This window comes from Nyctibius grandis, chromosome 8, assembly GCF_013368605.1.
Source record: "Nyctibius grandis isolate bNycGra1 chromosome 8, bNycGra1.pri, whole genome shotgun sequence".
In the NCBI taxonomy this organism is placed as follows: Eukaryota; Metazoa; Chordata; class Aves; order Nyctibiiformes; family Nyctibiidae; genus Nyctibius; species Nyctibius grandis.
Genome location: NC_090665.1, coordinates 40,178,669 through 40,318,141, shown reverse-complemented (window position 1 = coordinate 40,318,141; position 139,473 = coordinate 40,178,669). Strand labels below are relative to the sequence as shown.

The window sequence follows — 139,473 nt, the reverse complement described above, 5'->3', positions numbered from 1 at the left end:
GATCGGGGTCGTGGTGTTGATAGTGTGACACAGTGTATCCCACAAAAAGGTCCTCCTGTTTCCCCTGCCGCTTTCTATCTGCCTTATCTCTGCAGACAAGAGCTGTATGAAGTCTTACCCCACAGCAGCCTGCTCACGATGCCGGAACTGCAGCAGACATCACCGTGACACTAATTGCAACAGCAGCATTTGGGATTTCTCAGTTTGACACTTCCTACCCCAATAATGATTCCTGCAGAGGCAGAGGACAGCTCGCTAGTGTCCTCCAGTGTACCTCAAGCGTACAACTCTCATCATAACATTATCAGCTTAGGAAAATTAAGAAGAAAAAAAAAGAGAAAAAAAACCTTCCTAACTATCAGAACTCCTCCCTTGCAGCTTTAAACGAAGATTACACTTTGGACCTCTGTTAAGGGGATGCCCATGGAACAAGATGCTGCGCTGGCCGTGGCTGGAGACCTGAGGGCAGGGGCCCAGCTAGACACCCCCAGGGTTGTCACTTGCTGCTCATGGGTTTCCTCTCCATCTCCCATTCCTAAAGGGGAAGCAGGCAAGCATCAGCAATAAAAACCAACGCAGCTGCTGTTACAGGAATAATTATTGGTTTATTAACATAAAAATTACAGAATATTTTGCAGTTTAGGCAGAATTTCAGAGCCCAGACTGGAATCAGTGCTTTCAATAAAACAGAGACACACTGAGTGCGTGAAGAGAGACAGAGGTCTGCCACAGCTGTCCCTGCTGCAGGAGAGGAGGGCTGACCTCCAGGCACTGAGGAAGGTGCTGACGATGGAGCAGGGCTGGGAACGGTCATGGATTTGGCCAGGACATGGGTGTGAAGGCAGGATTTGTTAAGGAGGAAGCTGGTGGGACCTGCAGATGTTGCCAGGCCAGCCCTTACGGCAGGGCAAGGGGACAGCCAGCGAAGAGGCATGGCCATGCCTGGCTGCTCCGAGATTGGCACTTGTGGAGCAGATGGCAATGGGTCTGTGAAATGCCATCCAGGCTACCTGGGCCCAGGCCAAAACGGGCTTTCAGCTGGTGGAAGAAGCACCGAAATCAGGAATCCTCATCCCCAAATCCTGCCCTGCACCTTTTGCCCCAAGAAACATTGTCCCGTCATCTGCTTGGTCCCTCCCTCCAGCAAAGGCAGGACGTTTTCCAGCATCAGCGGATTTTCTTTAGATACAGGTGGATCCCGTTCTTGGAGCGAAGGATGATCTGAGGTATTCTGCAGGGAGGCTTGTCGGGGTCGGGCGAGAGCTCAAAGCGGAGCAGGGTCAGGGCCAGTGCCACCTTCATCTCATTCATGGCGAACTGCTGCCCGATGCAGTTCCTGGGGTGAAACAGAGCAGCTCAGCCACCCCATCTCAGTGCTGGGCACAGCAAACCCCCGTGGCTGCATCCCAGCCCTCTCACACCAGCACACAACCCTTCCCCTCTGCAGCTCTGGGAGCCCCAGGCAGTGTTTTGGGGAGCAAAAGCAGGGGCCTGGGCTGAGCAGGGGGAATCTGGGGGAGCATCAGGAGCTCCTGGATGTGTGTTCAATGAGCACGGAGAGGGAGGGGAGATGGGGAAGTGTCCTGGTTCCACTGGGATTTGGTTTCAGTTTGTGGCCAGCCATGGTGATCAGGGCCCTCAGCAGTTTAACCCAGGGCAGCTGACCCTGGCTGGCCCACAGGTGGATTCTGTATCATTGACATCAAGCTCACTATAAAAGAGAGGGTTTGCTGGGAAGAGGGGGGGCTTTTCCTGCTCTCCTTGCTTTTTTTCTCTCTTCCTCATTGTGATTCCTGGAGCAACTTGCCAGTGATCTGTAGATAAGTATACTTTTGTCTGTTTTGTGTTGTCATTTATATTGATTTCTTCATTTCATTAAATCTGATTAACTTCATCCTACAAGCCTCCCTCTCCTTTTCCTAATTTCCTTCCTCATTTGGAGAAGGGACATTGGGTGAGAGAAAAATTGCTATTGTTTAGCCCTGGGTGCGGGCTAAATGAAGACAGGAAGCCAAAGGAGAGGCCACCAGAGCTGAGGTGGTGGGTCTCCAAGCAGGAGGGTCTGCAACGTGTTTGCCTTGGTGGGGTGAGCACAGGGCAAAGGGAAGGATTGGGAGCAGGTGAGAAGGGGGAATCAAAGGGCAGGGGGTGGGATGGGGTCTCTGCATCAAGGAGGGGAGGAGAGCAGGTGAGCCCGGGATGCTGCAGGCTCCCTGCATGATGCCAGGAGGATGCTCCACAGCTTTGGGACCCGGTTCCCTGTCCCCAGGAGGAGTCTGGCAATACTTCCTTCCCATTTTGTCTGCTGGTGTCAGACCAATTCTGTGGCACAAACACTTGTTCTATGCTTGTGAACTGTTTAACGCTGCAGGGCCAGGACTTCAGGTGGCGGCCTCTGAAGGCACTCTGTGAGTGCTTCCCCGACAGCAATTGCACCAGTAGCACAGCCTTCTCGGGCTGAGCAGTTTCCAGGGATGCATGTTTTCTCTCCCCACTACTCCTTCAGCATTCAATACGCTTTACCTCATTCCAGCAGAAAAAGGCAGAAAGGCATGAGAGTGTCTGCCAGAGATGTTCTCCGGGGAAAACCGCAAAGGGTCAAACACCTGGAAATGAAGAATATGCAGCAAGAAAACGCGATTGTTTAAGGAACACAGTACTGACCGGTATCTTCAGAAACATAACACCCCATAATTTCTGAACAACCCCATTGGAGAGAGAAATCATTTTGAGATGGACTGAAACTCATACACCAGAATCCCTTGCTCTCCACTGAGCCCGGCAATGGTGTTGCCAAGATAAACCAGACATAAACCAGACATAGACACGATGAAAACCGAGGAGCTGGGATTCAATTCCCCACCTGTAGGCTGCACAAAATATCATCTTTTTGTCTGTTAATACCACAAACTCTTTGAAGCACTTTGTCTTACTGTTTGGGCAGCACCCAGCCCTAACGCTGCTGTCTGACCACCCTGTGCCACAGCCAGCTGAGACTAACGCATGGCGGCCGCTTCTCAGTGTGATTCATAGAATCATAGAATGGTTTGGGTTGGAAGGGACCTTAAAGACCATCTAGTTCCAACACCCTGCCGTGGGCAGGGACACCTTTCCACTAGACCAGGTTGCTCAAAGCCCCATCCAACCTGGCTTTGAACATGGCCAGAGAGGGGGTACCTGTGGCAAAGATGTTCAGGAGCAAGGAAGGGCTCTGCTCTCCTGCTAACAGGTGAAGGGGACATCGGAAGAGGCACAGCATAAAGGGGAAAAAATATTAGAAGGGCAAAAGAAAACTCACCAAAGGGTCTTTCCATACTGCAGGGTTTCGGTGAATGAGATAAATGCTTATTGCAGCGACGCTGCCTGTAAAGCAATCAAGGAGGAGAAAAGGGCTCAGTGACAAAGAAACTAAAGGAAAGGTTGCAGCATGCTTGCACAAAGGTCTGTCTAAATCATCATGGTCTTATCTGTCAACTGGAAACCTATGAGGGTTTTGTCATTGGCTTCAGAGAAAACTAAATATTTTCCATTTGTTTAGTTGTAAGCAGCCAAACAGTGGAAATGAGGAGGGCACCGGCACCGTAGGCACATCGTCCCCACCACCAGCACTGCCTGCTTGTGTGCCAAATCAGAGCAGGAAAGGAGCTGCACAGGGCGATTCCCACACCGCAAGCTGGGATGGGACCAGTCCCTCTCCCCCTGCGCCTGCAGTTTGCCAAAATGGGTGAAGCATGAGCTTGTGCTTGGCCAGGAAGAGAATGGGCTTTTGGCACAGGCACGGCTGCCCTATAGCGATGCTGGCAGGAAGGATGTCGTGGGGATGCTGCCGTGCGGCCCAGACCTCAGTCTACCAACGGGATGGTGACACCTGCACAGCCCCATCTGAATGTCTGTGCCAGCAAGGAGCAGGTCACAGAGGCAGGGCTGTCGCCTTTGCTCTGTGGCAGGCAGCGAGGACGTGGCTGATGTCTGAGAACACAATTTTGTGAAGCGGGTATGGGATTTACAGACCTTCTGGCAAGGTGCGTCCATCGGGGAAGGTGATGGGTTTGCTGAGCTGCCGGGACACGCCAGGCACCGGTGGGTAAAGGCGAAGGCTCTCCCTGATACACATGGTGCTGTAAGTCATCTTGCCCAGGTCCTCCCTGCCGGGACAGAGGCAGGCTGAGCCCCACGCTCCCCCCGCTGCCCTGTGCCGGGACGCCCCTTGCCCCACGGCCATCAGCTCCTGGGCAGACCCCCTTGCAAGAGATGGGGTTAACAGAGGGACCTGCAATGTCCAACCACAGGCTGCTGCAAGCTGGGGACCCCTGGACACCTCCGAACAGCCTTAACAACCTCTGAACAAGCTCAAGTGCAAAGTGACAGTGAAAGATGAAAAGCCATGCCTACAACGTCCTGGGGTGAGAAAACAGGAGAGAGCAAAGAGCAACGTTGGTGGCCCAGGTCCTGGCACAGCATCCAGCATGACCCTCCTGGTCTGGTGTGGTTTTTCTTCTATCTGCCCTGGCAATACAAGCCCTGAAGCCCTGAAGGGCAGGGAGGCAGGTTCAGCTGAAGGATGCAGTACCTGCTCCATCCTATGCAGTCCCTGTGCATGCAGCAACCTTTAGCACGCCAGCTTTCAGGCCTTGAAGACATTGCTCCCTTAGGAATGGCAGCGATGGGAAAAAAGTTACTACCCGAGGAAATGTGCAACCTTACCACTGAAGCGTCTCCCGGTGCCCCAGGATCCCCTGGATCTCCTCCCGGCACCGTGCCTGGTGCTCGGGGTGTGACGCCAAGCAGTACAAGAGCCAGGAGATCCCACTGGCCGTCGTGTCGTGGCCCTCAAACATGAACGTGTCCACTTCGGCACGCAGGTCCTCGTCAGACAATCCAGCTCCGTTCTCGTCCTAACAGTCCAGAGACACTTTCAGTGGCCCATACATTTATATATATATATAATATATATATATTATATATATTTATATAATAGTGGCCCAGATATATATATGAAAAATAAAATATCCCAGGAGGGACCATTATATTCTTTCAGCTACTGCAAAGCAGGGTGGCTGATGCCCCTGGGATACGTATGAACAAAATCAATCTCTGTTTAGACTGAATTCAGGGCCCCTTTTCCTTCACTTATAAACCCCTTTATCCCCCCCATATTAAACCCCAGGACTATGAAATCCCTCTGCATGTTGTATTCCCTGGCAGACACTACCAACGTTTCAGTGATGGAAAATCAGATCACCTTGGCCCCTCCTCAATTGAGCAGGGCTGGGCTAAGTTATTTTAATGGCTTGTGCAGTCCTGAGGGTCTCTGGTGATTTGTGGCACCCCCGCAAAGACTGACTGGCTTTTGCACCCTGCTGCACACCCACTCCTCACCACTCACTTTGGCACACAGCAGAATGTCCAAAAAATCCAAATGTCTCTTCTTCTGGAGCTTTTCAAATTCCCGCTCATCTTTAAGGGACTCCTTTCGCTCATGGATCACCTTGTCTGGGGAAGGAAGAGTTAAAGGTTCAGCAGGGGCAGGAGATGCTGAGCTGCAAAAGCACCCTGCGAATGCAAAGCTCACCCAAGGGGGTGACCACGATGTGTTTGACATGTGTGCTTCTGCATCCCGGGCAGTTTGGCTTTTTCAGCAGCATGGCAACAAATACCCTGCACATTGCCATCCTTTTCTGCAAACTTCTTTGTCCACCACAGGCTCCTCAGCCTATTTTACTCACCCCTCCTGCATTAAAATCACACCTGGCCTGGAAAGGAAAATCATTCCTTGCATTGGTGTTGCCCTGAGCCCCCATCCCTTGTCATTTAACAGGAGCATTCCCAGAGGGGAATTCCTCCATCAGTCCAGTTTAATAACCCAGCAGCTTTGAGACCCCCTTGCTTCATGCCTAGATCAGACCACTGCTGCAAGCTGATGCTCGACTGGGATCCCAGCTCTGAGCCTCCAGGCAGGATCACTGCATGGGCAAGGAGGTAACTCAGCTGCCTCTTGTCAGCCAGCACTCACCCTGTTCGAAAGCTTCGGGAGAGGATGAAGGCAGGGAATACCTGTGTGGTCATGAGCAAGCTGGCAGACCTTCCTGAACCGAAATCCATCGGGGCTGAGCCAGTAAATGATGTCATTGTGGTAGGGGAAGATCCGGAGGCGGTGGTGCACCATGAGGCATAGGTCGTAGACAGCCTGGATGTAGGTGTTCTTCCTGTGAGAGGGGAGTGGTGGAAGCTTGTGAATTTGGGAGCATCATGACAAGCAATTTGCCCATTTCCCTTCTGGGCTGCAAACTTTCTGCCAGGGTTTGGGGCAGCCAGCACTGACCTGTTGGTCTGGCAGTTGCTGTGACAACTGAAGGCACATTTCATGATGCTATCAAGAGTCATCAAGCTGACATGCTCAAAGAGCTCCACGGGTTTCCCATCTGTGATCAGCTGTTCCCATTTATCCTAGGGTGCAAAGGAGACATACAGAAATGAGAAGGCAAGGGACAGTTCTGCACGATCTGCAGTTACCCTCTGGTTAAATGAGTGCTCAGCTAGGGATACATTCCAGAGAAATGGAAAAAAGAAGAGGATCTCTTAGTTGCTGTCAAAATCCCAGAGAAGGGAAGCCAAGACCAGGATGGTTAACATAAGATTTGCCTCAGGCAGCTGCTACTCTCAAATCCTGTCGGTGGTGAGCCCTGGTACACCCCACCCTGGGGCAAGGGCACCCTGGAAAAGCCCAGGACAGGCGCATCGCTGGGTGGTGGGGCGTGTTACCAAAGCCTTTCTTAGGGTGCAGTGTGTTTCCTGCACAAGAGCAGCGAATGTCAGCATTGGGCTTCACCGAGTTTGTTCTCAAGCACATATGAGTTTGATGCCTAAGATGCAAACTTCTGACCAAGGTTTTTCCTCCATCCCACGATCTCTCTGTCACTGTGTTTTTCCAGCATATAATATAGGAGCTCTTGCTCAACTCTTCCCATAGCGGATCCCTAGAGAAACTATAAATAGTGTCTCTCTTGCCTGGCAGACACCAAATGATGTTGGATCCTCTGTTCCTTTGTGGCTATAAGGAACCAGTGGACCCAAAAGCCAAGAAAGGGAGGAGATGGAAGAGCACAGTCACATCTGAGCTCCCACAGCATGAAACCAGGCTGGGGAACAGGGCTTATATGGACAGACTTGTCCTTAGCACATACAACGATTGCCACCTGGTGGCATGGGCTTCACCATAGGCACTTTGCATTATCTGCAAGGAATTAATTATAAACTGCCAGGCACTTGTGCGTATTGCAAAAGCTCTTCTGGCTCTCCAGGATCCATGTGGAGCTGCTGGGGAGGCTGGGTGGAGGGAGGCAAAGGAGAAGGAATAGATCCGTCACCCAGACTCCTGCTGGACCACGTGCACAAAGCTTGGTGCCCCTCACCTGTAATTCACACTGGTTTCCATCGTGCCCAGCACTGACGGATGGAAGAACAGTGCAGTTTCACTGTGTATTAGGCAAGGGGATTGCAATCCAGTCATGGGTATGTCGACAGCAAATGATACCCTTTAACCTTAGGTCACAGTACAGCTCTGCTCCAATCCTTATATTTTCAGGATTTATTATGAACCTTTATTCACTTCAATTCTTCATTTACAAAAACATCTTATAAGAAATTGCAGTTGGGATTGAGATCACGCACAGTTTGGGGATGGCAGTAACACTCATCTTCAAATCTCAGCCACAGAGCTCAAAGCAGGACCAGAGACATAGTCCCTGCAGGGAGGCTCAACCTGCTTGTTCCTTCCAACTCAGGGGCAGGGATTTGTGGTGACTCAGAAAGCCTGACCACCAGGACACAGCCTGTCCTTACAATTACCAGGCTGTGAGTAAGGGCACTGCAAGAAAACTGCTCCAGCATTTACCTACTAATCAGTCAGGATCAGGGAAAAGAAAAGAGGGCAAAGAGAGGAGCATCAGATATGAGTCCTACCAGCATCACATTAGTAGACTCTGCCATCAGGGCCACATACGGTTTCAAGACGTCGTAATGAAACCCCGGAGTCAGGAGTTTTCGATGTTGTTGCCATTTTGGCCCATGTAAGATCAGCAACCCGTTCCCTGAGGAAACAAAGGTAAGGCTGGGCACAAGCAGGGTGTTTTGCTGGGGACAAGCAGGCTGCTTTCACCTGCCTGTGGACACAGCCTCCACCTGCAAGGAGCATGATTAAATCCGCTGTCTGAGCTGCTACGAGAGAGTAATTCCAAATGTTGCTATCAGCTCCAGGGTTCCCAGGGCTCAGCAGAGCCCTGCTCACCAAAATGACACAGCGCTGCCTCCGAGAAGAAACACCAACACTGCTTGAGCTACGAAGTTCAGATCAGCAGATGCATTTTTCACCAGTCCTCCACTGAATCTGAGCTTCTCCCATCACCACCCTTCGTTTTCTATGGACGTGTAAGTGGTTCTCATTTGTACATATGACTGTGCCTGAACTTTCTTTCCTTGAATCAGAAAATATAGCATTATTTAGTACCTTTTTCAATAAATGTAATAATTTCAGGAAGCTTTTAGCTATGTCTGCATCAAGGAACAAGCACAATGCTGTTTATTTATAGCATGTTCTTGACTAACTTCAGAATCATTCCTGGTACGCAAAGCCCTGGGAATACATACCAATCCATGGGACAAGGTGTTTATAGCTGATATTATCCTTGGGATCTGCAAAAAAATCATCAAGAAAGAGAAAATAAAATGGTAAATGTTTCAGTAGCGTCAACCTGCTGGTTTGCACCTGAAAGCTCTCTCTGGGCTCTCACTTTTAGTTGGGTATGAAGCAAATTGTGGCATCTCTGCAGAATTCATCAGTATTTCACAGCAAAACAACACTTGTTTGGCCCAGCTGCAAAAAACACATATAAAAGCAGATGCCCAGACAGGAATAAACAAGAATATTGGTAGTCCAAAGTCTGTGCTCTGTGATAAATGATTAACCCTCCCAGACAGCACTGTTTAGCACCTTTCTCTCTGGATGCACTAAAGATATGGCTCCGCAGGAGGAGCCAGGGGTCTGAGCTGAGAAAAAAGCTTCCAGCTGTCTTCTCCTTGCTGGGGTCAAGCACCAAGAAGATAACTTTTCAAGGAGCACTTGAGGAAGTTTGATTTGCCAGATTTGGAGGGGCCCTGGTCACCCCTGCAGCCCACTGCCTGAAGCACCAAGGGCATGGCATGAAGGAGGGACATCTCTCCATGACTTTAGGTGATTTCTGCAAGAAAACCTCTCTGTGAAACCCTGCCTTGCTGCGAATTTTTAGGCTGGTATGGGAAATCTGCAGGCTGTGGTTGTTGCTCCACAGCTGAAGGCATCATCTCCTCACCTCCTCTGGCCAACAGAGCCTTGGCATAGTCAGGATCGGTGACAACCAGGAATGCCGAGAAACTCCCGAACCAGAGAGGGTGAGCGCGTGGGTACTTCTGTGCCCAGATCTCCACCTTGTCCAGCACCTCTTCCTCCTTGAGAAACTGTAGTTGTGGGGAAGTAAAAAGAGAAAGAATACTTAGATTCAGAGAAAAAATAATCTCCCAAACCACTTTCTGAAAAAACTCAATGTCTTTCTGTATCACAAAACCAGGTTATTGCAAACAAGGTGTTGTCCCTCTGGGTTTGCAGAGCATGAGAAGTAGAGATGCTTGCTACTTTTAAACCTAATATGAAATAATTCCTCCTTATCAATTGACCCTCACCATGGAGAACATCCTTAGGGACACGGGTGGTGCTTATCAGTGCATGTACGTTATCTGCTCTTTTTCCATGGCCACCCCAAAGAAGACTCAGATTTGGCCCAGTGAGCACCTGCATTTTGTTGCACGCAAATATGTTCTCACTTGCACATGGCTGAGCAATTAGTACCCTGCAGTCATAGAGAAAATACAGCAGCACTTTTACAGCAGCCAATGGCATCGCTGCTGCGTTTACCCTGGTGCAACAATGCCTCCTGACTGGGAAACCGGGGCCACAGCTTCCTCCAGCCATTTAGGTGAAGGCCAGTGTCCAGGTAAAATTCAACAGAATGAGTCCAAAGTCACCAATGGAGTGCACAAAGGAAGGGATGCTGGTTAAAAAGGTTAGATTAAGATTTCGTTGATTTCCAGGAACTGAATTTAATAGGCGATGAAGAGCTGGTGCTCCCAGAAAGGTTCATCTCCGGTCCTTGGAAGCTGCATGCTGAGGAGTAACGTGAGCACCAGCATTTGTATGGGCAGCACTGGCAGGTTCACTCTTCAAAAGTGATCACCGTTTTATTGCTTTTATAGCCAGTGTTGTTGTATATTAAACAGGCAATAGCCAAAGAACAAGTGGAAAGATCTGTGGAAAGATCCAAAGTCACAGGCAGAGAAAAAAAGATCATAGAGACAAAACTGTGTAAGAATTCTCTTTTCTTTGAACAGCAACTACTCTGCCACAATATGCAGCGGGAAGGATTTTGGCGAGCGAGGGCTGACGTAGCTGCTGCTGCTTTGACTTGAAGCTTGAAGTTTAATTACATCTGCATACTGGTGCAGAAATCAGCCACAAAGTCACCCTATTGACTAAGACAAGTGAGTATTTGCTCAGTTGCTTTGGTGCTGAGCTATCTCAGCTCAGCTTTTAGGTTGGCTAGTGTTTCTGAAACCGGGAGATGACTTGTGCTCAAATAATCACCCACGTCAGGCTTGTCTCGGAGAGGATGCTGCCAGGGCACTGCACAGGCTGTGTTGGGGCACGCCCAGGCTCTGGGCACCAAGGCTGAGCCCCCTTCCTTGTGAGCCAGGGGGTCACAGAATCACAGAATCACAGAATGTTAGGGATTGGAAGGGACCTCAAAAGATCATCTAGTCCAATCCCTCTGCCGGAGCAGGATTGCCTAGACCATATCACACAGGAACGCGTCCAGGCGGGTTTTGAATGTCTCCAGAGAAGGAGACTCCACAACCTCTCTGGTTAAACCGTGACAGACCCCCAGGTCCCTTTCCCCTACGCTGGTCTCCAACAGGTCTGCCCTCAACTTGTACTAGTACATGGGGTTGTTCTTGCCCAGATGCAGGACTCTACACTTGCCCTTGTTATATTTCATTAAATTTCTCCCCGCCCAACTCTCCAGCCTGTCCAGGTCTCTCTGAATGGCTGCGCAGCCTTCCGTTGTGTCAGCCATTCATCCAGACCACACTTCCTCAGTTTAGCTGCGAGGATGCTGTGGGAGACCGTGTCAAACACTTTACTGGAATCGAGATAGACCACATCCACAGCTTTACCATCATCTATCCACCGGGTTACGTCCTCATAAAAGGCTATCAAGTTGGTTAAGCATGACTTCCCCTTGGTGAAGCCATGCTGAGTGCCCCTAATGATCCCCCTATCCTTGATGTGCCTAGAGACAGCACCAAGGACAAGTTGTTCCATCACCTTTCCGGGGATGGAGGTGAGGCTGACCGGTCTATAGTTACCCGGGTCCTCCTTCTTGCCCTTTTTGAAGACTGGAGTGACATTCACTTTCCTCCAGTCCTCAGGCACCTCTCCCGTTGCCCACGACTTAGTAAAGATGATGGAGAGTGGCCTAGCAATGACTTCCGCCAGCTCCCTCAGCACCCGTGGGTGCATCCCATCAGGGCCCATGGATTTATGGACGTCCAGATTGCTTAATTGGTCCCTGACCCAGCCCTCATCTACCAGGACAGATTCCTCCTCTATCCTGACTTCTTCTGGGGCCGCAGGGGTCCGGGGCTCCTCAGGACAGCCTCCAGCAGTATAGACAGAGGCAAAGAAGGCATTCAGTAACTCCGCCTTCTTTTTATCCTCTGTCTCCAGGGCCCCCACCTCATTCATCAGTGGGCCTACATTGCCTCTAGTGTTGGCTTTACCTGCAATGTATTTGAAGAAGCCCTTTCTGTTGTCCTTGACCTCTCTTGCAAGGTTTAATTCCAAGGAGGCCTTAGCTTTCCTAGTTGCCTCCCTACATCCTCTGACAACAGACTTATATTCCTCCCAAGTGGCCAGCCCCTCCTTCCATGATCTGTACACCCTCTTCTTCCACTTGAGTTTGCCCAGCAGTTCCCTGTTCAACCATGCAGGTCTCCTGGTACCCTTCCTTGACTTCCTACCTGTTGGGATGCTCTGATCTTGAGCTCGGAAGAAGCAGTCCTTGAACGTTAACCAACTATCTTGGGCCCCCTTACCTTCTAGTACCCTGTCCCATGGGATTTCCCCTAGCAATTTCTTGAAAAGGCCAAAGTTGGCCCTCCTGAAGTCCAGGGTTGTGATTCTGCTAGCTATTCTGGTCCTGCCACATGAGATCCTGAACTCTACCATCTCATGGTCGCTACAACCAAGGCTGCCCTCAACCTTCACCTCTTCAACCAGACCCTCCTTGTTAGTAAGGATAAGATCCAGCAGCGCTCCTCTCCTAGTTGGCTCATCCACCATTTGCATCAGAAAGTTATCATCAATGCACTGGAGGAACCTCCTGGACTGAGGATGGCTGGCTGAGTAGGCCTCCCAGCAAATATCAGGGTAGTTGAAATCCCCCACAACAACCAGGCCCTGTAATTGCGAGACTGCTCTCAGCTGCCTGTAGAAGGCCTCATCATCCTCCTTGCAGCACATCCCATGTGTTGCTCACGTTCGGCAGAATGACAAACTACACCCAGTTGTCGTTTATGACAGAAAGTTATCGTTCAACTTCTCTTGCTCAAGTTCAAGAATTTGGACTTATTAAAGAGAAGCATCTATCTCTCTGGTTGCAGGGATCCATTTTTGTGGTAAAAGGAGGCAGCCCTCCCCAGCGCACGCCCCTTCGGCAACACCAGCAGAAGCGGGGCTTGGCACGGTGCCTTTAGCTGAGTGACACTTGAACACATGAAAGTCCCTTTGATACGTCTGCTTGTGCTTCCTCTCGTCACGAAACCACAGAAAGTGTGAATGGAAGTAACTGGGAGATGCTGAGCAAGCCTTGCTGGCAGAAGTTCTAATGCCAGAAGCCTTTGCATCCAACCTTGTTTCTGGAGCGCCAGAAGCTGTTTCTGGAGCACTCGGTTTGTGCTATCAAGAGCCATCCCTGCGCTGGCAGAGGGTGCGATGGGTTTATTTGAGAGGAGAGGTTACCCTCAAGGTGAGTAACCTCTACCTGCTGTGCCCAGCACTCCCAGGGCAGAGGGTGTAAAGTCCTGCGGGCTGTGGAGGAACAGGAACAGAAAGCTCCTGCTTCTTAACCAGGCCTCCAGCTACCAGGCTCTGCGTGCAAGGCCATCACTTCTACTTCTTCCTCCCTTGGGGCTTGAAAAGAAAAGTATAACACCCGCTTGGGTCAAAGGAAGAAAGGTAATAGCCTGATCTCATGCTGAAATGCAAGCTTTGAAATGGATCCAACACTAAAAGCGTCCGGGAAGAGGTGCTTAAAGGCACTTTGAATGACTATGGACCAATAGCAAATAAAACAGAAAACACAGAAGCTGAAATCTAAGCACAAAGCTGCGCCGTGCTCAGTCAGAACCAGGCTGGCTCCCCTCCACCAGCCGCCCGCCCAGGGCAGATGCAGGCAAAGGGCTGCCAGGGGACATTGCCAAAAGACTGTCCCATCCAGCGCAGCAAAACTGGGGCCACCACAGCACAGAGATGAGCCCCAGGAGGTCCCCTCCAGATTTCCCAGCTACTTTCCAGGGCGCCAGTTATTTAATGTGCCACAGATTCGGCCAGGGCAGGGCATCAGCAGAATCCAGGAGAGGTCAGGGTGATTTTAAGGAGCCTTTAGCATGTATGGAAAAGTCTTTTGCATCAGGCAGCTCAGTTACTCCTCATGAAGCTGTCAGTGAGTTGTGGAAATCTGATTACCAAGGCAGCCACGCTGATCTGTATGGGCAAGCTCACACGTTGGGGAAGCATCCCCCAGGCCGTGAGTGCCCAAAACAAAGCTTCTTTATGTACGTGGGTTTAGTTAGTCATGGCTTTAACGCAACCTTAAAAGATCCGTGGCCCCTGTGCTGGATGCTATATACCTGGGATGTGTTTTGTGCCTTAAATGTGATTCAAAAGGATCAATGCCCAAATGATCAATGCCCTGTCTGGCTCAGCGGGCTGCAGAGCCAAGGCAAGCTGGCACGGGAGCGAAGGTGCCCTGGGACACTGGGACAGCGCATCTGCACAGCATCGCAGGGACCCCTGCAGCAGCCGGGCCCCAACTTCCACAGAGGCAGAGGGGTGACAGCGGAGCCTGCCCCGGGACAGAGCAGCGCGGCTCTGCTGCCTCCAGCACCGATGCCAGGTTACACCCAGGGACGACCTTGCCCATGCCATGTTCTCTTATTCCTTTCTTGACTTGCGAGCCAGCTACCACCTCCTTCCACCGCGCGTTCTGCAGCAGCCTGTGTGTGATGTTCTCCAGGCATCACAAGCAGAGAAAGCAGCTTGTATGGCCGAGAAAAAGGATGCCCATCCTTCCCTTACCCTGGGGACTAGGAGAAGCAATTCTCCTGCGCTACACGGACGAGTCCCACCAGCATCATTCCCCACCGCTGCTCGGGAAAACCGCTCCCCGCCCTCCCTCCTTCCCCGCGGGGCAGCGCAGCCCCTGCTCTCGCCGTACCTCACGGACGTGGCCGAAGAGCCAGTGGGTCGGGTAGCCGGGGAAGTCGCGCATCGCGCGGAGCAGCTCGCGGCGGCGGTGGTACAGCTGGATGGCCTTGAGCAGCACGCAGCTCAGGCAGAACACGGCAGCCAGGTGCAGCACCCGGGACACATCCACGCCCAGCCAGGAGGTCTTCATCCCCCCGCCGTGCAGGCAGCGCCCGGCCGCCAGCAGCTGCTGCCGCTGCTGCTGCTGCTGCCTCGGACAGGGCTGGTGCCAGCAACGCAGCCAATGCAGGGCGGAGAGGCAGGTCCAGAGTCCGAGCGGCTGCCAAATCACGACAGCGCTTGTTGGGAGGGCAGCGTCCCGCGGGGCCTCGCGAAAGGCACCGCTTGCCCTGAGAACGGGCTCCGAGCTGGCACCGGCGTGCGCGTCCGGAGCTGCGGCCAGCAGAGGGAGGTCAGCGGGCCGAGCATCGCCGGCGGAGCGGGACCCGCTGCCCCGCCGTCCCCTGCCTGTGCCCACCCCCGCCCCGCCGTCCCCTGCCTGCGCCCACCCACCCGGCACGGCTCGGGGTGTGCTCACAGCTGGCGTTTGGGAATATCGCTCCTTTACATGGAGTTCTTTAAGCTTTTAGTGCACACAAGCCTGAGGGAGAAAATAGGCGTGCCCTGGGCTTCCTCCCCCCGAGGTCTTCATCACATGTTCCTGCCTCCCAAGGTTTCACCCTCATCTCCATCCATTCCCACCCCGGCATCCCGGCTGACAGCTGCCGCCCCCGCGAACGAGCTGTCACTTTAAGCCGCACCTTAAAAACGACAAGGACAACATGTACTCCACCGTGAGAGCGGTGAATCCAGCCCCGGGGAACGCCGAGGGGCTGGGTACCGCAGCAGCCGCGGCACAGCTTTGTGGCAGGCAGGGGGCAGGCAGCTGCCAAGCAGCACTGCTTCGATGCCACCGTTGTCGCCCGGAGCAAGGGCCCACGCCGCGCCTGGTGGGCGAGGGGACGGAGGGTGAGCGCGGAGGAAGGCACCAGCCAGGCTGTGCCCCACCGCTCGGCCGCTTCTAGCCTCCCCCTTCCCCGCTCGTCCCACCCTCCAAGGGCGGGACTCGAACCCGCGGTTCCTTCGGCCCCCGTAGAGGGCGCGCCTGGGCCTTTAAGCCCCGAGCGGGGCGGTCCCGCGCCGCCCAATGGGAGCGCGGCTTGCTGGTAGGTGGAGGGGGCGGGCGGCAGCGGGGCCGGGAGCAGCCATGGCGCGGGCGGGGCGGGCGGCGGCAGTGGCGGGGCCGGGCGTGCCGCCGCGGGGCCGGCGGGGGAGCAGCGGCCGCGGCCCCGCGGAGCACCTGTAGCCGCGGCCGGGCCGTAGGCTGGCGAACCGGGGCGCGCTGGCGGCGGCCGCCGCGGCGGTGGTGGCGGCGGGGGAGGGAGACGGGAGCCAGCCGCCGGCCGCGCCGCCGCCGACACCCCACAAGAGGATGAAGAAGCGGAAGGAGCTGAACGCCCTCATCGGCCTGGCCGCCGACGGCCGCAGGAAGACGCCCACCAAGAAGGGCTCGGGCCACCGGCTGCTGCGCACCGAGCCGCCCGCCTCCGACTCCGAGTCCAGCTCCGAGGAGGACGAGTTCGCGGCGGCGGGGGCGCGGGGCCGCTGCGGCAAGTGAGTCCCCGCGGCTGCCGCTGCCCCCCCGACCCGGTCATACCCGCTTGGGGGTCTGTGCCCAGCTCCGGGCCCCGGCCTCGCCGCGGCGGGAGCCCCTCGCCTCCGCACCGGTCTCCGGGGCGGTGCTGGGGGCGGCTGCGTTGCCTTCAGCGGGTCAGCTGCGCGGTTGTGGGGGGTTGTGGGGCGCTGGGGGCTGCCAGGAAAGCCCTGGAGCTGCACGGAGTGTGTCGGGCCCAACAGGTCGCCTGGCTGGGAGTGGAAGTAGATCTGAACCATCCTCCGGCTTTTTTCTTATTGTTTTTTTCCGTTTTGCCCTTGCTGCAACTGAACTCCTTAGAGCAGCTCGGGGTCAGTTGCGTGAGATGTTGAGCAGTTACTATCCCCGTGTGATCAGCATGACACAGTCCTGTATCTGCGAGCTGACACACTGCTGGTTTTCTCATGAACATAATGTGCCTTTACTAATAAACAAACTTGTCAGTTAAGTAACAGCGTTATTAACAGGCCTCTAAGAATAACTAAAAGTAGGCACGTCGCAGAAAAACTTAGACTTCCCCAGTTTAGGATAAACTAGAAGTACTTGTCATAACTTTATGGCAATGCCCTTTCTTGAAGCCCACTTTCCAAGCTATCAAGCAGATGTTCCTAACGTAAGTTTATGTGAGCAGAGCAGGAAATTTTAGTAAGAGAAACCTGACAGCTGCTCTTGAGTCCGCTAGATGTGCCTCCTGAGGATAAACTGAACAGAAAGTAACAGCCCTGGTCTCGCTGTGTAGCCTTATTTATTCTTGGAAAAGCTCTTCGTTAACTCTTGTCAGCCAAAACGTGCTGTTCCAGTGCGGTCCCTTACTTTGATAGATCAGCATTTAAAATAAAACTTTTCTAGATACTGTTGAATAGTCACAATCTGTTTTGTTTTACCCAGGGGAGACTACCTACGATGCTGCAAATTCTGTTACCCATTATGTGCGTTTGTTATTCTTGCCGCTTGCGTGGTAGCGTGCGTTGGCTTAGTCTGGATGCAGGTGGCTCTCAAGGAGGATCTGGATGCAATAAAGGAGAAGTTTCGAACTAGTAAGTATAAATGTAACTTTGCTATTTCACATTTGCTTTGGTCAGTATGAAGAGCTTTAGTTGCCTGCCTGCTTATTCAAAGTATGAAAGTACTGCGTAGACAAACTGCCACTGAGTCGAGGAGTTGTCTGAGCCAAAAACACTCGGATGCTGGGCTAATTGAAGGCAAACGTTATATGTTCTTGCCTGCTCTATATCTTCTGAGGAGCAGGGACGCTGGACTAGGTGGGCCTGTAGTTGCTTGTACATACCTTTCTAAAATTCCTGACTTTGGTCTTGGGAGTGCTCGCTTCCAAAGGAAGCACCGGTTTAAAGAAAAAGTTCTGATCATCCTTGTAAAAACAGTCTAGGGGATTTTGATGAATCCCTTAAAAAAAATTAATGGAAAACAATCTACTTGTCTTGATCTCTTTTAAAAACCTCTAATACTTGGCGATGGCGTTACTGCAATTTGAATGTTGCTTTGGGATTCTGTTTTTTTTCTTCGTATCCTCTGAATGTTTGTCTTGCTTGCGTTGACCTGTTCTTGTTCAGCTTTTATGTCATGTTGCATATGGTGTGCAGTTACATCAAGTTTGATGCTTTGAAGTATGGAGTTAACGTGAAGCATTTTGCCTGTAGGTCTCAGGTTTTCCCTGTCCATGTAAGGTTTCAATGTTTTAACCTCTGTAGTGCTGAGGTAGAACAAATGGTGAGACCTGTATGTAATGTATGCGCTTGGTTCTCTATGCTTCACCTCTGGACACAAGGTATGCTCTGGTGCCTTATTTTAGTAGTGTTTAAAATGCTATATATTGAAAAAGGCAAGGATAAGCTGAAGAGCTCTGTGAATGGAGCAGAAGAGAGTGAAGCTTAAGCATTTGGGTAGTCTCTAGCTGCTTCAGGAAAGCTAGGTAGGTAGTTTTGCCTGAGGAGCTCTGCTGTTGACTGCGGGTTTTGTCCCATAGCTTTGGTCTTCATCTTAGAAGTTTTGTGCTCAGGACATGAAGGTGACCTTAAAAATAAGGCTGGTGAAATCAGTTCAAAAATTAGGAGGCTGCTAGGGCTGAAGGATAAGCAGAGGGTTTGATTTGCTTGTGACAAAAGAGCTATTGAGGAAATGTGTGTAGAAATTCTTTGCTCTTGGTGTTTAGGGCTTCCTGTTTGAGTGTGTAACTCTGCTGTGAGGTGGAGAGTTGTCTGCCCAGGTGGAACCTGCTGGCTGGAAGTGAAAGCATTGCTGATAGATGTGCTTTTATATTAACTAATAGTGAACTCTGAAAGTTAGCCGTAACTGGCGTCCAGCAGTTATGGAGGATGCCTTCGGTTACAGGTGCTGCTTTGTGGCTGTGAGTGTGCTGAACAGCTATGCAGTAGCTGTTTCTGTGTTCTGGGTAAACTGACTGCCGCTCTTCATGGACTGATCTGCTTTAAGTATGTACTGGCAGTAAAAGTTTTGCACGGTGACAACATTTGTTGGCTTTGGTGTAGTTAAGTTTCATCATTCCTATTCTACATAGACCTCTTTGTTAAAGCAGTTGCTCTCTCTGAGCTTACTGTCTGGCAGTTAGATGTGCTTGTTTTCTCCTTAATAGCTCTGATAGAAAAGCTGTGCATTTAATAGTTGGTCTAGTGATAAAGTAGCCTCAGATTTCCATGCTACTGTAGTAGCATGCCTAGAAGCTGGATGGGAGTCTCATAATGAGGCACAGCATTAGAAACAACAACAACAAAAAAAAAACAGACAGCAAGAGTAACCTGGTTCCAAAAGGTAACGTTGTGCTTTGGTGAGACAGATGGGTGGATGGAGAAACAAAGGCTCGGGATCAGTCTGTCCTTCAGCAGGTTTGGAAAAAGAATCTTCCTCCTCTGAATCTTCATCCGGATTTTTTCCCCATAAGAGTAGATTCCAGTGGCAGTATTTGTTAATGTTCTGCCATCCTTTGAAGAAACTGAGTATGGTATGAGCGATTTTTAAAAATAAGACATCTTTGCATCTAGTATGTTTGGGATAGGGGGAAGTTCTTGTGGTGTTTCCTTTCAGTTGTTAGTAATGATGCTAAGAATGCATATAGCACTTAACCTTCCTAGCACTGCAAAAAACTCTTAAGTGGAGTCTCACTGCACACAGTGAGAGTTGCAAAACAGAAACTAGTTTGCCTACAAGAGCCTCTGAAACATCAGATTGAGTGTGAACTGCTTGTATCGAATGCACAATTAACTCTCAGTCTGTTTTGGCTAAAATACATCTTTCAAGGTCTTACTTAACCAAAAGTGTTATTTGGATCTTGGGTGATCAATGCAGATTACTCTGTACCTAGAAATGACTTTTAGGACTTGCTTCAAGAAAAGTGAAGTGGGTTTTTGAAGATGCACCGCTTTCCAGTTGTGTGTATTTGGGCATCCACTCCACGAGCATGAAGCACTCCTGAAGGCTTCCCCTTTTGACAGGATGGGTCACACAAGGACATGTGTTCTAGGAGCTGCCAGCTACCTACCACGTAGGTCCCACTGCCCTTGGCAGTCTGGTCTGAACCATGGCGCTTTGTTGCAGAGCATTCCAGTGCTGCATGACAGGGGGGAGGTGCAGGTTTTGGAGAACTCTGTCACCTCCATCTCAAAACCTTTGCTTATTTGTTTCCCAGACCTAGGGATTTAGGATTGCCTAATAGTGCTTGCAGCTAAACAGCTTAGTCACTGCAGACCTGGAAGAGCTGCATTTCTGAGGCTCACTTGAATTTGTTTGAGCTGCACGTTTCCCCCTTGCTGTAGCATTAATTGCAGTAATAACTGACTTTATTTCCAAGGACCTTGTTTACTGATTTGTTTACCAACAGACATTAGTGTGTAAGCTTCCACATTTTTTTCAGTTGTCTGTCACACAGAAAAACTGTAATCATGTTAATCTATTTGGAATTCACTTCATCGCCAGCAGCCCCTTTGCAGGCTCGGAAAAGGGCACTGAGGTTCATTTCATGTTCTGCCTCTGCCCTGGTACTATTGGCAGTTCTTATTCACAGTCCCATTATGATTTCATGTTCCTCTGTGAAAGTAATGCAAAATAACTGCACTAAATAAAGACCTGCTGAGGCTTGCCAGAATGACAGTATTATTGCAAAGCGTTAAATTTAGTACGGTCTCTCTGGGTTCTCTCTGCAGACATTAGGACTCTTAAAACAAAAAAGAGCTGTCATTGTGAACAGACACTTAATTTTGAATTGGCAATAAACCCATATGTAGAAACTGCTACTGCCCCTTTTCACTGCTGTAGATGTTGCTGCTTATGATTTGTCTTTTGCCTTTCAACATTGTTCACCTGGACTTTTGGGACTTTTTAAAACAAATGTAATTGTTTTTTTATTTTTTTTTCCAGTGGAATCTAATCAAAAGACATCATTCCAAGAAATTCCTAAACTGAATGAAGATTTGGTGCAGAAGCAAAAGCAACTAGAACAAATTGAGACTGGAGAACTGGGGCTAAGTAAAATTTGGATGAATATCACAGAGATCAATAAACAGGTGAGAGGGATCAGTGCTTGGTTTTGAAAAATAATAAAATACTCCAAGCAAATTTATTTTTACAGAAGTTAATTTCAAGTGCTGTGCTGAGCTTTTCTCTAAGGACTTCCATGACTGTATGCTTAAACTTTTATTTTTAAAGTTAAAATGGAGCATAAGCCTTATTATTAAACAAGCAAAAAAGGTTGAGCATCCAGTTGGACTGGAGATTGATTGCAAAGAGGAGAAATTATGCAACTGGTGGAAAGACTTCAGGCAGAATTTAAAAGAACCTGAGAACTGTGCAGTTCCTAATTTTCCTGGCAAATAATTGTGATGTTATGATGAGAGATTTGACATTTCAAATTTCTAGGAGTGTCTGCAAACACTTCATGAACATGGAAAGAAGTTACCTGAATCAGTGCAAGTTCTTGTTGCTGCAGATGAAGTACTGGTGTCTTGTAAATATAAAATCTGCTAATGCATACTTGGAATCTGAGCTGGCGTAAATCCTAGCTCTGTTTACGCGGCTAGAACTAAGCCACTTAACAGAAAGCTGTTTCCTCAGCTGATGTATTAGCTCATGCTTCAAACAAAGCATCCAGCAAGTCTCTTACTGAAATTCTTGCCTCGGAGGTAAAAGTTCAGAACTGCTCCCAGTTAGTGTATCAAGAGGTGTGTGTTGGGAACTCTCCCTGGCACTCGTGCTTTGGGTTTAAATTTTAAGAGTATTGATGTGCCTGCTCAGATTGGGTTTTTTTCAGTCCTGTGCAGTGGTTAAGTGGTTAATGGGGCATATAACTATGTTTGAAAAATTGACTTGCCTTCTTTGGTATCTGACAGTATGTGTTATCCACAGATATTTAGGTGCTTCATTGAACTTTTAAAACACTATCATCTGCACCTGGGTGTTAAAGATACTTGCACATGGTTCTTGCAGGCCTTCAAGTTACTTCAGGGTCTGGTTACAGTCTGAGCCAGCTCTTCTGGGGATCAAAATTTATTTATTGTTTCTTTTTTTTTTTCCATAAATTGTTAGGATGCACGGCTGGGAATTATTTTGGCCAATATTCACAGCTGTGGAACCAGAGACTGCAGGCCAGCTGGTCAGTGTTGGCCTAATGTAAAATTAGGATCTTGCCCATTTCCTCAGCTTGCAAAACAACTTTTTTTTTTTTTTTTTTTAACCAGAAGAAAGTGGGTTTTATCTGCTCTGCTTTTGTGTTGTCAAATGTGAGAAGAAATTATTTTTCTTCGTTTTGACTACTGATGGCTACCAATGGATCTTAAAGTGATAGTGTTAGAAATTAATGACCGGCATGTGGTTCTTAATTTATTTGACAGCCTCTCAATTGGAATGAATAAATAATCCTGAAGACCCATTGAATAAATTGCCTTCTGGGTCAAACAGTTGACAGGAGTTGTGCGGTACCTAGATTGTCACTGTTCCACTTCTGTAGCAGAAGGTTTGGGTTATATGTGCAACTTCTTTGCCTGCCACTCAGCTAGAGAAGTTGCTTGGCTTTGCTGGGTTTTGCCAGGCAGGTTTGATTGCTAAATACAGAAGTAGATGACTGTTTCCTCCACGTAAAGGCTTCTTGCACAATTTTAAAAATCTTTCTTGGGCGACAGCCTCTCTCTGATGGGATTAATGTAAAATGGGCAGAGGGTGCACTGTTGAAAAGAAGGGGCTTCTATGGCTTTCATTCAGTTTGAAAAAAAATCTTGTCTCTCTAGCAAGAGGCAGAATATTTTTACAATGTAGAGCCAGGGGTGTTTTGTGTGTGTCTATATATATATTTTTGTCTTGCCTTGTGTTTTAATGTTACAAATTAAGTCATTAGTACTGGGGAAGGTCAGAATCAGGATTGTGTTGACTAATTCTAAATATTTCTCTTTGGTTTTAGATATCGCTATTGACCTCAACAGTAAATCATCTCAAAAACAACATAAAGTCTGCTTCTGATCTGATTTCTCTTCCTCTCACAGTGGAGAAACTTCAGAAGGCAAGTACTGTAAATGTGGCTATTGCTAAATGCATTCTGTGCGGCTAAGTTGCAGCTGGGCTCTTGGGGACAGCAGTGACAACAGGAGTTACCTGAATTGCATGTGAGGAATATTTGCTTCTCCATCTTGTTTTTAAATTGGACTTCATATACTTGATATTGTATGGTCCTACCAGAACGTATGGCAGATAAAAAATTTGAAGGCCTTGGTTGTCCCGTTCTGGAGATGCATTTGTTTCTGATTGTATTATGTTGTTACTTCTTTACCTTGGGGTGGATCTTTCTGGTTGCTTTCCTTTGGGTTGCTAATCTTAATATACTTTAAGACACTTGCAAAAAGTCTGTCTGCAGTTTTACAGCTTTGCTTGCAAATGTGTGGTTTGTTTAGCTTTTTTAATCAGAAAAGAAAATGGATTGCTTTCTGGAAAACTTCCTCATCTTGAGCAGTATGTAGTTCTACATCTGACTCTGCATTTACAGTCTTGAGGCAGGTAGAGGTCTAACTTGGGAGCGGGGGGCATGGAACATTAACGTGGGAGCTTTCTTGGTGTTCAGTACATGCACAGCAAAACGTGAATTGTACTGGGATGGTTTTCTGACAATCCCTTGAAAGATGGGCCCTACTGGCTGACACAGGCTTACTTCTAAAGTGTCTTCTGTTAATACAGTGTCTTACCCTGTGCCTTAGCTGAGCATTCTTTACCAAAGAACTGTCCTGTTTACTTTGGTAAAAAGAAGGGCTTGTTGAAACTTCCCCAGCTCTTCTGGGGCAGTTCTGTTTATTTAGCAATAAATATTTATATTGGGCTAACACCTAATGTCAGCCCAGTCGTCTTTGTGGCTTTTATGGGTTTCCACTTCTTATTTCCCGTCCCTACAAAATTAATGTATAATCAACAAGCTAGTCATATGCAAAGCAATTAGTGTGGCTTGGCTGATTAGGCTGCTAGGATTTTTTTTTTTCTGGGAGGAGTACAAAGCTGTTTCCTAAGCTTCTAATTTGCTGTTATGAGCATGCTGGATTGTCACTGTGTCATATCAGAAGTAAGTCTTAAGGCAGTACCTAGAGTCTGGAACCTGCACCTACGTTATTTATATAATATAGAAAAACCTTGTTGACATCTTGCTGCCTTCAGTACCATCAGGACAAAGTATTAGGGCCAAGAGGTTTCAGCTTGCAGTGATCTGCTGAACAGCAAGGCTTTTTCGTGTTGAAATAAGTCCATCCTTGGTCACACTTTGTGAAAATCAAAGTCCTTGGGAACTTTTGAATCCTTTCCAGTCTCTGCCATTGAGTCTAAGTAAGTGTTAGATGTGGCATCTGTTTCCACTGCTCTCTTGAGCCATCTTGCTTGCATTCATGTTTTGGAAGGTTGATGTAATAAACAGAACTGGAATCCTTCCAGGAGGTATATTGCGAGGTGTTGAGTGTAGATGAACTATTTGGAGGTTTCAATACAATAGTTTTAATGGCTTGTAAATGTCATGTTAATGAAAAATTATAGGTTTCAAGACTTGGTCTTCTTTTTGACCCCTGTGTGCATGCTGCACTACCTCCTGTCACACAGGAGAACTTCAGTGGGTATAGGTTGGTAGCCTGGCTTTTGATAGCCCTGGTGAAAAATCTCCTGCTCAACTGTCCATTGCATCCAGCTGTCTTTGGAATTGCCTGCCTTTCTTGGAAGAAAAGGCTGCTATTCTTAGAATAGGATTTTGGTTTTAAGCCCTTTTCCCTCTAGGTACTGTTCCTGAAAATAAGGATCTGCCTGGTGGTAGTAGACTCCTGAAGGATTACTGAGGGAGTTCCTTCTCCTCCCTTTTGTTCAGACTAATGAAAGGTGCTAAAGGTGTCCTGAGGTCCTCCAGGGCAGAGAGGTTGGTTACTGAACTGATGTTCGGACTTGCAAAATGAAGAGCTGGAGAAAGATTTGTGTGGATATCGTTTGAATATAGTCTGGGTAGCTAGAGGGTCGCTTCAGTGCCTTAAGAGCTTATGAGCGTAACAGGGTCATAGGAAAAGGGGATTTTTAGATGGGTTCCGTTTGTTTTAATGGTTGAAGAAAGTATTAAAAATGGAATGTGAAGCAGAGGGGCATGCTCTGTCCCATCAGTGTAACTTGCACTAGTGTTTTTGGATGTCCTAGCTGACGATCTGACTCTGATAGGTGCTGTGCTGTCAGCTGCTGAAACACCAGTGCAGCTTTACAGAATAGCTACTTTCTAAAGTTAGAGCTGGGGATGGGGGAGTTCACATAGGTGAAGCAAGGGAAGGATGGGGCGGGAGTAGTCAGAAGCAAAGGTAGCTGTCACAGTGCACTGACTGTACCTGCAGAATTCATGTGGGCGTTCCTGATGCTTCAGAGCTATTCTTTCATTTTAAAAAAGGTAATACTGGCTTGAAAATGTGACTGGTGACCTTTGGCAGGCTAGTTTTGCAGTGTATGACGTGTCTGATGGGTAGCCCTGAAAGACAGTTAAGGCAGGGTAAATAGGTGATGTCAGCATCCTTGTATTCCATACAAGTACTCCATGTAGAGAGGAAGTAAGATGTCTTCATCTCAGGATTATTTTTTTGTAAATTAATGCCAGAACATTTGTATTGTTCTGGGAGTGAGAGTAGCAAACCTGTCACTTTGGTTATCTAGCTTAAGCTCTCATGGTGTAGAGTGTGTGTTCATTTATTGGCCTGGAGGTGCGATGGGTATAATGTAGTTTTGTCTGCAAAAGAAGTTCCGAATACTGCAAACTCGCGTGCACATTTTTGTGGCAGTCTGCCTGCAGCTTCACTAGCAAAACATTGTGTTTAGCAGATTGAAACTTCGGAACAGTACAGTTGAGGAAGGCTGAGATTTTTGTCTACTTCTTTCTTCCAGACTGTAGCAAACATAGGTAGCACTCTTACCAGTGTTTCTCATGATGTTGAAAATATACAGACAGCTATTGAAGAATACAAGAAATCCGTAGAAATACTCCAGAATGATGTGGTAAGAAAATGTACTGATATAACACTGTTTTAATGGTTACCTGCCTAATATGAAGCAAATTAAGAACTGCGTGGAGTTTTGCCTTATGCCTTCAAAATACTTTTGAAGTTTTAGTAGGTGCTGGCTGGTACGTTAATACACTGCTAATCTCGTAATCCCAGTGTGGCATCTCCTATGTGGTATCAAGTATGTATTTTTCTGTAGCCAGAATTGTTGGTTGCTTCTGTACTTCCTATCCTGCAGATTTTTGCTTCCTACTACACAGATGTGAAGCCTTGGGAATTTCTGCTTTTGTGTGATGCAGGGTACTGCTTATGGTAACTGTCTGCACTCTCTTAGGAATTGGGGATGGTGGAAGCATTGAGATACAGTTTGTTGGTTGAATTAAGGATGCATATAAAGATGAAATTACTGACCATCTTTACCAGAAAGTACTCGCTGTATTTGTACTGACCTCTCACTTGGTGTTAACAAACTGAGCCAATAATTCAAGTTTTTCAGCTAAACTGCAATACAGCACTACTTTAATATGAATACTTGCAGATAAAATCGAAATTAGACACATTATAAAACTTGATTCAGTCAGTGAGTGTTACGAAAACATTGCAGATATGGCAGTGTGTATGGTAGCAGTGAAATGTGTATCATAATAATTGATTAAAGGGAGAAGAGCTAATTAGGAGGGTTTATTTAAAATAAATTTGGACCTTATGTGTCTGAAAGAGAAAACTCTGTCTTAGCCTAGTTAAAATGCTGCATGCACAACAGACATGAGTGACTATAATTGTAGCAAAACATCCTTAGCTACAGCCTGCCAGTTATTAAAAGCTTAGTATTGTTTTACAGGCATTTGGTAATGTGATTTTCTACTTTTTTCCTTAGAAGGAATTAAAACAGATACCTTCACTTCCCTCCGCTGTTTTGCCAAGGACTGAGAGAAATCAGACAGAAAATTGCAAACAGGTATTTTTCTCCCTTGCATAAGGAATATTGGTACAGGTATCACTGATACTTATTGTGTGTGATTTGCAGTACTGTAGTGTACAAAAAAGTATGGTTTTTTATCAAGACAATACAGATAGCATCCTTCAAAATGAAATACAAGATAATTTTGCTGTAGTTTGTTCCTGTGCCTGTGCAAAGTATCCTATTCTGAAAAGTATTTTTTGTGTTCTAACTGGGTGAGGAGTAAAAAGACTGAAACAAATATCAAACAAATTATAGGTGTACTTTGCTCACGTAAATGGAAATGAGTTAAAAGCTTTTTATCGAATGGATTTCATGGCAGGTGCTTGCCAATCTAAGCAAATCTGGGAGTGGCATGTGTTGAGTCACTCTCAATGTAATGAGGTGTGGAAAGCGGGGATTTGGCAACAAAAAAAAAGGATAATGTGTGGGTGTTCAGCTGAATGGCTTGGAATGGAATGATTGCATTTATTTACATTTAATACAGTCAATATCTCCCTCAAAAATGAACCTTGTGTATAAATATGCCTAGTACATGCTTTCTTGAGAAAAATAGTTGGTGTGGTTACTAAGCTTGCCCTGGAAAATTAGATGAATAGTCTTTGTGTGTTTGCTGGCACAGCTGAAGTGCTTACATTGGCAACAAAGAGGTTAGCCCTGAGGAAAATCTCGAACTTTGAAAGCTGGAATAACTTTCTGGAAGCTTCCAGTTGGATGTTTTCAGTGGTGTTGGTGGAGAGCCAGTCTGAAGTCTGCCTGGTTAAACTGGGTCAGTCACCATGTTAATAGCAAGAGTGCTGCAGAGGTTGAGTAAACTGACATGTGTTGGTTTTATGTTTCAGGAAAGCCAGTTGCTGCATGCAGCTTTGGAGGAGCTAAATAATACTGTAGTGGCGCACCAAAAGCTGAATGATGTCAAGCTTCTAAACGTGGATTCAGCCATTGGTAACCTCAGCTGGAGGGTTACGGTGTTAGAAAACTCTCCCCTTGCTGTGAATAACCTGGACAGAAGAGAGAACTTGTCTGCCAATGTGGTAAGTATTTGATGACTAAGGGTGTCTGCTCAGGGTAGTAGTTTCAATACTTTCTATGCACTATAGATGCAGCTTTTCAAACCTAGCTAAAGAAAATGTCAGAATTAAACTTGAGACACTTAGGATTTAATTTTAAAAGACTGGAACTTGTTCCATATTTCTGAACTGATAACCAATGTTAAGAGTATCTATGAAGTAGTCATTTCTTCCCTGCAGAATCTACAGAAAAATGTCCCAAACACGATGACATTTAAGACTTGGGCAACTGCTTGAAGGGACAGTATTCACAAACCTCTTTATGTTTTAGGAAGGCACTCTGGCATGTAAGGGGTCTGTTAAGACCACTGAGGAGCTAGATGGGCCCTGGATTGTTCAGTGGTACTTAAATGCTAAGAAAAAAAATTAACACTAAATATGTTAGTAAATCCTTCCAGTGCTTTCTGTATGCCATACTGGGGCCAGTCTCTGAGAACATGTTCTGTATGTTTAGCAATAAGGAACATGCTGACATTGCTGTGGTAAATCACATAACCCACTGTCTTCATGTTTATTGTAGCATGTATTTGTAGGTTTTTTTTTTCCTGCCTCAGGCCTGCCAAAGTTGAAGGAAAGAAACTCTATTGTAGCAAATAAGCAGCACACGAATAAGCTTGGCTCTCCTCCATTTTTCCTGTAGGGGAATGATGCAACTACCTCACTAAAAGTGGAAAATGAGGATCAGCTCGATAATGAAACTCATTCAAATAAAGAACTGAAGGTAAAGTAAGGAAACACAAATTACACTGGATTAGTAGACCAAGTCATTGTCTTTATAATCATGTTTTAAATGAGACTTAATTGAGATAAGATGCGCAAGCAGGTTAATCTGATCCAGTTCCTTTTAAAAGTTCAGAGTAGAAGGACAGCTTGTCCACCTGATTTTGGGAACACGAAGTCAATTAGGATGGAAGAAAAGTTGTAATAGTTTAAAGTCTTGCCATTCTAACTATATATGGGGTAACATAGAAAAGCTGCTGTAATATCCTTCCGTGCAGCTCAAAGAATCTTGGGAGGTTCAGACCATGGTCCAGTGGAACTCTCTCATTTGAGTACCCATTGCCATGCTTTTAGCAAAGCCAACCCAGCTATTGTGGGTTCACACTGTAAAGAGGGTTACGGCATTTATCCAGATTTAAAAACTTTATTGGATTGACTTAGAGAAACTGCGCTAGTGGAGTCTAGGAATTGATGAAAGCTGCCTCTCAGTAATGATCTGATGACTGGCTGTGAGTGAGTTTAACAGACTAACTGAATGGCCACATTGTGGGCTGGGCTTAAGAGGCGGTGCTGCTGAGGTTAGTTTCCATCTTCTGGAAAGAAGGCAGGTGAGTGAACTGGCTGCACTGTTGGTTCTAGGCTTGGATGGATGTGAACTCAACCTATCATCTGGAACCTGCTCATGAAAAGAGCAAAGGAGCTTCAGATTAAAAAATGTGGTGGGTTTATTTTGACAGAGAGATAGTGACTCCAGCACTAAGGTAGTCAGTGTTGCAGACAAACATTTAAAACGATTATGCAATTCAATTAATGTATGTGTTCGTTCCAAATGTGCTTGTTTTATATTATGATTTTTCGGAGTCTTGCTTATTTATATAAGAAATACGGAAATTAAATGTCAGATTCTTTTGAACTGTATCTGCAAAATAGTTGCTTAATTTTCGGGTTGAGGTTTTGATTCTATTGTTTTCTTACAGACCATGTGAATTTATTTCTTGGCTCTTTCCATAGATATTTTTTTTTTTTTTAAATTTTTAAATTTTGTTTATAATTTTAAACTTGATCAGTCTGGAGACCTCCAAGTCACTCAAAAGTACCTACATATTTTAAATTACTTCTTTTCCTGGTGTTCTCAATCTACTGAAGGGGTGCTGTTTAAGAAATTTTTTTTTTCTATGTATGCAGGAAACAGGAACTAGAGATTCTCAGGTATCAAAACTAAGAGAGAAGCTTCAGCTGATGAGTGCTCTCACAAGCAAGCCAGAAAATGACAGACCCATTGAGACATCAAAGAATGGTAAGAATGTCATATAATAGTAATCCATAAACCTGAAGGTTCCCTGTGTAATTGAAAGAATGAGTAATGAAGGTGGATAATTTACACTGTTTCTTAAGATTTTTGGTGAAGATTATTTCAGTTAAAGTGGTAGGAAACTGATGGCTCTAAAACAGGAAACTATATATGACTATAAAAGTTTGAAGGTGACTTTCCACGTGTATAGCAGGAGTCACACCGTCAATAGCTTGTATTTGAAGGTGTACAGTGATTAACCTGTAGAAATTCATACCCGGTAACATCTATTTTTGCTTTTCAAAATCTAAGTGTAACATAGAGGAAAGGTCTGTGTCTCTGCTGACTTGTCTCAGCTGTGCACTTCTGCTGTATATATTCAGGTAGTGCTGAAGATAAGATTTATAATACTTCATTACAATAGAACTGTGCTTGTTAATTTGCTAAGCAGCAACTTGGAAGTTCAGACCTTGCTGTTGGGGAAGATAGATACCTGCATTGACAAGGTGAAAACAACCCAGGTGGGCGGATTTAATTTGCTTAATAAAGCTTGTTCAGCACTTTCAGACTGGGAAGTAGAAAGCACTTCGAAGTCATTCTTCATATGGGGTTTACAAATACACATCTCCTAGTACATCATGAAAGATTAAAGCTGTATAACTGTTCAAAAAAAAGTTTCCTTCCTTCTGTTCTTCCACTTAGTGGTAAAAGGGGACAATGCTGCTATATTCTGAAACAATTTTGCAGCATTCTTATCACATACAGCATCTGTGCAAAAAATTTGATTAGTTTTATCAGATATTTTTGTTGTTCCTGCTAACTGTAATTCTGTGGAATTAGTAAGACTAATAGAAATTGTTTTGTAACAGTTGAAAGTAGTCTGAGTACTACAGCAAAGCCCACAGACCTTTCAAGGCTGGCTTCAAGGTCAGCTGATGACAGCACAGAGGGTAAAGGACAGCTGAGACATCTGTCCTTACCAGGAATTTCCAGCATCGAAGGTATGTCCTTTCTAGGGTGACCTTTTATTTTTCTGAGAATTTCATGTAAATGTTTAGGAGATAAGTATAACTGGAATTACGGTAGTGTGACTGGGCTTTCTGAGAGAAGTGAGGTCAATTTTAAAAGCTTGAGAAGTACAGACTTTAAAAAGAAAAAAATAATTAAAAAAAAAACTAAAAAGAAAGAGTAGCCTGTAGAAGAAAAGAAGTTGGAATTTAAACAGGAGTGTGCATTATAAGTGAATTATAAGTGTTTTGAGTGCCAAAGTATTCTGCCAAGTGCCCCAGAGACTGGGAGAAAGTCAAGGGAAGAGTTAAGGTACTGAAGGAAAACGGAATAGGTGTGAGTGTGTATGTTTTGGGGTTTTTTTCTTCTTTTTTTTTTTTTTTTTTAAGAGAACACTGCCTGGTCAAATGAATGGTTTCTGGATCTTGCTGTTCAGTCTCTTCAGCTACTGAAAGGGCAGTGTTTGGCATCAGGAAATGAATAAACACTTTTCCCTTTATATCATCTGTGCTGTTGGTATAGCAACAGTCATTCACAGCTTGCTTTTGTGGAGGATAACTGCATCTGTATGCAGTTAGTGGTTGTAGAATGGGCTGTTAGTCGTGGAAATAGGGATTATTTTTTACAGATTCAATGTAATTTAATCCAGAAATGTTCGTGCTTTTTTTTCTCCTGTTACTGACAGCTTGCGACAAAGCAGAAGACAAGCTACATACTTGGTTTGCTTTATTTAATTACTAGGTAGTAAGACATAGTGCAGTAAAACTGGAAGAGCAGCTCATAAGATATTCCTGTGTACTTAAAGGAGCTACTTTTAAATCCTTTTCTCTTTGCAGATCTTCAGAATTTGTTTGAAAAAGCAACTGAAGATGCTGATGGAAAACTATCAGATGAAGATCTTCAAAAGCTGCTTGGCTCTACAGCACAAGAGTCACAGAGCTTTAAGAAATTTGACACAGATGGAGATGAGAAATACTCATTACAAGAACTGAGATTAGCATTAGGTGTATAGGATATGTATTTAGAAATGTGATATTGATGGATGCTACTGTAGCTAAAGGAAACTACAGGACATCAAAAACGACGTCTGCACTTTTCCAGTGTTCTACTGATCTTTGGAGCTAAATTACTGTACACATTGCCACCTCCTTTTTCGTTTGCATTTATTGAAAAGAAATTTATATGTCAGTAGGACATAATATTGGGACTCTGTTAAAATCCAGAAAATTCCTAAACTTGGAAACATTTTCCTCTCATTATTTCCTTTTCAAGAGAGTTCTTGTTTTTAATTTAAAATGTGTACATACTAAAATAAAACTATTGTTTTATATTTCACTGAAATTTGCCTTAAATTAGAGAGATGCACTTTATGTAGAGCAGAAGGAAATCTGTCTTGTAAAGATAGGCTTCTTCTGCTTGTAAATATTTGAGATAGTTATGCATATTTAAGGAGAAGTTTGTGTCAGGGGCTGTGTTGGTAGTAAGCTGTTTATAATGAGAGACTGAGCCTAAAAGGGGTGGTTAAGAGCTTCAGCTAAATTTCTAATTTTGATTAAGCGTATTCATGAATGAGTTTGGAGTCAGAGGAAAGCAGGAGTGGTAAATCATACCCATCTATAGCAGGATTTATTTTTAGTGGGAAGAGTTGAAAGTGTTTTTATATCATGAGCCTACAGGAGCAATTACCTACCAAGTGTTTGGGTTTTCACTTCAGCATTCTGTTAGCTTTGGTGTATTGTGTCCAGGTTACATTTTGTGAGATGAGCCTATCTGTTTTTTTTTAAAAAAAAAAAAAAAGAATGTACTGAATAACTTCAACAGATGCTTAAGAGGTAAAAGTCTGCAATGCAGCCTGCTGAGTAGCACCTGAATAGTTCAAGCCTTGGGTACAGTCAGCGGTGTGCTGGTGGTCTTGCTGACTGGTCGCTGGAGGTCTTTTGAACAGGGTTGCTGATGCTGCTGGTTTCTTTCACTGTTGTGTGGGTCACTCTGAAGTGTCCCAAGTAAAGCTCCTGGTCACTAGGAGCATGAGCGGGTGGGGAAGGCCCAGAGTAGACTTGTGGGCTGTTTCCTGACTAATGTGAACATGGTCACCTCTTGATACCTTTACCTTTTGTGTTCTTGCCAACAGAAGGATGTAAAGAGCAGGACGGGAGTGTGCAGTCGCATCAGCGTTCTCTACTGACCCATGCTTTGTAAGTGAGGTTTTCTTACTATAGAGGAACTTAAGGGCTTGTTTATACTCGTGGATCTAAACACAGAGTGTGTTTGTAACCTTCTGGAACATAGAAAAGGACATTTGCAGAAGGGATTCTCTTGCAGGCTAGATTAGGGCCAAGTGGGATGATTTTGCTCACAGATACCACTGATCTTCTTGAGAGTTTTTTTGCACGATTAGTGAGTTGAAGTGGCCCACCTCGCTGAAACATCAGTTTATGTGGAAGTCTGTTCATAATTGTTGACTTTTATATAACTTTAGAGTGGATATTTTATGAATAATTGTATTCTGAAAGTTTGAATCGGTGAAGGAATGTACAAAATGGAACCCTGGTACCCATTGCCTAGGCTTCTATCACTGTTGCTTTTCTATCCTGTTTGGATAATGCAGACGTGACCCAATGTGGAAATGCTTTTGATGTGACGTTTGAAAACACAGTATTTAAAAACAAAACAAAACCAACCAGCCTTGGCTTTTGAGAGGACAAGAAGCCAACGCTTGCTTCTTGCCGCTTCCCGTACCCTTTTATACACTACTGTATAATTCCTTAACCAAATAAAAAAACCCTAGCAATAAAATGTAACCATTCTGGTATTTTATTTGTACATAGTGTATCATAGCCGTATGCCAGAGTTTGCAAAATATTTTTGGAAGCTTGATTTGTATGGAATTTAACTTACCTTAAAATTTAAGGGATTATTGTATTGCCATGTGAATCTTAGTGTTTTGTTTTGTTGCAGTCTGCTTTACTTTTAGAAGGCTCTTCAACAGCAGTAGTGAAACTGTCAGCTAGAGACAGTGTGTGCCGCTCCAGCCACCTGTGTCCTCTGCCTGTGGCCAAGGAGCTGAGCTAGTCAATAGTTGGCACTGGGGCACAGCTGTCCAGTGGTGCTGCTTCATTTGCATGTCAAGAGCACAGTCGATCGCTAATTGCTGTAGTCGTTGCCGTTGTGGGATGGACTTGTGCTATCAGTTTAACAAAATCTGATCATCCCTGAGCACAGTGGTCGCTTTTGTTTGGCCTGGAGTAGCCGGTAGCGGTGTGCTGCAGGCTGGGAGCACCGCTCCCCAGCCAGCCGCTCCGCTCCCTGCAGGTTTGCCATGCTGCCCATCTCCAGCCCCGATGCTGGGTGGTGGCAGGCTTCCTCCCCCGTGTTTTATTCGCGCTGCACATGGTAGAGGGCAGAAAAGCCACGGGTGCAGTAAATACACGTGTTCGGATCCGCTCTCTGCCGTAGCTGATGCCTACAGACGGCGGGGTCCCAGGGGCCCGGCTGGCAGGCACCCCGAGGAGGTTGTGTGCCCCTTGCGGGGGTGAGACCTGGGGAAGAAAGTGCTGTCTGAAATAAAAAGGAATGAAACAGTGAGAGGGACGAGTCTGGGCTGTGCCAGCGATGTGCTGCTGAGGCTTGCTGTTATGCTGTGATTCTTGGGTTCGTTTTCAGGATGTATTTGTGGTGGTTTTGGGTTACTCCGGTGCAGGGACCACCGAGCGTCTTTCCGTTCAGCTACCGACCTCCGCAAGGAGCGGGGCCGCACCGTGCTGGGCATGCTCCTCCGCTCCGCTGCACTTGAGCTATGGCACTCCACGCTTTTTATCATGTAACGCGACTTTTAATTGATCTAAATAAAAGTTCCTTTTCAGTTAATTGATCTAAATCAGTCTCCGGCCGTTTCATTCCGGGGCCGGAACGGCGGGGCGGGGCGGCGCGGCGGGCGGAGCGCTGCGGCGGACGGACCGCGCCGGACCGCGCGTCATGGCGGGCCCGGTGCTGCAGGCCTGGGGGCTGGGGGCGGCCCTGCGGAGCCGAGCCGCGCTCCGCCCGCTGGGGCTGCTGGCCCCGCCGTGCCGGGGGCTCACGGGGCCGGGGCCGGGGCCGGGAGAGGCGGCGCTGGAGGAAAACCCCTTCTACGGGAAGTACCGACACAAGATCCAGGAGCTGCGGAGGTGCGGGGGGGGCCGGGCCCGGAGGGGAAGGAAGGGGGCAGCGGGTGTGGGGGTGTGTGCGCTGCTTTTGGGGGAGGGGGGGTGCTGGGGGAGCTGGGGTTCTTGGGAGGAGGGAGGTCGGTTTTAGCTTTGCGCCCTTAGGAGGAAAATAATTCGTTTGGGCCTTGTAATACACATGTAGTCGGCACCAAGTCAATGAGTCGCCTCCCGACGTGATCAGCCTGATAAGAGAAAGTTTTACTAACAAGAAATTAAAATTGTAAGTTAAGAACATGAATCGGTAGCACAGTAAACAATTTAAAAGGCCCAAATGATGTTAATCACCCAGTACTGTTAATAGTCCCTTTTCCAATTCAGATCTAGTCCAGATGTGTTTGAATCTCGTATGGAAAAAAGAAATGAAGTGAAAAAGCAGCCCGTGGGATATTCCAGTCAAGGAGAGTTTATCAGGTGCATGGAGGAAAAGGCAAGGCCAATTTTCTTTGTAATTCACATATATTAAAGCTATAATTTCATTTGTATAGGACCAGCATAATGCTACAAACATACAGTGTTCCTGTTAGTAAGGAGCCCCAGAATTTCACTCTCTGGTGGCTAGAAGTATTGTTCTGTATTCCAGTGTAGTATTTTGCCGTTTTTCAGACTGTAAATTCTGTGCTTGAGGCCTTAAGTGTTTTATTAGTTCCCGAGTAATTTGGCCAGATGGAGTGACATGATCTTGCACTTACCATTTTTTAGTGAATGCAAGAAAACTGTTCAATAATATCGGATCCAAAATGCATAACAGTTTACATTTAACTAATCCTTTCTGGCCTTGAAATTCATAATTCGTATTCAGTTATCATCTTCTTATTTACTTCTCCTAATCAATCATTTATTTTATTAAAAATGCCACTGCAGCGATCTTCAAGTACGTTAAGCTTGAGGTCCTAGTCAGGAGATCATTGTCAGCAGGCATGTTATGCATGGCAGGGAATGCAAATAAATGGTATTAAAGCATCAGTTATAAAAACTAAAGGAGAATGTTTTCTTCTAGGGAGAAGGCTTGGGCACAAAGACATCAAAGGGAGGATTCACAAAGGATAAGGTAAGGGAGATGAACCTGAATGTTAGGAGAGAACATGCTGGCAAATGAACTTGTATTACTACCATCAGTGCTTCAGTCAAGAGCTTCCTGACATAAAACTAATGTTCCTTATGCTGCACTTGAGTGTAAGATTTTAATTTACTATTGGATCATATTCAATCTTAAAACTCCCAGCACTCTGGGTTTTTATTATCCTGTCCTTTCTCTCTGACACCCTGGAAGTTCCAGCTAGTTACGGGATCTGTACTGAATGCTTGCAGTAATAAATGGAAAGGGTTAAGCTGCCTTTGCAGCATGTAAATGTGTTCCCAAAGATCAGCCAGCAGAGGGACAAGAGAATGGTTTTATTCTCTTTCACATGCTGGTATTTTGGCAAACTTTCTGTGTAAATCTGCCAACAGAGCATGTGTCCGAGAGGGCTGAAGGCGAAAGGCTGCAGCTCCGGCAGAGATCTGCACAACTGGGGCAAAGTGTGTTCTGTGTCCTGACAGAATCTCTTCTGTTCTGCCTCAGTGTGTGAATCCACGTCTCTGTGTAACTGCGTATGATTTACTAGTTCCTTTGGCAATTAAGAGGACTAAGTCACACTGTAAATTGAATTAAGTTCCTCTAGCTTGATTTTGTTCTCTGTAATTGCATCCATTCATTCTGGATTCTCACTTGAATCGGAGAACTGTCATTATGCCAAATTCCTTATGCTTTCTCTTGCAGACGCTTGATTCAATCCTTAATGTTGAGATGGTGAAAGAAAAATCAGCGGAGGAGATAAAACAGGTGATGGATTTAAATGGAATAAAGTTTGCTCCACATCTGTGCTTAATAGTAATCTACATGTGAGGATGGAAGTCTTACTTAGACTGAAAAATAAAACATGGCTATGGATGTATATTTAGAAAAAGCACTTTCACATGCATATCAATAGTAGAAGATAAAACTTTCTCCGTATAGAGATAAAACTTGATAAATAATACATCTGGACTTGATCACTCAAAAACTGTCTCTACTGTAATTGTTACTGTTGCCATTTAGTGTGTAGCAGTTGAATTGGCATTAGCAAACTCCTGTCAGGTTTGAAGCCAGGTAAAGGGAAATCCTAGCAGTAGTGCATATGGATTATGCTACATCTGTTTTACAGGAATGAAAACAAAGCTTTTGCCACCGTGCACCTTTGTTTGCATTATCTGTCATTCCAGAGCCTGTGTACTCGTACTGAAATTGATTAGGGTAAGAAGGAGGTGCGTGGGTCTGTTTGAAGAACAGTGTGAATCAAGTTATTCTCCCTAATATCTGCTTGGCTTGGCACTGTATTCCCTTTTATCTAGTTATAAGTCACATCTGTTGTGCATTTTTGATGTAACTTGAGTTGGATCTGGTATTTTCTTTTTCCTTATCAGACTGTATGCCAAGAAAGTGTAGGCATGATCATCTCAGGGGAGCAGCACCATATGAAGGAGCCTTCTGGCACAATGTAGAGAGCAGAAACCTAGCTGTTTTACCAGTAGCTCAAGAACATTATAGAAGTGGTTATGTGCTCTGCAGAGAATGGTGTGCAACCAGTTACAGCAGCGAATGGATTTGATAACTCATGAGTTTCCTTCAAGTTCCTCTATTTCTGTTTCATCGATTAAACATTTTACTGACAATTCTCACTAGTTACGTAGGATTGGGGAAGAGCAACTGAAAAAGTCCTGAACTCAGGGCTTTTGCCTGAACTCGTCCATTTATTAAGGACTGTGAGCTTTTATGTAGGTATTGCCACCCTGCTGTGGTGAAGAAAAGGATTGTGAACACTGAGGAGCATTATGCAAAGTCTTGGCTTCTGTTGAAAATGTTTTTGTATGTTCTTTATTGAAAAAAAAAACCCAAAAACTCAAACCCTCCAGAAATCATTAGCGTGATTGTTGGGAAAAATGTAAGAAGCGTTTCTGATGGCTAGTAAATCTTGAGCCACCTCTGAGCCCACTGCTTATTTGTGTTATCTAGTTGAAATCTGTCATTTGGTACAAGTACTCTGGAACCTTAGGAGAAGTGTATTGCATTAGCGGGAAAGTCAGTCAGGCTTGATTGAAAAATGACTTCTCAAAGTGCTTACAAAGGTTAGTTGACAAATGGAATTCTTTTTAAAGCATTTAATATTACTGCTAGATGCTTGGTTTTAACTGTATCCCATCTCCTTTGTTTCCTACAGATTTGGAATCAGTATTTTGCTGCAAAAGATACTGTTTATGCTGTTATTCCTGTAAGTAGTTCCTCTGTAGTTACGTAGTGTGCAAAGCTTTTCTTTCTAACTGTGATTCTGTTGCTTTTAAAAGTGATCATTGAAGGAAAATGAGGTTTCAAGAACAAACTTTCTTTCCGGATTGAGTGATCTTACTGCTCCAGATAAAGGCTTTTGTTTCCAAAAATGCATATCCCTTTTTTTCCTCACTTACATCAGTCTCAATAAAGCTAGTCCCTTTTTCTGCACACCTGGCTTGAATTTCCAGGCATTTTTTATTATAAGTATCCAATACTCTTTGCAGGGCCCTAGTATCTATTAAGGTAGCGTTTTTATTTTCACATCATTTTTTCTCAGAGTCACTCATTTCTTCCCCTTTTCCCAGCAGCACGGACAGCAAACTCAAGTTTAATATGGCAGTACTAGAGCACTTGGCTAATAACTTGCACGTGGTGAATCACTTATGACTTACTTTCATACATTTAAAATTATTGGCAGCACTGTCTTTCATTGAGATTGCATGGTGCTTCCTGTGATAAAATCATATTTCTTATTCCTGATAACTTTACCAGATGTTAATTCTTGTTCATCTGCGTTAGGCTGAAGGAGTGTTTTTCGCTTTTGGGATTTCTTTTCATTCTTTGCTTTAGAGTCTCTATGTGATCATGATCTCTTAAATCTGTCTTTTCACAGCTTGGCACGAACTGTGTGTTCCTTGAGTTCTTGAAACCTCATTTAGATCTGGGGTCTGATTTGCAATTGTACTTGGCCCTCTGAGCTGCAACTGAAGTTGGTGGGAGGCTGTGTTCTAAATGTATGCTCTGAAAATGGCAACGTGGGATTTGAAGTCAAGCAGCTTCATGTTTTGGTTTTCCCAACATGTGAATGCTGTGAAAATAGTTTGAATTGTACATTTAGTGTAGCAGAGGGCCAAAGCCAGGGACTCCAGTTAAGATGGTGTAGGTCTTTCATTAGTGGGGCTGGCAATGTTCTTTGGTGCACTGTTTTAGAGGAGTTTTGGAAGCTTTTAAGGCTTTAATGCAAGCCAGATCCTAGGCACACTGGGAAGTAGTTCATCGTGTCATCGGGGGGAAAACCATTGCCAGAAGCTTTTTGTTGGCTGGAAGAAACGCCTCGTGTAATTCTTGGGTACTCAAAAGCACACATGGAGGAATTTCATGTTGATGAATGGCATATGTTTTCTTTCCTGAACACCTTAGAGTAGGTATTAATATATGGTGCTGGGAAGAGAAGAGCAGGCAAAAGATTTGGGGGAACACAGAGGACATGTGAATGAAGTTGCCAGGTTTCATCAGGGATGACCAAATATATTTGTGGTTTTAATATAAACCTAAGCAATAGGTATGTTATTTGGGTAATATCTAGGCTGCATTTTAATACTGAAGAATAGATGACTATGATGTAAAATCCACAATTTGGGGCCAGGGATATGTCGTCTTGCTCAACTGTTGGCACCACATGATGCAGTGGAGCTATTACTGAAAAAGGACATAATGTAAGCCTAAAGTGTGAGGCCCCACCTCCAAGCAATAAGGCTTTGGATCCAAGGAGTTTGCTGCTGCATCTTAGAGACAGCATTGTTAAAATGAGGTACCAATGACATTGAGATAACTAAGAACTAAATACAATTTTCCACTCACTCATTGTTAGCCATTCCCGCAGTGAGATCTTCTGTAGATGGAAGCTGTACCCTGTAGACGTTAATGAGATGATTCTGAATAACTGTGCATCCATGTTTGTGTTATGAAAGTTTAATTTCTCGTTCTCCTTCCCCAAAGGCAGAGAAGTTTGATTTAATATGGAAGAGAGCCCAGCAATGTCCATCGGTATGTATGGCAGAGACTCGCAATGCATGGATGTGTAGCTGTAATGCATTTCTCCTCTCTAAAGCCTCATTCATAAACTTCTGACCTTCCTGTGTTCAGACTCATTGTATCAGCTTGATTAGTAAAATCCAGGCGTTCAAATATTTGTCTTAGTGTTCAGGTAAAAGCAATGGTTATTCAAATGTATTAAACGATTTGATCTACGTATCAGATATCTAGATATAAGACATGTAGGGTGCAGAAACGAGAGCACAGAATCTGCCAGGGAATGGATTTAGCTGCACGGCTCCGGTTTCCATTAATTGATGTTTTGTGGTTAACTCTCTTCCGTGCAGTGTTGTGACGAGCCAGGCCTCATAGGCCAGCTTCGTTGATGTTCCTGCATATCTTTCCTTATTGCTTAAAGCATCCGTGCTTTCACCTGGAGGAATTGTTAGCTATAGCTGTGTGTCACCGTGGCATTATGTTGCATGTGCATGGAGAAAGTGAATTCTCTTGTCTTATGGTTGGTGTGAGTTGCTCCCCTTTCTTTTTATATTTGTTTACTGGCAGTGAAGATAGGCAGGAGTATCTGAAAGGGAAAAAGGCAAGAAAGCAATATATTGGGGTTCTGTCCACAGAATGGGCTGAGCCTTGTCATCTATTAGCCTGCTTTTGCTGATCGTAAATCTGCATAGCCACGCTTGCCTTGCCACGCGGGTGATCTGTGGTAGGTAAACACTGATAAGCTGATATGAGCTGTTTGCCTGGAAGCCATACTGGGCAGGCACTATGTTGTGTAAGTAATGCATCTCTGTCTCTAGGGGAGTGTGAGTTGTCAAAAAAGACTGTATGGCATGCACTGCAAAATTGAGTAGTATAAGTTCTGTTGCACAGCATTGTAATTCAACAGCTGTGATGGGGAGGAAGGGGGAACTGGGTGTAGTCAAACCCTTTATTACAGGTACAGAGTAAATACTCTGTGGGTTGTGTCAGGTGTATGCCAGCACGGCAAAGCATAAAACACTGAGAATGCTTAACATGGATATTTCAGCGATGAGTGGATTCCCAAGATTTGGGTTCGCTGTTTCTCCTGTGGGTTGGTGAGTATCATGTAAGCTTCAGTTAGAAGATTCCTGTGTGAGTGAGCAGGTTGTTGCTTTGAAGAAGTTAAACTGCAAAAGACGAGAACAGCTAAGAAGATAAAGGACACCTCTCTGCAGTTTTGTACCACGTGCTGCTGGATTAGTATTGTTTTCTGTTGAAAGTAATGTGCGTGCTGAAGCGTGGACTTTGTGCTAATTTCACTGTCCGGAGACAGAAATGAAATGCTTCACTCCTTTATGACAGCCAAGTAGCTAGACTTTGCTGCATTGAGAGGAGTGCTTTTGTAGATCTGAATGGGAGACTACTGAATTGATGGCTTGGTTTTGTATGTTTCACTTGCCAAGAACAAGATCAAATATATCTGGCTTCCTGAGCTACTCGGAGCTTGGAAAGTTATTTATAGCTTTAGGTGCATTTCTGTACAGTGCATTGGCATTTAGTCAGGCGTCTTGCTTGTTTTTCTGCTCCCATGTTGTCCTTTCCCTTGGTGTGGGAACATGAGCAAGTCCCTAGCTGTGGAGCCGTGTAGACCGTAACTCTGTAGAGAGAAAATGCTTGCTGCCTGTTCTGGAACAGTTGGTGAATTACAAGATTAAAAACTCTGAAGGCTTCTTATATTTGACTATTTCTGCTGTTCATTTTCTAGAAGTGAACAAAAAGATGAGAGTCTGAATGTTCTCCACTGTCCTGTCCTTTCCTCTGTCTGTCTCTCGTAATACTGATAAAAATATGTGCTAACATATTTGCTTATGAAATAATACTGATAAGGTTAATGCTCATTTATTGTTGGTTTTGAAGTCTGGTCCCTGCTGTCCTATCACTCTTGGTGGAGCAAAGAAACCCCCTTTTTCTGTTGTGGTTCTCTCGCTAAAGAATTTAGGCTGGAGACCAGTATGACACAGGCATCATTTTGTTTTATGAAAGGGAGAATTACTTTTTATCACTTCTCTGCAGTTTCTATATGCTCTGCCAAGAAAAGAAGGCTATGAATTCTTCGTGGGGCAGTGGTCAGGAACAGAATTGCACTTCACTTCGCTAATAAACATTCAGGTGAGTAGTTGAAATAAAAAGTCCGAAAATGGCTCAGGATCCAGAAGTCAGCATATTACAATATATAATATTTGGTAAATCAGTTTAATGAACAGGTTGTCTAGCTTAACTTGAAAAGAATTACCAGGGAAAAACTGCCATTAATTATGGGTAAACTAGTAAATTAATAACGGGTAAATTAGTAAATTTATGGGTATTAAGTGTCTCTCTAATCTAAAGGAGAATTAGGTAGAAGTAAAATAGTCTCAAAATAGAAGCAAGAGACAAACTTTTTAGAACTGTTTGTGCAAGCTACTTAAAATACCAGTAGATGCTATGAGTTGAAATATCTTTCTGGAAATTGTGGGTTCTTCTAAATGCAAAATGGTCTTTAGTAAAGAAAAAAACCCCAACCTAACTCTGCAAATCCCTTGTTTTATGTAAATACCAGGAATAATGAACTTTTAATTAGGACTGACCCTTAAGCCCTGAAAAATGACGGTCTCCATAGCAGTTAATACTCAAAGTTTTGTAATGAAGCCTCCAAATCTGCAATAGAGCTGAAGTTCTTTATGGGATGGGTTTCTTTATCTCCTTCAGACCCAAGGTGAAACTGCTCCAAGCCAGTTGGTCTTGTACCATTATCCTGAGCTGCAGAAGGAAAAAGGGATTGTACTAATGACAGCAGAAATGGACTCCAAGTTCTTGGTAAGAGAAATCTGCTCCTTGGCTTCCTTCATTTTATGCTGCAATTCCTCCTACAGTTTTGAATTAAAACCAAGTTAAAGTGAAGTCTTTAAAAGACCCTTTCCCAAAGAGTGGTCTTATTAGATTTCTTAAACATAATCTACTTCATACTAGGGAAAGCTAGAAGGAAATTCACAGTCTTTGCCTATCTGGTGATTTCAGCTCATGCATTCTTTTTTTTTTTTTCTTACTTTGGGTATTATATTTTATTGTTCTAAAAAACAGAAATGCTTCTGGTTTTCTTATTAATGGAAGCAAATTTCAATGAAAGCTGTTGCTGCCTGCCAACAACTTGTCAAATCAGGAGACCTCCAGGGCTTTGTGTTAGGTGTCTGTGTGCCTTTGCTCTTTTCCCTATGTGTGGGTGTACTGTTACTCGCATATCTGTAATAGTACAGTGCTAGGACTGACAGCACTAGGGATTGTACTGGTGGAACAAGATAGCGAAAGCATCCCACCTCTACCTGACCTACTTATACCAGTTCTGAAACGATGTGCAGTGGAGTCATTGGTAATGCATTTGCCCTGTTGTATCTCAGAGTAAACAATCGATTTTTGCAAATAGGTCAACCATAAGAAGGGAGAGGTGAGATTTTGGTGCATCTTCAGTGCCTTAGAGTCTGCAGGGATCATGAAAGACATCTTTGACCTCTGAGGTATATGCTCAGCAGGAGAGTAGTTTAAAGGCGTGGTGCTGAAGTGTGTAAGTAGGTCAGGAACCAAGAGAAGAGGTGGTTTCTTAAGAGATTTGCTAAACGAAGGTGACTTGGAATTGAGTCATGCAATGAGTAGGGCTGCGGCCTTTCAGCTGCTGGAGAGTCTTCTTCAGCGGGATACTCAAATACAATGAAACCTGATGGTAACACATTCTTTGTTTTAACTTGCAGGTGGTCCATGAAGCACAGTGCTTGGCGAATCAGGTGCAGCTTTTCTATGCGACGGATCGTTCCGAGACCTACAAATTAGTGGAGACCTTCAACCACAGATCTAGTGAATTTAAATATATGTCAGTTATAGCAGAGCTTGAGCAAAGCGGACTTGGAAGAGAACTGAGACCTGGTCAGGTTTCTGACAAGTCGTAGAGCCTGACCTGGGGGTGAAGTGAGCCAGCAGCAGGCAGGGGATTTCCTAGATGGGGTGGGCCTGTCTCTTTTTGTTTTATGACTTTAGTTTGGCTACAGAAAGGATCTGGAGACATCCTGGGAGTGTGATAGACAAGGCTGTCTGGCACTGATGCCAGAGGAGGACTTGGGCCATTTGAACAACAATAACTAATTGCCAAAATGGAGCCCTGTACTTCAGTGTAACTTCAGAATGAGCCATTTTCCCATCCTGCAACTTCCTGCTGCATGCTGTATTTTTGAGATCTGAAATGAAGGGACAGAAGGGGAGCAATGTAATGGACTATATTGACACCAGGAGACAGATAAAAGTTAATGTTTCTTTTCAGTAAATGCATTTTGAATGCCCTCTGCCATTATAATTGCATGGTCCAATGATTTTTGATCTGTGTGAAATTTATACAGGCTTGTCCATCAAGAAAAGACAACAGGACCGATGCTCTAAAACAGACCCCTCTTTGTTACTTTGTGTGTGAGGTTCCTTACACAGATGTATGGTGTGGCCTGTGTTTTTCTCAGGATTAAAAAATAGAGTGACTAGATTTGTTCTGGAAATGTTGTGCTTCCTAATTGATATATTAATTTTATCCTGCTGCTGTGTTTTTGTCTTAGAGATGTTTTTCTTGAGGAGTAGGATATTATAAACGTTTTATTTTTGTACATTTTTGAATAGTGTAGGGGAATTATTGCATGCTTTATAGAATTATTTTTTCTCAGACTGGCTGCTAGTCAGGTAAATCTACAAATGGTATTTGGAGGGACAAAAAGAGCTCTTGTTCCCATTTCAGGAAAGCCGCTATCTCCAATAAAAGCAAGATGGAATTGCGTAGTCACTGAGCCAGAGGCACCAACTGGTTTCTCAACTGCTAAGTGACAATGCATGAAAAAATGCATTGGTGTGAATCTGCACAGCAGCTTTAACATGGTGGTGTTGGTAAGAATCTGGCTTTTAAGGACTACAGATGGTTTCATTTTTCAAACCTGCCTTCAACAAAAGAATCCCAAAGCGTTTGTGCTTTGAGCTTCTCTTGTTTTCATTCCCAGCAGAGGCAGCCAGTGCATCTGTGGACAAGGGCATACAGGAGCAGTGCAAAGTGATACGCAGGCTGTGCGTGGATTACCAGCATACCGCTGCTGCGTGGGTAGACAGAGGCCAGCCAGGAGCTTCCCAGGAGCAATGCTGAAATATTTCCCATATCCCCATCAAATCTCTGGCACTCATTTGCCCTTAGCACTAATTATCCATTATGTCCAGACCACATTGCATCTTCCCATCAGCCTGCTGAAGCTGGAAAGCATTCCCTCCTTTGCCAAAGAAATGGAGGCAAGAAGGAAAGGCAGCTTGTCAGTCAGAGGAAGACTAATTTTTTGGGCAGGGCTAGTAACAGATTTTCTGTGCTACCCTTAACCATGACCTGATACGGAGGTTTGATTAGTTATAAAGGGCTCTTACACAATCTGTTTGCTAGTGTCATTGTTGGCCCCTTTTGCTGTAATGCTCACTGTCCCTCCATACTTTCTCAGCCCTTTCTTTGGACATGAACATTGTTCAGCTAAGCACTAAAGGTAGATAGTAAGGTTTTATTGTTGGGTCTATTTTAGCAGCAACTCGTATACATTGGGTGAGAACTCCTGTCCATTCAGTGAATTGTAAGATGTATCTAGAAGAGGCACATCTTCTCCTGGGCTCTGCTACGAGAAGATGGTCTTGCTCCCTGGTAATGTATTCTTTTTGTTTCTGATTGCGTTGGGTCTGTGAGTGTGTGCATAGCAGCCTGCATAGCAGGGGGATAATCGGAGGAGATGTGGATGAGGCTGTTATAATCTGAACAGCAAATCACTTTTATTAAAGAGCCTTTCTACTTCTATTTTATAGCATTCATGCTCCATTTATCATTTTCCCTTAGCTGAAATAAGGGCAGTTTTCGTTCATTATTCATTTCCTGCTTTGAAGAAGTCAAAGTTGCTGTATTCATTTTTAATAGAGCTATAATACATCATCTCTGGAAGAGTAACGGGCTACAGGAGTGAAATTCAAGGCTTCCAAATCTACATCTGAGCCTCTTTCTGAGCTTAAAAGACTAAAGTCTCTAGTAAAAGCTGTAGCAGTGACTACCTGTAATTTTGAGTGGTTTTTTTCAACCCATCATATGATTAATCACCAGCTAAGAACTTCTCCAAGGATTTAAGACAGAAACGGCAAAACCAAGAAAAGGAAACGTTTCTTGCATTGCATGCCTTGGAATGGTTTTGGTATAAGACCCAAACTGAAAAGGCCAAGTTGGTCATAACCACCTGCAGCCATTTTGCAAGAGACTGCATTTTCTGGCCCTGGCAGAGGTGGGATCAACTGATGGAGGGAGCAAGGGCTTTTTCCTGTAGATGTACTCAGGTGCCTTGAAGTGCATGCTATAACATGTTAACCCTTGTGTCAGGGTGAGACCAGCACAAAAATGACTGACTTGGTGTCAGTGATCTGGTGCTGATTGCATCTCCCTGAGGAGCAAAGATCTGGCTGGACTTGTACGTGTGTGTGTGTGCAATGGCAGGGAGACAGTGCAGGGCTTACAAAGGTGAACGTTGCACACCCTTCTGGGAGGTATTCCCAGATCTGCTGCTGGGGATGGGGTTTGCTGCAGTCCTGGAAAATGTCACTGCTGTGTTTTCTGCAGGGAGCCAGTCTGATGGACTGCACCACTGAAACACTCTTGTGAGCGGAGAAGCTTCAGACAGCGATCTCCTACTGTATTCCTGTATGATTTTCTGTATTCCTACAGGTTAGAACAGCAGATGGCCTGGTAGTCTGAGATGCTGCACCAACAAACCAGAGCACCTCGGTCATGGACAACAGAGTTGTTTCAATATTCGGTGGCCCAGCTGTAGGATGCAGGTTTGACATGGTGTGAATAATCTCCCTAATTTGTAAGTGGAAAAGTGGAAACTCTTTAGTCCTTTTGGAAGTGTATACACTAATGTGTGTGCTCACGCTGCGGTTAGGACTTGGGCAGCACAGTCAGATCTGTGCTGACTGCTACTGTGGCAGTGATGAGGCTGAAACTGGGACAAAACCCCATAATAACAAGGTCCAAGAGAAACTCTAGGCCTGATCGTCGGTCCCACTAAATGCTTGCTGTAAGGGGGAGTAACTCAGCTGAAGAATTGGGCCCGCAAACCATCCCTGCTGCAGAAATAGGCCAGCGGTCTGTCGTGGCTGGGTGGCTTCACTGGTGCCCGGGATGCCCTTGTGTGTGAATCGTGCTGCCAGCTGCCTGGCACAGCCTCTGCGTGTTTGTAAGACAGTAGATGTACTTAGGCTCCATGTGGAGCATCGGAGCAGCTGACAGCAACGCTGTTAGTCGTGGTGTGGGGAGAGAAGGTAACTGGGATTTACATGCCCTGCAGCCACTAGAGGGAAGGTTTGTCTTTTCGGAGCTGCCAGCACACGCACGTGAGCCTTGCATGAGCCTGCCTGCTCAGCTGTGTGAGCTCAGGGAGAGTTTTGTGCTAGAAAACATCTATCTAGATGTCCAGGCTGCTCCTATATGGTTAATATTGCGGTGGGCTGCACCACATTAAGCCAATGGTTCCCCTGACCCCGTGTCCTAGATCCTAGATGAGCTGCCTTGGGAAGGGCAAACATCTCGCAATAGTTTTCCAGGTCGCTTTGCTGATTTCCAGCCATTTGTAGGCCAGGGTGTTCCCAAGCTGGATGCATCGCTGTGTCTTTAGTAGCTCTCAAGTGGGCACGTTCATGGTGGAGAAGCCCAGTCTCCATGGAGGCTTCAGCCCCTGCAGCATCCTGCAGCAAGGACTTCACGGCTGAACCAGGTGCTGCAGGAGCTACCTCCTCCCCTCCGTGCTGCCCGTGTTCTGCCTCTGCGTGGAGGAGAGCCCAGGGCCAGGGATGTAGCAGCGGTTCCTACTAGGAGCGGTGAAGCAAGTTCTGCAGCCAGAGGCTCTTGTTAGCAGTGCCTCCAAACCCAGTTTGCCCACCCACCCCTGGCGCCCGGGGGAGCTGTACCCCGCGTCAGCAGGAAACCCAGAGCCTGTTCTGCTCCCCAGGGAGACACCCTGGCTTGTGAAAGGCGGCTGTCTCAGCAGGCAATGAAGCGCAGATTGAAGGATGATGTTCTTACTCTTGCTTAAAATGCTGACTCCAGTCCTTTTTGTGTCTGCGCCTGTTTTTTTCCCTGGGCCTTAGAAAACAGCAAGACTCCAGTCCCCTCTGATCCGTGACTGAGGAAGTTCCCACTCCCTATCTTGGAGCTTGCGCAGGACTCGGTGGAGCGGGGAGGGGGAGCTGGCTGTTCCTGACGCCGCATATCCAAGGCAAGCTTTTCTGGGCACGTCCTTTGCCTCTCTGTGAATAACCGGAGCAAACCCACGGCTCCCTTTGCTGTGTCCTGTGGTCGGCACAGGCGCGCAGAGCCTTCAAACCCTGCCTGGGAATAAGCACAGCCCTGCTGTGCCGATGGGGGATCTGTCGTGCTGGGGTGCACGCCGTGCAGGGCTTCGCGTGGCCGTGGAGAGCCTGGGCTGGCACCGCAGCTGTTGGGGGGTCACTGCACCCCACCCCCGCTGCAGCTGTGTCCTGCCGAGCCATGCGATGCCGCAGGGCTGTGAGGCCTCTTTCCATGACTGCCCGTGGGGTCCGATGGAGCCGCCCAGCGCTCCAGGCTTGCTTCCTTCCCTCCTTCCTTCCCCCCGGATAAATTCAGCCGTGCACCTGCCTTCGGGAGCGGGGCCAACCCCCCTCTTCCTTCCTCCAGGGCACACAAATGCCCTCTTCACAATAACACATCCCTCCTGCCCCAGACCTGCCCCTCGGACCTCTTCCTCTCTCCCAAGCGACTCCTGCCTTCTCTCCCCACAGCTGGCACCCCGGGCGGCGCCGGCGCCGTGGGCTCTCTGCTCCGTGAGGTTTCCAAAACCCAAAGAAAGCCTCGTGCGAGGGGGTCACTCCCTGACCAGGAGATGCTGCTCACTCCTGTGGCCTTGCAGGGCTGCAGCTGATGCAACTTCAGCCCTCATGCTGTTTCTCTGGCCCCTCTCCTTTGGCTCCAGACCTCTGAGGGTGGGAGGACCCCATCTTGCCTCTCAGTATTTTGGCTCCATCTCGCCTGGATGTAAATCCTGGCCGTGAGTTCCCTCCAGGACCTTTGCTATACGGCCAAGCCCCTCCAGTTTTGGATTTGTGCCCAGTTTTTGCTGGGGTTTCAGTTGAAAGTTTCCTCCTGGCTTGGCATTAGCTGTCTGCTCTGCAGACCTCTGCTTCCTGCTCATGAGGTCTGAGGCTGTTCTGTGGTTTCCTGCATCCCTCGGGGATGAGTGTGGACACTGGTGCCTGCTGGGTCCCCAGGGTGGGTGGAGGACAGCAGCGTTGCCCAGCCCTCGCCGGGACGCGGGCTGGCTGCAATGTGCGAGCAGGGAGCATCCAGTGTCGGGGACGCTCCCCCGGGTGCCAAAAAAAGACTCCTCAGAGCTGCTGCTGCCTGAACCTTGCAGTGACATTGTCCAGCTCCTTCAGTATTTGTGGATGGTCCTTGATAGTCCTCCATGGGTCATCAGGTGCAAGGACATCTGTATGTCCCATTTATTTAATTGTTCCCTTTGCCGGCAACCAGGAGGAGCCTGCGGTTCTCCTTGGGCCAGATCCCGGTTTTAGGGGTGTTACTTTGGCCTGAGACCATCTGCAATGATCGTGAGAGATTCACTCAGGAGCGGGGCCAGGCTGATGTGGAAAAGGCTCTGCCTCCGTAACCCAGCCTGCAGGTCCTGGGGAGGATGTACGCACAGAGCCGAGCTTTCGGGGTGAGGGCTGTTGGACTGAATTAGCTGATGATCGTGGTGGGAAGCAGCCGGACAGACACATTCATCAGCTCGTGCTTCCCTCCTGCCCCAGGAGCCGAGTGTGTAGGGCACTTCACCTCTAGGCTTTACCTTTTATGCAGAAACCTGCTGCGGGCCTGAGGCATCTCAGCCATCTCACATTGTGATGGGCACTAAGCACGGGTCAATCCTGCATGTCCTCGGTGCATCCTTCTCCCATCACCTGGCCTGCGACCTGCCCTTCAGCCACGTCCCAAACGGGGACAGGTAGGAAAGCAATGGGCCTGCTGGGGTGTTCTAGACCCCATCAGCAGACATTCAGCCCTGGCAGAGCCACGATTCTCTTTGGCTCCGTCCAAAAGCGATCTGCTAGCAGCTGCTGCCAGATGCTATGGGCCCTCTGATGTCTTCTCTGCTCCTAATAAGATGCGGCTGCAGGTGACAAAGAGTTTCTATTGCTCCTGCACAAACCCAGTTTGGGCCCTGCACCAGCACAGGGAGAGGGAGGAAAGGAGAGCAGATGCCTCATAGGGCCCCGGCTGAGCTCCCTCGCAGCCGTCTGCTCCAGGAGGCTGCTGGATAATCGAGGATGTTTGCCATCGCCGGGCAGGTAACCTTATTTTTAAAGAATGTCTCTGAACGTTGTGCCTCAAGAGCAAACCCTGGCATCGCCTGTAGCTGACAAGCCCCGTTACAGGGGAAGGATTCCAGATCCTGCAGGGATGCGTCCTACTGGGTGCATGGTCTGCATGGGGCTGGAAGGTAAATCCACAGCCACAGCAGCAGGGGCAGCCAGGCAGGGTTCAGGGAGGCAAACCCTCATCCTAAACCCTCCCGCTTTGTGCAGACCTACCCAGCGGCCAGATCCTCCTGTTGTCTTGGGCTGCTGGGTTTGTGGTTTCCTTTCTCACACTCCTACTGCTCCTTACCCCCACCTCGCCTCATCCCCTACAAATGCTTGGCTGAACCCAAGTTTAACACACATTTAAGCAAAGCCTAGAAACGTTTCCCTCGCTAGAACTGTCCCGGTGCCAATCTGCAGATGTTTCCAGCAACGCTCGCATCTCATCTCACCGTGGCTGAACCGGGCTGCTCCCCTGGGAAAGCCGTGCGGCTGTGAGCGCTGGGGCCATGCTGCTGCCTCCCACCTCGCCGCAACACCTGTAAGCATCGCGCGGGGGGTGCACCACCGGTTTTACACCCCGACCCAGGAGTCTGACCCCGAAGCAGAGTCCCAGCCCGCTCCGAGCCATCCCACGCTGGCCGCTCCTCCCAGCGCTGAGCGTGCTGGCCCAGGCTTGCTTTCGCTGAGCGGTATTTAAATACCGCAACGCGCTTCAGAACTCACCCCACCTCCGAGACTGACAGACAGTAAGTCTGCTCCGTGCAGTGAAAGTTTTTTCTGGGTTTTTTCTTTCCCCTCTCTCTGGCTTTTCCATTTTGGATGGCGTCCAGCTTGGTCTGGCACTGAAACCTCCGGCTGATTTTTGTGTGCGTGCAGAGGGAGGAGGGGAGGAAGAAGGGAGAGGGATTGTGCAAAAGATGAGGGGAGGGGAACACTGCAGGATTTCATCTCCTTCCCCCCAGCGCGCTGCTGTCCCATGAAAGCTTGGAGCCAGCCAGCGGCGTGGGACCACGTGCCAAAAAGGACCTCAGCATCCAGGAACGGTGCGTGGGTGGGGGTGACTGCCCGCCGTGGGGGCTGGAGGCCGGCAGCGGCTTCCCCGAGGGTTTTCCAGGGGCGGCTGGAGCTGTGCGGGGTCAGGATGTGACATCACCGGCCGGAGAAAAACCCTCGGCCCCGCGGTTCTGCAACGAAACCCCGGCGAGCGCCGGAGCACGGTGGCTCTCCCTGCCTCTGCGATCCTCAAACCACCGACAGTCCCGACAGGGATCCTGGCTTGGACGTTTGTTTCTTCTTAATTTTTTTGTTTGTTTGTTTTTTTCCCCAGTAAGAGCTGAAAGTGCAGCGGAGGGATTTGGGGCTGGAAGCTGGGTGTGCTGGGGGATGAGGTGAGTGCTGGGGGTGGAAAAGCCAGTGCTGCACCCCTCTGGATCCCCAGGGATGCTCCGGGGGTGCTTTGAGGCACAGGCTGGGCAAGACCTGGTTGGGGTCAGCCTGGGAAGGAGCGATCCTTCACCCAGCCGGGGCACAGATGCCTGCAGAAGGCTCTTCCCCTTCCTCCATCATGTCTTGTCTCAGCTCCCTCCCTACCGAGGAGCCTCTTTCAGGGACACGGGAGGGTCTGGGAGCTGCTGCCGGCAGGGCAAGGGACTAGTGCAGATGGCCGGCGGTGCACAGGGGAGGGGGGACGGGCAGGGGAAGGCAGCACGCGGTGTGGGCAGACACCCGTGTCCCGGGTGGGACAGTCCCGGCAGCGGCTTTGCCGGTGTCGGAGGGAGGGTGGAAAGTTGTGGGCGGGGGGGAAATGGGTGAGAGCGAGCAGTGGAGATGGTTTTTCAGCAGCTGGCTTATCTCCTCTCGTCTTCTTCCCTGAGCTCGCAGGCCTGGAGCTCCCCGTGTTTGGGATTACGATTCTGACGGCGGAGTGATCACCCTTGGGATTGAACCAGAGCAGACGGGTGCCGCGGAGGCCATCGGACACCTCTTTGCAGGGCTCCCAGCAAGTCACTGGTGGCAGCAGCAAGATCCCAGCCCCTAGGAATGAGGTACCCCCAAAAAGCCCCCAGCCCCACTGGGCCCCAAAATGAACTGAACATGCTGGCTCTAGGGGCATCTGAAGAGATGGGGCTTTGCTTTTCTGCTTGGAGGCATCTTGGGCGACTTGGGAAGAACTTTTTCGGTGCCTTTGGGCCAGGCTGTGGTCCCCAGGGAGCAGCTGCTTTGCTGGTGTCGCGGCAGGGAGGCAAGGCGAGTGGGACAGAGCTGGGGGACAGCGGGGCTGGCCAGGGAGAAGCCAAGGTTTGTGCGGGCTCGTTCCTGGAAGCCGTGCTGGGTCCGTTTTGCACGAGCTGGGGATTTCCAAGCACCAGGCAAGCCGGGGGAAGCACCAGTGTGGCTTCCCGCTGGCAGCTGTCCCCAGCTGGGGTGTGGGGGGCTGCGTCCTGCTGCTGCTCCAGAGATAGGAGCTCGGGGGCTGCCTCGGAGCATGCTCGCACCTCTTGTGGGTCTCCATGGCACCGGCGGGGTTTGCACAGGAGGGTTTGGCAGCAGGGAGATGCTGCTGAGAGCTCCAGGCTTCTCTGCAGCTTCTCCAGCCTGTGTGATGGGCCTTGATCCCCCTCCCGGCATCTTGTCTTGGCTCGTTTCCTGGAATTTTCCATTGTTTGGGTTATATTTGGGATCTGCAGCCAATAACCCCGTTTCTCATGGACAGCCCAGCTGGGGCTTGGCTCCAGCAGGAAGCACAGAGGGAGTGGGGCCAGCACCCCGAGACCGTACTCCCCAGCATCGTCCTTCTGCAGCCCCCCTTCCTTGGACGATTAAAACCAGACATGGCTATTGCAAAGGCTGGAAAAGGGGGTACATTCCCCTCTCTAGGAGCCCTGTATGCCCACAGCCCCTGGCTAGATCGGGGCTGAGGTAGCTGCAGTGCAAGGGATGCTTGGGAGAGGCAGCTTTGGCCTTTGGGGTGCTTCTGATATACTTTAAAGTCCACCAAGAAAAAGTCCCAGTTGCAAAGATTGTCTAGGACAGGTTGAAGATCAAATTTTGGAGCAGGACTTCTCTAGGGCTTAAAAAGAAGCTCAGAGACAGGGCTGTCGAGTCAGCAGCCAGGCAGTAATGCTTCCTAGAGCAGCGAAAAGTCAGTCGAGCCCCAGGGCCAGCTGGTTTCTGGTCAGACTGTCCATCTGGAAGCTGGCAGCTGTGTCAGAGCTCTGGCAGATGGTGGCTGAGCTGCTGCCTGCCCTGCTCCTCCACCGGGGATGGGCCAGGACGGGACTTTTACGCTGCTTGCGGTGGGGAGAAGGGAATCCCCCAAAGCAGGGAAGCAGAAGCAGACACTGGGGCAGCGGAAGGCAAGACGCCCCAGGGAAGCTCAAGGGGGATGTGCAGAGCTGGTAGTATCTAACCTACACCTTGCTCTGTGGTGCCTGGAGCTGCACGGATCCGCGCTCTCCCTCCATGGCCTCTTCCCAAAGCAGCGGGAGCCCGAATCTCCCTGTGGATTGCCCGTGGCGTAGGACCCCTCGTTGTGCACCGCTGGTGAGGGCTGGAGCGTGCTGCTAGAGCAGCCGCCTGCGGTTTCCAGCCAGATTCTTGTGGGCGTGTGTAACGAGTTCGGGCCGGATCCAGAGAGGATGCGCTCAGCACCGGAGCCGTGGGAGGTGCCGCTGTTGGAGCCTTCCCCCCTCCTTACCCTCCATGATTGTTAATGCTTCCCAGGGGCACTCGCAAAGCACTTTCCCCCTGAAGCCTTTGCTTTTGCAGCCTTTAATATAAAAAGGCAGCCCAGGGAGGGAGACGAGTTTTGAAATTGGGGAAACTGAGGCAGGGAGTGTGGGACCATCCCGGGCACCCATCACCCTGGAGACTGGCAGTGTCTGACTGATCCTTCCTGCTGGGTTTCTGCCTAAAGCTTATGTGGGGTCAAAACTGGAGGGTTTTGTTGGTGACCTTGCCTCGCGCCTGCAGGACTCGGGGGGAGGAAGCCCCCCTCCCGCTGCTCTGTCTGCTTTCCCCTTTTGTTTTGCCAGTTTATAAACAGACCTTTCAGAGTTGTTTTCAATTTACAACAAAGCCTTCGCCTTGCCGTGTTCCTCTGTGGTTTTCAAATGATAAAAAAAGAAAAAAAAAGCTTAAGTAAAAAAACAAAACAGCCCTGAAATCTGAAATTAGTGGCTTAGTTTGACCCTGACCTTACATCCCCCTCATCCAGTTCGTTTCCTTTCATCTCTGGATCTGCCAGCAATCTAGGAAATCAGTTTTCACGTGTCTCTGCCTGCTGTGTCCCTGGCAGTGGCTCTGCCTTGCCCTTGCAGAGCTTAACCCTGCGCTCATTTGGTTCTTGCTAAACCTGACTGAGTTTCGCTTCTGCTGTTGCCAGTAAAAGCAGGGGCAGGACTGAAGCCAGCAGCCTTCGCAGCCACGGACAGGGTTTTGCGGCCGCTCGGCTGGGTTTGAAGCCAGCCCTCTGCAAAGCCGAGGCTATTTTGGGCACGCTGTGGCGTGGATGTCCCATGGGAAGCAACGGCCTCTTTCTGCTCAGCAGCTTCGCTCATCCTCCTCCGACTGTCCTCGGCGGGGACATGGGATGACAGCAGGGAAAGTCTCTGGCTCTACAGCCACCTGCTTCACTCCCTATCCACTCCCGGGAGCAAGACAAGGTTTGATTTGAGGGGTTGCTGGTGCTTCAGAAAGGGCTGTGTGAGCCCCTGGGGTGCCGGCACCACCCTGTGATGGGAACTGCAGCACGGTGAAGTAGGGTTGCAGCCTTTGCCAAGGCTCCTCTCGGGGAAGCTTTGATTTTGTATGTGGGAACCAAAGGCAGAGACATGCAGGCTGCCGCCACGGCGCTGGTCCAGGCCCTGCCGGCACGGGCTGGCAGGGGATGTGCACGGTCATGTCATAGGAAGCTGCTGTCTAAGCTTGTTGAATGGCAGCTCGCCCTTCGGATTGCCCAAAATGGGCAGTGCGAGCAACGATTTGGACTTGGATGGGTCCCCTGGCCCACCCCAAGCCCCAACAGACCACAGCCTGATTTCCAGGAACAGAACAGCCCTGACCGTCAGGCTCAGCTGGACTCCACGCCGCAGCTAGACCTTGGAAGATGTCCCATTTTCCATCTCTTTACGCAGATCGGTCCCAAAGACTCGGCCAGTGATGGAAGAGCACCGGCCGAGTCGGATGCATAAAGGTGGACACCGGGAAAATCTGGTCTTGCGTTTGCTGCTGATGCCCTTTGCCACCAGGTAGACTCAGGATGTGTCTGGGTCCGTTCCCAAAGGACTTTGCTTTTCTTCCCAGAAAGCGGGGGCGGGTGCTGGGTCCCTGCCTGAGGGGAAACTGAGGCATCGGTGACTTTGCAGAGCCTGTTTGCTCTGGGCTGGTACCTCCCACCTCAGTGCTGTAGCTGGTATTTCAAGCCCCGGTCCCGGCCTCTGTGCAGCTCCCTGCCTACGCTGCTCACATCCTTCCCTGCACATCAATCTCTCTGGGCAGTGGAAGCTTTGGAGCGAGGCAGAGAACAAATCTGTTCTTTGGCCCGGTGCCTCTCTGCTTCTTCAGGTTGTAAATCCCAGGATGTATTTTTGGCTTTGTGTTAAATTTAATTTCTGGAGAACATTTCTCTCCAGTAAAGATTCACAAGGCCTTTTAATGACTTGGTAATTTGGTAGCGATGCTGGCGAGGATCCTGAAAGCAAAACCTCTTGTGTGACTCTGGTGTGCGCTGCTGCCTGGGGAGCAGAGAGGCTGCAGTGTTGTGCTGGCAGCCAGCGGGCTTGGGGGACAGGTCTGCTCCGAGCACTTGGGCAGTGATTGGTTTTGCTCCCTCCTTCCTGGGAATCTCTAACAGATGCATGGTAGGAAAACACCCCGCAGATGTTTAACAGGTTTGTTGCTCTCTTTTTTTTTTTTTTTTTTTTTGAACCAGTGTGTTATTGGGATGGTACTGAAGCATGAAGCACATTTCCACCTGCCTGACGAGTGAGAGCAGCTTGCAGGGTAACACAGAGATCCACTTGTGGATGATGCAGAGATGCAGTTGTGGGATGAGTTGCAGGTCTGGCTTCAGGAGATGAGATGCAGAGTTTATTTCCCAGGGAGCAGCTCAATATTTGCAGCGGACTTGCAGTGTGAGGCACAGGAACAAGGGAACATCCCCGTAGCCATCCAGAACTGGTTTCACTGCTGATGGCCCCTGCAAGTGACACATTTGATGGGATATCATCTGCCAGAGGAAATGGCCTCAAGTTGTGCCAGGGAAGGTTTAGATTGGATATTAAGAAATATTTCTTCACCAAAATGTTTGTCAAGCAGTGGAACAGGCTGCCCGGGGAACTGGTGGAGTCACCATCCCTGGAGGTATTTAAAAGACGTGTAGATGTGGTGCTTAGGGATGTGGTTTAGTGGTGGCCTTGGTAGTGCTGGGTTAATGGCTGGACTTGATGATCTTAAAGGTCTTTTCCAACCAAAACAATTCTATGATTCTACGATTCTCATTGCCCCAGAACAACCCAGTCTCTGCATGGAAGAGCCTGCAAACAGCAATAGCTCCTGGAGCAGAGCGAATGGAGCCAAGGCCAGCAGAAATGACGACACGGAGAAATGTCTGTTGGCATGACTGGCCTTGCTGAATTCCCAGGGAAACCCCCTAGGTTAGATCCCAGTCCCCGTCTGCACTGATGTTAACCCGGAGGGACTGTGTCACCTGGTGGCATCAGTCCGGTCTAACACAGGGATAACCAAGCTGTTCATCCTCCATCGTCCTGGCAAAGAGAGCGAGGGCACAGGCTCAGAGTGGTGCCGTGCGATGCCCATCCAGGGGCAGTCACTGGGCTTTATTTGGGTGCTGGGCAAAGGGGCAGCTTTGTCAGGGGTTGTGGACTGGCTGGGGACGGGGATGAGGGAGCTGCAGGACGGATTACTGGGTGCTGCTGCATCATCCCTGTCCTGGGAAGTTGCCACGTGTCAGATGGGGAAATCTTGACTTCTTGTTAGGGGCTCGATTGTTTATTTTTGCTTATTTTAACGGCCTTTGTGTTTCAGCCAGAGCCCTCTGCCACTGGCTGGTGATAGGAGAGAGAGAGAGAGGAAAAACAATCCATGTAGGAGAGTATGGACAGCAGCAAGGCAGGGAGAGCCCTGTGTCCTGGTTCGGTGGTGGTAGCCCCATGTCCTGCCTTGGTGGCACAGCCAGTTAGTGACAAGGGATTTGGGGGGGGGCAAAAGCACCAGAGGTGCTGCTGGCCCCCTCCCTCCCACGCTGGCTGCGGGGCTGAGCACTGCCCAGCCCCATCACGTCTACCTCCGTGTGGGCAGACCCTGCTGGATGCCTCATCCCAAAGGGAAGCCCGGCACTTCTGACCTTACTAGATTAGGATCCCCATTGCAGTAGTTATATAAAATAGATATGTATGTATATGTATGTATTTTAGAAACTGTTATGCATTAACAAACTCCCCAAGAAGCCTTTTTTTAGAGGTGGTGTCAACAGGATGTGCCTTGAATACGTGACAGCTGGGTGGGAAGCCCCAGATAAGGGCTTCTCTCTACAGCCTCACTGCGCCCAGAATCCCCTGGCCTTTGCTGGGCTCCCTCGGCGCTGCCATACTGGAGACCCTTCCCCTCAGGACAGGTAGGAGTCATGACATGATGCCGGCTCCCTCCATCGGCTGGCATTTTGGAGAGCTCATGCTCTTTTTTTTGAAGTGGGGAACAAGACCTTTGACATGGCCAGAGCTGGCTGCTTGGGGCAGGGGAGGAAAAAGCATCCAAGAAATATCTCCCAGTCATTGCCCTTCAGCAACAAATGAGGATAACAGGGCTGGAGCCGTTAAAATCCCACCCAGTTACATGAATAGGGAAGGTATGCAGGTTGACTGTAATACCGGGCTATCTGCAAAACATTGCATGATGGCTGTGACCTGCTCTGTGAGGCAAAAAGCACCTAAAAACACACGGTTTTGGGTCTGCTTGTACCTGGGTATAGCAGAACGTGGCGAGGTTGGGTACCACCATGCCGTGAGCTACGTAATGGTGGCAAAGCATCACTCCAGCCTGCGGGAAAGGCTGTGGTTAGCGCACTAACAGCACCCATGCCAGGGCTTGCACCCACGCCAGGGTTTGCCTTGCAGCCACACCAGGGTTTTCCCCTTGCAGCCACATGCTGGCTGTGGTGCAGAAATCCCCACAGGGCAGATCCTGCCAGTGTTTGGGGTGATCACGAGGTCCTGCTGCCTCCCAGTGATGCCCCCATGGGTGGGCTTTGAGGGGAGCACTGGGATTCCCTTGTGAGATGTTTAGCTGGTCTCTGCTGAGCAAAATAGGATCAGCCTGTGGCTTGGGACTAAGTTTAGAAAACAGAGTTTATATAGCAAGCTTTTGGCTGAAAGCTGTCTTTTTAATGATGAATGTGCATCCAGGTCTCGCTTGGGCACCATTCCCTCCTGCTCGTGACTTTGGCTAACTCACTTCCCCTTTCCATCAATCTTTTTCTTCCCTTTATTTTAACTCTTTCTTCATCTCCTCCCGTCAGGGAGAGGCTGTTGGAGGACTTTCTCTTCCCTAAGCCTCAGCAAACTGTTTAGTACAAGGGGGCCTTGATCTCACATTAACACCACCAGTGAGGAGCACAGGTAACTAAATGCACAAAGTGTATTTCAGCCTGTCCGGGACAGTCTGGGGCAGGTGGGGTTTCCACTGGAGCTTCAGGGAGGAAAAGAAAAAAAGGGAAATACCGCAGCCCTCGTCCTTGCTGCTAACCTCGGGCAGGAAGGAGTGAGCTCAGCGCTTTGCCGAGTCGTGACTTCCAGACCGAGTCACCCGAAGCATCGCTTGCCACCCCAACTGCTCCTGTGTGCATTGTGTGCGCGCCTGGAGGGCCAGCAGCATCCTGGCACCTCGCCTTGCTGTGCTGGGCCACCGCTTCCCTCCTTCGGATGCGGGTTTTGTTCTTTTGAACAAACACACGGGGCAAAATAACAAAAATAATCCCCCCTTTTCCCATTGATCTCGGCGCTGGGGCTGTGTGAACCAGCAGCCCGCTGCGGTCGCAGCGAAGTCCCCAGGGCATTGCTCGCCAGCCGCCACACCAGGGTCAGGGGTTATTTGTATTGAGAAATCCCTGGGAAAGAGACACTTCCCCTTTGCTGGAAGAGGAAAGTCCCACCAGGTTGGGACTGTCTGGGCTGGTGAGCTCCATCGATACCGTGACTCTCACTTTATTGCAGCAGTTATTGATAAAAGCTCCAGAGGTAAGAGGCTGGCTGGAGCCCGATGAGCTCCTGGCATGCTCAGGAGGGAGGAAGGGCTCTGCCATCGAGCTCTGAGTGGGGCACGTGTGGCAACACCTGCCCTCTCTGGTGCCAGGAGCTGCTGTGTCAGGTGGCAGCAGCTGCGCCAGGTGACCTTGGTGAGTGTAGAAGGGCCAGAAGCTCACCCTAAATCTCAGTCCTCACGTGCTGCCGCAGCAGCGGGGCCAGCCAGCATCCTGGTGCGAATTTGTCTCTGCAAGCGTGCCCATGTGTGCAGCTGCCTTCATGGGTGACCGAAATTTCTCCTTCTCTTCCCAGAAACCCCCACCCCTGAAGACCCCAGCCTTGGGTTTCACATTGTGCCCAGCCTCTGCCCTCACCGTGGCCGGCCCTGCCAATGATGGCGTTGTGTCTCAAGCAAGTCTTCAACAAAGACAAAACTTTTCGTCCCCGAAAGAAGTTTGAGCCCGGCACCCAGCGCTTCGAGCTGTACAAGAAAGCCCAGGCCTCCCTCAAGTCCGGGCTGGACCTGAAAGCGGTGGTGCAGCTGCCTCCTGGTGAGAGCATCAACGACTGGATCGCTGTGCATGTGGTGGACTTCTTCAACCGCATCAACCTCATCTATGGCACCATGTCAGAGTACTGCACGGAGAAGAGTTGCCCCATCATGTCGGGCGGGCTCAAGTATGAGTACAGGTGGCAGGACGATAGCAAATACAAGAAGCCGACCAAGCTGTCGGCCCCTCAGTACATGTGTATGCTGATGGACTGGATCGAGATGCTCATTAACAACGAGGACATCTTCCCCACCAGGATAGGTGAGTGTGCTCTGGTTCTTCGCGGAAGGGCTGGGGTTGTAACCGGTGCAGGTTCCCAAGCTGTTGGTGCACCTCAGGGTTGGTATCGCTGAACTTTGTGATCCCAAGGATCGCAGCCTTTCTTGTTACAGGTGTTCCTCAGTGTCTGTCGCACACCCCTTTGCTGCAAGTTGAGCTTGAGATTCCTCATCCGGCTCCGAGGGGATGTGGAAAACAATGTTGTTCTTTTCTGTGCTTGAACTTTTTCCACATATTCTGTGACTGTGAGAGATGAGGGCTGGTAGGTCATCAGCTCCCTTGCCCTTCCTCAAGGAGCTGAGCCACAGGGCTAGTTAGAGGTGGTCATCACATCCCTGCAGCGTGCTCTTCTCTTGATAAGCCAACTCCATTTCTTTCTGGTTTTCCAGTTAGCTTCATGCTCCCAAGGTCTAACCCCCATCCCACCTTGCTGCTTCACTTAGCTCCTTTCCGTCTCTGCTTATTCATCTCAGCCCTGATTATACATCGCATCTTACTATTAGCTGAGGCATCGCTCAAGCAGAGATGCCTGACCCAGGATCTGGCCTTTCCAGCTGCCAACCCCCAGCGTGTGTGATGCATCCCATCAAAAAGTTTGGCCTCAAGAGCTCGCAGCAGCTGCCAAAGGCAACACAGCTTGCAAACTAACTGCTCTGCTGCTGACCTGCAGTGCTTGGCAGCTGCTGGGGCTGATATTAGCCCTGCTACTTAGCTGCTTTCTTGTAGTTTGGGGAGATGAGTTCAAGGGTTGGAGCTGATGCGTTGGGTGGTGGGGCTGCCAGAGCCTCAGGTTGCACCTTGGAGTGGTTGCTTTTCAGATGAAATGCAAAGCTGCTTTAATATAAAAGATTTAAGGAGCTCTGGGGGGAAAACACCTGGCTTTGCAAGTCTGCTTGACCTGTTTTGTTTTCCCAAGCAGCACAGCTGACAGAGCTGAATGAAATCAGTGCAGTTTAGGCTCAGGATTTTCATTAATACACTGGGAAACATTGAAGAAAATGGTCTGTGTGGGATTACTGGCTGCCACTAACTGTTGTAGCCCTGTTTGGCTGTGCTGTAGCATCAGTTGTGTGTCTTTTTTGGAAAGTCTCTGGCCCTCAGAGGGGTCACGGCTCTCTGCAAGCAAGAGGGAGGCAGTGCCTGCAGGCTGGTTGTGCCAAACCTTTAATTTCAGCCTTCTGGGAGGAGGTGATCCCCCAGACCCCGGTCTGACCTGTCTGCACTGGCTACGCCGGGGGCTAGGGTGGTACAACTCCCTTTCCGGGGGTTTCTTCTTCTCTCCCTACACCACCTGAAGCCAAGACCAGCAGGCAATAGCTGCCTTCTTCCTCTCGCTGGCGGTCTGGGTGGCGCAGTGCTGGATCCCCGTGCGGGAGGAGAGGCAGACAGGCTGCCTTCGGGCGCGTGGGGGAGTCAGCCCTTGGGATTCACCAGGGGCATTCGCTGCGCCATGGAGGCCTCCCTCCCTCGCGGGCTCAGTGGGCTCCACGCGTCCCTGCGGATGGAGGAGGAAGGTTGGGTGGCAGTGCAGGATGCTCCATGCTGGCAGCCCCAGCTCTGCTGGGGACAAAAAAGTCCCTGTTGATTCTGGCTGCAGCTGGGCACAGGCTCGCTGCTGCCAAGGGGTGAAATGGCAGCCACAGTGTAGAGGCTAGATCTTCCATTTTCCAAGGTGTCTTGTTCCCAAGGAGCAGCTCTGCGTGCTGTTAAAAGCAGGGGCGCAGACATGGATTTACTCCATTTTCCCTCCGGCCAGATAGGAGAGTGTCCTGGTCCAATTTTATGCCTCTCGGGTAGGATTTGGGATGTGATGCTGCTTGAAAGCTGCTCTGGGGAGTCTTAACACTGCAGAAAGCAGAGAGACGGCAGCATCACAGCACTCTCTGCTCTCCCACGTCTCCCTCAGAGGTGCAAAAGCCATGTACAGCCATGGCCCTGCTGGTTTTCACCCTTTCTCTGGCACTTCTCCCTCCGAGGTGTAACACATCCCGATGTGGGGTGGGACGGCTGGTGCCTCTGGTTTCCACTCCTCCTTTTGTTTCAGCGTGGGGATAGTTCTGGATGAGATCCAGGCTGGCTGCAGGCGGTCGTGGGGCAAACCCATTTTTTTTTCTTTTCCAAAGCCATTCCCAGGGTCCCTCTTCCAAGCCCCTTTCTGGGGGGGAGGGGGGGACACATGACCCTAATGTCCCTGAGTGACATCAGTCCCCTTGCTGGTGTGTCTCGGTGCTTCTGGCCCCACACATTTAGCCTGAGATTGCACTTTAAAACACATGAAAGGCTGTTGTTGTTGGCAAAGGGAGGAGGGAGCCGGTGGCACTTTGTTGTCAGCATGTCCCCAATAAACTGCCTTTCACTGGCCTGCCTTGCGTGCCGGGTAATTGCTCGGCAGCTCTGGCATTTCAGAAGATGGAGGTGTTTGGCCGAAGGGAAATGTCACATCTGCCCATTCCTGATGGGCTGCTCCTCGTTGCCGTGCTGGATGACGGGGGGAGGCTGGGGGACACGCAGTGGGGAGGGACAAGGGGCTTGAGGACAGCGTCCAGGGCGAGCAAAGGGAGATGCTCAGCCTCCCTCCTAAAGAGCTGGCCCCTTGTGAAAAGACGCAGGACAAGGGGAATAAGGGACTGAGAGGACACAGGGGAGATGGAGATGTGAGCTGTTTTAAGGAGGGGGAGAAGTCTGACAAGGTGATGAAGGGAAAAATAAATTTCATGCTTTGGGCTTGAGGTGTGAGGCTCTTCAATATTAGTAGTAGAGAGGGGTTTTAGCATGAAGGTTTGTTCCATTCCTGCTCGCACTGGAGAGGTCCACTGGCACGGCTGACCACCATCTCAGCAGGCATTTCAGGAGCTGCGTGCATCTCAGCTTTCCCTCCTGGCCCCTCTTTCCCATGTGCACTAAAACTGTCCCAGCAAACAGATTTCCCTGGCTAAGGCCACCAGACCGCAGACAAAACAGAGTTCTTTTTTTTTTCTTTTTTTAGAAACTGCAAGTGTTCCTCAAACTTGCTCACGCTGCCTGAGGCTAACCTCAGCATCCCTTTCCATCCAAAAGCTACAAAGCCTGAAGCAGCGCATGATTCAGAAGGGCTCACTCACTCATGGCTGTCCTGACAGTTAAAGGGGAGGTATTTCACGGGTCAGAGTGGGGAAATCCTTCACCCACGGGTGAGAGGCTCAGCTGGAAATAAGCAGAGATGGTTCACTGGCTTGTGGGCTCACAGGGTCCTTTGGCATCACAGGGAAGACCTTGGCTGGAGTATATGGGCACAACTCCAGTGACCAGAGCAGAGCTGGGCTGATTTGCATCACTAAAGCATCTGGTCCTTCAGCACATGTCAGAGCTGTAGAGGTGGGAGGGCAGCAGAGCGACCTGGGTGACAAACCCCTTCGGTTTAGCTGAACTGCGTGATGTGGAGCTTGTGACGGCTCTGCAGCGAGGTCGGAGGGGCAGCCGACATCCCAAATGGCAGCATGGGAGCCTGACACCATCAGACAGCTTGTGACCTGGCAGCGTTAACGAGCAGGACCGCAGCCCTCGGATGGCACGCGTGCACCAGTAGAAAATCCCTGTGGTGGTTTAATGGGGCCGGGGGGGCTGCCAAGCCCTCTGCGTACCACAGCAAGGGTCAGGGGAGATACTGCATCTTCCCCATCCCAAGGGAAATCCACCTGCAGGGCTCGGTCCCAATTAAAGGCTTTGCTGTATAATCCTTCCTCTGAAGCAGAAACCTGTTTGTCTGCCGGTCAAGACGAGACAAATCCCTGCATGGGGTGAGCTCTGCCAACCTGATCGCTGTAAATCTACAGCAGCAGCAGCTTTCCCAGACGACCCGTATCAGTTTGCATGTGCTAGCGCTCTGTTTCCACTCTTCCAACCAATGTAGCTGTCCTGAAAAATACATTTAAATGGAGAATAAGCATTGTTCCCATGCAGGGAGAAGAATAAATGATTCTACAGGTGTATTTTTACCAGCTGGTAAAACTATATCAGTAGATTACTTCAGTGAGTGGCCACATGAACAAATTACCACCTGGAAAATAGCTGCTCCTCCTGGTAATCGTTCGTGGTGTCTGGATTTAGGGAGCTGCTGCTGGGCGGTAACATGCTGGGGAGGAGGGTTGGGTGGATGGGGTTTGCAGGGTTGGTGGCAATGGGCTGCATCTGCACTGGTCAGCCCAGCACCAGGCTGCGGGCTGCACAAGGCCAGGTGTCCTACATTAGCACCATCGTGGCTGCTGAAACCTCTGTTATTAGATCAGCGAGGACACAGGGTTTGGACCAGACCCAGTGCCGGAAACACTCCGTGCTCTCTGCCAAACATGCCCGTGGCTCCAGAGAGCATCAGTCACAGGAGATTTTGGAACAGTTCTTGGAAAGCTGTTCAAAACTCAAGCTCTGCCATTCAAGTGTGGTCCCAAAACAATTATAAAAAAGCAGAGAAAACTTGGTGCAAAATTATCCGATCCTTTCTCCCCATAACAACAGGAGAAAAATGTTCAGAATTCAGCTAATTATTGCTGTCTCTCAGCTGGCTATTTTTTACATGATTTGTCTTTTTTGCTCCTCATTTGCTTCCAAAATTAACACCACACCAGCTTGCAGCTGCCATCATGCCTTTAGTTTTAAATGGGGATTTAAAGACTTATATTTAGGAAAAACTGAATCACCGAACACCACGGTGGCCAAAATGGAATTGAGAAATAATAGCAACAACTATAATTCATCACGTAGTTCATTGAATTACTGCTTTTGCAGAGGAAAAAAAATACAATTGCCAAGAAGCAAAATAGCTTCCCAGTACTGATTCATCATGAAAAAATCAAATTGGCTGGAGCGCGAGGGTTAGGGACGGGAGATGGCAGGAAAGATCCAAGAACCATTCGCAGTCCCTTACCGTAAGCACAGGCACTTTGCTAACTCTCATTTTCATTTCCTTTTACACATGGTCCCATCTGGTTTCCTTATGTTTTGAAGCAATCAGCACAGAGTGGGGAAAACAGATTTCTCAGAGCGTTAAATCACACCTTGGGGTTTTCAGGCAAAACATCCAAGATAAACTGAAGGTGCTAATTCATTTCAGGGCTGTGAGTCACGCCGCTCGCCAGCGCTCTGGCTGCGTTGCAGGGAGTGAAATTGTACCTGCTGTACTCACAGCTTTTGTCCTGGCTCGGGGCATGGGTAAAGTTCTCCCTTTTCTGCCGCTGTGGATGGCTGCTCTGCTCCACTGGCCCTGGGACAGGCGATGCTCCCAGCCGCCAGCTGTCTGGTCTATGTGCAGTGTCTGGGTAGCGCATGCCTGTGATCATCTGTGGAGAAAAAGAGCTGCCCTTGTGTATAAATGTTTTTCCCAGCATCTGAGCAAGCTCACATTGCATCCTGTGGTCCCCTCCTCATCACTGATCATGCAAGGAGAGTCAGAGAGGGGCTAGATTCTGGGTTTGCTGCTGCTTCCTCCAAGGTTCCTGGATGGTGAGCACCAGTGATTTAAACCTAAAGGTAATTTCAATGCCTTTTAATCAACCCAGATGGGTTTTGTGGTGTTCTGCTGTCCCTTGGGGCAGCTGGGACCAGCATCAGTGGATATGCTGGGATGGTGTTGCTGGGTTGCCGTGTGTGTGTAGGGCTGGCGAGGGTGAAGCAAACCCAAGAGACATCAGACTGCTAGGGTGGTTTGTCAAAACCTGGGACTTCATCCTGACTTTTCCCTGGCCTGCCACACTCCTGCTAATGGGTCATCTCAGCCATGCAGAGTCAGTCCCACCAGCCTCATCCCTTTGTCTCACCAAGCTTCTACTCCTGCTGGTTCATGCCACCATGCACCAACTCAGAGATGGACAAAGTCCCCCAGGCATGGGCCACAACTGCCCCGTTCCCAAGTGCTGCTTATCAGTGCATTGGCCACTAATGGGGTCTCTCTGCCACCGGCTATGACGCTGCCCAGCCTGGCAGGGAGGTGGGAGTCACGGCAGGAGCAGCCTGCTGCCCTGCACACTTGGGGAATGGGCCCCGTTGCTCCCTGTGTGCTGTTGCAGTGACCCGTCCTAGCAGCCAGGACAGCTCAGATGTGAATATACAGGGGCCTGGCTGCTCGGTTTAAAGCTAGACATCTGCAAGGGCAGGATAGGTGCGTGGCCGGCGCCGAGGTCACTGTCCCAGGGCTCTCCCCTTGCTGGGATGTGCTGGCTGCAATGCGCGCCTGGCTGCAGCAAGGAGGCACAGCCTGCTCTCGCTGTGTCCCCTTGTGTGCTGGAGAGGATGTCACATGCGTTGTCTGCTGGACATCCGCTGCGCCAGCAGCCGTGACCCAGGGCAAGCTGTATTTAAGCCAGATCTTTCTGCTGCTCTCCCTGGGTTGGTCAGATGCAGCCTTTATTGGAGAATCCTTTCCTTTCAGCTCTGGGCAAGGGGATGGCGAATCGCTCCAGTTCCTCCCTGGTGTGGCTAGTGCCTGCTGGGGCTGCCGTGGGTTGCTTTCCAAGTCACCAGAGATCAGCAGCGAGGCACGACTGCTGCTGGCGGAGGCAACCTGCTTATCAGACATCCACCCCACTTCCTTCCCGCAGGGAAGTGCTTTGATCAACTGGTGCAGGCCCCGTGCCAGACGCAGGGTCCAGTCGAGCATCCATAGCCTGTATTGAGGGTCCTGGCACAGGAGGTGCAGATGTGGCTGCAGCACAGGGAGGAGAAGCAGGACCCGATGGCCCAGGGTTGTGCCCTGTGCTGCTGGGGCTGCTCGTGCTTCCCCGGGCTTGTGTGTGAGCGAGAGGGGTGACGGGGGGAGAAAGAGACAGAGCGGGACCGCAGCGATCCCTGGACCCAAAGGACCATAGTGGGTGGTGGTGTCATGACATGGTAGGGCGAGGCGTGACCTGTAGAAGTCCATTGGTGACTGTCAGCGATCACCACAGCTTGGCCATGTCTGGAGGGGATGGCCACACACTGACACCTTGTGATGGACACAAAGAAGAGCAGCCTGGCTTCACCTCCCAGGAGCTGATGCTGCTGCTGGGTTCATGTGAAAGCACAGTGGTGGAGTAGCCCAGAAGGGTACTTGTAGGTCCTGGAAGCTTGACTATATCTTTCCAGGCATTGTTAGGTACAGGATAGCTCAGCAGCTCCCATAGTTGCCGACGGTCACGAGATTTGGACTAGATGACCTTTAAAGGTCCTTTCCAACCCAAACAATTCTATGATTCATGCTAAATCCCTGTTCCCTGATGCAAGAACTGCTTTTGGAGAACCCAAGCTGGAGATGTCTCTCCACTAAGTCTCTCAGCTGCCAGCAAGTCCATGAAGACTTGCTGGTAACTGATTTATAGGACAAGATGGTTCCTGGCTAACTTCAGGACAAAAGTGGTGGAAAGCCACTTGTCACCATCTGCCAGCTCAGGAGGTCACTCACCTAACAGCAGTATCTGGACCATAGATGCTATCAGCCCTAGGAGTCTGAGATCCTTTTGATCTGCTGTTTACTGTCTGATCTTTCTTTCTCAGCTCAGGACTGGGTTGAGGTTTGCTGCTTTCCTTCGCTATCACTCTTCACAGTTTGGCAATAAACTCCCGGTGGCTGGTCAGGTCTGATTTCTTCCTCGCTGCCTGCTTTGACCGGAGGAGGCACTAGGCAAGTGGGACGGGTGACAAAGTGGAGACAACAACTGCGTTGCTGTCTGCCTGCTGGCACCTTGCTGCGTTCCCAGCAGTGACTGCTCGCCTCTGGTCCCAGGGAGCCAGGCTGTTCAGAAGAATGTGTATTTGCCAGTTGGGGCCCGACAGTGTGAGCTCGTTGGAAATTACTTACTGTGATGAATTTTTCTTTATTAAAAAAATTGTTTCTTGACTGGTTCTTCAAAGCTGGTCTGCAGGGGCCAGCCTAACGGCATGTCTGAGTCCCCAGCTGGGTGATTACGGCTTTTATTTGCTCAGCAAATTCTCACTCAGTGCAAAAAGCTCAAATGAAGCTGTGGATAAAGCACCGTGTCCCTCCTGACTGCAGGGAAGCCTGGAGATCTCTCTCTGATCCCTGCCCTTATCAGACTGGCAGGCAAGGAGAGCTCCGCAGTCAAGGGTGCAGGGCAGAAGCAGATCTCCAGTACCATCTCTAAGATGCTGGCATGGGGAGAGCCTGGTTGTACTTTGCCAGATGTGAACACCTTTCCCAGAAGGTCCTAATGGGATCTGTTAGAGATGGCAGTGAAACAAATCGTGCTGAGGTCCCTGCTGCGGGAGCAGCCCTGGGGCTGCAGTGTGCTCGTGGTTATGCAGAGCAGCAGCTGTGAATCAGTCTCAAAACCACCTCTCTGTGTTCATGTGATGCTGAGCCGAGATGCGTGTCCTTCTCCAAGTGGTGGCTGGGACATCCACCCGTGGCACGAGCACACGCGCTTCTGCCCTGCCCATCGCACCCACGCTGTGCACGAAGCCAGGTGAGACTGGGTTGGGCCGAGGGTGATGCTGCCTTAGACCAAAGATCATTTTCTGTTACGAGTGCTGCAATCCTGAACCCAGCACCTGCCGAACCCTGGCCAAAACACAGCCTCAATACATGATGTTGGAGGGACAAACCTTTGCGTTTGCCACCCACGGAGGAGAGGGGCATGGCACTGCTGCTGGGAAACAAAACTGCCAGGAGACTTTGGGAAAAAGAGTTTAATTTCCTAGTGAGGCTGATGAGGAAGGCTCAAAGACAAAATTACCATTTTTAATTTTTTTAGCTAAATGATTTGCTGATGCTTTCCACTGCATAAAATGTGTGAGCTGGCCATGGTTGAGCAGAGATTATTTGGAAAGATTTTTAAGAGGTTATGTGCTGCATTAGTAAGAAGCTAAGGGAGGAGGCTGGTACAGCTGTGGGAAGGGAGGTTTTTATTTTGTTCTTTGCAAATTTGCACTGAATTGCTCAGGGGAGTGGAAGAAGCTTCAGGAAAACAAACTCCAGTTGTTTCATTTTCCACCTCTCAAAAAATACGTTCCGTCTTTCAAAGCCATGTTTCCTTTAGACATTTACCCCAAGCTTGCTGACACTGATGGTACCACACCTCTGAGATTTTCACTGTGACAGCAGCGTAGGATGGAAATGTAGGGTATGAAATTGTGTCCTTGTGTGGGACAAGGCTAAAAGTATAGAGCAATGTGTGGTGGGTCCCGTTCTTGAACAACCTGTGAGGGCATCTCAGGAGGGAGCGTCATACAGGTGCAATGCAATTACAACCTAAGCATCATTCAGATGGGCAGTTTTCTTCCTGTTTTAATGAGACATTTGTTTGAAACAAGGATCAAGAAAAAAGGTATAAACCCCACCTGTTTCTGTTGATGCATCAGAAGTTATGTTTGAGGGTGTGTGGAGGAAGAAAACCATTATGAACCATGTTTTTGATTCAGAGGATCAGGGAAGGTTTCTTTCCTGCTGGGAGGAGGTTTAGTTTTGTTCATGGACCTGGGTAAATACAAATTGACTTATGCTGTGCCTGCACAGGCTTGCAGGGGAAAGGCAGGAGAAGAGGGCAGATTGCTCCGGATAGAGCCAAAAGTGGAGAGATGTGGCCTCCTCCACTGGATGAAAAATTGTCTCTCCTAGGGAAGCTCCCCAAATCTTCAGACTACGCCTGCATGAAATTGCTGGCTGTGCAATGAGGAAGTATGTGGGGAGAGCCAGGTGACACCTCACCCCGGTGTAGCTGTCACTCTTGACATTAGCCAAGGGAGTCTTTCTTCATCACCCATGGTTGCCTGTTAAACACAGCAGGGACATTTAAACGCTAGCTGTTTTTTTTTTTGAAATGGTCAAATGGCTTCCCACTTGCTTCTGCTTTGCAGGTGTTCCCTTCCCCAAGCAGTTCCAGCAAGTTTGCACTAAGATCCTCACCCGCCTCTTCCGTGTCTTTGTCCATGTCTACATCCACCACTTTGACAGCATCATCAACATGGGTGCTGAGGCTCACGTCAACACCTGCTACAAGCACTTTTACTACTTCATCAGGGAGTTCAGCCTCGTTGACCATCGGGAGCTGGAGCCTTTGGTAAGGATGCCCCAGGGATGGGGAGGCGGAGGGGGTGAGAGTGGTGTGGGCTGAACGCAGCACTGGTAAATTCAGATGGGGGCTGGACTCTGAGCAGTGCAGTCATCCTCTCTGGACTCTTTCAGCCACCCTACCTCAGAAGCACACCCATGTTTTCTATCCTGTAACCATCAGCCTTAGTGCTTTGAGCGAGAGCTTCCCAGGAACACTAAGGAAAACCTTTACCCTTTGAGAAACCTCTCCTTAAACTTTGACCCTGCTGCCATGTCTATGAGTTGCTCTTCAGTATCCTCAGGACCACCGTAGCATAGTGTCCTTCTATACTGCCTTGGTAGCTCTAATGCAATTTGCACATCAAAGTGTTGCCAGCCAGTTCTGTCTGTATGGCCTTCAGGAGTCAGATTTGAGCCCGTCTCCTCTCCACAGTCTTGAGTTTTCTTATTAGGGGACTAAGGTCTCTGCTTGAGATCCTAGTGTGAATTACAATGAGGCTGCAGGAAGGCAAGCCCTTGCAGTAGGACACGCAGCTTGAGACAACAGCTATAGAGGCCAAGCTGGAGAGGCCTCGCTGGAGCTCCAAGTTTCTCTGCAGCCTCCCCTGGGAAGCAGTTAGCCAGGCAGAGAGTGAGAGTCCATGAAAACAGCAGGACTGGTGGGAAGCAGAGGTCAGACAGCTCGGGCACATAAAGTACAAAATGCACATAGTTAATTTTGCAAGAGAAGCAAGTGTGTCACAGGCAAGGCTGAGTGTGGTCTGACCTAGGGAGGACATGTTGCAATGGGGAGAAGAGTTAATAGGGAACCCAGTAGTTTGCATGCTGTGATAAAGGCTGGGCTGCAGAAAAGGCCGTATGCAGCAGCAGAGAGCCAGGGAAGACCACGAGGATCTGATCCCAGAGAGAGAAAAGAGCTGAGAAAAGTCCCAGCATGAGCTGCCTGCTTAGGAGTATCAGGGAGGCCCCTGTCCCTGAGTGCTAAGCGCTTTTACTCCTTCTTTGCTTTCATTTGTCTCAATTCACTGCCTGCCTGCTCTGATTGTGATTTGGGGGGATGGAGGGATGATGATCTAATAGGGGAGACCTGAATGACAACAGCATCAACATGGGTCTTACACTTCGGCCACACCAACCCCATGCAGCGCTACAGGCTGGGGGAAGAGTGGTTAGAAAGCAGCCCGGCGGAAAGAGACCTGGGGGTGCTGATCGACAGCCGGCTAAACATGAGCCAGCAGTGTGCCCAGGTGGCCAAGAAGGCCAATGGCATCCTGGCCTCTATTAGGAATAGTGTAGCCAGCCGGTCTAGGGAAGTGATCGTCCCTCTGTACTCGGCACTGGTGAGGCCGCACCTTGAATACTGTGTCCAGTTCTGGGCCCCGCACTTCAAGAAAGATGTTGAGGTGTTGGAGCGAGTCCAGAGGAGGGCGACCAAGCTGGTGAAGGGTCTGGAGGGTCTGACCTCCAAGGAACGGCTGAGGGAGCTGGGGTTGTTTAGCCTGGAGAAGAGGAGGCTCAGAGGTGACCTTATTGCAGTCTACAACTACCTGAAGGGAGGTTGTAATGGAGTGGGAGTCGGCCTCTTCTCCCAGGCAACTAGCGATAGGACAAGAGGACATAGAATCACAGAATCACATTGTCCTGCATGTGCCGTGTAATGGCACTCAGGATGATCCACTCTCGAACCACCTCACCCTCTGTGGGGCAGGGATGCAAGGATGCAGGGATGCAGGCTGCAAACCACCTTGCCCTCTGCAGAGCAGGGATTGCAGGGATGCAGGGAAGCAAGGATGGAGGGAAACAAGGATGTAGGGAAGCAAGGATGCAGGGATGCAGGCTGCAAACCACTTTGCCTTCCACAGAGCAGGGATGCAGGGATGCAGGCTGCAAACCACCTTGCCCTCCACGGAACAGGGATGCAAGGATGTAAGGATGCAGGGAAACGAGGATGCAGGGAAACAAGGATGCAGGGATGCAGGGATGCAGGCTGCAGACCACCTCCCACTCGGTGGGGCAGGGACGCAGGGCTGCAGGGCTGGAAGGATGCAGAGCTGCAGGCTGCAAACCACCTCGCCCTCCGCGGAGCAGGGGCTGAGGCCCAGCTAGGGTCCCTGTTTCGGGAGGCAATGGGGTTTGCTCGGGGCTTTGGAAAGGGGCCAGTCCCCTCCCGCCCCTCGCCGCGCCGCCGCTCGCAAGGGTCGAGCAGGGCGCCCTCTGCTGCGTCTCAGCGTGGCACCTGGGACCCGGGCGAGCGGTGTTGGGGCGCTCGCCCCAAAACCACTCGCCACCTTCCCAGCAGCCCCTTTACAACAGGATGATGGGCAAAGAAGCAGAGCCACCCCCCGCCCCCCCCCCACCGCAGCAACCACCTGGAGAGGCTGATCCCACTGAGCCCCCTCTTGCTCACCCCCAGCCCCCCATTCCCAACCAAGGATGCTGTGACAAGCCCCCACGAGTGTCCTCCTCCACGTGGGGTGCAGCACCCTGCCGTGGAGCGGGACCTTTCACCGCAGGGGAAGGAGGAGAAATGAGTTTGTGCTCCCCGGCTTTTCCTCACAGGCTCTTTTCCAGCCGCGGCACCCAGTGAGGTGCTTTGCAGCATCTCTGGGCTGGGGAGTTTGGCTGCTGAGGACTTTTCCGCGTGCTTTTTGTCTCTTGGGGCTCCTTCCCTCGAGCCCCACCACCTCCCGACCCTCTGCACACACCCCATCTCGCTCAGGTCCCTCCTCAGAGGGAGCCGCGCATCCTCCCAAGCATCCCCAAGCCGCTTTATGCCCCCTGCTTGGGCAGACCAGCTCCAGCAAAGCTGGCAGCGCTGAGCTAAGACATCACAGAGTCCAGCTGGCTCCTCTCCTGCGCTGCCGGAGGGCCCTGCGTGTCCCTTGGGTGTCCCCGATCCCTTTATTTGAAGCTGACCGTGCCCGTGGATTTGTACTTGGGCCCTGAGCTGCAAACTCGGGCTTGAAGAAACATCCCCTGCAGCTGCCTCCGCTTCCCCAGGGGAACGTCTGGCAGAGCCCTACACCAGCCTTGGGCTGATTTATGCCGCCGCCTGAAATCAAGCGTTGCCCGTCCTGCTCTTCATGCTGGGTGAGCCGAGCCCGTTCAAAAACCAGTTTCAGGACCAGTTAAGGTCCTCTAGCATCTGGCCACTGGCAGCACAGGGACATCGGAGCTTTTGTATCTAACAGACTTCCATGGATTTTTCTTCCATGACTTTGTCCACTTGTTTATCGGCCATGTGCAAACCTCCGAGCACCCGGGGCCTCATGCAGTGGGGAGTCCTGTGGGGAGCCCTTGTGTGACCTGTGCCGCCTGTTTCGCATCTCCACCTTCAGTCTCTATTTGCTGCCCCAATCGCTCTTCTCTTGGAGGTGGCAGGAACAGTCACCCCTTCTCACCCTTTCCTTTCCACTTGGCATATTTGTCCTCTTGTCTTATCGCTAGTTGCCTGGGAGAAGACGTAGCCTCAAGCTTCACCAGGGGAGGTTCAGGTTGGACATTAGGGAGCATTTCTTCTCAGAAAGGGTCATTAGACATTGGAATGGACTGCCCAGGGAGGTGGTGGAGTCACCATCTCTGGATGTGTTTAAGAAAAGGCTGGCCATGGCACTTAGTGCCACGGTCTAGTTGACAGGGTGGTGTCAGGGCAATGGTTGGACTCAATGATCCCAGAGGTCCCTTCCAACCTGACTGATTCTGTGATTCTGTGATTCTCTGATTAATTACTTTGTATAGTTTGGTTGTGACCTATATTATTACAATGGCCCTCAGCTCCACAAAATGGCAGCTTAGCATCACTGTGTCCTCTGTTAGTCTTCCTCACCACCGTTCCTCGTGATACACTTCTTCAGCAATGATATACAGCACATAATGGTGTCATCTCCTTTGACTGATGCTTGCTGATGTAAATAATTAGCACCTGATAGCCAAAGCAGAGGCTGACTTTGCTAAATAGGCTTTCAATGCTAGTGACTCACATGCAACATGAGATGATTTATGGGTCTGGATGAATCTAAGATGAACAGATTTTTCTGTGTGATGCAATCAGGGTTAAACTACAAGGAAATGAGACACATTTACCTCTGGTTTACCTGTGTCTCATTTCTTGGTGTGCCCATTGCCTGGCATCCAACCCTACAGCAGACCCAACCACATGGGAGACCTCCTTCCACAAGGCAATGACTTGCTGTAGGTGTGTACGAGAGTGTCCTGCAACCAGAGGATGCCTGTGTCCAGGATGCAATGCTGAGTTGAGGAGGGAAGGTCAAGTTGCTGCAGGTGATGAACAACTTTCAAAAACTGGAAGTGGTCCTTCTGGCCATGCTGTTACCCCAGGGAGGCTGCAGCTTGGCACTGCCATCAGTCCCAAAGTCTGCATGGGTTGATCCAGTAGCTTCCAACAGCATTTCTCTCTGCTGCAAGCAGGGAAAGCAATAATAGGAAGTTTCTTCATAGTCATCCCAGGGGCTTTCCAGTGAGCCCCTGGGATGTGGTGTGGCTCTGGTTCATTGTGCTGTGGAGCGTGTGGGGAGCCCAGCGTTCGTGCTGTTCTGGCTTTGCTTCAGCAGCAGTTGTGAGGACGGACAAATAGTAACATCCCGCCTCTGCAGCACTTTCCACTTGACCTCAGTCCACTTCCCTGTGGCCAATTACTCTCCCCAGCCCAGGGCAGAGCACCAGTGACTTGCTTTGCTCATTCCCCTTCTCACCGGGCTGCACCACAGCTCTTGCCCTGCTCTTAGGTGTTTTTAAGTCCTGAAGGATTCATCAGCTGGTTTGACACTTAAAAACAAGGACAGTGCATTGCATCTGCCCTCATTTTCATCTAAGACTGCAGGGTTTAGTTTTTGCAAGTTCTCAAGGTTTGTGGAAAGGTGATGATCTCTCAGTAGAGGCGAGATGAACTGTCCTTGAGAGGTTCAGTCTCTCTTTACTGCCTCATGAGCCCAGACAACTATCCTAACCTTGCATTTAGATGGCCAGTTAGCCCACATGAATCCCATGAGGGAGGAGACTCCTGCCTGCAGGGGTGCCTCTTCCCTGCATGTGACTATGGAAGGCCACCATGCACGTGGAGGCAGCACATCTGGAGCAGGACAGTAGGTCTGAGTGCTGTTATACAGCTGGAGCTTCCCAGATGTGGACTTTCTACAGAGGAGCCCCAGTTTTGAGAATTAGGAGTAAGAGAAAAGAAAAAACAGCACCTACCTAGCCAGAAAATGTCCTGTTAGCCCCATACATCTTAGAAAAATGACAGGGATTGTGGGATGAAGGAGGTTTTGCTGCCTCAGTTTCCCTTTTGTCAAACTTCTTTGGGAAGTGATTTCTTAGCAGCAAATCTTGGGAGCCAAGAATGACAGAGATCCTTCGTACAAGCAGAACTAGCGACAGGCAGTGATTCACTCTCTTAATGAATCAAGAAATGTGGGGGCAGAGAGAAACCGTGCACTTGTTTCCCTGACAAGGGCAGGTCATGGCGCTGGTCAGCAGTACTGGCAGAGGTCCAGCTGGTTACGTACCAAAGCAGAGCTGTGGGGATTTCCAGAGCGTGATGAATGCTTTGGACATTTGGGGCCAGCCTGAGCAGCTCGCAGGTGGCTTGGCAGTCCACTGGCCACCCCAGCCCATCCCGTTCAAGGCTGCTTTTGTGCGTGGTGTTGTGCTAGTGGTGTGGCCTGGATGCTGTTGCAAGACGATGTTCACAGTCTTTTCACCTCCCTTTTCTTTCTCCTTCCGAGATGTTTGCAAACACTTCCTGTTTGCAACGTGATTTTGTGGCAGAGCAATAGCTTTTCATGTGATGGCAGGGTTCTGTGCTCAAGTGCTTTTGCATGTCACTCCTACAGAGAAGCCCTCTCTTTGCCACTCTCCCCTGATGGATTTTAAAAACAAAGCGCTCAGCACTGAAGAGCTGAGACTGCGGCTTCTGTCCTCCTTGGTTGTATCACTAAAGGGCCTTTTATAGGGTTACTCAAGGGTCATGGTACTTTCCTAGTTCTCCTTTTTTCAGAGCTGCATCCTTCCTTCTCCACAGACCAGTCCTACTTCCAGTCTATTTTGGAAGTACGTTTTAACGTGCAAACCTTTCTCTGGTGTGTGTGAGCGAGACTGTGCACACACGCAGACTCATAAGCCATGAACCTGATGAGCCAGAATCACAGACTTTCCTCACTGCAGCAATGTACATGATTTGCAAGCTATTAGTTGAGCTCCTTAAGGCAAGGACAAATACCATCTTCCACCAGCTGAAAGCTGGGCACCTTCCTAATGCGGCTGGCATGATGCCATCCTGGCTAAAGAAAACCGTCTGTTAGCCTAAAGAGAGCTCATTCTCACAGGAGATTTCCTGTGGCCCTCTGTTATTAGCACTCATTTGCGTTGCGGTGTGACCGTGGGATTCCTTGCTAAAACCACAGGTTTTTTGGGTGAGTTGTTGTCACCTCCCAGAGAGAGAGACAGCAGCTCCCAGGAGCAGCTCCGTGTCCCACTTCCCTGGGCAGCTGCAAATGGAGGCTCTTTAGAGCGGCACCACCTTGTCTGGCTGCTCGGCGGCTGAGTCAGGAGCAGGACCTGCACCTTTCAACATCTCAGCCAATGCTCTTTCCTTGGGCTACTCGCACAGCTAGGGCACGGCAAAAATAACCTAGTGCCACCGAGACCGAGGAGGATGCCAGGAAGGAGCTGCTGAGGCAGAGCAGTTCCTAGGAGGGCTGGCATGGGAAATAAATAGAGAAACGCTCCCCGAGACTCCCACGGTTGCTTCCTTGGGTTGTTTTTGGACACCTACCAAAGTGCCTGACACGTCACTCTACTAAAACCTGTCTTTTGCACTTACTGTTTCTTTTTTTCTCTCCCCCTTCAACACAGAAAGAAATGACAGAACGAATTTGCCACTGAAGCATTTTGGCAGGTGAACACAGCCAGCTCATTCGGAGTCTGATGGGACAAGACACCCTGTGGTGTGAGACCTCTTCCCAAGGACTCGCTCTGGGCATTTCAACTCACCAAACTATGAACACTGCAGAAGAGCCTCTTCAGGCTAGGGCTGAATCCTAAGCTTGCCAAACTTCTCTGGACAGATGTTTTTTTTAATAGATCCCAGTCTCTGTTGTATGGCTCCTGTCTTAGAAAGCCACTGACTTACTGGAGAACGAGGCAAGTTTGGTTGACTTTTGCACACTCTGGTTTCTAAGACTCAATCCCATGTCTGGTAACATCCCTTCAGCTACCTTTCCTCTTGTTTTGTCCCCAGCTGCACTGATCTCCAAATGTTTTATTAGTGATTCCTGCCCTGTGAGCAGGTGTGACCTTGGCTACCGAGTCATGCCTGTTACCTTTCCTACGTGCGGTGGGTTTGTGATAACATCTGAGATCAGCTCTGCAAAGTTGGTGACTTTTGATCCCAACTGCCTTCATGTAGTTAGTTGCTGACGTACCGTTTTTAACCATGAGCTATCAATGTCTCTCCTCCTGCCCTAATTCATGTTTTACCAAAGGGGGCCATTTTCTTCACCAAGGGATTTTTCATGCTTGGCAGAGGAGACTTCATGATGCATCCAACACTGCTTGGAGTAACGGCAAGGTGGCCCCATGACAGAGGAGGTAACTAGGCCACCTTTCAGTGTGATCAGGACAGTCTACCTGAGAAAGTCTCAGAAAGTGGTGGAAAGAAACCGTTGCCAGAAGACAATATTTCCAACATGTCAGCATTCCCTGACATGTTGTCTTGGCTCAAGATCAGCAGACGCCGGCTGTAGAAATTGTTGGTTTTCTGTTATCCAACACTACAGTACAGTAAATCAGGTGGAGAAGGACTTTAAGAGACATCTAATCTACCCTGTTCTTCCAAAAAGGCAAGATCAGTCCTTCTTAAACCTTTTTGACCTTTTGGAAGCACACTATTGCTACCTGGTCTGTGTCATTATCCCCCTGAAAGGTATCACATCTCAAAATTTCTTCTGCTTCTGCTTGCAATGACTGATAACCAGTGTTGTGCTCCCTGTGCCATTTTTCTTTTGACAAGAGTTGAAGTCTTTTTTCTTTTTTACTGTTTTTGAGGAGTTAAAATCAAATTGCCTGAGCCACAGCATTGTTATGTTTATGTTTCCTGCCCTTTTTCTAGGAAAGTTTTGTATACCAGACACAGCTGATATTTATAATCTGGGGTTTGCCCATTTTTGGGGTAGGGGGGGAATGTGGCTAGAAAATGTAAATACTTAGGCCAACATTAAAATGCAAAAGTGAATTTTTAGTGCTCAAATCACTTATTTTGTTGTGAAAGTCTATTTTTTTTAATCCTGTGTACCAGATGTATATTTTTACATGGAAATAAAACAGAGCAAAATGGCCACAAAAACACCTGATACATAATTCCAGTATTTTCTGTGTAAAAATAATCAGTAAAAGTCCAAACATTTTTATTCTGTTACTAATTAAGGAAACATTAATAAGCCTAGTGTACTTCATTCTTCCCTGATTCATCCATAGTAAGACAGGCATCATGAAAAAGCACTCAGGGTAACTTAAAGAGTGGATTTCCCCTGCGAGTTGCAGCACTGGTGGATCTCAATGCCACGTTGAGACATCAGCTTGCATCTCAGAAAGCGTCTTGACATAGGCTAATGTTGCTGGTCTGCATCCTCCCCTTGCAGACTGTTCACCAGCATCCCACCTGAAGGTATTCCCAGTGATGCATGGTGGCGAGTTTCACACACTACTTTTTCCAAAGGTGTTTCCAAATGGTTCCTGGGATCCATCTTACAGCCTCTTCTTGCAGACAGGAACCACAGAAGCAAATCACTGTGTGGTGCAGAGGCAGGAGATGACAAGAGCTCTATTGGGAACTTTCTGCCTTCTTGAGGAGTGAGACCTGTTGGACTCAACGCACATGATCCTCTGGAAGCTGGTAAGGTTGGGACTTATGGAGAAGCTGTCTCAACAGTGGGGTCTAAGGGATGAACTGATAGCAGTCTACAGCTACTTCAAGGTAAGGTACAAAGATGATGGAGTCACCCTCTTCTCAACAGTGGAAGACAGTAAGACAGTGACCAACAACCACAGTTTGTGGCTTGGGAGGTTCAAATTAGACAATAGGAAAAAAAACCCAAGAGGGTGGTGCAGCCAGTGAGCAGATACCCACCCAGAAAAGAAGCGTTAACCCTCCTCAGTTTAACAAGACTTGGTGTAAATAGTGCCCATGCACAGAAGCCTGCTTATATTTTTGTCCTCCACATTGTCCTTCGGCAATGAGTTCCACCGGGTAATTATGCACTAAGCATTACAAAAGGGGAGTGTACTTTGTTTATTTTTAAACACATGCCTGAGGATTTCAGCCCTCCTGCTTTGGGAGTGTTTCACATTTACCTCCTCTGCACCATTGAGCGCCCATAGATTCCTGCAGAACAAAAAGTGTTGATTTTTTCTGAAAGACCAACCCACAGGCTCATCTCAAGCAGCAATTTAAAGAAGACTTCAGAAGGTCTTCTTGTTTTGTTTTCGTTTTTTTTTTTCTTTTCTTTTTAACGTAGTTTACTCAAGAAAACACAGATCATGATTGTGCTGTGACAACTGCAACTTCAGTAACTCTGGAAGCAGTATAGGAAGGGAAGAGAGGGAGACCTGAGTGAAGGTCTGCACTGTGTTCTGCTGGATGATTATACACCAGAGAGTCCACATGGGAGACTTTCACAGCCAAGCAGTATCATAAGCTCCCTGCTGTCTGGATTCCTTGTTAGCCATTAAATGCTGGGTGTCAAATTCTTCCTGTTAAATTAGTAAACGCCTTATCTCATAGCATGGAAGTCACCCATATTGCTCAGGGTTTGCACCCAAATAAAAGAGAAAAATCATGTTTGCAAGCACCCTCCATCCCTACGGGCAGCAGCATGTACGGGCTGAGTGTTTTGCCCCCTTCAGCTCCAAATTCTGCCACTGAAATGCTTGTGCAATGGAGAAGACAAATCTCAGACCACCCTCATGCCCTTGTTCCCCGTTTGTCCTGGCATCAGCTGCTCTGTCCATGGGGTTGCCTCCCTCAGGGGTATTCCCCACATTCAACCACTTGCTCCGGGGCTTTCATCCCACTGAGGGTCCCAGCCTTGTGGGTGGTGGGGCAGAGGGAGTTGTGCCCCTTACCAGGGTATCTGAGGCCTCTTGGCTGAATTGCTACCACATTTACAGGGCTAGTAATGAAGCAGGAGTGGATCTCTCTAAGATCATCCCCCACCAGAAAGGTCTTTCTGTCTCTCTCCAAGACAGTGAGCCTGAGTGCCTCCCAGCCTGGAGTGTTTAACACCTGAGCACAGCAGAGATGTTTACGAAGCAGAAGCGCTGAGATAAGTAAGTCAAACTTCTCCTCCTTTCAGGAGGCTGAATTGTGCCTATGAGGCTCCAACATCCCCAGAGCTTCAACAAACATCCCTGCGCAATTTGAAAGCAGGCAGGAACCACAGGATGCATAAAATACGCACGTAGCCCTTGTTAGCCCCAGCTCCCCAACTGACTCTTCTGCTCGGCTGGCTGCCAGGTGCCTGGGACTCATTTGTCTCTCTGCAAAATCCCTGGGTTCTCCTGATGAAGTGGAGATGTGCTACTGCCAGGTTTTTATTTTCCTTCTCTGCAGCCACCATGTACTTTGGGACCAAACAAAAGGCTGTGGCGCCGGTTACCACGTCAGACAGAGGCTGGCATGGGTGAGACGCTGTCCTATGCAATGTCTGCAGACATTGGAGAATTTAGGAATAACCTTGTACGGGGGAAAAAAGGGCTTTGTGGAGCATAATGGCTCCTGTCCCAGTGCCACAGGGATGGGACACGGAGAGGACTTGGGCTTGGCCAGTGAAGCATACTGCCTTCGGCCAGGCATAGGTAGGGGTCAAGGCTGACCTACCCTGGCAGCAGCCCTACTGGCAGCCCAGTGGGGTTGGGCCATGGGGTGGTGGTGGCATTTGCTGGTCTGAGTGCTGGCTCCTGGGTTTAAGCCTGCCCATGATAAGGCTGGACAGCCCGGGGTGAAGGGTCACAATAACCATGACATGATCTGGTCTGAGATATTCCTCCTCTCTTGGTGAAAGCTTGTAAAATGTAAGAGAAGACTTGGGAAGAGAGAAAAAGGAGCCAAGGAGAAGCTGTTGTTTCCAAGGGTTAAAAATCTGTCTGTGCTGGGAGATGACCATGAATCCACTTGGGATCGGAAAGGGATGACATGGGTTAATTACACTAGATCCATTCTTTGATTGCTTTCTTGGAGGTAGGGGAAGATGCTGATTCTAGCAGAGAGTTCCACAACTAGGGGCAAGAGCGTTTCTCTTGAATGCGTACAGCTTTTACTTTCTGGAGACTGAAGGCTTTGCTAGTGCAGCTCGGTTGGCCAGATTCCCTCATGCAGGTCAGGGAAGGACAAATGACTCATAAGTGTCAAGAAAACCTCGAAGCAAGAGTGTGGCATTCAGCTCCCTGCTGAAAAGAGACCCTGAGTCATAGCTGAAATGCCAGCAGTGCGTGGGGGACTACTGCACGTTTGCATGGATGCAGAACATAGCAACAGCAAATGAGGTCTCTCACACAAGAGAGCCTCTTTCTGTACAGGTGGCTCTGGGGGAAAAAATAAAGCATGGCCTGCCTGCAAATTTCTTGAAGTTTAAGGTCTCTGTGAAACACAATCCATTCAGCTCCAACAAGGAACCTTAGTTTGATGCTTTGAGATAGCGGGTGATGGCATCTGCTACTGACATCCACAGGGCAGGACTCACTATCAGTGTAGTCACTCAATGCTGGCCACATTTTGACGCCCCAGGGTCTCTGGTCTCTTCCAGTGTCTGAGCTCACTCAACCTTTCCCCCATCCAAGCCGGCTCACCGCTGGGGCCAGCCACAGGTTCCCTGGCAGCAACAAGGATAACTGGGATAGATCAGATGATACCCATTGGATCCTAAGTGAGTCCAGCAGCTCCACGACTACTGCTTCTTAAAAGTATCTGCCACTTGTTCTCCCAAATCACGTGTTTTGGTGAAAACTTGATGGAAGCTTGGGGCTTTGCAGGAAGCTGGATTGCAGGGCTTCTCTTGCATAACAGTTGGGTCCAGATGCTGGCTGCTGGGGTACAGGGTTGCTTCATACTCAGCAAGTGGTGATATGCATTTAACATCCTCCTGTTGAGAACAACAATCATGAGGAGGACAAAGAGGATCCATATTTTCAGGATAATTCAACTCATGTGACTCTTTAGCCTGTGTTAGAAGGAGAAGCTTCACTGCCATTTGGGTAATCCTTCAGCAGCTATTTTATTATTGACTTTAATGAAGCTGTACCACCTGGGAGTTGCCATACTGGAACAGACCTCTCCTTTGTCATTTAGTATTTTATATCCATAGGGCCAGTTACCAATTGCTTCAGGCTATGCCCTAATGATGGAGTGAGGTAAGCATTTTGCCATCCGTTCATGTGGCTGCTAGGTGAGCATATATAAGAGCTGGCACTCTCAGGGCAACTTGCTGTAAGCATCCTGGGCTGGAGGCCAGGACCAGCACTGTACTCATGGTCTCCCTCCCTTGGGTCTTACTCATCTTGCAGTTTTCCAGTAGTGCCAGGATTCTCCATGCTTATGTGCGCTGGAGGCAATAAAAGCTGAGATGTACACAAGGTCTCCGTCCCAGCCTAAACTAGCATGGTGGATGTGCTGGGCTTGGGTAGCTACATATAGGTGGAGACAATGTTATGGAAGGCCTTGATTTCTAATGCTGTGGCAAAATGTTCTGCTGTTTTGGTGACTGTGCTCATTTCTAAGGACTTGTTTTCCTTCAGTCCTTGGATTGCTTCTGTAACTCATAACTGGCCTTGTTAGGAACTCAGCTAACATCTCCTCTGTGCTGGAAGCAGCAGCCCCAGCATCTTCTCTAAGCCCTTCTTGCTTGACCTTGCAATCTGCTCAATATTACTGTTCTCTGATGCAAAAATAAATACTGAAGTAAAACAGGAATGCAGTAAAATAAAACTGGGATGCTGCATTTGAAAATGCCACCACTCAGAAGGCAAATCATCTTCCCACTTCTGTTCCTAGCAGTTACAACCATTTCCTCCCCAAGACACCCTTTTTGTGCTGTGACTTCCAAATTCATTAAAACTCACAGACGTTCTTATACTGTCTTGTAACCAGCCCATAGCAACAGTAGGATTAAAAAAGCCCCTTCTCCTGCACAAGCATGTAACAGAAGACTCTGAGAACCTCTCTCTTTGATACAGATCACTTGTACAGCAGCACCTGAGGAACCCAGTTGGGAAGGATATGTTAAGTTAACGGTTGGATTTGATGATCTTAAAGGTCCTTTCCAACCAAAATGAGTCTATGATTCTATGATTCTATGATTCTGTGATATCCACTCTCGCTTGTCAAATGGACTTTCTGAGAATTTTGCTCATCCCTGGCTCCAAGACTTTTGTTTTACCCATGTACAAATACTGTTTAAACCTCTAGACAGTGCAGATAGATGTAGCATGCACAGTGTCACAAGATGGTACTACGGCATCCAGAACTTTGGCCAAAGAGGCTGTTACTCATCAGGGTAACATCTCGAGGAACCCAAGGGCATGAGACAGCTCAGCTTTGTTCATTTTGAGAATATGCCATCAAAACACCATGTATAACATCACCAGATTTCACCCGTCCTGTCCATGTTGTGTTGACAATGATGGCACCACCTAAAATATCAAGTTGTAACACTTAAGTCAGACTACTTGGACACAGCAGCATGTGTCTCCAGTGGCTGTCCAGGGGCCTGGCATTCAGGATAGCACAGGGTCTGCATTTCCTCTTGCTCTCCTAAGCAGGACACCATAGGAAATGGACTGGAAGGATTTGTAATGGGTCCTGCTGCGTCTGGCAGAAAAGTGAGGAGCCATTGAGGATGAAAAGCAATCTGAACTGGTAGAAGTCACTGTGCTGCTGTTGAACAGCTGTTTGGGTAGATGGGGAGTTCAGGGCTATGCAGTAACAGCCTCTAATGGTCAGCTTGTAGAGCGGACACAAGCATTTTTCTGCTTGTTTCCAGCAGGTCTGGTTTGTTGGTCTCCAGCAGAGCACATGTTTTCCAGGTACCATGTTACTTGGGCTTTCCATTAAATAGATTCAATTCAGGATCTGTGTCCCAATGGGCAGTGAGGTGGCACTGCGTGGTGATGTGAGTACTCCTCATGGCTCTGGCTGCAGGAAAAGCAGGTTTCACCCTGGCATTCACAAACATCCATACTGGCACTTTTAATGTCCGTTTTGAGAACCTCTCCTTGTCCCCTGCTGTGAATAGCTTTGCCAGATGGGACACTGAAATATGGTCTCTAGGGGTAGAGATATCTCACTCTACCCATAATGCTACACATGAATCATAAGGTTTCCTGAAACAAACAGCATTTTCTCTTTCTTTCTTCCTCCTTCTTTTTTTTTATTTGGTGGAGAAGGCACATTCACAATAAAAGAATGACACAGAAGCTTGATCCTGGCAGATGTGATTGCACAAGCCTGTCTCTGGGTTTAATCACCTAAATGAGAAGTATAATTTTCAGAGAAACAGCCTGTACAAATTCTTTGAACAGCATAGGGAATGATACATGTTCTGTGTCCTGAAAATCAGACTAGACTAGTCTGCAGGTGCTTAAATATAAATTTAGGTGCTTGGCTGTGGGCAGATAAGAGAGGAATAATTCTAGTGAAGGCTTGAAATAATTTTAGTAGTAAAACATAGGCCAAAGTCCTGTGATCCAATTGTAACACTGCTAAATCAAAACTAGCTTTGGTAATTACTTCTTATTTGCCCAATAGCCAGCATAGATGGCTCCTTATCTTCTCTGCTGTGTGCTGCATGGGTAAAAAGCAGACATGCACTTGAAAAGCTATTAAAAAATAAAAGGCAAAGTCATGTGGAAGAGCAACTTATTTTACTGTGGTTAATAAAGCAATTATAAGTTTGAGGAGGTTCTTTATTCTTCCTTTTTCATGGGGCTTAGACCTGATACATTAGCATAACCATTTCCTAGAAATGCCATGCCTATTCTATGAAAAACAACAAAATGAAAACCAAAATGCTTTTTTCTTTTTCTTTCCCTAGCTGTGTAATAGGCTCCACTGAAACTTAAGATTTGCCCTTTAGTTGAGTGTGTTGTGCGGCTGGGTTGTTTTGTAAGTAACAAAAGGGACAGAAAAACAAGAAGGGTTCAAGTACATACATCTGGCTTTGAGAACAGATGCCTACTTTCACAGGCAGAAGATGCTGTGTTGTATAAGAGCCCTTTAACCCAGCGGAGAATGGTGTAACAAGAAGCAATGGATGAGAATTAAAAACCATGATGAATTCGACTTGAAAATAGGCTACAAAAGTTTGAAAAGATCTGCTCTGAACTGATACAGTCCTAGATGTTGAGAGTCTGAATGTGCTTGCATGGATTTGAGCTACTCTCCGAGACTACGCTTTACCTCTGTTCAAGAGGAGGTATGCATGGGAAGATGTTCACACACAAGTCCTGAACCCTTCAAGGACAAAAGGTTTCAAATTATTGTGGAAATAGGTGGACAGCTAATGGAGAGTGAAGAATATTAATGCCCTCCCTGAGGGGAGAGGGAAACAGGAGCATCCTCAACCTAGACGTGCCTCCAGAGATTCATGTTGGGAAGAGCTGCTGGGAGTGGCTTTGCCATGGAGAAATCTTCACATGGGCTTGCACCTTGTTAGACATCAGAGCACTGCACCAACATGTACACATGACTGCATCCCTAGGAAACCAGGTTTCAATGCTTTTGCTGTTTGTAGGACATGTTCTTCCACGCCAGCTTGGTGAAAAGAACAAAGCATGCTTTCATCCTGGGAGAGGATACCGCAAAATTACCATTGATGTTCAGTGCCCCCATCCTGTCCTGGGACCTGGAGGCTTCACCTGTCTCAGGCACTGCTCTGCTTCTGGGCTGTTTCCTTTGAACTCAGGTGAGGAATTGGCAGTGCTCTCAAACTGTGATGCATCTTCCTGGCCCCTTGGCAGAGAAGGCAGCAACAGCAGGTAGCATATGTTTTAACTTGCCTTAGATTTTCTGAGCTTGTGGCTTTGAGAGTTCTGGGTACCAAGCTGCATGTCCACACTGAAACCATAAGGTGCTGGGATGTTTGTGGGTTGAAGCTGTAATTCACTAACCAAGCTGTATTTGGTGTTTCTCTTGAGCCATTTTAACTATAGCCACCACTAGCGGGACTGAACAGCTTTGGGTGATAAAAGCTGTTATCAACAAGTTATTGACCCTATATTTGGCAACAGAGTTGAAAGTTTTGGGCCAGTATAGCTAAAAGAGGTTGCTCTCCCTCCATGGCAACTTGGAGATGGTTTCTGGTGCTCTGGGGGTGCGAAGGGCTGTATCTCTTTGCCATCCACAGTCCTACAGGCTCTTTGCCATGTGGCAGCTACCATCTCCCAGCTGAAATGTGGTAAGAAACTGTGAGCAAATTCCCAGATCTTGCCAAATGCAAAATAAAATTAGTTAGAACATCTATATGGTGACTGTTGAAGTCCTGCTAACTTGGTAACTTGCAATCTGCTTTGATTTTTCCAGGCATATTCAGGTTCAGCTTCAAAGATTCCCTTCAAAGATCTCTACTAATGTTTGAAATCCTTATGGAGAAGATACTATATCACAAATGAGCTAGGGAGTAGTATCTCACAGGAGTTCTTGTTGAACTTGATTTCAATCTATCTACTCTTTTTTTTTTTTTTTTACGAACTCTACATTTACCAAGTTTACATCTTTTCATTTAGTTTACCACAATGAGCAGAGGACTGGAATGTCCTGAGTTCTCCTGGTTGAGAATGACCTTATAAAATGTCAGTCTGAGTTGATATGGAAAAGAGCTCTTTCTTGCCAGGGATACTTCTCTGCAAATGAATCCACCTCCCTTCTCAGCCTTACAGTGGGAAATAGCACTGATAACTGTATCTTCCCCAGCCTTTTTAACACCTGAGAAGTAGATCAGAGCTTCTCTTTGCAAAACTAAAAGAAGGGACTCATCTGCAAACTCCAAAGCAAGATTTCTGCTATTAGTGAGCCTTTTTTCTCTTGGAGCTCTTACGCAGAGCTGGCACCTTCTGTCTCTGCTGCAAAGAAAACCTGATTGTTTTTCCAGTCAAATATATTTGCAGGCAACATAACCAATCTAAAAAGGGGTAAAGCTGGCAAAACTAAAAGCCTTATTCAATAGTAATTATTTTAAAAGATTTTAAAAAATATTTGAGTAACTGTCTTTGCCAGACTGCTCTTACACTGCTGCCCCTCTTCTGTAGCTGTATACATGGGAGCTGTATACATTCCACAAAGAAGGAGACTTATTTTTTGCTGCCAGATAAAAACAGGCAGCAGTTCTGGGGAGGTAAGGAAGTAGCTGCAAGAAATAAGGCTGCTGGCTAAATTATTCAAGAGCGCATGTAAAAAATAAGAAAATGCATCCGAACATGGAAGGACTGAGTTTTATCCCAAAGAGGGTAGGAGGAAGCGAGGCTGGGACACAGAGCTGCTGCTGAGGAGAAGCACCAAGTCAGGTGTACAGAACTGCTTCCTCAGAGTCCTTCTGACATTTTGCCCCACAGTCGGGTTTTCATGCTGTGCCTCCCAAGGTTTATCCCTAGCTCTTGGTTGTTATTACTTTACTTTTTTCCTTCTGCTCTTAGTCTGGCCTGCTTGAAGGTGCACCTGGCTTACAGAAATCTGTCCCCCAGCCCCTCTGCTGTAGTGACGCTGCTCCGAAGGCAAAGGCGCCGGACACTTTCCCCTTGTCACCTGGGCGACTGCAGCACTATCTTGATCCTGAGGCAAAACGGAAAACCTGTGAAAAATTCCCAGCTGATGCAAAACACTTGTGGGGAGAACAAGAAACAGAGAGAAAGCAGGCAAGGAAATGAACTTCCAAAATATCTATTATGCTTCTGGCATAAGACAGTAACAGTATCAACTTGTAAAGCTGAGATAAAAACAAATTTTTCTGAATAAAGAGGCTTCTAGAAAGCTATCCGTATCACCCCTCCTGTGCCCTAAAACTTCTGTGAGTCAGTATTTGGTGCAGCCAGATGTGAGTGCCATTGGCTTTTTTGAACTCAGTAGGGTCTTTTCTGCAACAGTATCATTTTAACACCACAGGTTGAATTTTGTTTGATTGTTAATTACTGTGTTTTTTCCACAAGTGCTTCTTGCCAACCCTGCAGAGGGATGGGGGGCAGCAATACAAGCTGGTGTCTGCCTGGCTCTCGGCCTCAGGCCACAACAAGAGGGTCCCCACACGGCCCACCTGCCCCGAGGGGCCCTGCACCCTCCTGCCGCGAGCAGGGACATGGTCAGGTGCACACTCCTCTTCTAGGAAGAAGGCTGCCAGCCGAGTTTGGGGAGCAACACCCAGACACCCCCCCCCATCGACGTCCCCTTCCCTGGCGCCTTGAGAACAGCCCTGCCGATGTCCCCAGCGCAGCACTGCGCCTGCGCGCAGCCCCCGCCCCCTCCGCCCCCGCTGCTGCCCCCGCGCTTGTGCGCATGCGCACGGGGGGGGGGGGTGTGTGGTGGTGTGGTGGTGCCGCGCGCATGCGCGCTCCCCCCCGCTCCACGCACACCCCCGAGGAGCCGGGGGCGGGCGGGCCGGCAGCGCAGCGCCGCCCCCGCCGAGGGACGCTGGTGGCCGCCATGGAGGTGAGGGCGGGGGGGCGCGGGGCTGCAGCGCTCCCTCAGGTCTCGGCGGCGGTGAGGGGGGGACGCGTCTCGCCGCCCTCCCCGCCTCGGTCAGCGGAGGGGAGGTGTGGGACGGGAGCCCTGAAGGGCAGCGGTCTGTGCCTGCAGGAGCCGCTTGGGCTCCCCCGGCTGCGAGCGCGGGTCTCCTCACGCCGGGCTCCTCCGAGGTGGGGGGGGGGCAGCACCTGAACGCCGGGAGCGGTGGCAGCCCTGGTGTCTGGGGGTGGTGGCGGTGGCCAGGGACAGCGGGAAGGCAGTTAAATGCCGCCAGCCCGCCGGCCGGCAGCTTCGGGTCTAGGGCCCCTCTCCGGAGGAGGTGGGAGTCTCCTATTGCTTGAAGCTGGTTATTCCCCGAAGGCTTAAACTGCTGTATTTCATGCGTAGTGCGTTTTTAATAAAAGATCGGTAAGTCTATAAACTCCTGTGACGGCTGCTTTCTACTAAGAATATTGCTGGAACGGCAGAAGAGTGGGCAAAGGCGAATGAACCTGTTCCTAGGTGTGATCACAAGTAATCTTGTAGCTGCTCTTGTATTTTTCATCTGTCATAAAACAGTGAGACGTGTGAACCCCCAGGATCACCGAAAATCTGTCTAGATTTAGTCTGTACTTCACCTCTGCAGTATCTGTTAGCCTGACCGGGGTGACCTTCTGAGGCAGTTGAGGGGGAAGAGCAGCAGATACAAGGCAGCAGTACAGCCCTGGTGACAGCTTGGCTGCTGGCTTCAGCTGGGCATGGGATAGCCAAAAATTAGCACATTCCTCTGACACCATTGGCACTTGTTTGTGAAGTGTAAGATTTGTTTAGAAATAAACCACTCTTTAGATTTTTTTTTTCTTTTATGAGTTTACTGTTTATAAAAGCCTCTTTCTCATACAAATTTAGGCCCCATGATTAGCTTGGAAAGATTGGCGTATGTTCTAATAACTTTGAAGAACTACAGTTTAGCATTTTTTTTCGAAACAGAGCTCCTCTTCATGCCTGCCAGGTGCTGGATGGAAACAAGGCAAAATGCACTTGCGGAGCTGAACCTCCCCTCCACTACCGTTCTAAAGGTAATTGTTTTTAGTATTGGCAGCATTCCAGTTAAAGTGGATTTGTGTGCCTTGGACACTTGAAAGTCTCTTGACGTTGAGACCGTGTCCATCATGACGTTATTTCATGGCTGCATCAGGACTCCCTAATGCTTTCAAAAAAGGTATTTACTGCTATGAGGAATTTCCTCTCACCTTCCAGTACCTTCCTGGTAACAAATGTTAAAACACTGGTACAAATTTTAGGTGACATCAAATGTGAAAATGCAATGGAGTTTAATGACTATTAACTTTAGAGTTGCAAGTACAGAGGGGAAAAAAGAAAAATCAGTCTTGCTTCAGATTTTAAAAATACATTTAGTTAGATTAACATCTCCAAACAAGGCTGCTTGCTGATATGGGAGTGTGTTGTGTAGCTTTTTTTCCAGTGACAAATGTCATTATCTGATCATTTATGGGGTGTGGAGTAAGAGCAGGAAATGCTTATCTTGCATCTGTATGAAATTAAAAGTTGTCTTCCAAGAAACTTTTCTTCTTGTTTTATACTTGAAAACTAACAAGGGAGCTGAGTGAGGTTAGAGGAGATAATTGGCAACGCAGAGGCAGTCTTCTGAGAGTTGTTGATGCCATCAGACGTAGAAGAGAGTAAGCAGCATACTGTTTAGTAAGTGGCCCTCAGAACTTACTGACCCTGTATATCTCCTTGATTTAAAAGTGCTCTAGGAGTTAGAGAAGCTTTGAGTAGTTGAGTTTAAAAAAAAATAATTTTGCAGCTAAGTTCCTAGTTGCTAATTGCAGTAGTCCAAAATTGCTAATTTTGCAATGTGATGGAAGCCCTTAAATATGAATTGTCTGCTGGTGGTCAGTAGTGTTAAATATCTTGTTTGGCTGTACTTCTGTATGTGGAAGGAGGGAAGATGGTCTTTGGTGCAGTAACCAGTGTGTATGCCATGTTGTTCCTGACAAGGCTTACCATTTGCATTTATTTTTTAGCCCCGTGAAATGTTACAGCCTATTATGTCCTCTCATCCATGTGGCTACCTCAGAGGCACGTTGTCCTAGGACAAGAAATTAAAAAGATTACTGTGCATTTTTAAGCCACCCTCAGTCTCATTTGTTATCCTTGTTAACTCATCGGAGGGTCAGCACATTTGTCTTGTTTGTTTGCCTTTGTGTCTTTCCAGTGGGGATGATAACAGTTCTTCTGCTGTTGTTCTGAATGATAACTAATGCTTTTAAAGAAAATCAGCTGTGTCTAATGTAAACATAGGCAGACCTCAGCAGAAGATATCATGTCTACAGCATGTGTGCTAAAATATGCTATTTTCTTCCAACGGGAGAGGGAAGGGAATGCTACGTGCTCTTCTCTCCATTAAGGTTCTCCCTGCTTCCCCAGTAGTAATCATGGTGAAGTAATAAATTGGGGTGGGAGGAATCTATCTGAAATGACTTTATGTGCTATCCTGCAAAGTGAGATCCACCCATTGCTGGAGGGTTTGACTCAGAACCTCAGAAACCCCATGCTTAGTTGGCAAGGGAAGTGGCTAGCTGAGAGTACAAAAAGTTAGACTCTGCAACTTGCATACATAGAAGATAAAGTGACTCTGGTCTTCTAAAAGTGTGACAGAAGGGAATCGCGGAGGGAAGTCTAGAGGTAAAGAAAAAGGTTGCTGCAACCTTTTCTACAGAGTGAAGGATCTTAGAAGCATGGTGTCAGCTGTTACACTGCGTAGGTGTTAATGCCTGTGATAAGGCAAAATTCGTAGTTCTTATCAGTCTTGCTCTCTCATGAAATCAGATTGCTCGGGCTTCCCGTGGGCTTTCAGGTGTTCATTTTAAAATGTTAATGCTCCTGTATCTTATTGGGAAGATGTTGGAATGTTTTTAAGTTCCTCTTCCTTCATGGATAATTCAGATTGATGATTTAAATGATACTAAAAGTTTTCTTATAGGTGGGATGAGAAGGTAACTCTGACAGCTAAGAATGAATTATGGCAAACTACTGCAAAGATGAATGACCTGTAAGAATACTCACTTCTTACAATTTGAAATTAATATTCTTACTGAGTGCAATATAGAATGACTATTAAAATAACCTGCCTCTGGATTTGACACGGGGCTGTCCTAAAGAATTGAGCATCCTTCCTCTTCAAACTGTTTCGCTCGATCTGTAACATAACAAATGCAATTAATCACTATATAGTCGCTTTATAAAGGTAGCTTTGATTATTCTGAGCTTCCTGCAACTAGCAGGTTTTGGCAGAATCAGCACGTGCTGAGTGAGTCCTGTTTCATTATGAGCCACATCCACAGGAATCAGAAGTGTTGCTGGAGAAGGGAGGGTCCAAGAACAATGTGAGCAACTGAGTTAGGAGGAAAATGAGGCTGAAGCCTGTTTCCATTTTGTTTCTTTGTCCAAAACTCTGGATGTCTGAAACTTTAAAGTGGCTTAACTTTTTTTTTTTTTAGTTTTGAGCGCACAGTTTTCCAAGTCTGAGAATCACAGGTACATCATGCTTGTGGAATCAAGGGACTTACTGATGCCTAACTATTTCATTGAATCTGTCAGTAGCTGTTTGAAGAAGTAAACAATGGCTTTGAAAATAAAGGTAAATCAACAGAGAAGTTGGATGCTGTTCAGAAGGTGCAGACTGCTCTGCCTGTTGTTGTTCAGTTAGTCAAAATAGTATTTTTAAATCTCAATTAGAGAAGCCTCATCAGAGATCTCGGTGGGCTTTTATTTGGTCTGAACAAAAAGCATTTGCTTTTGCAGTATCTGTGGGACAGTAATATTTTTGTAATTGGAGCTGTTTAGGTACCGCCTCAGTGGTCTGAAAACATCCTGTGCCAGCACATCAACTTTGAGTTTGTTTCATCTGTTGAATTTGGGGTTGTGCCTATCCTTTGGGAATCCACAGAAGGCTTTATTTGAGGCTCCTGATTCTTTTTGCCTTCAGATGGTGTTACCTGAACATCACTGCCTTGGTTGCCACTTACTAGGAGTGAATTCAGTACTAGTGGTACCTGCTCTCAGGAGAAGATTTTCAGCTGTGGAAAATGCTTTCTCATGCTCCTGGTCTGTTGGAGCCTGTTTGGCTGCCTTCAAGACCAATTTCAAGATATGCTTTAACTTGGTGCTGTTATGGCTGAAGTTGTGGTGCTCTGTCTTGGCAGAGTGTTGATCTAGGTTAGGAGTACAATAATTCCTGTCTGTTAAGAGTAATCCTGTATTTTATATCTAAACTGTTATGGTTCTCCAATGGTATAACAACAAGAACTAATGAACACCGTAAATCCCTCCATTGTTTTTACAAGACTGTAACAAGGAGGTCTTCTCTTCTGTTGAAATGACCGGAGTGCTGGAAATAACCCTATGTTTTATATTCAGTACTTAAGAGTTATAGTCTTTAATGCAGGGGTGTGCTCTTGCTGTGTGCCCACATGAAGCCTGGCACAACAGGTTCTTACAATCTCTTGAGACTCTGGGCACTACCTGAATGTATGTAACAACGTGTATGTGATTTCTGAATGTAAATGTGATTGTGTTCCTTCTCAGCTGCAGAACAACCCGGCTCAAGCAAGACCCAGTTTTGAAGCAGATGGTGGTACCCAGGCTCTGTGCTTAAACTGCTTTCTTCCATTGAATTCAAACGCACAAACAAGGTATCTTCTTCTTAAGAGAAAAAGGCATATGTACTATGTTCTCCAAGTGCTTCCTGTACATGTGTGTGCTTGTTTTCTAAATATACCCTTCCTTCCTTTGGGAAGCAGATTAGAATGAGGGGAGTTATGTTTGGGTAGTGGCTTTTGGTGTGTTTGTATATGGTGCGTTAGAAAGCAAGATAAAAGGTGATTTAAGATCTAGATGAAGTGAAACTTGTGGGAATTGTTCCTTTTCTTCTTTACTTGGCATTGTTTGCAAGTCTTCTTACAATGAGTGCTTTTGTTCATCCTTTTGAAGATTGTTGTAGAGGCCACAATAGCAAAAGGGAAAGGCTGTAACTATACTTCCCACACAGGCCCTGAATAATGCATATGTTAAATATTGCCTCAGCACTGAATTACAATGATGATAATAAAATACAGGACTTCAGCAAGTCTGCAGCTAAGACAGAAACTTGCTCTCTTTTTGCTTGCAGTATGGGTTTTGCTGTGTTATATTATCTGTGAGTGACAATCCTAACCTGACTGGAAGAGAAGGACAGATCAGAATTTGAACTGTTCCCTGTTTCTTCAGCTTTTGTCAGACAGAAGTCTCTCAGAGAACAGTCTGACTCCATTATGGTCGAGAGGGATGTAAGAAGTGCTCTTTATCAAAGATTTGGCTAGTCTGCTCTGAACACCAAGTAGTGTTCTACTTCCACCTCACTGCACTCAGCCAGAATAGATCACAAAGTGGATGGACAAGTTGGTTTGGTGGAAGCAGGGGTTCAGCGCTTCAGGCCACATTGTAAAATGACCTTAAAATGACAACAGTTAAATGTTCATCTTGGAACTGACGTGTCCATGGGCCATTTCATGAGCAGTTCATCCAGTCTCTGAGCTTTCTGTCTGGCAGGGTGAGCTTCCTCAGAGTCCACAGTGTCCTTGTCATCAGAGGTAGTCCTGCAGTGTGCAAAACACTTCAGCATTGCTTGGATGGTTGAGGCACACTGTCTTTTAGTGTCATCAGAAACTCTTTGGTATATGGTCACAGAAACATAAGCGTTTCTTTGAAAGCTTGAAAAAACCTCCAAAGCTTTTGGCTGGCTAAAGGCATTTTCTTGTCGTACCAGCTGTTACTTAAGTATTGGTTCATTATAACAAAGTGAATAATGAGAGCTGTGATACCTTTAAAGGAAAAGCTGTGTTGACAGAAGTGAACTACACAATGATGTGAAATAGCAGACCAGAAGGGTAATAGGAACCTAATATAGCAAACATTTCATGCCTGTCTGATGGCAAATTTGGTCAAGACTATAGGTTGAAACATCAGCTTTTCAGTAATTTGGTGTCTGTATACATGACTAGTGAACTTCCTGGTTTCAAGGAAGCTGTTCTCTGTAATTTAGGAATTGAGTCAGACTAAAGGGAATTGGAATAATGTAGTGAGTTATTAAACACCAGACTGTAAATATCATAGCCAACTGGTAGAGTGCAGGAGACGGTTGTGAAGAAATATGTCAGCTGTGCTAAGATGCAGGATTCATCTCCTGTCTTTTTGCATAATTTTTAGTCTCTGTTACAAGCTGTGAAACTGTGTAGTATTTGAAATGGAATAGAACCTGTCTAGGTATGACTTGTTGACTTGCAGAAGGTCAGGTCATTAAAATGACTTGTTTGACACCTTCTGGAAATCAAGCACTCCTTCAAGCAGACCAGCTCTATCTCTGAGCAGTTTCATATGTGTCATTTTGATCCCAATTCTGAATAACTTCTAATGCAGGCTGAACTGAAATTGGGGAGAGCTGGAACTTGCTGTCAAAGGTTAGCCTTCTCTTTATGTTAAAATTCGAAACTGTATGAGTGTCAGTTTGAGTTAAAAAGGAGCTGGTGCTTCAGAAGTTGGTAAAATGTATGCTTTTATATTTCTTATTGTATTTAAGAACTTGCATGTGTCATCCATCATGATGATTTCTTAACATATTCTGCTTAAGACTTGAAAGTGAGGATTTACTATTGTCTTGAGGCTTTGAGTGATACATTTTTAAATGTTTCAGTAAGTTGTTAAAGATAAAGGGCTTTCAAATAGCGCTTGTCTTGAATTTTCAGATAAGGTGTGAGTTCTAAGTGACATAATAGCTGTTATTGACAGATATTAACAAGAAAAATACAACGGAGCAAAGAAAAAGTATTTAATGTATTGGCAGATTGTTGTGTGATATTTTCTGCCTTGGAGCTTCTCCTGTGTTTTAAGAGTACTTTAGAAACAGTGAAAGGCAGAAAAACTTCTGCTCACAAAGGCTCTCTGTTCAAGAAGTTTTCTGACAATTCTCCTTTTTGTTGTTGTTTTTAGGGCTTGCTCTTCTTTCATTACCAGTGTTCTCATAATTACGCTATTTGTAGGGATTTAGTTTTTTCTGTAGTACAAGATCTGTAGTTGTGAATTTACTTAGAAATCCTCCTGGCTGTAAAATGTCTCAGCAGTGCTTTGCTGCTGCCTTAAAGACTTTGGGCCGTGATTTTTAACTGTTATGGCCAACTTGGCAGGATGTGACTGGTGTTAGGAGAAGAGTTCATGTGAGTATGGTGTGGAATCATTTAACCTTTTTGGAGATAGGTTGGCTATATGAAGCAGGCTCTGGCAGAGAAAGTATATGGCACTGTTTCTATTTAGGCCTTCTGTAAGAGTATGTGAGTGTTTTTCTTTTTCTGTCATATTATCTTGCATTGGTAAATCGTTATCTCTGACTAAGCTCTTGTAATATCTGCAGCTAGTAATTCAGGAAAAAAATATCTAAATGCCATAAACACTGCTTGTTTTGGAGCGTAAGTTATCCACTGATCTGTGGTTTAGAAAGGCACGTCATGGCTCTGTGAGAAATTTTTTTTTTTCTGGCCTTTTGGCAGCATAAACTGACCTAGATTGCCCCTTTGACCTGTTAACTTATGTGGTTGCTTTGTTTCACCGAATTGTTTGAAAGTTCCCCACACCTTCCTCCTATTCTGGAAGCTTATTTTCTTAAGCTGACTTGAAAAAAATCTACTTGAAAACAGTAGAATAGCTCAAAGAATAGCGCCCTTGTGAGGGCTGTAAATCCTGTCTTACATCAGGGCATGCGTTACGTTGTGGGTAGCTCATGGTGCTTGTTGACAAGGTTAGTCCCATGCTTGGCCTTACTGTGCTGTGAGAGGAGGATTCAGTATACATGCATAGTTATTTTCTTCTGTTTTTACATTTGTTTATCAAACCTCCCCAGAGCTGTTAATTAGCACTCAAATTGTCTTTTTAGGTTTCCTCTGATATTTGGGGGAGAGATGGCAGCCTGTGATGAAGACAAGCAGAGAAACTTTTGGATAGCTTAAGAGCATAAACACACAAGAGCATGTTCATTTTCTCTTGAAGTAAAGTAATTGATTGTGTGTTAAAGGCACCTTTATGTTCTGCCACACAGAGATGGTCAGCAGTCAGCCTCTCCCCATAGCAGACAGTGGGAAAAGGAAAAAGAAAAAAAGAACCAGAGCTACGGATCGTATCCCCGGGAAGTTTGAAGGTTGGTGGCAACTTATAAGCTTTTAATTGTAATGGTCTGTTTTCCCTTTGCTGTTCTCAGTTTTCTTAGCTAAACATTGCTTTTTGGCAAACATTGTAAGTTAACGTTTCTGTTTTTCTTTATTCCCCATGTTTCAGTCTTCAGTCTCTTTTTCTTCTTAGTGGTGAAATTGAATGAGTCCTATTCATAATCTGTTTGGGTTTTTTTTAGTTTGTTTTGTTTTTTTTTTAGGAAAAGTGCTGATGTCAAAATGTTGTGATTGAATAGATGTGAGCGCAAATACTCTGAAGCATTGTGGGTAAAATACAGTTCAGTGAGACAAAGCTGACCAGTATAAAACTTCTTAGTGGGCGCGTAGCTTTGTAAGGTACATTGCAAATCAAGATGGTAGCAGTCTCCTGGGTTTAAACCATAAAGTCTTCAGGTTTAAACCTTCAAATTTCCATTATACTTAAAACACTATCTCTGCAAGTAGATTTTGTATGGTAGGCATTTTCTGATCAAGGAGTGAAATGTTTTCCACCTGAAAAAATTGGTTTTGAGTTTTACATGAAGACAGGGAAGGTGGATGAGGTCCTAGCAATTGCTGACATATAAAATGTTTCTTGTGTGAACAACTTGTAATTTTGATGCTGGAATGACGTCTACTTTAAATTTTCCTGGAACTTGAAGAGGAGGAAGTGAAAAATGAGGCATAATTAAGGCTGGCACATTACTATAATACTGCATAAATCTATTTTCTGTCTTCATTAACAAGGGATTTTTTTCAGTCACTGTCATATGAGGGAAGCTTATCAGATAAATATCTTGTCTTGATGTTATTCACTGAAATGCTTTGGCTAATGCGTCCTTTCTGCTGGATTTCTTTGTCAGACTTGTACAAGCTGACTGCTGAGCTTCTTGGTGAGGGAGCATATGCCAAAGTTCAGGGTGCTGTCAGCCTCCAAACTGGGAAAGAATATGCAGTAAAAGTAAGTACAGAATAAAAGCAGCATCACTTCTGTCTGTAACATGTCTTCTCCATCCTGGTATCTCAGTGAAAACCTGTAATAGAGTGCGTAATAGCAAAAGCTTGTAGAAAATTTTTGGTGCTTGAAATGAGCCTGCTTTATAACCATTGAGATATCTGTTGTCTTAAGTATTGTGCATCCGGCATGAACTGGTGTATCAGCTGCAGACAGAATTCACAGAATCACAGAATGTTAGGGATTGGAAGGGACCTCGAAAGATCATCTAGTCCAATCCCCCTGCCGGAGCAGGATTACCTAGACCATATCACACAGGAACGCGTCCAGGCGGGTTTTGAATGTCTCCAGAGAAGGAGACTCCGCAACCTCTCTGGGCAGCCTGTTCCAGTGTTCGGTCACCCTCACCGTAAAGAAGTTTTTCCTCATATTTATGTGGAACCTCCTGTGTTCCAGCTTGCACAAACAGTAAATGGCTGTGTGATGGTTAGGTCTCAGGGCAGGCTTTCCTCTCATGTCCTGATTTGTTTGTGGTCCTACTAGTCTTTATCTCCTCTTATGAAAGAAGAGGCCGAGTCATTATCTAGCATGGCCTACCAAGTAATACAAGCTTTTGAGAATGCTGCTCAGAGTTCAGAGAGCATCAGTAACTGCCATTGGTTCATGTAAAGCTGTCTCTTATGTTTTTGATAGAGGTGAATCTTCTGTAATACCATTATATGAAGTGTTAAGGCTCACTTACAGATTTGCAGCTATCCTGAGTCCCCCACTTAATTACAAACACAAATAATAGCAATAGGAGAGCTTTATGTTTCATTCTTTTGTGAAAAACAGACACACAACTTTAAGCCTCTTTAAAAATCTAGTCCTATAGATGCTATAATTTTGCATGTACTTTGTTGAATTGTTGAAATTGAAAGTCTAGAATAAACAAAGAGCTACATTATGAATTAGGCGTGATCAGATACCAAGTCCCACATAGTACTGGTGAATGGTTGCCCATTCTATACTGGAGAACTCTGACTGTAAAAATGAGAAACCGATGCTGGATACAGATGGTGGTAGTATTTGTGGTAATGTCATGAGCTTTCAGTTCATGTAGCAATCGTTCGGTCTCAGCCTCTGTGGAAAGCCCTTGTCCTCTTTCAGTCTGAGGAATGTGTGAAGGAAGGTGACTTCTGATGGCATTACAGAAGGGCTCTGAGAGTGAATGTGTGTTTTCTTTAATACATTAGGTTCTATTATTGGGTCTCCATGAAGTTTGCACTGTGAACCAAACTCTCATTTTTGTGGTGAATTTAGTACTTTTTACTTGGATGCCTATAATGCCAAATCTCTTCTTTTTGACTGTTCAATGTCTGATGTGACTCAAATCTATTTTTGTTAGAACTCAAAAGGATATCCTTTTCTGCACATTGCAGATTTGCAGTGATGCAAGGAAAAGCCTGTGGTTAGTGGTCAGTGCCTGTGTAACATGTGAATATAGTTCCTTTCTTCTTTTCCTGTCCTCAGTTCTCTTGTCCTTTAAATGCCTTCCAGACCTCTGCTGACACTAAATAAACGACAGATGAGAAATTAAACAAAGAAACAAAGGTGGAGTGTTTCTCTATGGAGGGCATGCCTGAGATTCAAGCTGTAGATCAATTATCTAATTGCAGAGCCACATTCCTGCAGTAATTTTTCAAATATGAGCTCTAACTCTTTTCACAGATTATTGAAAAAAATGCTGGGCATAGTCGGAGTCGGGTTTTTCGTGAAATAGAAACGCTGTACCAGTGTCAGGGTAACAAGTAAGTATAGATTCTTGTGTTTGTTTATTTAAAATATCTTGAATATTTTTTCAAATTTTTAAGCCTTTTATGTGTGACTAGGTTAGGAGCTTTGCAGTAGTCTGCTTAAAACCAGTTGAAATTTAGACTTGACTTGTTCAAAATAAGAATTTCCCCTTCTCTTACCTGTGAAATTTAGGGAAATGTTTACAAATTAAGTCACATAACAGTCAGCAACCAGGTCAGTGTAGTCTGAATGTGCTTCAGTGACGCACGGCTTTTGTCCAAATGAGGAATTAACACTTTGACACTCTCCCCAGTGATTTCACCATCAACAAAAGCTGACCTGATACCAGCTGCTGTTGAAAGGAAGAGCCTTGCCATTCCTTTCCTTAATGTGTGATTTGTCCTCCTCTTTGTGTCAGCCTTCCTGCTTTTGCATTGGAACTCTTAGATCAGCCAAAAGCTAATTTCGTTTTCATTTGGATGTGTGCTGACTTCACATAGCCACAGGATGAAGCAACTTTAAAGCTGCTACTCCTGTCTGAAAAGGAGGGAAAGCCTGTGCAGCCAGTGGCAGCACGCTCTGTGATGAGTTTAAGCCAATTCTGAAACTACTCCTTTAGCTGTCTCTGTTAATCTGGAATGTATACAACAGCTGCTATCTGTACTACAGTTGCGCAGCTCATATTGAGCCTTTTTTTTACAAATTTTTAGTACAACACTTAAAGACAGTTTAAAAACATACTTGTTTACCAAACTCGTGGGCTTAAGTTGTGCTATAGAGAAGCAGATTATATCTTTGTTCTGTCTGTGGTTAAGAGCATGTGGTCATCCAGTACCTAACTGATGAAAAACTCAAGCTGTCGTGAACATATGCAGAATTTGGATTTTGTGTGTACTGTAAGTGTAGAAAAATCTGATTTACACGTTTGACATTCCCAAAGCATCATGGGGTGTTTGTGTTGTGCTGCAAAGACTGTACACTAGCTAAACAGGAGTTAGGTAGTCTGAAAATGGTAACTAATGCTTGAATGTCATGTTGACAGATGCCTGTCTACTCTGAGCCCTGTGTGTTATGCCTTGTGATTTCCAGAGAGAAAGAATGCCAATTTAATTATTTTTTTTTTTATTCTTGCCTTCAGCACAAATGCAATGTTCTAAATTATTAAATACAACCTATTACCAGTTATCTTCCTGTCAGTTGAGCAGCAGCAGAACTCTTTCACAGTCCTGTCTGATGGTGGTGTTTGGCCTGTTTCCCCTGCTTAAATGTTGGTCTGCGGTGGAATTGTGGTTTAAAGGCCATAGGCAACCAAAGCAACTCTTAATTGTTCTGTTTATACTTTGTGCCTGTTTCTTCTGTTTCTCATCTTTTTTTTTTTTCCTTTTTTTTTTTTAAAGGAACATTTTGGAGTTAATAGAATTTTTTGAAGATGACACAAGATACTACCTTGTCTTTGAGAAGCTACGAGGAGGTACCGTGCAGTAGCTGTGCCTTTGTTCATTGAATCGTCTTGGTCCTGTTTGTCTCAGTGTTTTAAAGTAGAAAATGAAGAGCTTATTTTAAATGCTTGACAATTTTAAGACAAAGAAGTAGTAGAGGACATAATATACAAAGCTTGAAATGTGGTTATTCTTGAATATTGATGGATCTCGTTATACATTTGCAATCTCTTTCTGTAGTTAAGCCATGGAAACGTCAGCTCTATTAAAGTGGAAGCTTTGGAATATAGTTGGTAGGTCGCAGTACCTTCAGGCAAGAGCAGGCACACAGTATGTCAGGTATTATGCGTTATCTTAGTACAGCATCTATATACTCTGGTAGCATTTTCCCTTGATGTAGGATTGGCGTTGTTTCCTGAAAGTCATGGAGCACTGTTGTGATACATCATCTTGCTTCTGCCTTGGGTTGCTATAATTGTGAAGCAGTCTGCTTGTGGCTGTTTGAGGGCCAGTCAAGCAAGCGTGTGTGGTCACTGGTTTCCAGCATTTAACACTCAGCTGAGGAATAAGAAGGCTACATCAAGCACTTTGTGGACTTTCTCACATTTGTCTGCACTGAGCATAATTACAGTATCCATTAATTGCGTGTCTGTGCAAAACCATGAGTTCAAAGTGTGGCCCACCCTTCAAAGAAAACTGAGTTTCCGAAGTAGTATACTTCCATCCATAGAACATCATCCATTGTCACCGGTCAAGAAGGTTTTCAGTAGCAAACCATACGTTGAAGAAATGCAAATTCTTTAAAGAGAAGGACACGTTGTTTTTTCTTGAGTAAAAGCTTTTACCTTCCCTTAAAATTACTGCATCATTTCATTGTGGTTTCCTCTAACACTGCTCCTCTTAATGCACAGACTTCTCTTGACAAATTAGCTATAATAAGGCTCGATTGGGATGAATCTGCATTTGTCTATTTTCCCATCTCCACGTTCTTCCATTAGTTAACCCTCTTCTTTGACTGTGAGACTATGGTTGTCAGTGTTCCCGCACGGCTGCTGAAAGGATAATAATGCTACACATTCTTCCCTCTCTTAGCTACAGTTTTTACAGTGGTCAACTAGGGCTAAGGCTAGTTTTCTTTTTGAAAAATTTCAGCAATTGAAGTGTTAGGCATGTGGGTTTGAAGAAAGAATTAATGGGAACTAGGGATCAGACCAGCTTCTGATGCACTACAGATTCTGATATAAGCAACGTGGCTGGCAAGAATGAGGACATTAATCTTCAATGCAAGCCTTACTTTAGTAATTCCAGTCTCAGAGACTGTAGATGTGGTAACTGAAGGAGCTCTGCTCCCATTTTAGCTGTGTTCAGTTCACCATGATAAGCAGAAGCCATTTAATATCCTTGCCTGACAGCGTTTTATAATTGAAAGCATTAAAATCCAGCTTATTATACTGAACTTGCATTGTTTAAGAGTCCTTTCCTCCTTCCCCCCCCCTTCTGAAATGCATTTTGGGAGGTGCTATATGATGCTTTCTGAATACTGAAGAGGTGGTAACAACTGTGGCAGGAGTGCCCTGCTATTCTTCGTGTTTGTGGGATTCCTCTATGTGGGCTGAATATAAAGTCTGTAGAGTATGTTGTCATTGACATTGATATAATTCTTATCTGAGGGAGTTTGGAACGTCAGCTCTATTCAGAAGGGTAATCTGAAATAAACCTGCTGAGTGAAATGAGCAGTTCAGGTGGCTCAGTATTGTTTCCTGCAAAGTCTGGGGTCTTTTCCAGAGGGATGGAAACATTCAAGAACTGTTATTACTTTCTAAAGGTGCAAAGAACAACTATACTGGGAAAACTCTTTAACTCTGTGCTGTTAAGAAATCTGTGGGAAGCTAGAAAGTGGGTTTTTTTGGCAAAGGAAACCTTCTGTATTTGAAATCTGATAACCTCGTCCAAAGTGGCCTTCTTCCACCCATCTGACACAGCATATCTGTGCATATCTGAGGAGTCTTTTGTCATATTAAAGCATATCTGAAGAGTCTTTTGTCCATCTTTCTTCTTTTTGACTGTCTTTCCTGTTTCCTTTCTGAATCCTCACTGTGGAAGCGTGGCAGCAACACTGATGGTACAAGAATAGGAATTACCGCAGTAGAGAATGGGAGGTTTCCTTCCATATCTAGAACTGAAGAACACAAATGAAATCACCTGGAATATGTTTACTCTGTTGGGGGCTAATAACAAACGACGATTACTTCTTGTATTTCTCTGCCTGATTGCTTTTATAAATATACTTCTCTGAGTAAGAAAATGGAAGACAGTAGTAAGGCTATTTACACAGAATCACAGGATGGTTAGGGTTGGAAGGGACATCTGGATGTCACCAACCCCCTCCCAAAGCAGGTTCCCCTAGAGCATGTGGCACAGGGTTGCGTCCAGGCGGGTATTGAACATCTCCAGAGAAGGAGACTCCACAACCTCCCTGGGCAGCCTGTTCCAGTGCTCTGCCACTGTCAAAGTAAAGAAGTTCCTCCTCATATTCAGCTGGAACTTCCCATGTTTTAGTTTGTGCCTGTTGCCCCTTGTCCTGTCACTGGGCACCACTGAGAAGAGTCTGTCCCCATCCCCTTGATACCCGCCCCTAAGGTATTTGAAAGTATTGATAAGATCTGCCCTCAGTCTTCTCTTCTCCAGGCTAAACAGACCCATCTCTCTCAGCCTCTCCTCATAAGAGAGATGGTCCAGTCCTCTGATCATCTTTGTAGCCCTTTGCCGTACTCTCTCCGGTAGTTCCTTATCTTTCTTGAACTGGGGGGCCCAGAACTGGACACAGTACTCCAGATGTGGCCTCTATTTAGTGGGCTGTTAGTGAGCTTTATATTTATAGTGGGCAAGCTACTATTTAGTGGACTTGGATCTCTGTGGACTACATTTAATTGTTTCTTTAAAGATCTGTTTAATCTTTTGAGAAGATTGATGGAATTCACTTAAAGAAGATATGGAATCAGACTTCCCTTTATCCTTTGTTAAAGGGTTACCAGTGGAACTCAGCCTGCAAGCTGCCAGTCCTTCAGTACATTCATATTTGAGAGGTCTTTTGTCAGATTTCTTGTCCCTTGGCAAATTTTGCTTTGTTAGTGTTTAAGCCTTACCTCATACCACTAGGAATTTTAATTTGTATTTAAAGGTAGAATGTCTTTTTATTTTGGTGGTGTTGAGACAAAAAAACATTGTCTACTTGACTGTCACTGCAGGGTTTCAATTGTCATGTTACACAAAATGAGGAGAGTTATTTCAAGCATGGCCACCTGTGACCTGGGGGAGAGGGGGTTTTGCTGAAGTGCTGTGTACATCCTTAGCTGATGTTTGAGTTTTACTAGTACTATTAGCAAGTCTCTGCTGTTCACAGTGTGTGGAAAACAGGCCAGTCATGTGCTGGGGCGGTAAAAAGGGATTGCCTCTCATGCTGTGCTTAAACTAGAGGACTGCAGTGTTTGAAAATTATGTTGTAGCATGCTTAAGTATTGAAGCTGCTCAGTTGTAGCTTTTTTTTAGTCATTCCGCTGTTCTATCCACAGAAGTTGCCTGCTATGAAGGGCTGTTATAAAATATGAGAAATAAGGTTATGGATTCATGATACTTGGTACTAGTTTATCATTATTTTCTGAGGCTATTTTCATATAAAAACATGGGATTGTGACACTTCAGTTTCTGCCATGTAAACATACTAGGACAGAGTGTGAGTTGCAAATAACTTTTTAAAACTACTTCTGGCCCTGTTCCCACTGAGATCAGTTCTCCCTTTATGGTGGACTGGTAGTGGCTGTTGTGATTTTATCCTTCTATTGACAAGGCCTTTTCTCACCCCAGGCAGCATTTATACTAAGGTTTTCCCTTTCACCTGTTACTCTTAAGGTTCAATCCTGGCCCATATACAGAAGCGGAAGCACTTCAATGAACGAGAAGCTAGCAAGGTGGTGAGAGATATTGCCTCTGCTCTGGATTTTCTTCATACAAAAGGTAAGAGAAGGCTTTCTCCATCTTTACTAATTGATATTGTACATTAGGTTTTGGAGCACATTTTGTATGTAAGTAGTCAGCCTTTGCTAGCATTTCTATGTACAGCAATGACAGATGACTTTTGCTGTTTTCCTCTATAATATTATTTTCATAATGTGGTAGTTGAAGTAATCATCTGTGTTAAGATGGCATAGCCTTTTGAAGAAGAAAAGTTAAATCGGCAGCCAGGGTTAATTAACATTAGGGTTGAATCTGTTTGCTTGTTCTTGTTACCTAAGCCACCCTGTAAAGGTTACTCAAAAGGGAGCTAATATTCCTTTTAATTTCCTCCTCTTCCGGTTCCACAAAGACGCTTTTCTGTATGTATTTACCCAGAATTTCTGCTGGTTACAAGTCTTCTTTGTTGTAGTAGCTTTTGGTGTTGACATTTAGACCCCCACTGTTGGGCTCAGACCTACAAGTGAAGTGTAGTCCTTGTTTGAAGGTGTCTTCATTTCATTAGTGATTTGCTCAGATTTAAAAGCAGTTCTGTTTGTAGAGAGTTCTTTAAGTTAAATTGTTTTCCTGTTCCTTTTTCTACTTGGAAGTACTTTTGTTTCATTTCAAAATATCTGTGTGCATTATGGTCATCCCGGAGTATATGTTCGTGTTGAATTTGATACATTTAAAATCTTTCCTATGTCATCTGGTCTTGCATAGACTAAGCAGCTTCAGTTAACGTTACAGTGACTACCTCTGAATAGAGTGGCATGTAATTGGAGGTTATGTTTATTGGTTATTTATTTTGATAAATTTTTCTCTCCGTTTATTTTGCCATTCTGATTAGCCAGGTAGATCTCATCAGGTCTACATTTGCTAAGTTATTCAGTACTGGCCCTGGTTCAGTAAATGTGTAATTATAGGCTTTACTTGTGAGTCGCAGGACTGCTTATATGCTTGAGTTGGAATCACAGCATTGGTACCTTGATAGGTTGAACCCATTAAAAAGAAAATTGTAACAATGCATAAGGAATAAAGGAAGTTGTAAACCTGAGGAGTATGGATCGTGTCACATGTTGTGACTATGTTATGAGAAGTTACTTTGAATGTGAAAACAAAGTTTGGATTAAGATTTGTGGTGATCTTCATAGACTGACTGTGTGATAACTCAACTTTAAACCTGCAGAGAATGTACTCTTTGAATACCCGTGTTTAGAAGATTTTGACTTTGAGATACGGGGCAAATAAGGAACAGGGAACAAGTACTTCTCCACATGTTCAGCCTATTTGGTGTGTTAGGGCTATAGTAGGTTGCTTAACAGCTGAAAGTCTAGGAACACTGCTTAAGAAGTTTAACATTGACTCGGCTAATATCTTTCTGTAGTTCTCTCTCAGCTTTTAGTTTTAATTCCCCTTTCTCCAAACAAGAGGGGAGGGATTCATTAGAATGGCTTTAGAGCAGTGATCCACTTTGTTTCTTGTCGTTTGCTGTGAATTTATAGAGTGGGGACATGGCTTGCAGAATTGGCTACAACCACATCTCCTTTCATCTTATTGTTCTCTTTATGGTTCTTCTGTGTGACATTAAAATAATTAGTAAGTAGTACACAGAACATTAAAGTAAACAGGAAATTAAAGCAGTTTTATTGCACAGCTTTAATGGTGAAGTGATATAGCTAGATTCTTTAAAAAAAATTTGAATGAGGACAACTAATTTTTTTGCCAGGAGTAGTTTAAAACTCAGCTGGATGAGAATACTGCTGTACACCCACTTGGGATATGTGTGCTTTATTGCCAATAATCCACTGGAGGAATGTTTAAAGGCAGTTGTTTTCTCAGCGCTGTGTGCAACTGCAAAATAAAATGTTGTGTAATCAGACATCTGAATTCAAACTATAATACAAAAAGCTCTGTTGGGTTTCACATTGCAAGCCAAGCCAACTGTTGGGAGTTCTGTCAGCCTTGCTGTAAATGTCAGCACAGGCCATCTTCATTTGTCGTGTTTCCCATCTTCCATGCATGAGCAATGTGAACTGTATCATTGTGAAAGCTCTGATTCCTTTAGATCAGTGCTATGCTATGCTATTAATGTTATATTTTAAGTCATGCCTTGTGGAGTGTGCTGAAAAAAAAGACATTAGAAACTCCCTTACCTAGAATTTGGTGGGATTTTTTTTCCTCATACTCTGAAGTAGTATCAAGTGTGCTTGGAGTGTAATTTTTTAAGCAAAGCTAAAGTGCAGTTAAATTACAGCCAAGCTGCTCATTTGATTTGATTTTTGGTTCTCATTCTCTGCCTTCCCATTAAGCTTGATCATATTAAGTGGAGAACTTCCAGAAATTGTGTGTTTAGGCATTTGAAGAACTACTTTGACAACATAGAACCACCTTTGCATGTGAATTCAACAGGTAGATAACTTTACGTTTCCCTGTTGGGTTTGCATATTCTGATAGCATTTGACTGAATGTGGAAGCCCTTTGGTTGTTCTCCTTTAGCCTTTTCTTCTGCTTCTCCAACCAAACCCTTTAATTTTTATTTTATTTCAGGAATGAGTACGTACCTTGCTGTTAAGGGGATGATGTTTTCACCTGGGAACTCAGAGGGCTTTTTCTGGGGAGAGTGTCTTAGGTATTGTCTGTGCTGGTAGGAGTTCAGCAAACCACCAACTGATCCCTCTGGAATGAAGGTCCTTACTGTAGAAGGCACAAAAATTTTTTGACTAAGCTGTGTACACAAGCACCTTTCCTCCTGGCCTTAATAAGCTGATTTTAATTAACATAATTAATTTGGGCTAAGCCAAAAAGTTCCAGTGTTAGTGGGTTCTTATTTGCTTGACTGACACTCATGTACGTTTAAGGATGATAAAGGCATAGCAGGATGCAACAGTGACTTTTAACAAACACACTTTGAAATTCAATTATTTGCAGTATCATTAAGGGAGGTGGAGGGGTGTTGTGTGGCAAACTCAGGACTATAATATTTCCCAGGCCACCTTCTGATGAAGAGAGGTTATGAGAAATAAAATGGGAGAGTATCTTCTCTAATGAACATTTATACTTTTGTTTAGGTATTGCTCACAGGGACCTGAAGCCTGAAAACATCCTGTGTGAATCTCCAGAAAAGGTGCTAATCTGGTCTTTGAACGTTCTGAAGTGTATTTTTTAACTTGGTTTCCAGAGACAGCCCTCATGTTCTGTCTTTCTCTTCTTGAAGACTTTTGAACCAATCTTCAACCAAATTTAATAAAACTGAAGCCTGAAAGAGAGTAAATTCTTCTGTGAGCTGTAAAAATGTGAGCATCTGGCTAGGAGATAAAAAGCCAACTGTTCTTAGAGAGGGCATGGCAATTACAACTTAGCATCTTGTCTGTTCTGAGGCAGTACCCAGATGGAAAAGAAACGTTTACAGGCCAGCTGGTCGTGTTACGTATAGTTCCCAAACTGCCCCGATGTGTACTGGCACTTGCCTAGCCAAATAAAAATTTAATATAAAAGGGTCAGATGCTGGGGATGTGGGATCAGCTGGGACAGAGAAGACAAATGCAAGGAGTGGAATATACCTGTGAGAGACTGTGTTTCACTAATCCCCTAGAAGCTAGAACAACTTGTTTTTTGTCATGGCATTTTCCACGAGGCACTGTATTCATATGTATTGCATTAGTCCCAGCCTTCTGGACCTCTTACTGTTTGGTCCTTGTTTCTAGGTATCACCAGTAAAAATATGTGACTTTGATCTTGGTAGTGGGGTGAAGCTGAACAGTGCCTGTACTCCAATAACTACTCCGGAATTAACAACGCCGGTAAGACACCTGCTTTGGCTTCATGCTTTTTCTCTTCTACCATAAACCAGTTTTTCTTATCTCCAGAGGAGAGCTTCCAAAAGGCATACTGCAACTACACTCAGTGATGGATAGTTCATTTAAAGTGGGTGAATGTGTGGTAAATACTGTCTTGGTTTCCCAGTCAGAGAACAAATGTACAAAAGCACAGGAGCTCATTGTGTTAATTCTTCTGTTGGCCAGAAAGCAACACCTCGATCCTGTTTGTCTCTTACCCATCAAATGAGGAAGGTTTTCGTGGAGTTTTTTTGTGTGCTTATGGACTGAGTTTGAACCTTAGTTTTTGTGTTCGTTTCCCCATATTTGGTTTCTGTAGCTAAGACCCATGAGCAGTGCAGTGCAAGCTCTGTAATCAGTGCGTGGCTTTATAATACACATTAGTTTGAAAAACTGCAGTGCTGTGCTTTTGGAATTACTGTGAAAGAAAAATCTGACCGTTTTGCAGGAGTCTGTTAGAAATAATTTCCCATTATATACTTGTTTACTTTCTGAAAAGCCTGATAACTAATGGATAAGATTTAAAAACCTGAAATATGTAAATTAACATTTTTACCCTGTATAAAGAATCATAGATTCATATGGAACAGCATATGATTCTGCTAAAGAACAGTAGGAACTCTTTTGCCTTCTGTTAGGTCTCTGTAGTCCTTACACCTGAAATGTGTTAATTTTTTCCTGTGCAGTATGGTCACAAAATGTTTCAAAGCTCTTGGCAATTCCATTTAACCTTTGAGGGATGCAACAGTTGTGATTTAGCTTAACAAAATGAGACCTGCAGTGAAAGCCAGCAGTCAACTTCAGTACTCCCTGATGCCTGATTCTGCTTTTAGACGAAGCTGCCTATTATAAAGAGAGGAGAATGATAAACATGAATCTTGTTTTGATTTGACCCTCCCTTTGAAAACTTGCTTGAATTCGGTTTCCTAGTGTGGATCTGCAGAATACATGGCACCCGAAGTGGTTGAAGTCTTCACAGAGGAGGCCACGTTCTATGATAAGCGGTGTGATCTCTGGAGCCTGGGAGTGATTCTGTACATCATGCTCAGTGGTTACCCGCCTTTTGTGGGCAATTGTGGCACAGACTGTGGCTGGGACAGAGGAGAAGTCTGCAGAGTTTGCCAGGTGAACGTGCGTGTCCTGGGTGTACGTGGGGGAGTGTAGTTTGCCCCATGAACTTAGGGTATAAGACTTGCCATAGTGCCAGCAGTGGAGAGCTGTGTACCTAAATCAAACAGTTATCTGGGAGAATAAGCTGTCACTGAGAAGTGAGGGTGGTAAGATAAAAGTTGAGTGATGATATCCCTTTCTAAAGTAAGCTTTGACAGCTGCCTCTTTCTCCTCCCAATGTGAGATCTCAGAGCTTCTCCTCGTCCTCTCCCCTACCCCGCAATCTGCCTGTATTCTGTAATTCTTGATCTGGTTTATGGTAGTTGCCACAATTCCTTAGATAAAAGTTGAGCCCCAGGAGAGTCTCCATTCAGGGCCTGAATTTATTCTTTCCAAAAACTGAGTACATTGGCTGCACTGTTAGGGGGAGGGTGGGGAAGAAGGTGTTTTCAGCAGATAATGTATCATGTCCATCTTAGGATGTGTTGAATCACTCTGTGGAGCTGCCTGTCACTCTCCATTGACTCCATAAGGAAGCTGGGTAGTTTCAGTTGTCACCAACTACATTAGATGAATAAAATTGAGTGAGAAGAATCCCACCTGAGAAATCTGCTCGTTGCACTCTAGTTGCTATTTAAATTAAAGACATTTTCCTTTACTAGAACAAGCTTTTTGAGAGCATTCAGCAAGGCAAGTATGAATTTCCTGACAAGGACTGGTCACATATATCCTCTGAGGCCAAAGATCTCATCTCAAAGTTGCTGGTTCGTGATGCCAAAGAACGACTTAGTACTGCTCAAGTTTTGCAGCATTCATGGGTTCAAGGAGTATGTATCCCCCTTTATATTTTTTTTATGGGTTATTCTTCTTCCAGAGTGACAAACAAGCTGTTCTCTGACTCTGAACTTTTAATAGAGTCATTATGGGTTTTAGTGCTCTTATCTTGATTAATTAAATGATACACAGTGGCTTTATTCTTTCTGGAGCTCTGTGTGGTAAATATTTGGATGAATCTGTCAAGCTTTAAGTGTTTTTTTCTTAATTATTGCTTTATGCATTTTAAATGGCTTTCTTGTGAATACCAAGCACTACAGTACACAAATTATGATGTTACTATTTAATACAGTAATGCAGAATGCTGGTAGAATCATAGAATTATTTAGGTTGGAAAAGAACTTTAAGATCATCAAGTCCAACCATTAACCCAGCACTACCAAGGCCACCACTAAACAGTGTCCCTCTACACGTCTTTTAAATACCTCCAGGGGTGGTGACTCAACCGCTTCACTGGGCAGCCTGTTCCAATGCTTGACAACCCTTTCAGTGAAAATGTTTTTCCTAACAGCCAATCTGAACCTCCCCTGGTGCAACTTGAGTCTGTTTTCCCTTGTCCTATCACTTGTTACTTGGGAGGAGAGATCAACACCCACTTCGCTACAACCTCCATTCAGGTGGTTGTAGAGAGTCTCCCCTCAGCGTCCTTTTCTCCAGACTAAACAACCTCAGCTGCTCCTCATAAGACTTGTGGAGCTCTAGACCTGTCACCAGCTTCATTGCTCTTTGGACTCGCTTCAGCACCTCAATGTCTGTCTTGTAGTGAGGGTCCCACAGTATGCAATATGCAGCCTCACCAGTGCCAAGTACAGGGGGACGATCACTTCCCTAGTCCTGCTGGCCACTCTATTTCTGATACAAGCCAGGATGCTGTTGGCCTTCCTGGCCACCTGGGCACACTGCTGGCTCATATTCAGCTGGCCGTTGATCAACACCCCCAGATCCTTTTCTGCCAGGCAGCTTTCCAGCCGCTCTTCCCCAAGCCTGTAGTGGTGCATGGGGTTGTTGTGCCCCAAGCGCAGGACCCGGCACTGAGCCTTGTTGAACCTCATACAGTTGGCCTTGGCATATCGATCCAGCCTGTCCAGATCCCTCTGCAGAGCCTTCCTACCCTCAAGCACATCAACACTCCTGCCCAGTAGATAGATGCGGTTGATATGGTAGATACAGTTTTAAAAGCACAGCAGTGTACTCTTTTGCTTTAGTTCTCAGTTCAAGAAAGAAGGGATAAATCCTCTGGAGAGCTTCTGAAGCTTTAGTCTTACACATGCAAACTGTGGTATCTTCTTGTGAGGGGAGATGGATTGTGAAACATGATTTGTAATCGCACAGTGAATTAGTTTATATGTAATATCCAGTAGTTGTAAATACGATTTACAGGAGTTGTCTGGTTTTTATTAGTCTCTCTTGGGAAAGCTTGGTTCCCAGCTGCTAATATGTAACTAACTATTCTTAACTGCTTCTTCTAGCAGGCTCCTGAAAGGGGATTACCTACTCCACAAGTTCTTCAAAGGTAATAGTTTTTTGGTTTTTGTTTTTAAATGTCTGTAAACTTGGCCAAGAGTCATTACTGAAAGAATGGGGAGAGACAGGAGGTGACAGATCAGGGGGTAAGATCCCTGGCTGAGAGTGGAACTTCATAAATGTGTAGCACTAATTTTGTTAAGAACATCAGAAATACTAAAGCTCTGATTTTTTCCTTGTGATCTAATCTTGCTTGTTTGTGGAAAAGGCATTGGAGAGGATTCCTGCGGTGTAGTGCTAATCTTAGACAGGAAATGATGATGGTTTTGGCTGTTTGCTGCCGGGGTGGGGGGGGAAAGGCATAAAGGTGTGCATTATCCAAAGAGACTACATTCTGATGGGTGAATATTCATCATATACACAGACTCGGATCTGACTTCCGTTGTAGTTGATGATAATCACAGTATCAATTTAACTGTCAGCAGGGCAAGTCTCACTTAAAGTGATTTGATGGCAGATTCTGTATGCCAGAGAGCCTGAGTCACACATCTCTGCTTCTACGTCCATGTCTGCCACTGGCGATTCCAGGTGGTTCTTCCCATCAGCAATACATTTCCTTAAGCCAGATGTGCAGCTACGGTGGGATTGCAGTTCTCTGAAGAAAGACAACAGTATTGCCCCATGTGCCCACACTTTTTTTTAACATGTAGAAACTGAGCATGGCATCTCAGGTGGCTTCCTGGGTTTACACTGGAAGTCCTTGGCAGAATGAGGACTAGGACTGTGGCTGTTTGCAGAATCCCAGAGTAGTTTTGTTATGTGTTGCTGCTCCTTGCAGTAAGCAGAGATGCAAATATTAACTGATCATTTTGCCTGCTGTGTCAATGTTGCGATAGGATAAATAAAACTGCCTGGAAATAGATACTCTGCTACGAGGGTAACCAGGTAAAGTGACTCTTTGTGTGTGTTGTAACTGCTTTCTCCTTTTCCCTTGAAAGGAACAGCAGCACAAAAGACCTGACGCTTTTTGCTGCTGAGGCTATAGCACTTAACCGCCAGTTGTCTCAGCACGAGAATGAACTCGGCGCAGAGCAGAACGTTGCCCATGCTGTGTGCTCCATGAAGCTTTCTCCTCCATCCAAGTCCCGCCTCGCCAAGCGCAGAGCAATGACGCACACCACCAAAACCAGTGACTTTCAGCCAGTTCCCCATAAAGCCTTTTAAACTTCTTCCCTGCTGTGGATTGGCAAGATCGGCCTGTGTTCTTATTTGGATTTTCAGCTGTGATAAAAGCTTCGGTGCTTCTGACACTTTGGTTAGAAGCTTGCTCTTGTGATGTGACTTGTAACTTTAAGGGGACAGCTTTTTATGGGAATGTTTTTTGCCTGTCAGATTTGGTGCATTAAGATAATTTAACTGATCTTTTAAAACTGGAGAAGATGGGTTTGCTGCTGTATTATCTGAGGTGATAAATCACTAAGCTTTCCTTATTTTCGTAGAAGACCATGCTGTAAAATGCGAACTTGAAAACATCAGAAAAAAAACACTCTCTTGCTTTGCCAGGCAGAGCATCCTGTCTCTCCCTGCCTATGGCTGCTCTCCTTCATGGCACATCTTGCAAGGTGCTGCTGCTAGTGTCAGCAGCAGGGACTGTTTTCAACCAACAGTACCCTTCTCTTTCTGTAGACTCAGGAAACAAAGATGATGACTGGGTGGATCTCTGTCTCCATTTACCTTAACTGGGTTTAAATTCTATGAGGATGATACTGTAAAGGTGCAAGGATTGCTCAGGCTTGTAGAGATGAAGAGGACAGGGTTGCTTTTTTTTAATCCTGTTGATAGTTTGTGTGTCGGCATGTGGAATGAAAGCTGGGGGTGTGTTATTTCTTTAACTGATAAATTTTTGTTCTTAACTAAAATGTACTCCATATCATCTCTTTGTTTGTTTTGGGTTTTTTTGTGTCCAGTGTGTCGCCTTCTCTGGCAGTTACATTCTTAAGTCTGATAACCACAGTATAACAGACTGTTTATATAACAATTTATATTTGGTATCTGTTTTTTTTCTATATTAATGCTATCCTCAGTTATACCTTCCTTTCTGTAAACTCATATTTCTCCAAGTCCTTTTGTGTGAGTTACCTGGAGTTTTTAATGTGAATGGACAGGCTTCAGTGAATTTTGGTGTGTGAATAATTTAGGATTCTCAAATGCAGAGGTATGTCTGTGCAAAAATGGTGCTGCAGCTGTTGCATTCTGCCTCCTGCAGTGTTCTCAGGCTGGATGTCTAGATTTTCGCTTCCAGTTTTAGTATTGTGGTGCACCAAGGATCAGGAGTAATTTGGAAGGGTACTAGCTGAAACCTGCAGATTTTGCGTGACCAAGGTGAGGTGTCCGTGGAGAAGGACACAGATGTTGAGCACTTTCTGAAATGTAAGCTGTGAAAATTGGGCCACTAAGATGCCCGACATGATGCACCTTAAACTTGCCAGCCATTTCTGAAAACCTTTGCCAGGGCATTGTGTGGAGGGTGGAGAGGCAGCGGAGGAGGCCCCCAAGTGTCAGCACAAAACCCTCCCAAGCAGAATGAGAAGGAATAAAGTAGCAGATCCAACAAGTGCTTGGAAATTGAAAGGTCAAAGCTGAATGTCTTTGCATGGCCTATTCAGGGCAGTTTTATGTTATCTTTTAGCAGTGTGCATACAGCTATTTTTATACAACATGCTGTATTTTGTGACTAATATTAAAGGTGTTACTTAAAATATTTTATACATTGTGCCAGTGGACGGATTATGATGTATTTTGCTTTGTTTTTATTAAAATGCTTTAAGTTATGGATTTAACACATTTGGCAGTTCTGTGTTTTTTTTTCCTCTTGATTTTTGGTGACATAGGAAAACAGAAGTTACTTCCTTACTTCCCTGTGAGACATTGGATTTAAGACAAGTCTCTGAAGACTAAGCATACCTCCCTCTTATATGGTCAAATTGCTTTATCAATCTCTGCAGTCTCCCGTGATCTCAGCTTTCTTGAGGTAAAATTAATATATGACTGCACAGAGAGGACTGGAAGGGATCCTGTGATCTTTTTGACCTTCATAAGAGATGAGATAACTGAGGGCCGGTGAGTTCAGGAATTTATCTGCACTGTTACATTTCATGTTCTTCCCTTTGATTTGTGTAGGAAGCAAAAATCCTGAAGCTTGACCAGGAGTGGTGGTGTGATGCAAAATACTCCTCTTGGATGGAGCCCTGAAGCCTTTCGGACTCCTGAAGTCTGGAGCGGCAGCATTAGCTTGGAAGTGTGAAACGGGGACATGAGCAGTGCTGCTTGCCCAGAGGCGACAGGCTCTGGTAGGTTTGTTCAAGCATTGGTAAGTGGTACTTTGCAGACTGCTCTGCGCCTGCTGCTGTTCACTGGTGGCAGAGGTAGCCCCAGAGAGCGAGTTAGTGGAGTAAATACCAAAGCTGCTGTTCCTGTGTTCATGGGTGAACTACTGATCTGGACAGTCAGTCCTTTCCTCCCTCTCTCTTTTTCCCCAAAACCCAGCATGGAAAGTGAATCCAATGCATGTGTCTTCTGCACAGCGAGGAAGAAGCTGGCCTGCTAGCCAGATTTGCTTTCCCTTTGCAAAAGAGAACTTTGGAGGAGTGAGTGAAATGTCCAAAGAAAGCCTTGGTTCAGGGATATTCATGCCATTACCTTCAGCTAGTGAAACTGACGTCTAGGTGAGCAAGTACTCCTTGGGGCTTGAAGCCTTCTGCGTGAGGAGAATGCTTCAGCTGTTGGGTGTGTGCAGTGCAAAGGATTTTAAGCCCAGGTGTGTGAAACATTGGAAGTGCCCAGCAGGACTTGCACTAAACGGTTAAACTGTGCTGGACGGTTATGACAAGCCCTTCAGCTGATGGCTCAGGGCCCATCTGGCTCTTGTGGTGCTCTCAGCTGCCTGGCAGGTGCTGCCAGCAGCCACCTCCACATGTGGCCTGTGTTAGAGCATCCTTGCTCCCCACTGGTACGTACTTGCAAACTCATCTGTTCAGGACTTGAAGGTGCGATGTTGAGCTTTTCACTGAAGAGCTAAAATCTGGACATGCTTTTCCTCCTTCTGCAAGGCAGTAACCTGTGGGGGAGAGGAAGGCAAGCAGCGACACATGCCAGAGCTGTGTAGTGCTAGGAACTGACAAAACCTCCCAAACAGGGAAGAGGTGTTGATTTAAGCCAACTGTTCTGCTCTCAGGTGTAGTCTCATTTTGACTGCCTCTTACAGAGTTATTTTTAAATTTCTTTTTTAAGTTTCTTAAGAGATCTATGGCTAAGAGTTTGGGTGGGGAAGGTTGTCTCGCTGGTGAGGTGGGATGCAGCACTTCCCAGTGCCTTGTGAGGCTCGCGCCTGTCGTAATCAGATCGGTCTATCTGTGACGAACCCAGTGGGATTTAGTTCCTTTTCCAGTGAAGTCTGGACAGAGCAGGGATCCCAAAGCAGGTGTCAGGCCCTTTATTTGTACTCACCTTTCTTTCAAAGGAAATCTTCCATATTCAGATCAAATGCTGTTGTTTGAACTGTGCTTTAAAACCATCTGCTTCTCCTTCCCTCTTCCTCCTGGGCACGAGAGGTAGCAGAGAGCATGGGAGACCTTGTAGCGGTGGTACAAGAGCAATGTTTCAGTGACACAGGTCTTAGATCTTGCTTTGTTTCAAAATGAGAAGTCAGATTCAGCTGATGGTCCAACAGTCTCCCATCACATCATCTCAACTCTCTTTCCCTCTGATCTTTATCTTGCAGTGAGAGTTCAGCTGTCTTTATGTGTTTTATCCCCAGAAGGCCTAATCTGATAGGCCTTCATGATGCTTTTTTCATGTCAGTGGGGAAGAGGCACTTGTTTCTAGGTGGAAGTCACAAAACCAGAGGCTCAGTGATCTGTCCTTTTGAAGTAGTGCTGGGTTTGCTCTTGTCGCCCGAGTGTCTCATGTTCGGGCAGCCTGTAGGACAGGACTCCGTTTTATTGCTGAATCCCACTGTTTCCCCTTTGGAAAGGGCTGAATCTCTGTGCCACACTTTTTCAGGTACTGGTGATAAAAAAGAGCAGGCAGCTTCTGCGGGCTCCCTGACTCCTGAAAAATGAAAAGGGCTGCAGAAAATGTCCTTTTTTTTTGGTGGGGAAACGGGGTGAGTAAGAAAAAAGGTGACTTTCAAGAATTCACAAGTATGTTCTGACCAGCAAGGAGAGCAGCAAAGCAGCTAAGCTGATCTTTAATGTTGACTAAGGCAGCCCCCAGGATAATTCTCCTTCCCCTCCCCAACCTTTTTCTGGGAGGTGGGTGACCAAATCAAGGGAGAGGCATCAGCATGTTTAAGGGAGGGTAATTTCAAACAAATGGCAACCAAACAGCACTAGTCTCAAAGTACCCCCCTTCTGCCCCCTCGGGAGCTGGTGGCACAGGATGCTCTGTAGGATTTTGCTGACCTTTATGTGCAATATTTCATAAAGTGCATTCAGCATTGTGCTTACCAGTGTGGTTTCTGCATTGCTGGTTGCATAAAAGGAAGCTCCCGTTTTTCATTGTGTGTTATTTTCTTCTGCTCTCTCTTCCTTCCCCACATGCTTATTGAATCCTTTATCAGGGATGGAAAGATGCTGTTATTTTTTTTGAGGGCTGTGGGTAGGCTGGCTTTCAAGGTAGAGAGCAGCTTGGTTAATTTCCCAAACTAATAATTTTTTTTTGGCCACTCCTGTGGCAGCAACAGGCTTCAAATTTGGCTTCCATGGAAACATACTGCCATGGTAACTGAAAGGCCTGACAGTCCTGAAGGAAATATTTGCTTGTATTCTTCCTTCCCTCCTTCGTTCTGTTTCCAGTGTGACGTGTGTGTTTGGTTACCCCTGCCAGATTCGATCAGTGCATTTAAAAAGCTCTAAGCCCAGAAATGCACTTCTCTGGGAAGAAAACAGAGTTGTAAAAGCGATGGTGGCATTTCACTGGCGTTGTTTGCAGAAAGAATCTGTTGCAAGTCTCGAGGGAGGTGTCACTGAGCCACAAATTCCCTTCCAACGGAAAAGAACCCTAAAAGAAATGCTTCATCCTTAGATCATTTTGCAGGGACTGGCTGGCATGGGCTGGTTCAGGGAATCGGACCCTGTGCCTAGTCCTGTGTTATATAACATCTGTGTTATTGAGGATGGTGAGAATTGACTCATCCGGTGGTTACGAGACGGAGTACCGGTGTTTTGCTGGGTTCCGTCCAGCTGATTAATTTGACGCTAGGTTTTCTGTCACTGCCTGCCACAGCTGCTTTCACACCAAGATCGGTTAGCGAAGTTTGGCAGGGTGACAAGCAGCCCCAGTTCAGCAACTTTGCTCTGATTCAGCCTGGAGTGGGAGGGAAGGGGGGAATGGGGCCTCCTGAAATGTTTTGCTAAGGGAGAAGCAGGGCAAGGGCCAGGACTCTGTGTGGCAGAGGGTGCAGAGGAGCTTGGAGTCTGATGCTTTATGCTTTCTGCAAAGCTCATGACCTAACTTGGCGCTACATCGGATCAACATCCTATGGCCAGTTATGAGACAACACTGCGTGTGTGTGGAGGGAGTGGCGGATCTTGTCTCCCCCGCTGTTCCCGTACCCTAAATCATCACTCTCTGTGCTTCAAAGGCTTTTTATGGTTAGCTGTCTCGAGAATCATCATGCCTGCACCCAGCTCCAGGCTGCTCGTGGGAAAAGTGGAGTTGCCTGATTTATTTCCTGCTCCTTTTTTTCTTCCCCAGTTTCACCCTGTTCTTCATCCAGGTTTTCTCCTTGCAGCAGCTTTAGATCTGCTTGCATAGCCAGGGCTGCTCCCGCGGGCTGTCGTGGCCTCTACAGACTGTTGTGAAATGAAACAGAGAACTCGTGAAGCTACACGTAGGAGGAGAGCAGACACGGGCTGTGACATAGGTTGGTAAATTGGGAACATGGGAAAGGTCAAGTCCTTTTCAGTCAGACAGCTGGGTTATAGGAACAATCCCAATGTAAACTGTTCCAGCTTTAAAAGACTTTTCTTAATAGCAATTAAAAGCTATGTCTCTGTCTCTCTATAGTAATGTTTTGCATGGCTTAATTGCAGCCAGCTTGACCAGTACACTGGGCTGTTCTGTGGTAGCTGTGCCTGCGGTTTGGTATTAGAAATTAGAATGGCTTTTGGGGGTACTACCTGCTAGCGTTGGGGATGCAAAAGCTGCAACGTCCGTTTGTTATGAGCAGAAATAGCTGTTTGCTGGAGACCTGTGCGGAAGGTCCTGCTTGTCACCAAGCTTTGCTGGGAGCTTTTGTTGGTGACACCAACAATCCAGTTGCTTCTGGTGATGGTGGATGAAGCAGGTTGGCTTTTCTCCTCTAGCAGAGAGAAGCTGAATGAAAGCAAGAGGTTGCCTTGGGCTGAGACAACAAGTGATGCTGGAGAGGGATGGGCAGAAACGGCTGCACTCAGCACTGTTGGGATGATGCAGGAGTGGATTCCTTTTGATAAGTCACAGGTGAGTATTGTGTTTTGTTTCTGTGTGACATTATCCATGGGGACATGCTGTTTTCGGAGAAAAATCTGTATCCCTGCTATGAAAACCTGTTGTGGAGCAAATGCCTTCCATGCTCATCCTAAGCACTGAGCTCTGGTACAAAGCTTCCAACTGACTTCAGCAAGCGCTGGCCCCACGCTGGCTGGTTTCCTCTTATATTGAGCTGTGTCATATCCTTGCTGCTCTACAGAGTAATCTTAACCCAGTTTGGGTACTCTCAGGCTGTGTTTACAGCAGACTGCCAATGCTCTCCGAGCTAAGTGGGGGATGCCATCCAGAGTATGCTCTTTGCCATGTTTTGTGAAAGGATTGTGTCACCCCTGGCTAGGGAAAATCCCCGTTATCCCCCATGTGTACTCCCAGCAGCAGCTGGATTCAGTATCCCCCATGTGTACTCCCAGCAGCAGTTAGATTCAGCTTTCTTCATGTCCTGCCTTAAACTGTCTCACAGTTCTATCATGCCCTGCAAAGCCGTTTCTGTGGTGTTTCATCAGAGCAGGGCGCTTTCCCTCTCATCTCTACACCTGCTCTCAGCTTCATTGCAATGCAGGAAGGGGCAGCTGTAAAATTTCCCCCTCTTCTGAGCAGTTTACTTCAAGTTTTACTTGAAACTGGGATAGGCTCCATCTCCTGTGGGAAAACCTCCAAGGTCTGGCCATTCCCTTTCTTTTCATTTTAGGTCTAAACTGCTTGGGCAGCTCTGCAAGCCTTCATCCCACTATTCATGCCAAACGTGCTACTGGAGCATCCCATTTCCCCCTGCAGTTGCATCGCGGAAAACTAGCAGTGATACCTGCACTAGGGACTTGAACACAGCCCTAGGGCTTGGGATGGAAACGCAGCACAGTCTGTCTGATCCTAAACCCACCGCACGGTCCCAGCTCTCCCTGCCAGTCCCTGCTGTGAGCAGAAAGTGGTCCGCATTACCTCTCCCTCACCCTAGAACCTCAGGTTGTATTCATGTGACTGTTTGTCTCTGAGTTTCAGGGCTGGCAATTGCTATGGCGTTGTAAAATTAATTATTCATTAATATAACAGCCTGCAACTTTGGGGAAAAATGAATGGGGTAACAAAGGAACCCTTCAGAGTGGGGAAAAAGAGAGGAGAAGGGTATGAAGTTGTTTGCAAACATCCCATATCCAGAATGGGAGAGATCTCACTGAAATTCCTTTTTATTTTCTTTCCCCCCTGCCCCCATTTTTAGTCACTGCCATTTTCCTCTTGCTACCTTTGGCAGGTTTAATTTCTTAGCGTTTCCCTCCTCTACTGCACTGTTTTTCTTTCTCTCCTCCTGCCTCTTGTGGACCTGAGGGTTTGGGGGAGGGAAGGAGGCAGCTTTGCTGAGTGCTTTGTTTTATAACCAGCTTCGCTTCTGTCCTCCTCTGTCCCAGACACCTGCGAGTCTTTCAGAACTGGAAATCCTCTCTGGCATATGAATAAGGTCTGCTGCAGTCACGGGCTGTGATTATAAATTTGTAAGGGAAGCGATCAGATGAATTGAGCAGCAGTGGGAGTGTTCAATTACACTGGCTTTGATTAATTACCCTTTGTCGGACCACGTCAGCACACTTCCTAATGCCGAAAGCATTGCCTCAAGTCTGTGGAGCTGCAAGGCCTTTGCTTTAGCCAGTGGCAAAGCCAAACGTGCCTCAAGACTAATAGTTTCTCCCCCGCATTCTTGTTTTCATGGAGGAATTTGCCAAAGTCTCAGCCAAGTATTTGAAGCCATTTTGGCCAATTTGCTTTTGATTTTAAAAAACAGGTGATGGGGGGGGGGCGGTTTTTCAGGAAATCGGATGGCATTTTGTACTGGTCCTCTCGATACAGATGTATCAGCTATCTCTACTTTTCTGAACATTATTCCTTGTAATCACATTCCTTCTCAGCCTTTGCCTGTCCAGGGAAGTACACTGAGCCCTTTGGGTGGGAAAGGCCTCCCGTTCTGACTCCAGCTGTGTGCACTGAGGTGTGTCACTGTCTTGTGCTAGCACCGATGCTGCACTGCTCCCCAGAAATCTCTCACCCAATTACATTAAGATTGCTCTGGTGCCTTGGTATTTGCAGCCACAAACTTGCTTCTGCGTACCTAGTCCTTTCCTCTCCTCTGGGAACAATAGACCAGAGGTCGAGTCGTGGCTCTTACAGCAAGAATTCTAATTGCTCCCTAATGACATCGCTGTCTGCTATTGAATTTCAGCCCTGTTTCATTACTGAGGTGCTCAGCATCATGCTTGTGGTATTCTGGTCCTCTTCTAAGTGATGGCTCTGTGTCATCAGCAGATCCCACTGCTTGACTTTTCCTTCTGTCTGGGTCATCAACTAAAACCATTTAATTGCTTGATGAATTCCACTGTTGCTGCTTTCTCCTCATTTGTTAGATCCTCTCCTGTCAGCACAACCATGGCATAAAAATTCTGGCTTATGTGCAGATCCCTCTCAGGGGCTAATACCACTGAAGTTACTTTTACACATTAAATATATGTATAACCAATCTCTTCACAAAAACGTACAAAATCTATTTGTACAGTGTTTCTGGGTGGAAGAAAGAACCTGCCTGGGAATGAACGAGTGGGTGCTAGCCTGCTGCATAAGCAGCACTGCTCTTCCAGGCCCTGCAGTAGCTTAAGGACATATTTCCCAGATCTCCAGATTCAGGCTTTATCTTCCTAACATCATGTGACAATTAAAATAAGCAGATCCCTATAGCTTATGAAGTTAAATAAATCTTATTGCCTTTTGCTTTAGCACAGGAAATACACAGCTGTAAGAAAAAGTAGAGATCTCGTGTGGTTTTTTTTCTGTTTTCTTCCCCATTTCTGAGTGTTTTTGGCGTAGCCAAAAATGCTTTGACGAGTCCAAATTTCTTCTACTTTTTATTACCAATTGATACCTAAATCACACAGTCCCTATTTCTGAACCCTTCAAATAACACCCTTCTCCTCCCCTTGTCCACGCTGCTTCTGGACTATGGACAGTTGTCCATGCTCTCCTCTGCAGTCTGGTCTGCATACTGACTTCTGCAATGGAGGACTTTTTCCATAATCTTGAGATGTCTCCAAGATACCAACCCTGTTTTACCTCTTAGGTGGATGAAATCTCTCACCAGAGGCTGTGTCCTTGGTCACCTCCCTCAGGAGTTAAGATTGAGATCCTGGTTTTGCCTGCTTGCATGCAGTTCCCCAGCGATATGAGGATCCTCAAGGTCTTGACCACCCTGCTTAATTTTGTGCTTGAATCAAGCTCTTTCCCTTTTCAGGTTACATGGGAACAGAAGCCAGGCAATCCTGACTTTCCCATCAGAGATTTTGGTCCAGTTCATAGCTTTAAGGGCACAAGCTGCCCCGTGTCAACTCCTCTTGCCATTGGCACATGTGGGGGAACATGCTCCTCTCTCATGGGTGGTTAAGCTGGTTCTGAATTACACAGTATTTATTATAAGAACACACAAATATTACTGTGGATCTGCATGGTTAGTTGTTTCAATGCTTAAAGCCTGTGGCTGGATATGGAAGATTTCCAACACCACCAGTTACTCACAAACTGCACATAAACAGATCTGTTACAGTATGGTTTTGGAAATACTCCCCTTGGGCTTCTTCATTACCAGTTCAAGACCACAACAGTACAGTCCAATATCTGAATTATGAGTGCCAGCTTCTGTCTGCTTCTGTGCAGCCATTCAGCCTTGCCTGAGTTCCTTAGATGGGTTTAATCCCAAGCTGAGTTTCGAGGAATGCTGCCAAACTTTTCCAACAGCACCAATGTTAATAAGCTTCCCTTCCCTCCTCACTCTTGTTGTAGCTTTTTTTTTTTTTATTTGTCATATGTTTTTTTCTTCTGTTGAATAATTCAGCTAAGAGGCTGTCACTTGAGCGCTCTGTTCCCTAATGAGGGAAGCAGCTTGCCAACTTTTTATCTTTCCAGTTGTTTGACTGCAAACCCAACATCGTTAACAAATCACCATGGAATAGCCATGGAAGTAGAGAACAAAAAGTTGTTGTCTTAAGTGGGCAAGGAAGAAAAAATAAACGGAATGAAAGAAACCCAAATCCTGCACGGGAAAACAAAGTATGAAAGTGAAGTGTGCATGGAAGGAAATGGTGATAATAGAAATGTCTTTGCAACCTCATTTTGTCTCAATATCTGCAAGAAGGAAAGCTATATGGGAGAAAGGACATTAATTTGCCGTAGAGACATAGTTGCACTAATTCAGAGGATGGGTGTAGGTGTATCTGTTGGCAGTTCTGCTTCTTTCCATGTTTACGTGAATAAAGGTTTGTGTAGAGAGCAGTTTTTTCTTTGCCAACTTTTTTTTTTTAAAGCTGAATGTTTTGCAGTCCATGTGATACAGATGGGATTTAAAAAAATAAATATATGTGATGCCTTTTTGCACATTGTGTAATCCCCTTTAAAATAGCATTAAGGTCGTCGTGGCTTAAGTTTGTTCAAATCAAGATTCACACTGACACGTTTCAGACGAACGTTTAGTCCTTGGCCCTCCCTGCATTTGTTCCTTCCTGGATCCTCACCTCTGCTTACCTGAGCAGGGTTCAGTAGCTCTGGGTTCCTGAAGAGTCCCACTTGGCCTCCAAGCAAGTGAGGACATTTGCAAGGTCCCTTATCTCCTTTGCAGGACAATAACTGCTATAACTTGGGAATCAGGCAGAAATGCAAGCTGGATGAGAAGCAAGAACCTAGATAAAGTTAATGTGTCCCCACATGCACAAGGTAAGAAGGGTCAGATCATGTTCTGGGCCCACTTCATATTAGCCTAAATGGTGCACTGGGAGCAGGTCCCTAAACTTGGTATCAATCTCATTTTGGTGGTAGGTGCTAAATATGTAGCTGAAGTACTGCCAAAGAATAGTACCTGGACGTCATGTCAGTAGTAAACGCTCTTTGGTTTTGTGTTAGGTCAGTGCTGAAAGCTTTTATCACCCTAGGCAGAAGTGGAAGTGTTAGCATTGTGTCCTGTTGCAGTAGAACATGGGAGCTGGCAAAGCATGAACAGAAACAAATGCTCGGGAATAGACCGTTATCTCCCACCAGACACACACCTACCAAGATGCTGGTCAGGATGTCCAACAGGCTTCTGTCCCTTAAGGATTTGACAGTGAAGCCTTTGAGAACTGGCTGGATATGTAATAATAGTCGAGTTCTTAACGTACGTGCTTAAGGAATAGCTATTTTCTTGTTAAGCAGCAGTTTAGTGGTAGGAAAAGGGCAAACTACATCAGTACTTTAGGCCCTGAGGCCTCAGAAGAAGTCAGGATAGAGGAGGAATCTGTCTTGGTTGATGAGGGCTGGGTCAGGGACCAATTAAGCAACCTGGACGTCCATAAATCCATGGGCCCTGATGGGATGCACCCGCGGGTGCTGAGGGAGCTGGCGGAAGTCATTGCTAGGCCACTCTCCATCATCTTTGCTAAGTCGTGGGCAACGGGAGAGGTGCCTGAGGACTGGAGGAAAGCGAATGTCACTCCAGTCTTCAAAAAGGGCAAGAAGGAGGACCTGGGTAACTATAGACCGGTCAGCCTCACCTCCATCCCCGGAAAGGAGTCTCCTTCTCTGGAGACATTCAAAACCCGCCTGGACGCATTCCTGTGTGATATGGTCTAGGCAATCCTGCTCTGGCAGGGGGATTGGACTAGATGATCTTTCGAGGTCCCTTCCAATCCCTAACATTCTGTGATTCTGTGATTCTGTGAAAGGTGATGGAGCAACTTGTTCTTGGTGCTGTCTCTAGGCACATCAAGGATAGGGGGATCATTAGGGGCACTCAGCATGGCTTCACCAACGGGAAGTCTTGCTCAACCAACTTGATAGCCTTTTATGAGGATATTACCCGGTGGATAGATGATGGTAAAGCTGTGGATGTGGTCTATCTCGATTTCAGTAAAGCGTTTGACACGGTCTCCCACAGCATCCTCGCAGCTAAACTGGGGAAGTGTGGTCTGGATGATCGGGTAGTGAGGTGGATTGTGAACTGGCTGAAGGAAAGAAGCCAGAGAGTAGTGGTCAGTGGGACAGAGTCCAGTTGGAGGTCTGTGTCTAGCGGAGTCCCGCAAGGGTCGGTTCTGGGACCAGTTCTATTCAATATATTCATTAATGACTTGGATGAGGGATTAGAGTGCGCTGTCAGCAAGTTCGCTGATGACACAAAACTGGGAGGAGTGGCTGATGTGCCGGAAGGCTGCGCAGCCATTCAGAGGGACCTGGACAGGCTGGAGAGTTGGGCAGGGAGAAATTTAATAAAATATAACAAGGGCAAGTGTAGAGTCCTGCATCTGGGCAAGAACAACCCCATGTACCAGTACAAGTTGAGGGCAGAGCTGTTGGAGACCAGCGTAGGGGAAAAGGACCTGGGGGTCCTAGTGGACAACAGGATGACCATGAGCCAGCAGTGTGCCCTTGTGGCCAAGAAGGCCAATGGCATCCTGGGGTGTATTAGAAGGGGTGTGGTCAGCAGGTCGAGAGAGGTTCTTCTCCCCCTCTACTCTGCCCTGGTGAGGCTGCATCTGGAGTATTGTGTCCAGTTCTGGGCCCCACAGTTCAAGAAGGACAGGGAACTGCTAGAGAGAGTCCAGCGCAGAGCCACGAAGATGATTAAGGGAGTGGAACATCTCCCTTATGAGGAGAGGCTGAGGGAGCTGGGTCTCTTTAGCTTAGAGAAGAGGAGACTGAGGGGTGACCTCATTACTGTTTATAAATATGTAAAGGGCAAATGTCAAGAGGATGGAGCCAGGCTCTTCTCAGTAACATCCCTTGACAGGACAAGGGGCAATGGGTGCAAGCTGGAACACAGGAGGTTCCACTTAAATTTGAGGAAAAACTTCTTTACGGTGAGGGTGACTGAACACTGGAACAGGCTGCCCAGAGAGGTTGTGGAGTCTCCTTCTCTGGAGACATTCAAAACCCGCCTGGACGCGTTCCTGTGTGATATGGTCTAGGCAATCCTGCTCCGGCAGGGGGATTGGACTAGATGATCTTTTGAGGTCCCTTCCAATCCCTAACATTCTGTGTGATTCTGTGATTCTGTGATTCTGTTTTTGAAGCAAAGATTTGTGTTCCTGAAGGGAGCAGCCAAGAGATGAGAAAATGTAATAAATAGAGCTTTTCATCCAGAGATATCAATGTCATTCATGTTTCAGGGATGAGGAAACAGAGACTTGAGAAGCTGATGTGGCTCAGACAAGTCCTCCCACAAGCCAGCAGCTCACCTGAGACCAGAACTCTCATCTTGAATCCCTGCCCAGTGAAATTCTGCAGCTGAGCTAAAATTACACTGAGGGCTGCATGCGAGTTCAACATCGTTATCTTAACTCTGTGATGGTTTCTGCAACACAGGAAAGATACTCATCTTAGGTCTTGGGGCCAAATTCTCAGCAGTGGATGTGGGATGGGATGCTTAATGTGATAGAGACTCTTATCTCAAATATTGACTTAATAACTGTACATCTAAAAACCTCACATATGGCAAAGGTCCCTATTATGCTCGGTGCTCTACAAACATGGCTCCAAGAGATTGTCCTGATCCCAGGAAGCGTGTTTTCTAATTTCTTTCCTGTTGCGTTGCCAGCATTTACACAAAATGCAGAACACTGAGCTGAATGGCAGAGCTGGGCAAAATTTGGCACTTCTGAGCTGAGCCAGGCTGGTTTAATTGGAAAAGAAAATCCCACTCATCTGGCCTGTAATTGCTATTAAAGGATCCTTTGAAGACACAAGGCTAAATTAAATCAACCTTGCTATATGGACATTCAGAGAAATGCACCGAATTAAAGCGGTTAAAGATCTGACTCATTATGTTTGTTTTCACTCAAAGCCTGGAGAAGGGAAATTGAGATGAGCAAAAATGATGACGGTAGAAAACCAAAAGAAAACAGACAAAATGAATGACAGATCTCATGGAGCATTGCTCAAAATGGGTCCTTGGGGAATGCAAACTCACAATTGTTGCTTCTGAAAGGCAGCTCCCCTTCTGTTTGCATGGATGTATCGCTGAGCACCCTCCTCTCTGCCTCTTGCTTATTTATAACCTATCTTCCACTTCGTATCAGTCTTGCTTCTTTCTTAGTGCATCCTTCAGCTGTTGGTGGCAGGAGATAAAATACCCTTTTGTTCTGCATAGCAGGGATATATGTGATATGAAGCCAGATGGCTGCCAAGATGAGCAATCGAGAGTGTCTGCACTTTATTAATTGCAGCTGCTGTTTTTGCAGTCGGAGGTCACGGGAGGGTTCCCAGCAGCAGCCAGGAGCAGGTGGATGAAGAGGGATCTGTCTTGGTAGGGTGTGATTAAAATCTACTGGGACAGGGTGTGCTCAGCCCCACTCTGGGCTTAGGCCTTCTGTCGGACAGCGGGATCATAGGAATGGATTTGTTCTAGCCTGCCCGTAAAGGTGATGGCCAGAAGCCCACTTTGAGGCACCGGTGTGATCCTGTTGTATCTGGTTGAAGCTGAACTGATTTTTGCTGTTTCTTGATCTTCCTTCTTTGTTTTCCTCTTACTGCTGCATTACATTACTAAAAATACCTAAAACCACATCATTTACTGAGCTGCTTCCTCTGCTTGTTCTTGTTCCAGGCACAAACATCCATCTCTCTAAACACCTAACTCATCTGCCCAAATTAAGTCCCTACTTCAAAGCAGAACTTCACCTTTAGGGAACCTGGTAGTCTGTAATCCTGTTTTGTCTCCTTCTGTGCTAACGAGAGATCCGGCACTCAAGGTAGGGGTCTAGTCTGGTAACAGCTGAAGGGAAGGGTTGATAATCCCATCATCCTTTAAATTGGAGGTTGGAACATCTTGGCTTCTTGCTGAGAATTAGAAGGGCTGTTTTGGGTCAAGTTAAATCCTGTCTAAGTCTGCGTCCTGTTTCTGTCAGTGGCCAGGAGGAGATGCTGAAGAAAGACATGTAATTAGAATACTTTCCCTGCCCATAACCCCCAGCCTTAGGCAATCAGCAGCTGAAGGACTTCATGAACTGAAGGCATGCTGTGCAGTCAGCAAAAGGCAGAGACATTTATTGTCTTTGTAAAGCTTGCAGAAGATTTACTATTCCATGTTTCCTTCCTGACTGATTCACCCATGACACAACACTTCTACGTGGCTCGGAGGACAGGCTGACTTTTAGCTGAAGTTGTTCTTCTTAATTCAGGATGTTTCAGGGTGGGTCCTGTAGGTGATGAGTTTTGCTGTGTGCTGCCTCCTTAAGCTGTAAGTTTGCAAGCTCTCTTCTGGATTTGCATTGATAGCAACAGTGTCAGAGTTTGGTGTTCTGGCTGTGACCTCTTCACGGAAAATCCTGCTCTCCAGGTAAAAGAAAACAAGAAAAACCCCAACTCAAAATGAGTCCTTGGTGATAGGACCCTTTGAAGAAACAAAGTTGATGTGACCTGGTTTAGCTTTGTTGATGATGTCATGAGAACTATTCCAGTTCAGAGCAGGAGAAGATCTGGCTTGTCGTATTTGGAAGACTGTGGTGATGACTGGTGACCACCCAGGTACCTGAATCCCTGGGAAGGTGCTTAAGGTTTTTCTTCTGTCCGTGTCTGTTACCTGGCATTAAGGAGTGTCTGGCACTCTAGCTCTATCTGTGAGGGATTTTGTGCCTCAGGCACTGCACGCTTCCCTGCTCAGAACTTCAAGCATTTTGACACCTGGAATTTGATGGTTTTTAAACTTCGGATTCACAATTTTGGCATATTTGCACTTTCTGTTTGACTCCCTGCCCTGAGGATGGGCAGCAATGGTTGCCAGCCATGTGGTGAGTCAAGAAAGGAAGATCTCAAGCATTTCCCTTCCTGAGATGTATGGCTTCGGGATGGTAGTGTTACTGTGTTGAGGACATATTGTTGCCGGGACTATGTTTTTTGGGATGACATCAAGTCTTCTGTATTAGGACATGGCTGATGTGTCCCTGTGTTTCTTCTCCAGAAGAAACCTTTGTGGGAGGGAGAATGAGCTGACAGGCAGTTTGGGATGGGATAAGGTACTTCTCCAAATGCAAGGTATAGAGTTTGTACACTGTCCTTTCCCCCAGGATGGTGAGAGGCTCAGTTACACTCAACACGATGGCTGTGCATAGAGCTGTCTCTGTTCTGTGTGTCTCTGAGATCAAGTCCAATTTGATTCTATTTCCTTAAAAAGTGTATTCCCCATATAAAAACATTTTTTTTTTTTACATTTAGGTACAGCCATGTATGCAATTACCTATCTTTTCTGTACATGTGTTTGCACATACAATTGCTCTAATTCTGAGCATGGCTATTTCCTATCTGTTGTGATCTGACTACAGCAAAAATTAAAATAAAGATTAGATTAGTTGCCATGGTAACAGCTACCCCTGCCTCATATGACGCACAGATTCTGTGAAGCGAAGGAGCACATATCAATTTACACTCTTAATTTTTGGGACACTCAGGGTTCAGCTCTTCCCAGGAGGTCCTCCGATGACACCAAGCGATATCTCCCTGTTTCCACTCAGCAGGCTTATCCTCTTTGACTTTTTGTAATTCATAACAGCTTCAGAGCTGCTGCCACCATCTCTTGGTAGAAACAATCTCATCTTCATTTCAGTTTCTTTCTTAAAACAAAAGAAAAAAAAAGGGTGGGAGGATGATGAAAAACGTCTGGTCTGGGGGATAGTGAGGCTGCGAGAGGGGTATTTGCCCCCTTGGGAAAGGAAACAGCCAGGGTCTCACAGGGCATCAGTGCAGAGGCTGTGCGTGGACTGGAGTTATATGGTTAATAAGTAATTGCTAATGAGGGGGAGGATTGTCATGTAGCATCAGCAGTCATGAATGAGCCAAGGAGCGCGCCAAAGAGGGTAACTGCCAGATTTGCTAGGCTCTCTTGGTTCATTTGTTCTCATGACTGTACATCAAGGTTTTAAATGTTTCTGCTTTGTATTGGAGAAAAATAAACAGCCTTGAGTAGATGTAGTCAGACTAACGATGTCTTGTGGTGCGAGATCTCACTCGTTACATCTCTCAGCTATTGGATCTTTTAAGGTGTAGGATGAGACGAATTATCGGGTCCGCAGGAGGAGAGCACATGAAGAGATAATACACTTGACTGCAGTTAATGATCGCTGCTGTGTGTCTGTGTACTTCAAAGGGATAACAGGTCTTTTTGATTCTTGCCCATCGGGTGCATAATATCCATGTTGTCTTTCAATCTGCATCCTTGGTCACTTCTCAGAATTCATTCCAGAGCTACCACCAGTCCCTAAGTTGCATCTTGCAGCACAAAGGGCACAGTTGTGAGCCTGCTGGTAACAAAGGGGTGGGAAAGGAGGGTTGAGGGGATGCCTCTCCCTCCACTCTTCCCACATTGTTTCTTATCCATTGTTCCCTGCCACTTTTTGTCTCTGTCTCCCAAACAAATGTACTTAAAGCCCCCACCTCCAGAAAAACCTGCTCACCTCAGATGCATTAGGTATCTAGTTCAGCCACAGACTGAACAAACCACAGACCTTGGCAAGGCATTTTGCAAAGGGGAAGTGGAAAATAAGTTTAATACCACCTTGTCCCTCTGTATCTCACTTGCTTGTAAAAATCAATCTCTCTCCTCCATGCGCGATGGACATCTCTCCCTGCTGATCTGTCTAGCAGTTCGCGCACCTGCCTGATAGCACAACTCAGTCTTCCCAGCTGGAAGCCCAGCTCAGAGTTTCTTGCCACTTTTCCAGGGACGCAGACCATGGCACCTGCTTGTCTGCTTCAGGGAGCTGGAAACAGCTTGGGGCTTCTCAGCAGCATGGTCAGGACTGGGTCTAACTAGACTGTTTCTAAAGTTGGGACGGGGAACCATAGGCTCTTGTGAAACATCAAGTCATCCATCCTGAGTTTTCCCATGGAAAACCTGTAAGGAAGAACTTTCTGTGGCAGTGGCTTAACATGCTGAAAGAGGACAAAATGTCCCAGCTCACACTGGAGAGGCAGCAGTGCGGTTCGAGGTGTCTGTGTTCTCACAGCTGTAAGAACAGAAATATATTATGAGTGCTAATTACATTAATTAAAGTTGTGCTGCTGTTTGTGGGAGCATTTCCAGAGAGGAATACAGATTTTCCCCATTGTTTTATTTCCAGACAGAAGCTGGAGGCCTGGCAGGGGCCAAGTCTGTACAACACAAGAACGTACGTGCTCTGATTCCTGAAATATAATAAAATACCCGATGTATTTTAAAAATGCAGTCACTGAAAGCAATATTCCTCTTCTTCAGACTGATTCCCTGGAGATTTTGAGGCATGAAATGCGTGTTTGCTATCTCTAGCATCCCTGACTTGAGCCGTGCACACAGATGCCTATCCTGGGAACTGCTCTGTGCCTCAGTTTACCTCCAGTTTCAAGAAGGGAGATGGGATAATTAATTTTCCTCTGTCTTCTTGCTTTATGTGGGATGTTCAGTCTTCAGGACCTTAGCCTGTGTCTTCACATAGCCTAATGCTACAGGACTGTTGCTTTTTCACTCTGATTGTGACAAAGCGAAATCAGTACTAAAGGTGTGCTCCTCTGTAAGGCCCAGAGGAGTCTTGGACTGTGGAGAACCCCTCTGGCTTCATGGATGAGCTGGACTGTTCATTGAGCTTGCTATTTCTCCTCCTTCCAGCCCCTGCTGCTCAGCTCAAACCCCAAGTGCAGTTCCTGGGGAGCATTGCCGTAGGTTTCCTGGTGCTTTCTGGTACCTTCATAAAGCTCTCACTGCTGTTTTGTTCTATTTTCCTCCTTTCCAGTCACAAGGGCGTCATCGCTAATTGCTAAAATAAGGCACCAGCTCTGAATGGGCAAGGTCCTTTATTCCGCAGTGCTCTTGCCATGGCTAGGAGAGGGCAGCTGCTGGTGCTGTAAGTGGGAGGAATGGGCTGTTGCTGAACACAAGTGCTCTATTTATGGGCTGTTAAGGACTCCTGCTATAACGCAGAGTTCTGTATTTCTCCTTCTTATAGGGGCTGCAGAAAACATTGTCTCTTCTGCTTATGGCTTATTACCAAAGCAAGCTATTGTGGGATGGAGACTGTCGGAAATGCGGGGGTACCTGTGCCAGCTTGTGTCTTGTGTTGATGCAATTGCCTTGGCTGTCTTAGCACTCAGCATTTGCAGAGCAGCTTCAGTCTGCCCTGGCCTAGACCTTCTCATTTCTACGTAGATTCACTTGACGGTAGCCAACTGTTGCCCTTCCTTCAGCAAGAGCATTTCTCCCTCTCTGCTTAGCAACCTGCTTTCCTAAAAACTTGTAAAAACACAACCTGTCTGCAAATTGGCTGGGAGTCTTATAAGCTACTACAGAACTACATCCTCTTCTGCTCTGAGCATCGTGATACTTTGTGCAAAAGGTGGAACAAGTGGAGGGGCCAGTTCTAGTAAAACCTGAAATAAAATCTTCCTTTAGTAAAATGTCATTTCTAAAATCAGCAAAAGCTGATGCAGGAAGGAAGATGTGCTTGCTGTGTGCAGGTCAGCAATGCTCGTGTTTGCCTGCTGTCTTCAGCACCTGACCTTGGGATTGGTGTTGCATCTTTGTCTCACTAGATTAGATCAAGAAAACCTGTCCAGCTGCATCCCAGCTTGTGCCTTAAGGAAGAAGAGTGGAAATCATAAATTTCGGGACTGGAGAAGGCTTTGAGAAGGCTTTTCTGCTGCCCCAGGGTGAGCTTGATACGTTAATAGGATCAGTACATGCATTTTTACACATTATTAGATGCAATAACTGTTACGTGTCTTTACAAGGTGCAGATCCAGATACATCCATGCTCAGTTGGTGTATGGTTTACTACAGAGAGAGAAAATGAGGACAAAGAATTTATCAGCATGATATGGGTGAGGGAGAATGGTGGGAAAAAGAGCGGTTTCAGTCCTCAGCCCTACTAACGCCTTGTGGTGTGCTCCAATGCAAGCCACTTCATCTCAACACGTAAAAAAAGGCCAGAAGGATTTCCTGTGTGGCACACCTGAGTTGCCTGTCAGCATCTTTTGTATGGACTCGATCCCTGAAGAGCAGATGCAGTTGCACTGACCACAGTGGTCATGCCCAGCCCAGTGGGCTCGCAAGACCTGAATGTGGGACACAGATGCTGGCCTTGCTCATCAGAAGCAAGGGAACAGGTAGCTAGATATTTTTGTTATCCTACCTGTCATCCTACACTGCTGCAGTCCCTTCCTTCACCTCCTGCAGCAGCACTGTTTTTGCAGTGTCTAAAAGACGACCTTAGTGCAGGCACACTCCCTATCTCTCTGCCTAATCTTCCCCATTTCCAATGACATTCAGCTTTCTCTTTGTTTTGCTGCTGTTTGGCAGCCCAAAGATTTGAGTCTTTCCATCTTTCAGCCTGATACTTTTCCGAGCAAATGTAATCTAATGCTTACAGCGGTCTTTCTCAGGCACAATGTGTTGTGCTTCCCAGTACAAGCTGTCTCTGTTGGCTCTAAATTGCAATAACAACTATTTTTAATCATCTTTCTTGTTTAGCTTGTAATAGGCAGCTTAACCACAGAAGATGAACTTGAGAATTTTCCTAGCCCATGTCTTGTGTGATCCCAGGCTGTTTTCTATTTCCTGCCCCTTTGTAATAATTAGTTGGTGGTGAAACCTGAGTGGAAGTTGTCTGGCCTCAGAGAACTGATGTTTGCTTCCTCTGATGGATGAAAACAGGAGGAGAGTGGGTGAAAAACACTGGGTCACACTGCTCTCACAAGACTTACAGAGAGAAACAGCAGCTCATCTTCGTCCTGAAATTATCGCTTGCAAAGCCAGAACTTTCTGGGTGGGATATGTCAGCTGCGACCTTGGGAAGAGTTCCTGCCTTCTGAATCAGTGACCAAAGGGTCCAGCACAGGAGGTGATGAATATCCCTTTCCATCTTCTTCTGCTTTCTAGTGCCAGATCTTCACCAAAACCAGCCACAAAGTCTTCCTCACCCTAATGGCGCGTTTTCCCAGGCAGCCTTGCCCTGCTCTTGCAGCCCCGGAGGCCCAGGATGGTGGTGACTACACATGAAGTGGAGGAAGGAGACCTGTGCTGGGTTAAAGGAGGCTGTAGATGGGGAAGAAAGGAAGAAATCATGCTATGACAGAAGGGTGATGAGCCTCTGAGAGTGCTTAGTGTGGCAGGACAGGGTGGGATGCTGTTCTGGGGTGAATGGTCTTGTTTAATGCCAGAACTGTCTGTTCCCCCCCCCCCCCTCCCCCCCAGTCAAAGGGATTGATCTGGCTGGAGTTGATGGAAACTTCTGGCCACAAAATTGTCTTACTTCATTGAAATCAGGGAGTGGGTGTAGACAAACAGTGTTCCTTACACATCTGCAGGATGCCAGGCTCTGGGGATTGCACCTGGCAGTACCTGGGCTGTGGGGGCATTACAGGAGCCTGCTCTGGCTAAAGGGCTTGCAGACAGACCATGTGTTGCCTTCACTCCTTTGTTTTCTGTGGGTTCCCCTGCGGGTGAGCTGAACAGTGTGGTGTTTGACAGAAATTGCTTCTGACATAATGGAATCAGTATTTGTCCTCAGTTGGATCTCAAAGACCTGTGTAAGTGCCTCACAGAGCAGGACCGGGGACAGCATTAACCCAGTGGGGGGTCAGAACCTGCAGTGCTGGAGCCACGGGGCTCCACTCCAAAAAGCATCAAAAATAGCTAAAGGGAATGTTTTGAGAAGGGTCTAAAACACAGCTTGCCTGGCAGCGGTGCTGCCTACCCAAGGGGATTTTACAGAAAGCAAAAGGCGACAGGGGAAAGCGGGAGATGGGGGTTATTTTGCAAACTGCCCTGCAGTCAGTCCGTGTGCTTCACACCCGAGTGAATCACCCTCAGGTACCGCGTGTTGAACCCCTAACGTTTGCTGAGTCTCCACGGGCACTCAGGAGGGCAAATAAGGCTTTAACAGGTGTCAGAAGCCAATACCTTATTGTGGATTCCTTTTCCAAATGAACTGAAGGCTGTTCTGGGCTAAGTCATGCCATTTTCCTCCCATAACAGAACATCTAAGCAGCCAAATAGCTTTTGTTATTTATGTTTGGTGATTGTAGCTGTCCTTGAGTGTCTAAAGCAGGCTGAAAACCCCAACTTTTCTGCAGGGTAAAGACTTTGGTTTAGAGTCTTGGTTTTGTGTGAGCTAGATGCTCTCAGTCCTGGTAGCTGCTCAAGGATGTTGGGGGGTTTTACACTGACTCCGGTTTCTTTTAGTAGCTGCAGGAGGCTTTGGGGATGGGTGGCTCTGGTGTTGCACACTGCATGGGCCTCAGGCTCTGTGGGATGTCTGTAGCCATCTCAAGGCTCCAAGGTCTCTGCTGCAAAGTTGGGAGCTCAGTCCTGCGTAATCCATATGTCAAGAGGCTGTGGGACTGGTGCTAGCCCTTGGTCGGTCTAGGAGGAAAGCAGGCATCCAATCTTTGCAAGAAAATAATCTTAGATTCATGGAGCCTGAGATGTTTTGTGTGAAACCGTGTATGGTTTTCTTAGTGAAACAAGGATTTGAAAGACTTCTCATCAGCTCTACCTGGTTCTGCTGCTCACATCTCCACTCAAGGTACCGTGGTATCCAGTGCTGCACTGCAAACACAGAGCAGAAAGACAGCTCCCTGCCTTGAAAAATTGGGACTCTCTGATGTGGGTTGGTCCTTCTGGGTTCCTAAGTGGGTCCCTGTGTAATTTATCTCCCTGAATTGTTCCTGTGGTGTTTCATCTTTGGTCTTTGTGATGTCCTGATTGCACTGTGATTTGTAACGCCGCTGTTGCAAGGAGCTCAAAGTGCTACAGGACCTGGAGCAGGACACAATTTATGTTCAGTATTTTCTCAGTGAAATCAGCAGCTTCCCTGGCTGTATCCCCAGCCTTGATGTTGATCTGTTTCTCTCTGCTCCAAGCTAAAAGCAGCACCTGCATAATGGTCAGCTGTGAGATGATCCCTGCTAGGAAGCCTGTTCAACAAATTATAGGTTGAGCAAATTAAAAGCAAACGGAAAAGGAATGATAACAAGCACAAGAGGTGGTTGCTTGCACTTTGGGAGATCAGGGTATTTAATTCTTGTCTGACTCCATCAGAGGCTGGTAGTTTTCTCCATCCTTTACACTGACTTCCTTCCCTTCACCTTGCTGCAGAGTGATCTCAGCTGGATGCCTCGCAGGGCTGGATGCAGCCGTGGTGTGAGCAGGCACCGTCCTCCACACAGTGAGGAGGAGGCTTGGAGCATCGCCTCTCCCACTTCCCATCCCCAGCACAGTCAGTCTGACCCTGGCTGTTCATCGCTACAGACCCGTGCTTGCGGTGCCACAGAAGCAGTGCTCTGAATGCCTGGGCAGATGCACGTGCCTGTAGCTGGGTCCAGCTGGCTAGGAGCTGAGTAGGTCTTAACTATTTTTTGGTCAGGTTTCCTTCAGAAGTGAGGCTTACGTGGTGCTGTTTGTGTGTGTGTCTTTGTGCGTCTCCTCTCTCTGCTCTTGTTTCTCTGTTCATCTCTGCTCTGTGCTGTGTCCTGCTCTTGCCCTTCCTCCATCCTGCCTCCTGCTCTCGCAAGCACCAGGGGTACAGCTGGGAGAGCTAAAATCAAATGTCCATTTGGCTTCTGCTCTGGCAAGTGAAAAGACTGGATCAAAACCTGAGTCAGTGGCCATGGAGTCTCTGCAGCAATACATGGGGCAATTCCCTCTGCCTTGAAGGGACCAGCAGCCAAGTCGGATGCTCTGATACCTTACTGGCATAATGCAAAGTCCCACAGAGATTCCTGCCACCCCAAAAGATGCTTCTCTCCCCCAGTTTTCTCCTCCTGCCCATTTTGGAGACCAGGGAGAGCTTCCAGCCCAAGCCAGAGCCCGTCTTCTGGAACTGAGCCTCAGTACTGAGAGCATAAAACTTTGCAGCAAACCCATAAATTCCTGTGTAATGTTTCCAATGAATCCTCCTGGATTATACTGCAGGTTTTATTAATGCTCTCTAACAAACGTACCACTTGTGATATAACTAGCCAGTCAAGCACTACCTGGGGAAATTTTTATTGCATTAAATTTTTTAATTTTTATTTCTCCTGCAGCCAAGTCTTCTGCTGCTCCCTCCCCACATGGACACTTCTGCCACTCGAGAGTATTAGAGTCAACTTTATGTTGTCTATAAAACTGGGTCATTGTCAACTCAGTCCCTCTGCCGCTATTTCTGTTTCTCTGGTTATTCAGATGGCTGCAGACTTGGAGCAAGGTGCAGAGCAGGAGAGTTTATGGCTGCACAGATGAGCCAGGGAGACTGAGATGCTCAAAATATAATTAACCATGTTTTGCAGAAGGGATGAGCAAGGTGCAGAGAGACTGTGTCATACTGAAGTTGCCACGTGGGAGTCAGGGCAGAGGTAGGAGGGAAAGGGCACAACTCCTCATTTCCCAAGTCTCAACAACCTTTTCTCAGCACCTGTCTGGTGCAGGAATCCCTGTCCCTGTGTCGTGGGTGGTAATCACCGGGAGCTGAGCAAAATCTCCTGGTCGGGAAAAAAACACCAAAACTCTGTTGCATGATAAACACAGGGAGAGCTTGAGTTTGCAAACTGCCTGTTGTCCTCTGGGCTGCTGCAGGAGCCTCTCGAGGGTTTGCCTGCGGGGAGCTGTGGACCTCGGGGGCACTGGTCCTTGGCTCCCTGTCGAGAGTGGGCTATGGCTGTACAGGAGCAGCTACTGAGGAGCCACAGGGGTAAGTTAGATGAGTAAAGCGGTTCTCTGTATACAGCAGTTGTGCATCCCTAAACCTGCTGGATGATCCCTGGAGGGAGCAAATGAGTAAACTGGACCTGAAACGCCGGAAAACAGCACTCTGGCTGAGCCGAGGGATGAACTGGTTCCTTAGCGGTGAGGGTGTTGCTGTGCTCCAGGGGATAAAT

At 46.8% G+C, this 139,473-nt stretch overlaps 5 protein-coding genes across 14 annotated transcripts; 4 read left to right on the top strand and 1 right to left on the bottom strand.

Moving 5' to 3' along the window:
- Nucleotides 1-609: 609 nt before the first annotated feature.
- LOC137666175 (cytochrome P450 4B1-like) lies at nucleotides 610-14,799 on the bottom strand. 2 transcript variants are annotated; one of them, XM_068405900.1, is made up of 12 exons: nucleotides 14,586-14,799; nucleotides 9,348-9,492; nucleotides 8,647-8,691; nucleotides 7,963-8,090; nucleotides 6,323-6,447; nucleotides 6,055-6,206; nucleotides 5,387-5,493; nucleotides 4,705-4,895; nucleotides 4,012-4,145; nucleotides 3,299-3,363; nucleotides 2,524-2,606; nucleotides 610-1,336 (listed from the first exon to the last, which is right to left on the bottom strand). In XM_068405900.1, exons 1-12 carry the CDS (start codon nucleotides 14,763-14,765, stop codon nucleotides 1,168-1,170), a joined length of 1,524 nt encoding a protein of 507 aa, XP_068262001.1. In that variant the 5' UTR covers nucleotides 14,766-14,799; the 3' UTR covers nucleotides 610-1,167. The 2 variants fall into 2 exon arrangements, with proteins under 2 accessions (XP_068262001.1, XP_068262002.1); XM_068405901.1 differs by having other exon boundaries at nucleotides 4,012-4,103.
- A 1,138-nt stretch (nucleotides 14,800-15,937) lies between these two features.
- Nucleotides 15,938-34,704, top strand: EFCAB14 (EF-hand calcium binding domain 14). Of its 3 annotated transcripts, none has more exons than XM_068406888.1 (11): nucleotides 15,938-16,228; nucleotides 17,157-17,305; nucleotides 20,658-20,803; nucleotides 22,690-22,788; nucleotides 25,662-25,772; nucleotides 26,658-26,735; nucleotides 27,581-27,772; nucleotides 28,449-28,529; nucleotides 29,714-29,825; nucleotides 30,689-30,820; nucleotides 31,664-34,704. In XM_068406888.1, exons 1-11 carry the CDS (start codon nucleotides 16,047-16,049, stop codon nucleotides 31,837-31,839), a joined length of 1,458 nt encoding a protein of 485 aa, XP_068262989.1. In that variant the 5' UTR covers nucleotides 15,938-16,046; the 3' UTR covers nucleotides 31,840-34,704. The 3 variants fall into 3 exon arrangements, with proteins under 3 accessions (XP_068262989.1, XP_068262988.1, XP_068262990.1); XM_068406887.1 differs by having other exon boundaries at nucleotides 26,655-26,735; XM_068406889.1 differs by lacking the exon at nucleotides 30,689-30,820 and having other exon boundaries at nucleotides 26,655-26,735.
- Nucleotides 34,705-34,792: 88 nt separating this feature from the next.
- On the top strand, nucleotides 34,793-45,996 carry ATPAF1 (ATP synthase mitochondrial F1 complex assembly factor 1). The gene is made up of 9 exons (XM_068406739.1): nucleotides 34,793-34,993; nucleotides 35,351-35,459; nucleotides 36,030-36,080; nucleotides 36,792-36,854; nucleotides 38,269-38,319; nucleotides 40,098-40,145; nucleotides 42,186-42,281; nucleotides 42,861-42,968; nucleotides 43,895-45,996. Exons 1-9 carry the CDS (start codon nucleotides 34,803-34,805, stop codon nucleotides 44,087-44,089), a joined length of 912 nt encoding a protein of 303 aa, XP_068262840.1. The 5' UTR covers nucleotides 34,793-34,802; the 3' UTR covers nucleotides 44,090-45,996.
- A 5,568-nt stretch (nucleotides 45,997-51,564) lies between these two features.
- On the top strand, nucleotides 51,565-78,971 carry MOB3C (MOB kinase activator 3C). 3 transcript variants are annotated; one of them, XM_068406461.1, is made up of 5 exons: nucleotides 51,565-51,625; nucleotides 51,910-51,970; nucleotides 52,464-52,627; nucleotides 60,155-60,654; nucleotides 70,492-70,751. In XM_068406461.1, exons 4-5 carry the CDS (start codon nucleotides 60,234-60,236, stop codon nucleotides 70,746-70,748), a joined length of 678 nt encoding a protein of 225 aa, XP_068262562.1. In that variant the 5' UTR covers nucleotides 51,565-51,625; nucleotides 51,910-51,970; nucleotides 52,464-52,627; nucleotides 60,155-60,233; the 3' UTR covers nucleotides 70,749-70,751. The 3 variants fall into 3 exon arrangements, with proteins under 3 accessions (XP_068262562.1, XP_068262563.1, XP_068262561.1); XM_068406462.1 differs by lacking the exon at nucleotides 51,565-51,625 and adding an exon at nucleotides 77,558-78,971 and having other exon boundaries at nucleotides 51,848-51,970; nucleotides 70,492-70,694; XM_068406460.1 differs by lacking the exon at nucleotides 51,565-51,625 and having other exon boundaries at nucleotides 51,848-51,970.
- A 15,062-nt stretch (nucleotides 78,972-94,033) lies between these two features.
- Nucleotides 94,034-115,910, top strand: MKNK1 (MAPK interacting serine/threonine kinase 1). 5 transcript variants are annotated; one of them, XM_068406020.1, is made up of 12 exons: nucleotides 94,034-94,123; nucleotides 97,555-97,653; nucleotides 98,527-98,624; nucleotides 100,329-100,408; nucleotides 101,792-101,865; nucleotides 105,743-105,847; nucleotides 108,895-108,950; nucleotides 109,531-109,626; nucleotides 110,593-110,787; nucleotides 111,435-111,599; nucleotides 113,079-113,119; nucleotides 114,069-115,910. In XM_068406020.1, the coding sequence occupies exons 2-12, from the start codon at nucleotides 97,557-97,559 to the stop codon at nucleotides 114,292-114,294; spliced, it is 1,233 nt and encodes a 410-aa protein (XP_068262121.1). In that variant the 5' UTR covers nucleotides 94,034-94,123; nucleotides 97,555-97,556; the 3' UTR covers nucleotides 114,295-115,910. The 5 variants fall into 5 exon arrangements, with proteins under 5 accessions (XP_068262121.1, XP_068262120.1, XP_068262123.1 ...); XM_068406019.1 differs by having other exon boundaries at nucleotides 113,076-113,119; XM_068406022.1 differs by lacking the exon at nucleotides 111,435-111,599.
- The last annotated feature ends 23,563 nt before the right edge of the window (nucleotides 115,911-139,473 follow it).

Bases quoted from the DNA above. Each gene is read 5' to 3' on its own strand.
- ATPAF1 (XM_068406739.1), top strand. From the start codon at position 34,803: ATGGCGGGCCCGGTGCTGCAGGCCTGGGGGCTGGGGGCGGCCCTGCGG. The intron at 36,081-36,791 runs GTAAGGGAGATG...TTTCTCTTGCAG, and splicing joins GAGGATTCACAAAGGATAAG to ACGCTTGATTCAATCCTTAA. The intron at 42,969-43,894 runs GTAAGAGAAATC...TTTAACTTGCAG, and splicing joins AAATGGACTCCAAGTTCTTG to GTGGTCCATGAAGCACAGTG.
- MOB3C (XM_068406461.1), top strand. From the start codon at position 60,234: ATGATGGCGTTGTGTCTCAAGCAAGTCTTCAACAAAGACAAAACTTTT. The intron at 60,655-70,491 runs GTGAGTGTGCTC...TCTGCTTTGCAG, and splicing joins CATCTTCCCCACCAGGATAG to GTGTTCCCTTCCCCAAGCAG.
- MKNK1 (XM_068406023.1), top strand. From the start codon at position 97,539: ATGTTCTGCCACACAGAGATGGTCAGCAGTCAGCCTCTCCCCATAGCA. The intron at 109,627-110,592 runs GTAAGACACCTG...TCGGTTTCCTAG, and splicing joins CTCCGGAATTAACAACGCCG to TGTGGATCTGCAGAATACAT. The intron at 110,788-111,434 runs GTGAACGTGCGT...TTCCTTTACTAG, and splicing joins AAGTCTGCAGAGTTTGCCAG to AACAAGCTTTTTGAGAGCAT.
- EFCAB14 (XM_068406887.1), top strand. From the start codon at position 16,047: ATGAAGAAGCGGAAGGAGCTGAACGCCCTCATCGGCCTGGCCGCCGAC. The intron at 26,736-27,580 runs GTATTTTTCTCC...TTTATGTTTCAG, and splicing joins AGACAGAAAATTGCAAACAG to GAAAGCCAGTTGCTGCATGC. The intron at 29,826-30,688 runs GTAAGAATGTCA...GTTTTGTAACAG, and splicing joins CATTGAGACATCAAAGAATG to TTGAAAGTAGTCTGAGTACT.
- LOC137666175 (XM_068405900.1), bottom strand. From the start codon at position 14,765: ATGAAGACCTCCTGGCTGGGCGTGGATGTGTCCCGGGTGCTGCACCTG. The intron at 9,493-14,585 runs GTACGGCGAGAG...CCACAACTACAG, and splicing joins TCTTCGGCCACGTCCGTGAG to TTTCTCAAGGAGGAAGAGGT. The intron at 8,692-9,347 runs GTGAGGAGATGA...ATTTTTTTGCAG, and splicing joins GGCTCTGTTGGCCAGAGGAG to ATCCCAAGGATAATATCAGC.